This window comes from Larus michahellis, chromosome 3 (genome assembly GCF_964199755.1).
Source record: "Larus michahellis chromosome 3, bLarMic1.1, whole genome shotgun sequence".
Classification (NCBI taxonomy): domain Eukaryota; kingdom Metazoa; phylum Chordata; class Aves; order Charadriiformes; family Laridae; genus Larus; species Larus michahellis.
In genome coordinates this window covers 43,252,322-43,370,600 of record NC_133898.1, presented here as the reverse complement: position 1 = coordinate 43,370,600, position 118,279 = coordinate 43,252,322, and the positions used below count along the sequence as shown (strand labels likewise).

General features: G+C 43.6%; 2 protein-coding genes across 2 annotated transcripts; both read right to left on the bottom strand.

The window, feature by feature from the left end:
- Positions 1–16,469: 16,469 nt before the first annotated feature.
- Positions 16,470–46,608, bottom strand: LOC141740502 (protein ELYS-like). The gene is made up of 34 exons (XM_074579328.1): positions 46,488–46,608; positions 45,515–45,768; positions 43,637–43,817; positions 42,642–42,849; positions 41,809–41,925; positions 40,757–40,841; positions 38,980–39,127; positions 38,197–38,329; positions 37,928–38,109; positions 37,485–37,546; positions 36,523–36,651; positions 34,688–34,778; positions 34,510–34,599; positions 34,207–34,347; positions 33,338–33,442; positions 32,473–32,566; positions 31,460–31,583; positions 31,282–31,338; positions 30,146–30,292; positions 29,867–30,054; positions 29,553–29,697; positions 29,326–29,457; positions 27,972–28,119; positions 27,731–27,881; positions 27,242–27,322; positions 26,506–26,686; positions 26,061–26,258; positions 24,372–24,750; positions 23,547–23,649; positions 22,839–22,942; positions 21,450–21,634; positions 17,901–19,740; positions 16,933–17,128; positions 16,470–16,548 (listed from the first exon to the last, which is right to left on the bottom strand). The coding sequence occupies exons 1-34, from the start codon at positions 46,606–46,608 to the stop codon at positions 16,470–16,472; spliced, it is 6,579 nt and encodes a 2,192-aa protein (XP_074435429.1).
- A 15,478-nt stretch (positions 46,609–62,086) lies between these two features.
- On the bottom strand, positions 62,087–109,409 carry LOC141740746 (protein ELYS-like). The gene is made up of 36 exons (XM_074579939.1): positions 109,270–109,409; positions 103,303–103,429; positions 101,813–102,066; positions 96,846–97,026; positions 95,821–96,028; positions 94,672–94,788; positions 93,610–93,694; positions 90,685–90,835; positions 87,624–87,756; positions 87,353–87,534; positions 86,910–86,971; positions 86,017–86,145; positions 82,524–82,614; positions 82,348–82,437; positions 82,045–82,185; positions 81,175–81,279; positions 80,310–80,403; positions 79,297–79,420; positions 79,119–79,175; positions 77,983–78,129; positions 77,704–77,891; positions 77,390–77,534; positions 77,163–77,294; positions 75,817–75,964; positions 75,576–75,726; positions 74,930–75,037; positions 74,259–74,454; positions 72,779–72,976; positions 71,089–71,467; positions 70,280–70,382; positions 69,572–69,675; positions 68,179–68,363; positions 64,629–66,468; positions 63,723–63,856; positions 63,151–63,257; positions 62,087–62,560 (listed from the first exon to the last, which is right to left on the bottom strand). The coding sequence occupies exons 2-36, from the start codon at positions 103,421–103,423 to the stop codon at positions 62,368–62,370; spliced, it is 6,783 nt and encodes a 2,260-aa protein (XP_074436040.1). The 5' UTR covers positions 103,424–103,429; positions 109,270–109,409; the 3' UTR covers positions 62,087–62,367.
- Positions 109,410–118,279: the final 8,870 nt, after the last annotated feature.

The following is a 118,279-nucleotide window of genomic DNA, read 5'->3' as shown; positions in this document are numbered from 1 at the left end:
TTGATAAACGCTCAAGTTTCTGTCGGTGACCAGTATAGTAGCTCTCAATCAGAGGATAATTGTAGAAAGGTCTTGACAAACGCGTATCGTCATCTACAGGCAACAAAGCAGAAGCAAGTTAAAGCAGTCATATCACACTTGTAAACGAAAATTTTTGCCTAAAGAGACAGAAGATCGTACAAGCTAAGCATCAAGAAGCCTCCAACTCTGAAAGAAGCCAATCCTCTTTCTGCCTTTGCTAAAAGAGCTCTAAGAGACAAGACTCAATTCCTTCTTGCCCCAAGTGCCGTTTCAAGGTTACAGTTCACGCAGCATTCACAACATGTAGGGTAAGCTGAAGTTCACTATAAAAAAAACCACCCAGTTCTCAAAGGGAATGGTTTTAAAACCATTGTTTAAAACAATTGTTTGTGAGACAATTAAGGCTGACAATGGAATTTCTAATCCATCCAACTAAAGAAGGATTTCCAAGGTGTACTTTCTCCTCAAGCAACTGATAGAAAGTTCAAAACATGCAGGTAATGCTCTCACTGTAAAAACAAGCATTCCGGTACTTGTTGTTTAATAGTACTTTGTTTAAAATCTCAAGTAGTTCAAGCTGTGGACACAAGCAGCGCCTTGAAGTCAGGGGTCCATTGCTATTCCTAAAATCCACCCAGGAAAGAAACTGCCTGCCTCATTCTACGCCGTGTACTTGACAACCCAGCAAAATCTCAACTTCACCCACAGAACTTCAGCACACCCTGCCACTGAACCAGCACGACTTCTTCCTGACGAAACCGTTACAAAAACACGGCTAAGCACGCGTTCGTGGGAGTCACTCACTGGATGGTCGCCTTGTTGCAAACGTATGACAGGTCACGCTTACCTAAACCCTCTGGAAGGAGACCGGATCGACAGAACCAGATGACCACTCGTGCATACAAAGAAATGAGGCCGGTTACCGCTTGCTTATTTGTCACGTCTGCAAAACCTGAAAAAAGGCAGGAGATGATTAGCGTTATGCAATTCTGTTCATTTTCACAAAACTCCCTTCATCCTACTAAACCAAAAGTATAAAAATAGCACATTAGAAATCTTTGTCTTTGCGTTTTTCACGCTGTATCGCTTTTTTATTTGAAGAAAAACCGCACTATAACCACCAAAACAAAAAGCAACCCCTATAAAGAACCAGACTCACTAAAGGCTAAAATAAAAAAACAAAAAAAGCCCCAAAGCCTGAACTACTAAATGCACGCAGGAATAAGACATCTGTTTCTCACATAGCAGAGATTCTTCTGATAGCAAAGGGATATTCTTTTCTTTTCTCAATAGGCCAAGAACCATTTCTAAGAGAAAAAGCTGTAGAAACTCAAGTAACTTACTTTGCACGTTACTCGTTTACGCTTCCTTCGTATTGTTTAGCAATTTGCAACACGGTGTCTGCATGCAACTAGAACTTGCTAGCTAAGAACTCAAAGGAATAATTTTCAGCAATACCACATTCGGTTGCTGTAATTTCAGCCCAGTTGCCTACTAAGCTTCTCTCTGAATGTAGCCTCCCCCACCCCCTTGCATGAGCTCCACCATAAACTGTTGCCCTGAACTCGATGCGTGTTTTGTGGTGGTCCCAAGCGCTCAGCTTTAAGCCCCTTCTCCCAGCTAAATGTGACTGTCTTCCAATCCTCAAAAACAACAAAAGCCCATGTTGCCACAATTCCAAATCTTAATAAAACATACCAAAGATTTTGTAGCACTACTACAAACCTTTTTCAGTAAGCTCTTGTGCTTCTGTGAGAAAACAGTTTAAGACCGTGCTAAGGTTGCTCAAAAGCAACTGGCAGCGCTGGAGAGACCGTAATGTCTGGGGGTCAATGAAGTTGCAAGAGCCATCAAACAGCGGAACACCTTTTCAAGAATAAATATTAAATCGTTAGCCGACAGAGCAATTCCAGAGTTTCAAGGCGCACTTCAAGGACCGCGTGCAATATCCTATAGCGGCGTATTACTGAGGAAGCTCAATCAGAAAGAACGACTTTAGGTTTGCAGAATGACTACACTAGTACTCACAGATTTGGTCAAATTCTTCCTTTGTAGAGATCACTTGGTTCCATGTCCACTCAAGAACAAACCGTAAATTACCAGCAGAACTCAGCTGCTCTTTAAACAAAGAGAACAAAAAAGAAATGAATCAATAGGCTCCAACTCAAAGAGGTACCACGTAAAAAAACAACGTTCGAAGTATTACCTTCAGATATCCAATGTTTAATGCATCCAGTCAGAAGTCCCACAGAACCTGTCTGGACAGCAGCTGACAATACTGCTTCCAGCTGCTCCTCCTAAACGTAACAGACAAACTCAAATGAGAATCTTACCTACTTGCACCATGTGAACCATCAACAGTAAATGTTTCTTTCTAACTGCATACTCATTCAGACATCACAAAGTCAATCAGGACACAGGCCAGGAATGCCACGTCCTTTCTCTTAATTCCAGCCACAGGCTGGACTGCTCACTGCTCTGAGGAACACATTAACACACTTTTCCTCTGACATTTCAACTTACTGCAGCCTAATTCTAATCTTTCTTCGCATGCCTCTGCATTACAGTCTTCACGTACTGAGTTCCAACTTACTACGTCCAGAAACATCCTCTGCTAATACGCGTTACACATCTGTGCATATAAGTTTGCCATCAGGAACGCAGGAAGGGGACAGGACAAACACAACTGTGCAACGTTTGCATGGAAACAGTGAAGCTACGGCCAAGCAGCTTTCTAGACTATGAAGACATGAAGCAGTTCTGACACCCAAAACACTACGTTGGAATTTTGTAACGTGACAGAAAAGAAGCGAAACATTTACATCCTAATGGTTTAAATGTTAGGCTCTTCAAATACTGTATTATAGTGTAGTGGTAATCCTTACAAGGATAAATCACAGGTATGCACAGACGCGCGATATTAAGTAGTAGCTTATCTCAGCTGGTGTTCTCGTACTTCTCTCAGGTGAGAGGACCCTTCGTAAGTTTTTACTTTGGTTTTTGGGATGGGATTTGTTTGGTTGGTTGGGTTTTTTTAAACTCATTCAAAAGTATCTTTCCCCTCTAGGCAAAATCATGACATTCAAAGCGACTTCTACACATGTAGAACACACATGTGATATTGCCATCTTTTTCTGAAAACTGGTTTCAGACAAGGAAACACACCATTGGCCAGCTTGCCAAGAAATTTCTTTGAGCTACCACACTGTGCAGAAGCGTTCATGTCCTAACACACGTCCACAAATGTGGTGACGAATGCAGGAGACAGGAAGAGGAGGGCAGCGGGAAGGCTGCTCTCCCCTTCCTGCTGATTGCTCCAGGGAAAGGTTGGTGCATTGCAAATGGAAAACCTATGGCAGGGGGAGTGAAGTCACTGTGGTGGCATAAAGCACATAGAAGGTAGCGAGTGTCATGAGATAAAGGTGATTAAGGTGTTGCAGCTGCAAGAGGGCAGTCTCAGAGGAGCAAATTGGGCTACTGCAGCACAAGGCAGAGGCTACAGAGCTGAAGATCCGCCCGGAGAGGATGCAGAAAAGCCTACCGATGAAGGGAAAACGAGGGCAAGCCGTGAAGAAATTGCCAGGGAGAGCTGACAGCAGTAATCCTTTACCACAGCCCACTTCCTTGGAAGCAAATGATCACGTACAGTGCAGCAAGCCGACGTCTGCAAGAGCTCGCATCCCAGGGAGACGCCCCCATCGTCGGCTACTGCACTGAACCACTGCTTTGAGAAACTGACAGGGATGGGGGTTACTCTGGGGGACACATGCGTTATGTTGGGCATGACCAGCACTGACTGCACGCTTCCTTGTGCGCATCTGTGTGTGGCACCGAATTAAGAGAGGGGTCTCTAAAGACAGATCTCTTAGGGCTGTTCCCAGTCAAAGTCACTACTTTGGATCTAAGGATACGGTTACTTCTGCTAGCTCAGGTCAACACCTGTATTTCAAATTGGAGTATCGTGTCTTGTAGCCCCTCCAGCCCTGTCAGACCAGATGGATGTATTTCCCCCTTGATTCCCTCATAGGCACTCACCTGACTCAAACTGGATGGCTGGACATCAACTGGTCTTGGAGACAGCAAGCCAGCTACAAGACACCTATTGTAGCTATCCTGAATGGCTTCCCATATTGAAGGGCCAGATTTCTTCAAAAAATTCAAGGTCTGAAACATCAATCGAAAACCACAGATTAAGACAGCATTGTTATTCCGTCACTACGCTTCTGGATAACCTCTAAAAGGAAGAATCTAAATGTTCACTGACACCGTCAGACAGCCTGAACCACTAAGATGCTTTAGGTTAGCAATCTGCGTAATTAAGTCTTTTCTACCTTCTCTGTCTATACACAGGCCTTGCTCTTTCCCTCAACACTGACACAAAATACATTCTATATAAGCTCAGCTAACATGCAACTTCACGCTTTGGAAGATCCTTTCCATGCCTATTCGTATGGAAGCCGATTCATGTTGGAAACATTTAGTGAGCTGAAACTTCACTCAAAATTATCTGTCACAATCTGTGCCGTGGCTCAGAAGTTATAATTTGTCCGAGTTTGGGAGAAAACAAAATTTTCACTCCTCAAACAGTTATGTGGTTTTTCATTTTCTCCATTCCCTCCTTTTTCAAGAGAATCGGGGATCAAAACTCTAACTCAAGACTATGCAGGCAGTTCGACTGAGGGGCAATAAAGAAGTAACACCTTTCCCCGCCTTCTACAGTGGTTTTGTTCTTGCTCCTGGAGCAACGTTGCATTCCTTTCTAGACATTCAATCCCCGATCGTGCTTCAAGAGGAGACAACGGCAGTTGTACAGTCCCAAGAGGGGACCTAAAACATTACCATTTGCATACAACTGGCGACAGGATACAATTGCAACTATGCGTGTGGACGGGCAGGATGAGCATGAAACGGTCCCTAACACGGAAAGCAGTGCAACAGAAAACTTAGAAAAGCTACATCTCCTGCCACTCGCAATAAAGATACAGTAAAAGATCACCTCCTTCTGGAAGCCGGTGCAAGTCATGTGAACGACTCCGGAGGTCAGCAAGCACGTACCATCTGCAGAAACAGGGAACGTTTGACAACCTTCCGTACTCTCACAGTTATGGCATGACCAGTTTACAGTTTTTACACACCGCTATCTAGAAACATATAACTGAGTGCTTTGAGCTTCAGTTCACAGTCATTTCAGGCTATAACCAGCACCACTTCACCGGCTACATTACAAAAGCACCAAAACTCAGCCGGCTGTCAGATATGTTCCACAATAGTAAATACCTTGTCAGTACAACGTGATCAGAGTTGGGTTTGGGGGGGACTGGGTGTTTTTTTGGTTTGGTTTGGGTTTTGAATGACAAACAATGACTGAACAAGAGAACCAATGAATGGCATTTGACCTCATTTTAAGCTTATCACTCTCAAAAGCAGTGAAATACCTACCAAAGTTATAGTTGCCTGGATGAAAAAACCGCTCAGGTGGTGGATAAGAAGGAGGAACTCCCCGACTTAGACTCCGCTCATGGACCAGAATATCCAAAAGGAGCTTCGGAGAAGTCACGCTCACTACGGTATCCAGCGACCACAGTGCAAAATAGGGGCACTCATGAGGGAATTCTTCCGGCCTTAAAGAAAACAAGCGCGTAAGCTAAATGCCGACATTCAAATGAATTATTGGCAGGCATATGGAAAACTACTGAAGAAAAATCTACCTTAGTGAATCTGGCATTTGAGCAGAATACCAGCGATTAATGTCAAGTACACCCAGGTAAGTAGATGGTTTTCCCTGACCGTACGTATTCACTTGCCAACTGAAGACTGAGACACTGGTGTCAGGAGACGTGACTGTAAAAGACAAGACATTGTTTCTGACTTGTAGAAAATACGATGGATGCGATAGTTTTAAAACACCACTTTCTATTTTGGCTTCATTCTGTTCTGTCACTCGTGAAACACAACACTTCCTAAGAGTGATTACAGTAATTACGGAATAGCAAACATCTCTGTGATAGGTTTCAGTCACACTGCCCCTTTTTCTTGTCCCCTCGTCCAGATCACTGGTCAAGATACTAAAGAGAAGTGGCCCCAGTGCAGTGCCCTGGGGAACAGCACTTGTGACGGGCTACCATCTGGATGCAGATGCGGACATCGGTTTGAAGAAGGGAAAAAATTCTGGTAACATTCCTAAGCAATGGAGAGTTTGAACTTCTTGTTCAAAGATGGCAGCTGGAGGAGTAAAACGACTGACCATCATCATACAAACGGCCCCACCATACATCGCGATAGCATGTCAGCAAGCATAAAATAAAACCCACTTTTTCCCTTAAAGAAGTCCCACATACCTTAAGCATCCATTTTTTCTTCGTAAATAATCCCAACAGTCTAGTCTATGCAGATAGGCAAGACTTTCAGACTGTGGGGACAGAACAGCATTCGTTGCTTAGGTTCCAAAAGCACTTCTTTTAAAATCACCAAACACGGACATCAGAACAAACCTTCATTTACGCTATCCTCTCCGTCAACGTCGCTGCGGAATTTTTCGACGGTCTGGCAGCTGATTAATTTAGTACTCATCTGGCCTCTCAAGGGAAAGACTCCACCCGTGAGATCTAAACTGAACTTTTTGCCACGGTATTCCAAACCCTGGGGGAAAAAATCAGAGAAGAGAGCAAAGGTCATTCTAAGAGAAAAACATACATTATGGCTAAATATGAAAGACAGTCTAACAGAATAGGCTTATTATACTGTGTATTTCGCATGAGCCTATTTCTGATGGTAAATAGAAACTACGCCTGACATGCAAGAGAATGCAGTGTCAAATCGTAACGGGTAAGTTTGGCTGTAAAGGCTTTGCACTTTTTCAAAATTTAGAATTTCCCTAACATTATTCAGATCTGAACATGTTTTGCAGAATTCCTTGCGACATCCAAGAATGTTCTTTATAAAAATAAATATATCGCTACAAAGAGATATCTAAAATGATGCAACACACATGCATGCAAAGCTCTTTGCTCCATGTCTTGATTGCAGAACTGATGAAGTTAGAGAAGCCCCAGCATTCGAGCAGCTAAAGCTGTCAAGAGGTATTTTCTATGGGCACACCACCAGAGTGACCGTGCACCCCTCTCTAGTTACTGTGAGAACTTCATACTGATTAGCAATCTTCTTTCAAGCCACGTAAGCTATGACAGCTCCTCCTCTCATCTTGTCAGAGACTAACGGGTGAAATATCCCTCAGCTCCTTCACCAAGCACAGCCAACAGCAAAAGGGAAAACCAGAAAGGACACCGGGTGCACGTGGCCAAGGCTTTTAGCATCACGAATTACTACACAGTAAACAAACTAATTTTGAGATACACAGAAACCCCGGCACGATTGTGTTGAACCTCTGATAGCGCCATTTTTTAAGTAAGCATGAAGTGAAATACCGTCTTTCCAAATACAGCATTCATTCAAACTGTCTACCATACAACACATGAACGGGTGTACTGGGGACAAATAGCAGCTCTATAATTAAAAAAAAAAAAAAAAAAAGAGGGAAAAAGAAACCCAACCCACACAACCCATAAACTGATAACGCCACATTCTACCCAAGTTTCCTAAACTTGCAGAGCTCTGAAACGAACTGGCATGAAACCACACATTCCCGTATGATCTCATAGGATACATCTAATTCACCTAATCTGAGAAGAGGCGAGCTTTCTCTTAATGATTCCAGGAAGTGTTACAAATAAATATGAAGGTTGTCTAAAAAGAAAAATTAAATAATTAAAAAAAGTCTTTCATAACTAAAAAGAAAATGCTTCTGAAGCAAAGCAGTGCATTTTAAACTTTCCACACCGGGCAAAGTCATTCTAAGGAACTCCATTGTATGGGAGATGTTAAGTAATGACTCCATTGACTAGCAAAACACAAAAACAAGTTTTCAAACGAGATGCACTGGTCAAACTCTGATATCAAAGCAGAGAGTGTATACTCTGCCCATCCGCAAGCATTGTGCAGAACGAGGGTAAAGATGCGCTCTACGATCGTGATTTGATGCACCAGATTTAGCAACTGCTGCGACAGTACAAAAAAGGTCTTTGGAAGCATTACTTAAACATACCTTTCTGTTTAATTACTTAAGCAGACTTAAACCAGCCTTGAAGGCAATGGAGACGAGAGTTTGACACGCATATAGAAAAACACAGTACTACATGTTCCATAAGTCCTATTTGTGACTTTTACCATGACACACAGTCAAAGAGGCACTGCTTCATAGCCTCAAACCTAATTCCTGGAACAAAAAGCACTGCTGTATTGAAAAAGTCTTTTGAGCTCCTGTGAACTCTATCCAATGAACAAGGATCAACAGTAGATTCCTCCTTCTTTACTCAAACTTGGCCTAGCAAACGGGAGACACTTAAATTTTCTACCCCTGAAGATGGACAAGAAACTTGACTCAGACAGCCATGCAGGCAGACAGTCATGTAGTACTAACCAATCTGTGACTACAAGGAAGTGTTCTGAGACTAAAAGTATCCGCTGTGGAGCACAGGTCCCGCACATCAACAAAGATAAAGAGATAGCATCCAGCACGCGATGAATCACTGGAAGATCCTTCTACTTGGTCACCGTGATAGATAATGCATTTTAAAGAAACACCACCTTTTCCAAACACCTAACCTCTATCTATGCAAAAGCAACAGTGGCAAATGAGGAAGCACCTTTCCTACACATAAGCAAAACACTCAAAATCTGAATTAATCCAAAAAAATCAAAAGGCACAGTCCCTACAAAAACCAGAGTACCACGATACAAGAGTCACCCCTGTTTCGTTCCATAGCTATTGAGAATATGCAAGAGAAAGTACCAAATCAGGAGGAAAGACTTGCTCTGAACTAAGATTACTGTCCCCTCAAAAAGATTTTGGAAGACTTCCAGGCGTACAACTGAATGGAATTACACATCTAACAGATGCGCCTTGTCTCTGTTAGCTATCTGAGATACAAGGATACCTCACATCTGTATTTTAAACGCATCCTCCTTGGAGCCAGATCTAACATTTAGGTACACTCTTCTGACCAAATTACATATTTTCCTGGCTTTAAGAGTAGATTGAATAGGTCACCCAGCCAAAAAGAAGAACGAGTTATCTTTACAGCTACTAAGTGTCAGGATCAACACTGAAGAGACACTGTAGGTGCATTTCATGTGAGAAGTCCGGCTGACAAAGCTCTAAGGGAAACCAAGAACATAAAACTGAAGATCAGCAAAGACTAGAGTATGACTGTATTTTAAGAAAGGGAGAGAGACAGAAGCTTATTCAAGTCCGAAGCTTGGTTAAACCAAGCGATTCAAGGCCCAATCTTCTCTTCCTACATGCCATTCGTTTGGTATTTCAGAATAATTTTATTTGCAAAAGCCGCGTCCTCTTCAGGAATTTCATTTATACGGGCTCTTTGCAGATGAATCTAGCTGGAACACACGACACTGCAGTATAAAATGGTACGCCTTCTTTCCAAAAGGTATGGACAAAGGCCGTGCCCAAGAAGACTCAGCAAAACATTATTATTTTTTCAGCCAGCTCTGAAGTTTGATGGTAAATCTCACCCCTGTAACTCAACTGATACTCCCTTAGAGAAAATTACTATTGTCTGCTTTTCCCACGCATGCACCTCTTACCTCATACATGACTTGTCCTGAGGCCACGCGTTTTCTGTCACCAAACGCTAACTGCAGCAGGTGTAAACTCACCACATCACCTTCGCTGAAAAAGGGATAAATTATGAAATTTGGTTACAAAGCTGCTTTATAGTCCTCATTGTCGTGTTAGTAGACCTAGACGTTTTCTTAATAGCACGCTCCTGCTGAAAAGAACACCACCTCTTCCCAAAACATGATCATCGGCCACATTTAGCCACTGAAACATGAAGGAGGGCGTTTTGACACTAACAGCTTCAGGGGCAAAAGCCAACCGTACAATTGGAAAGCTGTAATATGTTGTATGGACTAAGAATTGTTGGAAATAGTTCTTCACAATGAAGAGTTCTCCATCAAAACTGCTTTGAAGTCAAGTTTTAAAAGACTGCCACTCTACCAACAGCTGAGCTGATGGAATCGCTTGCTGATGCAGAAAGAGAGATCTCTCTGCCCTTCCCTTACCACCAAAGTTCCCCTCCCCCTCTTGCACACTCTGCACCCTTCCAAGTCCGATTTGATTCAGCAGAACAGCAGGAACCCATTGGCTTTTCTGCTGAATCGTTTTCTGCCAGGGGAGCTGCACTGGCTCACCAAGGCTCCACAGACTGCTGACGCTGGCACAAGGCCATCGGCAATACTGTCACCGCCGCCTTTAGGGGCGGCAGGCTGTTCTGTGGGCACGTCTGGTGTTCTAGATCTGCAGCCTCAACTGCTCCTAGTGGTATTTTAATACCACGGTGTGACTATCAAACAAATGATGAAGCGGTCATCGAGGAACAAAAGCAAACCATTTGAGAATGCGAGCAGAAGAATATGGCCACTGTTGCTTTGCCTTCTGACAGAAGGCAGGAACTAGTAGGTCCCTCTTCACGTCTGGTAAATCCTGTAAAAATTGCATTCTAAGTTTAACACCTTCCGTACCGGAAAGAATCGCAGACACACAACAAATACACATGTTCAACTGTATGGGAACAAATATCCTTAAAAACAAAAAGAATTAATTCAGTGGCTGATAGTTAAAGTTTTTATTCACCTTTCCTGCGTAGACTGAACAGCCCACAAGTAGCAACAATTGCGAGGACCATTCTCCGGCTCTTGAAAAGTGACAGCATAGACAGGAATCCTCCCTCCTTCAAGCTGAGAGTGGTGCCTACAGGTTTAGGGGAAAAAAAAAGCAAAACGAAAAAGAAAACAAAAGGTGAGCCTAGTGGCCCAAACACAGGTAGTTTCTCGTTTCTTGGACTACGTCAAGCATTGTTCTTCCTGACTTCTGAACCGTATTTGTACCTCCACACTCTACTCTTGCCACCTAATTATTCCTCCACTGCCTATTTATGCATCCAACAGCTTCTGGGGAGTCAGTGCAGATCTGCTGAAGGGAATCCCGACCAGAAGTTAGCCAAATATTTCAGGTGAGATTGCTCTTTCGGCCAAAGCTGACATGCAGGAAAGAATACATTTTTCAGGCACAGGTCAGCTATTGAGTTTTCATGTCTCACTAGTTTCACCCTGGACACTTTAGAGAATATCGGCACCAAAATCACATCACTGACATACTTCAGCCTTTCAATGGATGCGCCAGTTGCAGTAACCGGTTCTGAAAACCCCAGGAAGCATGCTTCCCACAATTCCTCAATCCACAGGCACAATAAGGAAAACAATCCTAGTCCACTGGGGAGAAGGCGGACCACTTGATCCAGGTATGACTGAAAAGTTACGTCAGAAGAGGATTTCTGAACGTGCCAAGATTATACTCATACTCATTTCAGTCCCTGAAAAAGTTCTCTTTACATCCACATACTTCCTTAAGCAACAAATCGAGAGCCCCACACCTCCAGGCATGGCCAAGTGTAAAGGCCTACTTACTCTCTCTTCAACGTTTTCATATTCCAGAGCGACAGGTAGCCATCCGAGAAACCCACAACGAGCTGGTTGCTTCTGCTTATGTAGCACAGGGCTGATACTGCTGTTCCGGAAGCATTTTGTAGTTGAAAACAGAGACACCTCCCTTCGCTGGTCGCAGTTTCTCTTCTTTGTGCAACTTCAGCAGGATTTTTAGTGACAACTTCTAGGTCTACACACACAAAACCAAGCAATAAATGAATACGTTATGCCACTTAGGCTGCATTTTAGGCACTGACGTGACAACCCCTATCATCTAATGCTACCGTGCCAGGCAAAATAGCCATTTATGCAACACTTTTTTTTGCCATTTCCATTATGTATGTCTTCAAAGAACATAAGAACTCTCGGATCAGACAAGTATTCTCACTCACATTTGAAAGCTAGGTAAAAACGTAACCTTAATAACGTAACCAAATTCTTCCTGGACTCTGAAAAGCAGGAGTTTGGGCCTCGTGATGAAATTTGAAGTGGCACCTCGTGTTTGAAGTGGCACCAATTTCTGAAGCTGCTGTTGTAATGGTCAAAACGGTGTATGCAATCTGAGTACACCTATTCGAGATTTCATTCATCCAAATGCATGGGTGTTGGTAAGTGGGGTTTATTTTAAAAAACAAGCCCAAAATTTGCCCCAAGTCAATTAACACAAGCAGAAGAGCATTCCCGGGAAACAGGGCTCCTCCAACACAACTTCCTACCAGGCGGCCGCACCGGCTCACGTGGCAAAATTCCTACACCTCTCTGGCAAGAATCATAGTGGCACAGGGATCTTGGTGGGAGGGGGCATTTACAACACTGCAAGGAGCAGTCAGACACTCCCAGGTTTAATCAGGTCAGGACTATACGATGTCAAACTGCCACCTGTAACCAGTCGTCAGAAATGTCTGACACAAGGGTCTTCAAAGTGGGATGCATACTGTTTCGTTAGAAGACAGAAGTTTTCTTGCGTTTAAATTCATGTGGAAAAACTGCAGGCTCACCCAATGCTTCGATATCATTCTGAGTGCAGGAGCAATCATCCAAACAAAGGTCAACCAGAAGTAGATGGCCAGCATCTGTAGCCACTGCTGCCACCCCAAAGAGCCATCGCAGACTCTGATGGAGGTGCTGAGTGCTCACGCTGGGTCCTCCGTGATTCGCTATGGGTTCTATAGCGGTTACCTACAGGAAAACTACAAGTTACTATTTGAGCTCTTTGACAAGCTCAATGGAAAAAGTAAATACAGGAGCATCAAAGCATTGTTTGCAATTAGATCAAGAAAAGAGACAAAGACAAAAAAGCCCCGTACAAAAACCTGTTACTGCCTTCCATTTACTAGATTTCCTGCGGGTAAGTGACTTAACTTCAACTTAAATGGGGCATTCTATTAGTACAGCTTAGCAATTTCCATTTCCTACTTCGCAGTAATTAACTGGAGGAAAACACAGAAAATCAGTTATACGCAAGAAACTTTATCGTATTCAAGGGGCTTAAGACAGACAAACACAACTACATCGAGGTCTCCCACCGCTCACAGCCCACCAGCACCGCGATACAGTCTATGCCTTCTTTGACAAACGGGCGTTAGGATAAATCAGGGCTCGAGAGTCAGACGAGGCAGCGGCCAAGTTGCATGGGAGACACACCATTTCCATGGGAGTGAAACGTATTTAGAAAGCGTTGAAGGGAGAGACCAGCTTAGTAAAATTCACACTAGTCCGCATTTAGAAGAAAAGTAACAACCACATAAAGGAAAAGAAGCTTTAAATGCACACCAGCGCTTTCACGAATGTTGAGAAAAATGTTAAAAGCCAGCCTAAAGCAGCAGCTTCTCAGATAAAAAGGTGACTCCACCTAAAGGAGGAAGCGCACACTGCTCTTTCACGTGCCCAGCAGTCTGCACACAACTGTCTCACAAGGCGAAGACAGACCTTTCAGCACACGTTGCAGCACATCCCAGGACAACACTGACTGCTAGAGCAGAGACACGAGCACACAAAGACTCCTGCGCTAAAGCTGCACGTATTTCTCTCTCTCAGTGACCCCAATACGAATGCTTACTACTAGTCATCACACTGTAGCATTACAAACAAACAAAACTCCACCTGTATTCCAGCAAGTCAAACCAAAGCAGCTGATGGAAAGCTGGCTAAGAAGTTAGTTAGTTAGTTGTTGCAGATTCTAAGATGATAAAAAGGAATCTTGATCTTCTATTGACTTCCACCGATTCTTGTTTACATTAAGATAATGAGGCTAGGGGACACACATCATTTGAGTTTCTGGGTTACAGAAGACAGAAAACATCAGCAACATTACACCAGTGTGTCCCATCTACACAAACACACTAGTCAGAGAGCAGAGATTCAAGGACTGCAGGCTGAAAGGTGACCTCCCAACAATCTGTCAGATAACTCACTAGAGGCTCTTTTTTCCTCTCCTAAGTCAACAGAATCATAGAATCATCGAATGTGCTGGTTTGGAAGTGACCTTTAAAGGTCATCTAGTCGAAATCCCCTGCAGTAAGCAGGGACATCTTTAACTAGATCAGGTTGCTCAGAGCCTCATCAAGCCTGGCCTTGAATGTCTCCAGGGATGGGGCCTCCACCACCGCTCTGGGCAACCTGTTCCAGTGCCTCACCACCCTCATTGTACAGAACGTCGTCCTAATGTCTAATCTGAACCTACCCTGCTCTAGTTTAAAACCATTGCCCCTCGCCCTATCGCTGCATGCCCTTGCAAACAGCCCCGCCCCAGCTTTCTTGTAGGCCCCCTTCAGGTACTGGAAGGCCACTGTAAGGTCTCCCCGGAGCCTTCTCTTCTCCAGGCTGAACAAACCCAAAAGGAGGAAAAGCCACCTCTGGAAAGATGCGGTGTCTCAGCCAGAGGTCAGAGACGGAGCCCAGAATTGGGGCACAGACGACAGCTGGGCTCAAGGCTCTGCTGATCCTCTGGGGCTCTGCAAATGTGGCTGCGTGGGGGAACCTGCAGAGTGACAGCATGCCTCTGGTGTCACTCGTGAGCTTCAACTGCAACAAGCCAGAGAGGCGGCTTTCTGTGAGCTGCCCCAGTGCAAGATGGCAGGTGGTAAAGGCACGGCCCCGTCTCTGGCAGCCTGCGTAGCCAGCCGCGTTGCTGTCGTGCATGTGTGTGGTGCACCCTCAGCCTTGCTACTGGCCTGACCTGCAAACGGGAAAGCAGCAGCCGCATCCAAGGGTCTGGGACAGAGACACCCCCAGGTCTGGGGTGCACCAGGCCGGGCTCCTGCCGCCAGCAAGGACGAAGCCCCGGCTCAGCAGATTTGTAACAACCCTTCGCTACTTGGCAGACACCGGCATCAAGCTTTAAGCTTCGCAGTATTAAGTTCACCAACGCCAAAAAGAAACCTGTTCTGTACCAGGAAGACTACGGATAAGAAGTAAACGACTCGTGAGACAGTATGGATTGGTTTCTGCCTGTAGCTTGTTTTATCCCCCACCAGAAATCAACAACAAAGCTATTTACGAGTGGTTACATGGGAACTGATGAAATTGCAGCAAACAATTTTATTGAAATAACAAGCCTGAGAGTAGCGTTCCACGAGGGGAAGTTCTGATGGGGGATTAAACTGCTCGGTTATCCTCAGACATATTTGCACACTGGGCATATTCTTGCAATACGATCCATGGCTTTATCCAGTGCACTTCCAAAAGGAGAGACGAATTTTATTTCCACCGGTGGAGGTGACCAAGAGCCTCCTTTTCTTGTGGTCCTGAAAAGAAAGAGAAGTATCAAATTGATTTTTTGATTACCAACAGTATTCAGTAGAGGAAAACGTTTTGCAATGTTGGAATTACAAAATCGATGCCAAAGAATTATTTATGGGCTTCTTTGAAGATAGGGTCAAGGCAGAAAACATACAGAAACAAGCTTCCTTTTGCTTTCGTTCCTTACCAGACTGTCCCAAGCATTCTCACTCAGTATTCGCGTGAGCTTTTTGAGCGCCCCCACGCCCTGATTTTAAGAGGCAACTCTCCCCAGACGGTTTTCCAGAAGGAACCGGAAAACACGGCCAGAAACAAGACGTTCTCTTTACTCGTTGTCTCACCCACTCCTGCCTTCTATGGGGAACTAAAGACCGTAAGAGCGTGGTTTCGTAAGGTGGAATGACAGGAGAGCACGCCATCATTGCAAAGAGTAGCACCCACTTGGCCTTTCCTAGCCCCTCCCTCTTTTGGTTCCAATAGAAAACTGAATATAAAAATATAAAAATATTGCACAGCTTAAAATACAATTGTTTACATTCTGACTTCGATACAATGCAACTTAACTGTGAATGTAAGGAATTATCATTTTGTATTGTAAGCCCAATTATTTGTGCCAGAAGGTCAAAAATCATTTATAAAATTTAAACTAGTACATTTTACACGATTACTTGTTAAAGGAGTTCTAAGCAAACTTTAAAAAGCTTAAAAAGCTTTTGGCCTCACTTTCGAAGGCTTTAAACACTCTTGCAAACCAACATTAACATTTCTGACCTATAAAGGCCATTCAACCCTATGTTCCCTCAAAAAGCTATCAGACAGTAAGCATGTTGTGAAGTATACATTTTTATTTAACAATCCTAAAATAAGTTGTATTTACATATTATATAAATGTATGAAGTCTTACTATAAAATAGAAAACTGCATTGACGGAGGAAATAACACTCCTTATGGAGTTACTTATTGAAGACCGTTTGTTTATGAAATTTTACAATAATTTATATAAATTAGCTCTTCCAAATTAGATGATTTTTTTTTCTTTTTACTAATCCACACAGTTTTGATGACTTTACGAACAGTGGTGTGTGTACATTATAAACTTAAAACACTGTTACAGCATCTTCCGGCGCACAACTGGCTTTGGAAAATTAGACAGTCTTTTTTTGTTCTTTCGTAGAGTCTTCTCTGCCGTGTCTGCGGTTTCTTTCTGTTTGCTTTTTGTTCCATCTGCTGGAGTTCCAAAAGGAGAGACGAATTTTATTTCCACTGGTGGAGGTGACCAAGAGCCTTCTTTTCTCGTGATCCTAAAAAGAGAGAGAAGTATCAAATTGATTTTTTGATTACCAACAGTATTCAGTAGAGGAAAACGTTTTGTAATTTTGGAATTACAAAAATCGATGCCAAAGAATTGTTTATGGGCTTCTTTGAAGATAGGGTCAAGGCAGAAAACATACAGAAACAAGCTTCCTTTTGCTTTCGTTCCTTACCAGACTGTCCCAAGCATTCTCACTCAGTATTCGCGTGAGCTTTTCAAGCCCCCCTCCCTCCTCCCCCTGCCGGGATTTTAAGATGCAACTCTCCTCAAACACTTTTCCAGAAGGAACTAAAGACCGTAAGAGCACGGTTTCGTAAGTTGGAATGAGACGACAGGAGAGCACGCCATCATTGCAAAGAGTAGCATCCACTTGGCCTTTCCTATCATGGACATTTTTTCTCCTGGACCTCAAAAGAGGAGGCGAAAAGACAAATTGAGAAGACAGGTCCGGGTCCAAATCCTTAAGCTGCACAGAACGGTCTGCTTCTCCAGCTAAAACCACAATGCGCTGTTAGCATACACGGACACTAGACATAAAGGACAGTGACATTAAATTGCAGCTGATAATCAAAAGCACAATAGCCTTCTGAAATAAAAGGTCCAATCAGGTTCATAAACACTCAATGTGGAGGTATTTTTCCCCTAGTTACTGCCTCTTAGGATCCATTCTTTGGCAGTACATAGTGAAACAAAAATAATGCGGTGCAGTGATTTTACCTACACTTAGGTAATCAAAGATATTGCGCTCAAGAGGCATCAGCAATCCTTAAACATCTCAAAAGAGTTCTTCTTATCATGTACTCTAATACAAAGAGCCCAATGCGCAGTAACTTCACTACCAAAGTATATGTCCATGGAAAACAGTCACATCATTAAACAGCTGGATAGTTTGTTACAAGATGCAGCTCATTTTAAGTTAAAAACTGAACAGGATTTTGGAAGCATGTCCCCTTTGTTTCTCCAGTGTGGGGAAGAGATGTCAATCACATATTACCAGACACCCTCCAGTTTTTCAAACAGGTAGAAATTAAGCTCATGATAAAAATTCAGATTAAATTTCATATTACTCTACTCAGATCAGCCTCCTCCACCACTAGCCAGCCAGTCACGTAGAGTTCAGAAAACAGATGAATCATCTCCTCCCCAATTTTTTTTTGTATGGTTAGATTCTTTACAACGCTTAAAAGCCATCCTCACAGTCTGTTTTCTGTGGTTTACAAAACAGCAATATCCCCTATTTTGCGTATAAACATAATGCTCCTACCTTTACATTTCTTTGTCAGCTTTGTGAGAGGAGGGGAGAAAAGGAAGGACGCATTTTCCTCAACAGGCAGTTTCTGATGCACGGCAGTTTTGCGGGATCTGGTGCTCATAACGCGATCTGTTGAAGTTCTTGATGTTTCATCACGTCCTGATGGATTTAAGTCTTCAAGCAGCAAAGGACTGCCACCAGGTCCCTGGGGGAAGGCCCCCTCCCCTGTGCTCTCCTCCAATACTGCTCGTCTCTTTCTGCCCCGACGCCCTGTCCTTACTGCCGTCCTGGGTGGGGTTAATTCCTCCTTTGGCTGTGCAGCTGTTTGCTCATGAGTATCCGTTTTTTCTGGCTTAGCATGTGGAACTCTTCTGGTACTTCTCCTGGGAGTAGCAAGGATTTCCACCTTCCCGCCTGAATGTATGCCTTCCTGAGTAGAGAGAGATTGTGTCTCTGCCAAGAGATTTTGGGCCCCCTTCCTAGCACTTCTTCTAGGAGTCACCGGAAGTTTAAATTCTGTTTGAGGAAGTGACGATTTAGACAGATCAAGGTCAGAATTTTCTGAAACTTCTGATGAACTCATCTTTCTTCTTCTGCCTCTTTTAGTTGGCACAGGTAAAAGGACTTGGTCACTAGACTGCGCCTCTTGGTCCTTGACGATACTTTCAGTAAATTGTGAATTAATGCCCTTCAGTTTTCCTGCCCTTCTGCTGGGACTGACGGCTGGTTTTACCTTATGATCAGGGTCAACCTGGCCAGGTCCTTGATCTCCTGCTGAACTTTTTCCTCCTCTAGTCCTCTTGGAAGCAGCAGAAGCAGTAATGCTACCCTCAGAAAGAGACGTTTCCTCAATAGCCTCTTCCAAGACTTCAGACGTAGCTTCCTTTGCTCTCCTTAATCCTCTTCTTGGAGTAACGGCTATGGACTGCGTACTGACGGACAATGTTTGTCCATCAGAATGGCTGCTTTCTACTTTCTGTACGTTAGTCACTTTAGGCTTCCTACCTCTCCTAGGAGTAACAGGCATCACAGGTGTTTGCTCACCTTGAGCATTTTCTTCTGTTTGAAGACCAGAAGTCTCAGGGGCTTCTTTGGCTCGCCTGGTACTTCTCCGAGGAGACAGTCCAACCAGAAACGGTTTATCTGCCTTCAGAAGTTGCTGAGCACCTGCAGATGGAATACTTAAACTTCTACTCAGTTGTCCCCTTGTGCGTGTTCTAGGAGCGCTAACATACTCCACTTGATGGATGCTGGTTTCATCTTCCACTCCTTCTGGCACAGTTGTTAAAGGAGCTCTGGCCTTCTGGAATCTAGTTCCCTTTTTTCCTATGGTTTCATGAATAGATTGTTCTACAACTTCAGACGTGAATTCTTTACTTCTTGTGTCTTTGATTACATCCAGTAAGTTCTCAGCAATAGCCACCTTAATGGGTTCAGGCACATATGGAAGTGACTCTACAATATTTTGAGATTCCTGATCATTAGTTACAGTGGACACTGAGTTTGTAACATGTTCTTGGTTTTCAGTATTTCCTAAACTGTTCACAGGTTTCTCCTCTGTTGTTGCGCCAGCTGGCTTAGAAGCATCTCCTAGTGTAGGGTCTCCCATCTCCCCTTCACCACCTTCTTCTTCCAAGACTAAAGTAAAATTACTCTGAGATATAAAAAGCTCTCCATCTCCCACAGCTGCATCACATTCACCATCTTTATCGTCAGGCAAATCACATGCAAACTGCTGCTCTATAGGATCACAGGTGTATGGAAGATTGCCTGATGGATGTCGTTCACTATAGGGTGGTGTTTCCGGTGCCTCTTCAGAGATTTGTGCCTTAACCCCACTGTCTTCAATCACCTAAAGTTAAAAAAAATGCCTGTTAATGCAATAGTCATTACCAAAGAGACCGACTTCAAACTGACCCAGACGAAACTGAGGACAGTGAAATGCCGCTTTTCCTTTCGGATCACTGCTGGGTGTAAAGTCAGAAACATACAGTGTACTCCCTGCTACCGATGACAGCTTCTGCGTTTAAGGGACAGAGAAGAGAGTGTTCAGTGTACGCCATCGCATGCTCCATTTACCATCTAACAGGGTAAAAGGCAACAATGAGAGAAAAGCTGAAAGTTCCAATCGGCAACACTTTGTCAAACTGGCCAGCTCTCACATCCCACAGCTCAACCCTGCACTCTAAGGAGCCGCTTGGATTGCCTGAGACAACACAGCATATTCTAAATAGCTCCACCCCGTGTTTTTATGGTGAGAACAAAAGCAGTATCTGTTACGTATTTCCAGGGACTCAGATGGTCAAGATAATTTAATCCACGTGTAAAGATCTTTTCCCAGCCCTCTAAGTTGTAGAGCTAGCCAACACCGGCAGAAGGAAGAAGCCCCTCAACAGCAGTTTCCAGTCTCCATAGAACCTGCTCATTTTCTTGCCTCCTGCTTTGTCAAAAGTTGCTAAAGCATCATATTATAGCAACGCGCCATGCTTCAAAACTAAATCCAAGAAATACCAGTCTGCATAAACTTTCCTTTTATGCTTACAACTCTATGAACAAGCGGTAAGCAGTTTGCCCTAAGTTTCCCAAGTCTAGAACCATCTTCTCTACAGCGTTGTCCTAAATCCCAAAGCCCAGACGACCTACATCAGTGACTGCCTGTTTAACTTCCTCTGCAATCTGGGACACCGAAACGCATTTTCTCTTACTTAAGACCAATCTATTTGTGGTACCCCTACCTTTCAGTTTGTATTTCACTCCTAACTATTACTAATTCCTGTGACTACAATCCTACAGGAAATTGACAGTATGCTCTGCATGGTACGTGGATTCATTGTGGATGTCCCCTAAAGAACTCAGCAGCCCCAGCAGAAGAAAGAATAATGGGACAACTAGAGAATCACCAGTGCTGATTTTCACTCCACGTGAACAACCTTTAAAAAGTCCTCTTTTACAAAGTGGAGATGTTGCAAAAAAATGCTGTTGTACTTAAAAAAAAAAAAAAAAAAAAGAGCTTGAAGTACCTGGAGTAGCTGGAAATATCTTGACACTGAAATGAACTCACTGCTGGGATTTCTGTTTATGTTAATAAGGAAGAGAGAGGAAAGGATCCAAGCACCTAAATCATTCTGAAAATGAGTTTGGTTCCCGCATCATTTTGTCCTTTCGTAAACGGCCCCCAGCATCAACAAGCTGCACTCCCCAACTTTTTGTATCATCTTTAACAATTAAACTACTACTTTGTTAAGTCAAATAAGAAACGTTTACGTTCCAGGAAACCAAATGAATGCATGGTTATTTTAAAAAATAGTTTAGACATTTGTTTGTCCTTCTACAGCTCTCAAAGGCCCAAGTTTTGACAGGTTCTATTTGGTGCTACAGGAGCAGAAAATGCACAGCAGAAAAAGGGATCTGCCCTTATGGAATGAGGTTTTCACTTGTGTTGACCAGCTAAAGAAACACAGATGTTTTTGTGTGCCTTCTAATTGTCAGTAAGATGGGACTGTCCTCAACACTTGCAAAGCGTTTTCTATTTTGTAGAAAATGGGAAAAGAGTTTACTTACATTCGTTTCCTCAGTTTTAGGAAGATTGAGAGAAAGAGTTATTTCTTCCTGCAGAAAAGGAACATTTTCTTCAACTTCAGCTGCTTCCTGGTTCTGTTCTTCAGGTAAATCCACACACTTCCCCTCGAGGCGATTTTCTGAATGAGTACTGACCATGTCCTCACTGTCAAGGATACTTATCACAGCTGGAAGAGATTTTTATAATTTAAACTCAACTGCTGTATAAATGACACAGTTGTAAGCAACAAGAAGTAACAGACAGAGCAGGAGCCAACAATGGTAGTCTCCGTCCTGCCACCTATATTGGGCTTCCTCCAAAAACTAGAAGCCAGAACTATCTACCTGGTGAAGGAGGCAGCCCCACAATAAATTAAAAAAAAATACTAAAAAAAAAAAGGAAAAAGAAAAAAGAGGAAAAGGAAAATCAGCTGGCAATTCCATAGAGAAGAACAACAAGAGAGGAAAGGGGGGCTGGAAAGGCACACTCATAGCGAGCTCTTCTTCGCAGCCTGAACCCCGAGGATGCATCGTCTTTTAACGCAGGAACTCAAGCAGCAGATCCCTGTCCTGGTTTCAGCCAGACGGGCTTAATTTTCTTTCTAGTAGCTGCTGTCTTTTGGATTTGGTACGAGAGGAATGTTGAGGAATGTAGATAACACCGACTGTTTCAGTTGTTGCTAGCTAATGTTTATATTGGTCATGGACTTTTTCAGCTTCCCAGAGAAGCTGAGGGACCCTAGGCACCACCAGGGGGATATTCCATACCACAGGCGTCATGCTCAGTACATAAATGGGGGTTGGCTGGGGCGGAGGGGCGGGCAGGGATCCGCGATCACTGCTCAGGACTGGCTGGGTAACGGATCATCGGGTATTGTATCGTTTTATCTTGTATACCCTGTTACCATAATAATTATTATTACCACCATTATTATGACTTTCCTCTTCTGTTACTGTTCTATTAAACTGTCTTTTTCTCAACCCACGAGGGTTTTTTCTGTCCCCTCTTCTCCCTACCCTGCTAGGGGGAGTGAGCGAGCGGCCGCGTGGGCCTAGTTGCTGGCTGGGGTTAAACCACAACAATCCCATACCACACAAATTAGTAGTGGTGCACAACAGCCAAATAAATACTGATCTCTCCCTCTAATATTTTAAATTCTACCAGTTTTCTCAATATCTTTATCAAGAACTGGAACATTCGCTATGCGCCTTCTACAAGGACTTTGTTTGAGGAGGGTTTTTTCTCTACAGTTCAATGAAAGTTGGCAGTAACATGCTGGTACTACCTCAGTCTGAGACACCTCTAGTGGTATGGCCGACTACACATTTTACTTCAGGAGTCCAGCTACCTCAACTCACATAACAGCTCCAACGCACTGTACGTACACTCACCGTCTGTCTCCGGGGATGCAGAAAGCTGTGCATTTGGTGCAACTGCTATGGCTTTTTCTTCAGACGAAGAGGACATTTTGGACTCCTGGTAGTTTGTTTCACTTCTTGAACAGAAAAAGAGAAATGCCTCGTTAAGCTTCAAAACAAACCTTGCAGAACTTTACAAATGGCTAACATTCTCTCAAAAAGCAGCTGCAGCTTTTAAAGCATCTGGTGAGAAAAGGGCTTCCCTTTCCATAAACAAATAGATGCTAATTGAGCACGCAGAGAAAATAGAAATTAAGTGTATAAAATACTGCCAGAAAGTATTCAAACCCCCAAATAAACCCGCTTATGTTACAGGAACCTCAGGTGTAACTTTAAAAGCTACACAGTTTTCAGACAAAAGCAGGGCTTATGTATGTTCGCGGTATCTGCTTAATAACCCTCAAACTATAAAAAGGTTTACATAGCCTGTTGAATGAAGTCTTTATCACCACACTTTGGGCCCTGCAATGATTTGAGAAAAAAGGCTCAAATGGACAGCTAGTCAATTTGACTTATATCCATGCCAAATTACTTCTGTTTCGCAGACAGAAAGGAATAGAAGGGCCGTTACCTAGGAGAGCACAGGAAAGAACCCATTCCAGGTCAAAACCATAGATTTCCAACACAGCAAAGGCAGCAGCTACGTCTTGTGTGAACCCAAAGTCTGTTTTATAAACTTACCTTTCACATGCAGTCCCAAAAGTAGCAGCCTCAGCTGCTTGGAACGCCAATTTCACATCCGCAGAAAGCGCAAGACATTCAGCATTTGAATCTTCCACGCATCCTAAAAAAAAAAAAAAAAAAAAAAAAAAAAAAAAAAACACCAAAAAGTTGAGGAACTTCAATAGCAACAATCGCTCTCCAGGATCCTCCCGAATCCTCTCAGACTTCAGACGAATCGGGATGCGTACGGTGCACTGATCCTGGAGTACACACTCACTGCTACAAACTGTTTCGAGACCTCAGACCCAGAACTCTGACACCTGCATCCGTGCAGAGGTAATAAAACACAAAGGTATAATTGCGAACACACAAGAAGCTGGACTGGCTTCAATGAGTTGAATTCAGCTGAATCCCTAAAGACCAACTGAAATGGGCTTGGGAAAGGCTGCATAAGCTGTTGAGCCAGCAAAATGAGCAAGCATAGCTGTAAGGAGAAGCATGTACGCAAGCAGACTCACCTCCACAAGAAAACGACGTAACTGAGCACTAACGAGGTGGTTAAAAAAAAAAGAAGAAAACAAAATAAGTCTATCAAGTCAAAGCATGCAATACAGTAAACTTGCTGTAAAAAACCTGCAGCCTACAGAAATACCCCTAAAACATAATGGGAAGGAAGTGCCTGGGGGACTTGTGAGTGCTCATTGTTAACTGTCGCACCCATCAGTAATTTAACCTTTTAAAGACACTTGAAAAATCCAGAGACTTAGGTTATCATAGGATGAAACACTCCAGCTTCTTTTCTTAGTTCTGATGAATCTGGTTGTTCCATCTGGAAAGGTTTACCTTCAACCATTTCACTGCCTTCTTCCTTCTCGAATTCTTGAAAATGGGCGGTTTCTTCAGTGGAGGAATGAGCTGCTTTAGCAGCTATAAAGATGACGTCATCTTCCAAATCACCAGGTGATTTTGCATCATGATACTCCAAAGTCGTTTGGTCTGACCTGGCAGAGATGTTACTATTTTCTTTGCTGACATCCATTTTCTCCAAACCATCTCCAGGTATGCTTTCTGAAGACTCTTCCGTTTCAGCACGATCATCCTCGGGATTGCTCAGAGTCAACAGAGTTGGTTTAGCTCTACTTTCCGACCAAGCATCCTCCACCACTCCACGATGATGATGCTCAGACGAAGGTCCAGACAGCACTTTAGCATCTTCTGTCACCTTTTTTTTTTTTTCCAAAAAAATAAAATTGACAATCAGTAACACGCAAATGCTCTTTGTCAAAGCAAGAAATAAAAAAAAAGGAAAAACAAACTGATATACAGTATAAGGATTACAAGTGTCAGCTTAATCAAGGTGCTACAAAATTAATTCTTATTCTGGCACTACGTTAGCCTTTGAAGCCAGCTGTCACAATTAAGCATGCTTTTGACGCCTCATTGAGTTTCCACGACCTTGGGGGATTAGGATGGAGTGAGTCTTGAAAGAGATCGCTTATACTGTCATCTCAAGGCGGTTCATTGGGTTCACTGCTGTCTCTTCAAGAAGAGGAGGAGCTTTACATACCTAAAATCATAACTCAAGATTTCTCTTTCTTTACGTTTGCATTTTTCAACTTGGACGCACCACTCAAATATTCCACTCTTCACTATGCCCGGAGCATGGAACAAGGAAATTCATGTGCTCACGCTCCAGTATCAGTAAGAACTTTGTAGAGGAGAGGGAGCCTCTTGCTATAATTGAGTAGCTCTTTGTAACAGGCAATAAAAGGTATAATAAAAACTGACTGTGACAATTTGTTAGTACCTGTACGGAAAGCTCGTATGTGTAGACACTAGCACGTGCCCCTGTTCTGCCCCTGATTTTGGTACGTTACTTCGACAACTGCAGGACGAGCTGATTGAGGGAATCCAAGCGAGAGAACAGAAGGAGGAGGGGAAGGGGACAACTTTCAGGTGCACCAACTTCCTTTGACCACTATCCGAATGCTACCCCTGGTGCAAGGCAAGAAGCAAAACTGAGCACCTGAGGGCTGGAGAACAGACAGCGCTACAGCTCTCTTCATCCGGGGTCTGTTTTTAACGTCCCTTTAGTAAATCCAGCCTTGCGAAAAGAGAGACTAGAAGGTAATGTAGCTCATGACTACGCTGCTTTCAAAGGTGTTTAATTCACCAAGTTTAACAAACCCAAACACCTGGCTCAATCTATATTCCTTTCCTGCCTGCCATACCACCCCTTCATAAGGTTTAGCAGGAAGCTGAACTAGCAATCGGGAACACTCACAGCTCCTAACGACACTTGAGTAAAAACCACCAAGATCACTGGTATGTATTATGAAGGTGTTCCTGCAGGCAGGTGATGCTACAGAAGGTCTAACACAGCCGTTTAGGACCAAATTCAAGTCTGCCATTCTGATTTGCAATTCCAGTTCTCAATTTAAGGAGGCAGGCAAACTCTATAAAAATCCAAATCCAAACACAGTCTATAAAGACTTTAACTGGAAAAAGATCACTCACTGCAGCCCAACTTACCCCAACAGTCCACGCTGCATTCGAGTTCTCCTCCCTGAATGATATCCTAGGCTCCTTTGCTCGTAAAGGAGGAGTGACCGATCGTCCCGGAGACGCAGAGGGAGTAGCTAGGGGAGTGGTGCGAAGGCTGGATCTGAGAATAGACTGAGGAGTAAACCCAGGAACACCAGAAGCAGATGTGGCCAAAACTTTAGCTCTCTAGGAAAAGAAATAAAAGCACTTAATTTAAAACCCATTAAATGTTCAAAACAGAAGGCTTCCCTTGTCAAAAGTAAGAGTTTAAATTACAAACCGAGTTTGTACCAGCAGGGAGGATGTTTAGCCTCTGCACTGCTCTTTTTCCAGAGGTACGAAAACCTTAACGATAAAAAAGCTTTTTATGTCTACAAGCTTTTGGTTTGGTTGGTTGTCACTGGTGTGTTGCGTTGGTTTTTTTAATACAAACCTTAACCACAGGAGGAGTGGTAAGTAAATTCAGCTCTGAGCCTCCTGAAAAATTATTTTGTGAGATGGAACCATGCATATTTGATCTCGGTGGGCTGGATGGCATGAACGATGTGGAAGCTCTGCACGGTGACTGTGCTGCAGAACATGAAGGAACGGGATGGACCATCAAATCAGGCAACCTGTTAAGAGACACGATTTAAAAGAGGAAAACAGATAAATCAATGGGGACAAGATCATGCTGCGTTCGAGAAATCTGACATGACACAGCACAAAAACATTCAATCAACAAGAAATATGGGTAAGCCCTCAGCTGTTCAGGTGATGTATCAGGCCCAGGAAGAAGTTACAGGCATTTCCTTTTTGTAATTATTTCTCTACATTTCACACTTAATTTCCCAAATCACTGCCTCTGAGGCAAGAGTAATCCCATTTCAAGCTGCACGAGGCATGTAAGTCCCATGCCAGAAGAAAACGTATCTACATTTCTGTGCTGGGACCACTTCCAATTCTCCACTTAGTCGTGTCCCTAAGTTGGCCTTTTGGAAGCATTCATTCTGTGGATGTACTATAGCTGGAACGCTTCCATGAAGATTTCGTAACTGGCGTCCCAACAAATGCATCGCGCCACTCTGCACCAGGGAGAGGATGTGTTATGGCTGGTGGTCCTGTAGCTCGAGGTCTAGAATTAAAAGGAAAATGTAACTGACTGTCATTCCCCTGAAGTCCACACGTACCAGAACTCAAGTTCATTTGACCACGCCACTCGTAGGAAAGTCATCTGACAACTACGAGCCTCCTTCCTGCTCTTTATAACTCTGCCAAATTTTAAGCAAAAAGGGCAGAAACAAAGCAGACACTGGGCAGGAGGTGGTAAAACAGGACTATTTGATCCCACAATCAAGTCTATCAGTATCTGTACACCCATACCTTGATGGTAATCATGGTCTTAGTTTCAGCTACCTTAAAACCTGTAAACACACTTCCCGGAATGTAAACACATATGTATTTGCATAAATGAGATTACCATAGCAGAAAAACTGTCTCTCCACACAGTACTTCTCATGCATCGATTCGTAAATGTTATATATTGAACGTGCAAAAAAGCCAAAGAAAACTTTATTCAGGTGCACCTTCCCTCCAAACACTCACGTGGTGTAAAAGGATTTTTCTCTCTCTCTCCAAACAAGGAGATCAAGACTAAATTTTGTCAAAAGGCTGTTTACCTATCAACTTGTGAGAAACTGGTTTCCTGCTCATTTCCTTCCCAGACTTCTCCAGTTTTGCACAATACAGCACTGAGGAAATTTTCTCTAGTACACAAATGTCCTGCATTAGCTGGGTTTGTTACTGTGGATAATGGCGTTGGTCTTGAGACTGGAAAGCAAGAGGGGAAAAATATCAGCCTGCTGCCATCAAAGAGGTGGGTGGTTAGTTCTCCACCATATTTCCCCGCCTAAAAGTTACCTTCTCTTACGACCGACGCAGGCAAATGGTAAGGCTTGGCTCTCTCTCCAGCCAGCTTCCTTTGAATTCGTGGAAGGATCTTGCCATATTGGGGTAATGCAGAATTTCGGGCAACTGCCCTCTCTCTCAAGCGAGGATCATGATCATTCTGATGAAGGAAAAGCATAAAGCAAAACTTTAACTACTTACAAGAAGTTCCTTGCACAGACTCTGTGCTATTTCTAATTAGTGAGCAGATTTCCTCTACGGGTGTGGGAAAACACCTCCACTGCACAGAACAGCGGCAAGTTCTACCCATCCGCACACACCGATACTTTGACACACCACTGGTACTTTTAGCAAAGTGGAAGGAAGACTGGAACAGCAACAGAGCCTACAACTTGAAGTTAAAACAATGCTGGCACTCTGCAGAACCTTCTTCTGATAACACCTGTTATCACCTGCAATTTTCTGATATCACCTGCAATTTGCAAACGACTTACTACATAGCAGGCTTTCCCTTGTTCTTCCTGAAACGCCAGTGCCCTGAATATACGGGACAACTGGAAATTACCCTGGACAAAATGATGTGAAGATTAAAACAAGCAAGCAAAAGCGGCCTACGCACACCACCTGGCCGCATGACAGTTTTCAAATGCAGGACCTACGACTTCCAAAACCACCTTAGAAGTTTGAGTCACTGGAAAACTATGATTCCAGAAAACAGCAAACGCGTCACAAATCCAGAACACAAGTTCATGTAACACAAAATGTAATCTGGCTATTTTGAGAAATAGAGGTTAGACAAGAATTTTTGTCATAAAAGCCGTGAAATGAAAGTTGTGGAATTGGAGAGCACACTATAACTCGCACAAATTAAAAAAAACAAACAAAACCCACAGAAATTTAACCTGTGGATTGGCACCTAGCCTGCTCTCAGCTAGAAAAATACAGTTGCGTGCAAGACACAAGCGATGACATACAACCTACTCGTCATCCCACAGGAAGGAGTGACACAAACAACTTCCAGTAATCTAAGCCACGCATAACATACGTATCTCAATAACGGAATGGTAAGACTGGCTGATGGGAAAGATACATGTTTATTCCTCAGATGCAAACAAACTGTTCTCAGTGGGGTCAACAGTGGTGTGTAACATTTAATTTATAGCTTCATAGAGTAGCTTTGGAGTAGTGACGTATATTGGTCAACATTTAGCTTCAGCTGTAACCAAAGGTGTAGAAACTTGTTCCGAGTGTTTCAAAGACTGGTATGAAAAAAACAAAGCAGGATTTTTATTGAGTACTATCAAAACCAGTTAGTAACACCCAGCAGAAACTTGCACGCTTGACAGAACAGAACTTTCACGCTTACCATAAAATTTACGTTCATGGACTGATTCAGCTCTAGGGCTGCAATGTAGTTGGCACGCTGCAGATGGTAGACTAAAAGGAATTCTCGATCCTGAACACCAGCACTGGTCCTTAAAAACTTCTCCAAACACTCCTATGAGAAAAAAAAAATCATTCCAAAAATCTGTTATGGCTCTGCCTTTTCTCTTTTCAAAGAGACGATGAACATTTTTCCTTGCTCCCACTTACTTGTTCGGTGTCTGTGAAAGGCAGCTTCAGCAAGTCTTCCATCAGGCCCATCTCCCGGCACATTTCGTACATGTGTTTTAAGAGGTCTTCTAAGTTTGCCTGAGCGGCATGTTGGTGCAACAGACCCCAAGCCTCCACCATGCACCTGTAATTAATTTTTCAGACGTAAAGGGATGTTAATAGCATAACCAAAGAGATGCCCCAAGAGTCTTGTACTCAAAGTTTAAAGGAAACTTAGGGGATGATGATTTCTATTCTTTGTTCTCCATTTTCACAAGATTTGCGTGACAAAATGGTGGGGTATATTTCTTTACCTATTGGAGAGCAACACAGTGAGGAGAAGCTGCACTTCCCCGCTGCTTGACACTGATGGATTCATCATCTGGATATATCTGAGGGCTTGCCCATGCTCCCCTTGGCACATGAGGGATTGAATAATTCTCTTGTGTTGCCATGACGCGGTTTTGATTGTAGCGGGATGAAAGAGCAGGGCCAGTGAATTCTGTACAAGTTAGAGATCAGGTTTTAAAATCATTTTCTAGATTATAGCTTTGTACTGCAATGTATGTCTAACTCAACTCTACCATACTTACTTCGTAATCATCGTGATCTAGAAGCCAACAACCTTGAACAAGCTTAACAAGTCCCCAAGGCATGCCAAAGGCAGTTGCGAAGGAGTCGATTGAAGTTTCTGTCTCACTCGGAAAGGAACGCTTGATATCCAGCAGCAAGTAAATTGTCTGACATCGGGTATCTCATTAAGGCTAATCAGTTTGTAAGACCAAAACTTTATCACATTACCTTTAGAAAAACATAATGAAGTAAGAATAGAAAAGTGGTAGGAAGCAGAAAATACATTCAAAACATTGGAGCATCCAACGCTCAATTATTACAGCAAATAAATTCCACAGTTGGGTTTTTCCCTCATGTCCAGCGTCTATAAAACAGTGTAAATGGTGGCATCCTTACAGTGCAGCTCAGCTCCGAATGATTAAAACTGGATTTAAACCAGTATGCGGGTCACTCATTGGTAGCGTCATTTTCTCTTTCTGACGTCCGTTTTTAGGGACATCATCTAACAAGACAGCTCTGGGCTATAAGCGTTTCTAAGCCCCTTGCTCTCTAGGCTCCCCTCGCGGGTTAGGCAACAAACAGCAAAAGCAAGGCTGTGTATTTCAGCAGCTTAAACATTAAGTTTCTGCCCCATGACTTTTCTCTTCTCCCTGTTGCTTATTCCGTGTGCCTGCACTTTCAACGGAACCAAAGCTGTGAGCTGCCCTGGAAAACCCATGATTTCAGCAAAAAATCCGGTACTGGTAAACTACTCTTAGAAAGTCTTTTGCTCTGAAACAGAATATTTTACCACATCATTCTAGTAAGAAGCAATTTGCTACAGATAGGAGGGTTTTAAAAAATTTAGAACGGTGTTTAAATTTGGAGAAAAACTAAGGGCTTTTGTTTTTATCTCCAGCATTTCTTACTAAACCTGTTCTCTCCTACCAGAGAAGTCTTTTGCAACAAAACATTTAAGAAAAAATCATCAAAAATCCACAGTACAAAGAAATAAAACAGCGCTTCTGTCTACAACTTAAGGCTAAACTAAATGTTTTCACTTGCATCGTCTTTGAAGCATAAATGAAAAAATGTCATGAAACAGGTCGGCGACCAACACTGAAGAACATTTATGTGCATCCCCTGGAGGTGTAATAAAAATAACTAGAAAGGATACAATTGCGTGTTTGCAGTTTTCTTCAATGTTTTCTAGCAAATAGAGATCCAGCAGTGCCTGAAATGAAAAATTAACAGTTCTGAAAAAACACCTGTCTTCCCTAAATCATTGGCTTTTGGGTGGGGTTTGGCGGGGAGGGCGGCCGTTTGTTGTTGTTCTCAGTGAACAGGACACTCACATCCAAACTGGCAGGCGGGTATTTCCCAGTTCCTCCTGCATCTCTCCGCCACAGCTTCTCCACTTGGTCTCCTAACTGGGAAACCGTTCCATCAACCATCAAGCAGTCCGAGTCCCATTTTCCTCTGGAACAAAAGGTAGCAAGGATTTGGACAGAGTTAAACACTAATTCCAGCCTCCCAGTGTAACGGCTTTCCTCCAGTCTTCTGCTGACTGCAGCCCTGCCCTTTCATCTCCCGATGGCACAAAGCAGAAAAAGGACACTAGAGGCTCTGTGCTTCGAAGGAACACACGAGCCTGTATGTAAGTTACTTGAGAAGTAAGCCAAGGAAGATGAACTTTGAAGTCAATACCTCCTACCCTGCAGCTTCCACCTTAACTCACCTTGCAGCCTCTTGGTCACAGTGCCATCGCCGAAGCTTGGTCAGGTCTTTATTCAGTTTTCAGTACAATTTCCAAAGAAAAACCTATTATCGGCTAATCCAAGGCATGCTGCCTATGTGCTAGGCAGCTAGTCCAGGAAAGAGAGCTGACGTTCGCAAGTGACTTCTATCCGACAGCCAGGAGAGTGCGAGGCGTGCCAACTCCATGTAACTCCAACCATCTTACGAAATCACACCACGTACTTGTGAGAAGGGGACTTAGGCCAATACAGTTATGACCCTCTATTGGTCATGTGGTCATAATCGGTCATATGGTCATATGGAGGTGACTGATCCTGCCCTAATCACATGGCCTTTTTCAGTAGTCAGAAATTATACACATTAGCCAATGAATAAAGTAGACTCCCGAAAAATGATGATACCAACCAGTGGTACTAAGCAGCGGTAGATATCAACGTTTTAACACAGGAAAGTAACCTCTCTGTTCAACAGAACACATGTGTCACTGAAGTCAAGAGTATTGCTGGCAGCGGCATTACGCATAGCCCATGCAACTGTTGAGATAAAAGCCGTTCCCTTCCACTTCTGAATTTGCCGTGGAAGTGTTCTAGAGTCTTCCTCTAGCTCTTACCTTGATAAACGCTCAAGTTTCTGTCGGTGACCAGTATAGTAGCTCTCAATCAGAGGATAATTGTAGAAAGGTCTTGACAAACGCGTATCGTCATCTACAGGCAACAAAGTAGAAGCAAGTTAAATCAGTCATATCACACTTGTAAACGAAAATTTTTGCCTAAAGAGACAGAAGATCGTACAAGCTAAGCATCAAGAAGCCTCCAACTCTGAAAGAAGCCAATCCTCTTTCCGCCTTTGCTAAAAGAGCTCTAAGAGACAAGACTCAATTCCTTCTTGCCCCAAGTGCCGTTTCAAGGTTACAGTTCACGCAGCATTCACAACATGTAGGGTAAGCTGAAGTTCACTATAAAAAAACCCACCCAGTTCTCAAAGGGAATGGTTTTTAAACATGCCGCGTGAGCATCTGTGAGACAATTAAGGCTGACAATGGAATTTCTAATCCATCCAACTAAAGAAGGATTTCCAAGGTGTACTTTCTCCTCAAGCAACTGATAGAAAGTTCAAAACATGCAGGTAATGCTCTCATTCTAAAAACAAGCATTCCGGTACTTGTTGTTTAATAGTACTTTGTTTAAAATCTCAAGTAGTTCAAGCTGTGGACACAAGCAGCGCCTTGACGTCAGGGGTCCATTGCTATTCCTAAAATCCACCCAGGAAAGAAACTGCCTGCCTCATTCTACGCCGTGTACTTGACAACCCAGCAAAATCTCAACTTCACCCACAGAACTTCAGCACACCCTGCCACTGAACCAGCACGACTTCTTCCTGACGAAACCGTTACAAAAACACGGCTAAGCACGCGTTCGTGGGAGTCACTCACTGGATGGTCGCCTTGTTACAAACGTATGACAGGTCACGCTTACCTAAACCCTCTGGAAGGAGACCGGATCGACAGAACCAGATGACCACTCGTGCATACAAAGAAATGAGGCCGGTTACCGCTTGCTTATTTGTCAAGTCTGCAAAACCTGAAAAAAGGCAGGAGATGATTAGCGTTATGCAATTCTGTTCATTTTCACAAAACTCCCTTCATCCTACTAAACCGAAAGTATAAAAATAGCACATTAGAAATCTTTGTCTTTGCGTTTTTCACGCTGTATCGCTTTCTTATTTGAAGAAAAAAACCACTATCACCACCAAAAGAAAAAACAACCCCTATAAAGAACCAGACTCACTAAAGGCTAAAATAAAAAAAGAACAAAGCCTGAACTACTAAATGCACGCAGGAATAAGACATCTGTTTCTCACGTAGTGGAGATTCTTCTGATAGCAAAGGGATATTCTTTTCTTTTCTCAATAGGCCAAGAACCATTTCTAAGAGAAAAAGCTGTAGAAACTCAAGTAACTTACTTTGCATGTTACTCGTTTACGCTTCCTTCGTATTGTTTAGCAATTTGCAACACGGTGTCTGCATGCAACTAGAACTTGCTAGCTAAGAATTCAAAGGAATAATTTTCAGCAATACCACATTCGGTTGCTGTAATTTCAGCCCAGTTGCCTACAAAGCTTCTCTCTGAATGTAGCCTCCCCCACCCCCTTGCATGAGCTCCACCATAAACTGTTGCCCTGAACTCCATGCGTGTTTTGTGGTGGTCCCAAGCGCTCAGCTTTAAGCCCCTTCTCCCAGCTAAATGTGACTGTCTTCCAATCCTCAAAAACAACAAAAGCCCATGTTGCCACAATTCCAAATCTTAATAAAACATACCAAAGATTTTGTAGCACTACTACAAACCTTTTTCAGTAAGCTCTTGTGCTTCTGTGAGAAAACAGTTTAAGACCGTGCTAAGGTTGCTCAAAAGCAACTGGCAGCGCTGGAGAGACCGTAATGTCTGGGGGTCAATGAAGTTGCAAGAGCCATCAAACAGCGGAACACCTTTTCAAGAATAAATATTAAATCGTTAGCCGACAGAGCAATTCCAGAGTTTCAAGGCGCACTTCAAGGACCGCGTGCAATATCCTATAGCGGCGTATTACTGAGGAAGCTCAATCAGAAAGAACGACGTTAGGTTTGCAGAATGACTACACTAGTACTCACAGATTTGGTCAAATTCTTCCTTTGTGGAGATCACTTGGTTCCATGTCCACTCAAGAACAAACCGTAAATTACCAGCAGACCTTGGCTGCTCTTTAAACAAAGAGAACAAAAAAGAAATGAATCAACAGGCTCCAACTCAAAGAGGTACCACGTAAAAAAACAACGTTCGAAGTATTACCTTCAGATATCCAATGTTTAATGCATCCAGTCAGAAGTCCCACAGAACCTGTCTGGACAGCAGCTGACAATACTGCTTCCAGCTGCTCCTCCTAAACGTAACAGACAAACTCAAATGAGAATCTTACCTACTTGCACCATGTGAACCATCAACAGTAAATGTTTCTTTCTAACTGCATACTCATTCAGACATCACAAAGTCAATCAGGACACAGGCCAGGAATGCCACGTCCTTTCTCTTAATTCCAGCCACAGGCTGGACTGCTCACTGCTCTGAGGAACACATTAACACACTTTTCCTCTGACATTTCAACTTACTGCAGCCTAATTCTAATCTTTCTTCACATGCCTCTGCATTACAGTCTTCACGTACTGAGTTCCAACTTACTACGTCCAGAAACATCCTCTGCTAATACGCGTTACACATCTGTGCATATAAGTTTGCCATCAGGAACGCAGGAAGGGGACAGGACAAACACAACTGTGCAACGTTTGCATGGAAACAGTGAAGCTACGGCCAAGCAGCTTTCTAGACTATGAAGACATGAAGCAGTTCTAACACCCAAAACACTACGTTGGAATTTTGTAACGTGACAGAAAAGAAGCGAAACATTTACATCCTAATGGTTTAAATGTTAGGCTCTTCAAATACTGTATTATAGTGTAGTGGTAATCCTTACAAGGATAAATCACAGGTATGCACAGACGCGCGATATTAAGTAGTAGCTTATCTCAGCTGGTGTTCTCGTACTTCTCTCAGGTGAGAGGACCCTTCATAAGTTTTTACTTTGGTTTTTGGGATGGGATTTGTTTGGTTGGTTGGGTTTTTTTAAACACATTCAAAAGTATCTTTCCCCTCTAGGCAAAATCAAGACATTCAAAGCGACTTCTACACATGTAGAACACACATGTGATATTGCCATCTTTTTCTGAAAACTGGTTTCAGACAAGGAAACAGACCATTGGCCAGCTTGCCAAGAAATTTCTTTGAGCTACCACACTGTGCAGAAGCGTTCATGTCCTAACACACGTCCACAAATGTGGTGACGAATGCAGGAGACAGGAAGAGGAGGGCAGCGGGAAGGCTGCTCTCCCCTTCCTGCTGATTGCTCCAGGGAAAGGTTGGTGCATTGCAAATGGAAAACCTATGGCAGGGGGAGTGAAGTCACTGTGGTGGCATAAAGCACATAGAAGGTAGCGAGTGTCATGAGATAAAGGTGATTAAGGTGTTGCAGCTGCAAGAGGGCAGTCTCAGAGGAGCAAATTGGGCTACTGCAGCACAAGGCAGAGGCTACAGAGGTGAAGATCCGCCCGGAGAGGATGCAGAAAAGCCTACCGATGAAGGGAAAACGAGGGCAAGCCGTGAAGAAATTGCCAGGGAGAGCTGACAGCAGTAATCCTTTACCACAGCCCACTTCCTTGGAAGCAAATGATCATGTACCGTGACAGTGCAGCAAGCCGACGTCTGCAAGAGCTCGCATCCCAGTGAGACGCCCCCATCGTCGGCTACTGCACTGAACCACTGCTTTGAGAAACTGACAGGGATGGGGGTTACTCTGGGGGACACATGCGTTATGTTGGGCATGACCAGCACTGACTGCACGCTTCCTTGTGCGCATCTGTGTGTGGCACCGAATTAAGAGAGGGGTCTCTAAAGACAGATCTCTTAGGGCTGTTCCCAGTCAAAGTCACTACTTTGGATCTAAGGATACGGTTACTTCTGCTAGCTCAGGTCAACACCTGTATTTCAAATTGGAGTATCGTGTCTTGTAGCCCCTCCAGCCCTGTCAGACCAGATGGATGTACTTCCCCCTTGATTCCCTCACAGGCACTCACCTGACTCAAACTGGATGGCTGGACATCAACTGGTCTTGGAGACAGCAAGCCAGCTACAAGACACCTATTGTAGCTATCCTGAATGGCTTCCCATATTGAAGGGCCAGATTTCTTCAAAAAATTCAAGGTCTGAAACATCAATCGAAAACCACAGATTAAGACAGCATTGTTGTTCCGTCACTACGCTTCTGGATAACCTCTAAAAGGAAGAATCTAAATGTTCACTGACACCGTCAGACAGCCTGAACCACTAAGATGCTTTAGGTTAGCAATCTGCGTAATTAAGTCTTTTCTACCTTCTCTGTCTATACACAGGCCTTGCTCTTTCCCTCAACACTGACACAAAATACATTCTATATAAGCTCAGCTAACATGCAACTTCACGCTTTGGAAGATCCTTTCCATGCCTATTCGTATGGAAGCCGATTCATGTTGGAAACATTTAGTGAGCTGAAACTTCACTCAAAATTATCTGTCACAATCTGTGCCGTGGCTCAGAAGTTATAATTTGGCCGAGTTTGGGAGAAAACAAAATTTTCACTCCTCAAACAGTTATGTGGTTTTTCATTTTCTCCATTCCCTCCTTTTTCCAAGAGAATCAGGGATCGAAACGCTAACTCAAGACTATGCAGGCAGTTCGACTGAGGGGCAATAAAGAAGTAACACCTTTCCCCGCCTTCTACAGTGGTTTTGTTCTTGCTCCTGGAGCAACGTTGCATTCCTTTCTAGACATTCAATCCCCGATCGTGCTTCAAGAGGAGACAACGGCAGTTGTACAGTCCCAAGAGGGGACCTAAAACATTACCATTTGCATACAACTGGCGACAGGATACAATTGCAACTATGCGTGTGGACGGGCAGGATGAGCATGAAACGGTCCCTAACACGGAAAGCAGTGCAACAGAAAACTTAGAAAAGCTACATCTCCTGCCACTCGCAATAAAGATACAGTAAAAGATCACCTCCTTCTGGAAGCCGGTGCAAGTCATGTGAACGACTCCGGAGGTCAGCAAGCACGTACCATCTGCAGAAACAGGGAACGTTTGACAACCTTCCGTACTCTCACAGTTATGGCATGACCAGTTTACATTTTTTACACACCGGTATCTAGAAACATATAACTGAGTGCTTTGAGCTTCAGTTCACAGTCATTTCAGGCTATAACCAGCACCACTTCACCGGCTACATTACAAAAGCACCAAAACTCAGCCGGCTGTCAGATATGTTCCACAATAGTAAATACCTTGTCAGTACAACGCGATCAGAGTTGGGTTTGGGGGGGACTGGGTGTTTTTTTGGTTTGGTTTGGGTTTTGAATGACAAACAATGACTGAACAAGAGAACCAATGAATGGCATTTGACCTCATTTTAAGCTTATCACTCTCAAAAGCAGTGAAATACCTACCAAAGTTATAGGTGCTTGGATTAAAAAACCGCTCAGGTGGTGGATAAGAAGGAGGAACTCCCCGACTTAGACTCCGCTCATGGACCAGAATATCCAAAAGGAGCTTCGGAGAAGTCACGCTCACTACGGTATCCAGCGACCACAGTGCAAAATAGGGGCACTCATGAGGGAATTCTTCCGGCCTTAAAGAAAACAAGCGCGTAAGCTAAATGCCGACATTCAAATGAATTATTGTCAGGCATATGGAAAACTACTGAAGAAAAATCTACCTTAGTGAATCTGGCATTTGAGCAGAATACCAGCGATTAATGTCAAATACACCCAGGTAAGTAGATGGTTTTCCCTGACCGTACGTATTCACTTGCCAACTGAAGACTGAGACACTGGTGTCAGGAGACGTGACTGTAAAAGACAAGACATTGTTTCTGACTTGTAGAAAATACGATAGATCCGATAGTTTTAAAACACCACTTTCTATTTTGGCTTCATTCTGTTCTGTCACTCGTGAAACACAACACTTCCTAAGAGTGATTACAGTAATTACGGAATAGCAAACATCTCTGTGATAGGTTTCAGTCACACTGCCCCTTTTTCTTGTCCCCTCGTCCAGATCACTGGTCAAGATACTAAAGAGAAGTGGCCCCAGTGCAGTGCCCTTGGGAACAGCACTTGTGACGGGCTACCATCTGGATGCAGATGCGGACATCGGTTTGAAGAAGGGAAAAAATTCTGGTAACATTGCTAAGCAATGGAGAGTTTGAACTTCTTGTTCAAAGATGGCAGCTGGAGGAGTAAAACGACTGACCATCATCATACAAACGGCCCCACCATACATCGCGATAGCATGTCAGCAAACATAAAATAAAACCCACTTTTTCCCTTAAAGAAGTCCCACATAACTTAAGCATCCATTTTTTCTTCGTAAATAATCCCAACAGTCTAGTCTATGCAGATAGGCAAGACTTTCAGACTGTGGGGACAGAACAGCATTCGTTGCTTAGGTTCCAAAAGCACTTCTTTTAAAATCACCAAACACAGACATCAGAACAAACCTTCATTTACGCTATCCTCTCCGTCAACGTCGCTGCGGAATTTTTCGACAGTCTGGCAGCTGATTAATTTAGTACTCGTCTGGCCTCTCAAGGGAAAGACTCCACCCGTGAGATCTAAACTGAACTTTTCGCCACAGTATTCCAAACCCTGGGGGAAAAATCAGAGAAGAGAGCAAAGGTCATTCTAAGATAAAAACATACATTATGGCTAAATATGAAAGACAGTCTAACAGAATAGGCTTATTATACTGTGTATTTTGCATGAGCCTATTTCTGATGGTAAATAGAAACTACGCCTGACATGCAAGAGAATGCAGTGTCAAATCGTAACGGGTAAGTTTGGCTGTAAAGGCTTTGCAGATCTAAACATGCTTTGCAGAATTCCTTGCAACATCAAGGTTTCTTTAAAAAACCTAAATATATCTCTACAAAGGGATATCTGAAATAGTGCAACACACATGCATGCAAAGCTCTTGGCTCTGCATCTTGACTACAGAACTCATGATGTTAGAGAAGTCCCAGCAAAAGAGCAGTAAGCCTTAACTGAAATACCGGCAAGGTAATACTGAAGAGTAAGCAAAGCCCTTCTAAAACTAAAACACCCAATCCGCGTGCGCTGCTCCTCTAGAGCAACGTATGTTTCTGTCATAAAAACCCTGCACATCAACAAAGATAAAGAGATAGCATCCAGCACGCGATGAATCACTGGAAGATCCTTCTACTTGGTCACCGTGATAGATAATGCATTTTAAAGAAATTTTTTCCAAACACCTAACCTCTATCTATGCAAAAGCAACAGTGGCAAATGAGGAAGCACCTTTCCTACACATAAGCGAAACACTCAAAAATCTAAATTAATCCAAAAAAAATCAAAAGGCACAGTCCCTACAAAAACCAGAGTACCACGATACAAGAGTCACCCCTGTTTCGTTCCATAGCTATTGAGAATATGCAAGAGAAAGTACCAAATCAGGAGGAAAGACTTGCTCTGAACTAAGATTACTGTCCCCTCAAAAAGATTTTGGAAGACTTCCAGGCGTACAACTGAATGGAATTGCACATCTAACAGATGCGCCTTGTCTCTGTTAGCTATCTGAGATACAAGGATACCTCATGTCTGTATTTTAAACGCATCCTCCTTGGAGCCAGATCTAACATTTAGGTACACTCTTCTGACCAAATTACATATTTTCCTGGCTTTAAGAGTAGATTGAATAGGTCACCCAGCCAAAAAGAAGAACGAGTTATCTTTACAGCTACTAAGTGTCAGGATCAACACTGAAGAGACACTGTAGGTACATTTCATGTGAAAAGTCCGGCTGACAAAGCGCTAAGAGAAACCAAGAATATAAAACCGAAGATCAGCAAAGACTAGAGTATGACTGTATTTTAAGAAAGGGAGAGAGACAGAAGCTTATTCAAGTCCGAAGCTTGGTTAAACCAAGCGATTCAAGGCCCAATCTTCTCTTCCTACATGCCATTCATTTGGTATTTCAGAATAATTTTATTTGCAAAAGCCGCTTCCTCTTCAGGAATTTCATTTATACGGGCTCTTTGCAGATGAATCTAGCTGGAACACACGACACTGCAGTATAAAATGGTACGCCTTCTTTCCAAAAGGTATGGACAAAGGCCGTGCCCAAGAAGACTCAGCAAAACATTATTATTTTTTCAGCCAGCTCTGAAGTTTGATGGTAAATCTCACCCCTGTAACTCAACTGATACTCCCTTAGAGAAAATTACTATTGTCTGCTTTTCCCACGCATGCACCTCTTACCTCATACATGACTTGTCCTGAGGCCACGCGTTTTCTGTCACCAAACGCTAACTGCAGCAGGTGTAAACTCACCACATCACCTTCGCTGAAAAAGGGATAAATTATGAAATTTGGTTACAAAGCTGCTTTATAGTCCTCATTGTCGTGTTAGTAGACCTAGACGTTTTCTTAATAGCATGCTCCTGCTGAAAAGAACACCACCTCTTCCCAAAACATGATCACCGGCCACATTTAGCCACTGAAACATGAAGGAGGGCGTTTTGACACTAACAGCTTCAGGGGCAAAAGCCAACCGTACAATTGGAAAGCTGTAATATGTTGTATGGACTAAGAATTGTTGGAAATAGTTCTTCACAATGAAGAGTTCTCCATCAAAACTGCTTTGAAGTCAAGTTTTAAAAGACTGCCACTCTACCAACAGCTGAGCTGATGGAATCGCTTGCTGATGCAGAAAGAGAGATCTCTCTGCCCTTCCCTTACCACCAAAGTTCCCCTCCCCCTCTTGCACACTCTGCACCCTTCCAAGTCCGATTTGATTCAGCAGAACAGCGGGAACCCATTGGCTTTTCTGCTGAATCGTTTTCTGCCCGGGGAGCAGCACTGGCTCACCAAGGCTCCACAGACTGCTGACGCTGGCACAAGGCCATCGGCAATACTGTCACCGCCGCCTTTAGGGGCGGCAGGCTGTTGCGTGGGCACGTCTGGTGTTCTAGATCTGCAGCCTCAACTGCTCCTAGTGGTATTTTAATACCACGGTGTGACTATCAAACAAATGATGAAGCGGTCATCGAGGAACAAAAGCAAACCATTTGAGAATGCGAGCAGAAGAATATGGCCACTGTTGCTTTGCCTTCTGACAGAAGGCAGGAACTAGTAGGTCCCTCTTCACGTCTGGTAAATCCTGTAAAAATTGCATTCTAAGTTTAACACCCTCCGTACCGGAAAGAATCGCAGACACACAACAAATACACATGTTCAACTGTATGGGAACAAATATCCTTAAAAAAAAAAAAGAATTAATTCAGTGGCTGATAGTTAAAGTTTTTATTCACCTTTCCTGCGTAGACTGAACAGCCCACAAGTAGCAACAATTGCGAGGATCATTCTCAGGCTCTTGAAAAGTGACAGCATAGACAGGAATCCTCCCTCCTTCAAGCTGAGAGTGGTGCCTACAGGTTTAGGGGAAAAAAAAAGCAAAACGAAAAAGAAAACAAAAGGTGAGCCTAGTGGCCCAAACACAGGTAGTTTCTCGTTTCTTGGACTACGTCAAGCATTGTTCTTCCTGACTTCTGAACCTTACTTGTACCTCCACACTCTACTCTTGCCACCTAATTATTCCTCCACTGTCTATTTATGCATCCAACAGCTTCTGGGGAGTCAGTGCAGATCTGCTGAAGTGAATCCCAACCAGAAGTTAGCCAAATATTTCAGGTGAGATTGCTCCTTCGGCCAAAGCTGACATGCAGGAAAGAATACATTTTTCAGGCACAGGTCAGCTATTGAGTTTTCATGTCTCACTAGTTTCACCCTGGACACTTTAGAGAATATCGGCACCAAAATCACATCACTGACATACTTCAGCCTTTCAATGGATGCGCCAGTTGCAGTAACCGGTTCTGAAAACCCCAGGAAGCATGCTTTCCACAATTCCTCAATCCACAGGCACAATAAGGAAAACAATCCTAGTCCACTGGGGAGAAGGCGGACCACTTGATCCAGGTATGACTGAAAAGTTACGTCAGAAGAGGATTTCTGAACGTGCCAAGATTATACTCATACTCATTTCAGTCCCTGAAAAAGTTCTCTTTACATCCACATACTTCCTTAAGCAACAAATCGAGAGCCCCGCACCTCCAGGCATGGCCAAGTGTAAAGGCCTACTTACTCTCTCTTCAAAGTTTTCATATTCCAGAGCGACAGGTAGCCATCCGAGAAACCCACAACGAGCTGGTTGCTTCTGCTTATGTAGCACAGGGCTGATACTGCTGTTCCGGAAGCATTTTGTAGTTGAAAACAGAGATGTCTCCCTTCGCTGGTCACAGTTTCTCTTCTTTGTGCAACTTCAGCAGGAATTCTAGTGACAACTTCTAGGTCTACACACACAAAACCAAGCAATAAATGAATACGTTATGCCATTTAGGCTGCATTTTAGGCACTGACGTGACAACCCCTATCATCTAATGCTACCGTGCCAGGCAAAATAGCCATTTATGCAACACTTTTTTTTGCCATTTCCATTATGTATGTCTTCAAAGAACATAAGAACTCTCGGATCAGACAAGTATTCTCACTCCCGTTTGAAAGCTAGGTAAAAACGTAACCTTCATAGACAAATTCTTCCTGGACTCTGAAAAGCAGGAGTTTGGGCCTCGTGATGAAACTGTTTGAAGTGGCACCAATTTCTGAAGCTGCTGTTGTAATAGCCTAAACGGTGTATGCAAGCTGAGTACACCTATTCGAGATTTCATTCATCCAAATGCATGGGTGTTGGTAAGTGGGGTTTATTTTAAAAAACAAGCCCAAAATTTGCCCCAAGTCAATTAACACAAGCAGAAGAGCATTCCCGGGAAACAGGGCTCCTCCAACACAACTTCCTACCAGGCGGCCGCACCGGCTCACGTGGCAAAATTCCTACACCTCTCTGGCAAGAATCATAGTGGCACAGGGATCTTGGTGGGAGGGGGCATTTACAACACTGCGAGGAGCAGTCAGACGCTCCCAGGTTTAATCAGGTCAGGACTATACGATGTCAAACTGCCACCTGTAACCAGTCGTCAGAAATGTCTGACACAAGGGTCTTCAAAGTGGGATGCATACTGTTTCGTTAGAAGACAGAAGTTTTCTTGCGTTTAAATTCATGTGGAAAAACTGCAGGCTTACCCAATGCTTCGATATCATTCTGAGTGCAGGAGCAATCATCCAAACTAAGGTCAACCAGAAGTAGATGGCCAGCATCTGTAGCCACTGCTGCCACCCCAAAGAGCCATCGCAGACTCTGATGGAGGTGCTGAGTGCTCACGCTGGGTCCTCCGTGATTCGCTATGGGTTCTATAGCGGTTACCTACAGGAAAACTACAAGTTACTATTTGAGCTCTTTGACAAGCTCAATAGAAAAAGTAAATACAGGAGCATCAAAGCATTGTTTGCAATTAGATCAAGAAAAGAGACAAAGACAAAAAAGCCCCGTACAAAAACCTGTTACTGCCTTCCATTTACTAGATTTCCTGCGGGTAAGTGACTTAACTTCAACTTAAATGGGGCATTCTATTAGTACAGCTTAGCAATTTCCATTTCCTACTTCGCAGTAATTAACTGGAGGAAAACACAGAAAATCAGTTATACGCAAGAAACTTTATCGTATTCAAGGGGCTTAAGACAGACAAACACAACTACATCGAGGTCTCCCACCGCTCACAGCCCACCAGCACCGCGATACAGTCTATGCCTTCTTTGACAAACGGGCGTTAGGATAAATCAGGGCTCGAGAGTCAGACGAGGCAGCGGCCAAGTTGCATGGGAGACACACCATTTCCATGGGAGTGAAACGTATTTAGAAAGCGTTGAAGGGAGAGACCAGCTTAGTAAAATTCACACTAGTCCGCATTTAGAAGAAAAGTAACAACCACATAAAGGAAAAGAAGCTTTAAATGCACACCAGCGCTTTCACGAATGTTGAGAAAAATGTTAAAAGCCAGCCTAAAGCAGCAGCTTCTCAGATAAAAAGGTGACTCCACCTAAAGGAGGAAGCGCACACTGCCCTTTCACGTGCCCAGCAGTCTGCACGCAACTGTCTCACAAGGCGAAGACAGACGTTTCAGCACACGTTGCAGCACATCCCAGGACAACACTGACTGCTAGAGCAGAGACACGAGCACACAAAGACTCCTGCGCTAAAGCTGCACGTATTTCTCTCTCTCAGTGACCCCAATACGAATGCTTACTACTAGTCATCACACTGTAGCATTACAAACAAACAAAACTCCACCTGTATTCTAGCAAGTCAAACCAAAGCACCTGATGGGAAGCTGGCTAAGAAGTTAGTTAGTTAGTTGTTGCAGATTCTAAGATGATAAAAAGGAATCTTGATCTTCTATTGACTTCCACCGATTCTTGTTTACATTGAGATAATGAGGCTAGGGGACACACATCATTTGAGTTTCTGGGTTACAGAAGACAGAAAACATCAGCAACATTACACCAGTGTGTCCCATCTACACAAACACACTAGTCAGAGAGCAGAGATTCAAGGACTGCAGGCTGAAAGGTGACCTCCCAACAATCTGTCAGATAACTCACTAGAGGCTCTTTTTTCCTCTCCTAAGTCAACAGAAAAATGTGTTCTCCTCAGCCTGCTTGCTAGGCTGAGATTCAAGGCAATGTGTCGAAGTCATTTACAGCACAACTATGGAATTCTGAGCCATTTTAAAGACGGTATTTCTGATGGAAATCAAGCAATTAGGGCCAAAAAAAGGTGCTTTTCAAGGCCTTTTTGTGGAAGGAGAGAATCAGGTAACTCTGTGCTCTACAATAAAACCAGAAAACTTGTTTTACTCTCAGCAAACTCCAACAATAATGGCACATTAAGCCCAAGATTTTACAGCAACGCCGTCTTGACTGGATACTCTCAAGTGACAGGATGTTAACGCACGATAGAAAAAATACCTCCTACAAAGAGACGCTCCAGAGCTTGTCCTAAAACAGGCCTACGCAGCACCTAACAACATCAAAGCTTCGTTTCTCCAATTAAAAAGTACCTACCCTCCCGGGAAGAACAACTGCTTTAACCACTCTTGAGAGTCCAAGGTCGTACAGACAGAGAACACTTCCCTCTGCGTCTTCCAACCCAACCAGCAGTCCAGTTCTCTTCTCCCAGGAAAACTCCTTCACCACACGAACAGTGGGAGGCTGTTCATTGACTCCACTGAAACGGTACGCAGAGAGCCGCTCTCCTGTCACACAGTTCACCACCTCAAGGTGAGGACCACGTGCCAACCACGCCAGGCCGTTTCTCCCTGTGAGAGAAAAGAAAGAGGACTGAAGCAAATGTCCAACGGAAGACTGAAAACAGCTGAAAAAAAATCACAGTGCCTGCCCCTTTCCTTCAATAAACGTACCTAGCAGAGGAAGACCGACCTACCTCATTCTAGTCAATGATTCAAAATCACCCGTTGAAATCCCCAAGCAATCCCTCCTAAAATTAACCACCTTGTTATTTTGCATTTGTACTTGTCATTCCCGCACCGAAGAATCTGGGTTGTTTGGGATAAAGATGACAAGGTCCTGATCGACAGCCTTTATACCATATTCGCCTTGGTTTTGCTAGAAATGATCTAAACGCATATGGGAATACAAGTCTTAGAGCGTAGAGGAAGAATCGAAGGCATTTTGTTTCACTGAACTACTGCCAGCCCAAAGGAAGTATGAGCTCAATCCCTGCATTTACACTCAGGTAGATAGATTCTACCTGGTCTTAACAGAAGCCTAGACCTCCAGATAGGCACCCAGCTCTACTGTCACATCACCTGGAAAGTCCACTTCAAAGTTTAACTATACTCACGTTTTAATATTAGCATTTGTCATCGCTGAAGCACCCTTTTTGTTCTCTCTCTCTAAACAGGATGCCTCTTAACAGCACCAACCTGACACAGCTGATACGATGACCTGAGGCTTCAGGTAGCCTCCAGGCAAGAACAGCTTTATACCGAGACCAAATTTAAAGGAAAATGCTCACCTCCAGAAAACCTCCTGCACAGCACCGAGCCGAGGGTTCCCTCATCTTCCCCAAGTGCCTGAAGAGTCACCTCTGGAAACTGCAGCAGGCTGCTCGTTACCTCAGCTGTTAGGTCTTGCATTCTTCGCTGTAAATACAGGAAAAAATTGCACAACTAGACTCACGTCAGCCAGAACTATTCTTGAGAGTGACAGAAGTTTCATCAGTATGCAGTGAAAAATCCCCTAGACATCACCTCTAGCTCTTTTCCTTGCAAATAATGGCACTCAGGAGACTTTTTGCTCTCCCAGCAGAGCAAAAGGAGAATCCTTTGCTTTTCTGATGCCTGTGAGATCACCAACAAAAAGTGACCCAGACGTATCAACAGAGAAATAACAGGAAAAAGCCCAATACACTGAGTTCAAGTCTACTCACACAGGTTAGGAAGATGGGAGCTGAGAAAAATCAGATTTTAAAAAGCTTCTCAGTAACAGGTACAACTTTCCATTTGTCCTTTCCCTTGATTTCGTACTTTACCCTTTGTTACTTATTGTCAGTTGTCTTCTAGCAGCCAAAATTACCATTGGTCTTCACCTTAGGTACTTATGACTTCCAAACTATTTCCAAAGAAAGGAGCGTACCACGAGTCACAGGCTGAGGATAGATTTTTGCATTAAAAAGCTCCAAGAAGAATAAACATGGAGAAATTACATGTTCAAGCAGAATCACATTCAGCCAAGTCAGGGTTCAGGGACGTCAGTTTTGACTGACGGTAGTACCTGAAAATCCGTTTCAAGGGCCAACAATGCAATGGGCTTACTGACGAAAAAGCTAAAAATATGGCCAGCCGCAGCTGAAGAGATGGTTTCACAAAACATGCTGACTTCCCTGCCACCAAAAGAGAGGACTTGCCGCCGCCTCCCATCTCTCCATCTGCTCCTTTGTTCTACTACCGTACTCCTGTGGCTCACCTCGCACTGCCTTAACAGTGCCTTAGAGCACTTTAGGAGCCAAGTTCACTCCCTGAGCAGGCAGGAAACTCACCCAGAAAAGCAGGTGGTGTTCCACCAGCTTCGAGAGCTCAACTGCCTTGCAGAGACAACCAGCAAGCATAAGAGGTGGCACAAGGAAGGAGGCAGGACCACGCATCGGGAAGAAGGAGAGGGAATTTGTCCATCTCCTTTTTGTGGCAGTCAGCCCGGGCTGCTAGCTCATACCCGGGTGAAACGGCACACTCAGTTTGCAGGGAGGGCTAAAAACCCCTTCACTTTTAGAAAGGACACCACCCAGGACACAGTCAGGCATCTTTTAAGGCAACTTTTAACTCCCTCTTGCACGGAGAGACTCCCTAGCTCTCTGGGAAAGGCTGCAGCTGACAGGCGTCGTTCTTTCACTCCGCCAGAGGTGGAAGCTAAAGTGATTTCAGGGAAGGGTTATAAAAGGGTTTATAAAAGTTATACCAATTTTTGAATTGTTGTTAATGACTGGTTCCATGACATTTTCCCCAGAGAAACAGGAAGCAACTCACAAGCACTGGAGGAGCAGCAGATGGAAAAGTCACTTTCTGCACTCTCGTAGTCGTCAGGTTCAGTGAATTTGCACTTTGCCGGATTTTACTCCTGCAGAAAGAGGATTCAGCGAGTGAGTGAGCAGGTGATTTAGGGAGTACCACCGGGTCAGGTCTTTCCCGCTTAGGCAGAAAGCCTCCCCGCTCCCGGCGGTTTAGGCAAAAACCCTACATTTCATCCAAGCCCTAAGCTGTAGTCTAAAAAGCCACCAGCGTGACAGAGACGGTCTGTACCAGAATCCTACAATCGGCCTTATTTCACTCAAGTGCAGCCTACAGATTGTCTTGCCGAGTTTGTGCAGATGCTCCACAAGCACAAAGCTACAGCAGAAGGTGAGACGAGGAAAGAATTTCAGCTCTCTACCCCAACAGCCCCCAACAGCGAAGACCCTGTGTCTGATGCAGACCACAGATGTGACATCCCTCTCCATGAAAAAACAAACAAAACCAACACAGATCAGAACTTGACGCTGGAGCCACTTTACCCAGCTACCTCCTGCGGTTATTCCCTAACACGACTATACTTCCGTTCAAGAGTTGCAGTCCCCGTCTACCGTGGCGAAGCTCGCAGCAGTTCCCAAAGGCACTTCTGACCTTACGCTCTTTTTTACCTTGCTCGGTGCACCTGGACAGACAGACGTAGGCGCTGAGTGTCTCAGGACAGAACATACACGCAGCCTTCCCAGCACAGGGAGACAGTGGTGAGCAAGGCACTCCCAGCACACCACACCGCTCGCCTCTCCCAGCACGAATTCCAGAATCCCAGCACGAATTCCAGAATCCCAGCATCACAATGAAGAGAAAGGCCTTCCAGAATCACTGGAGGTCCTCTGGTCCAGCCCCCCTGCTCAGGCAGGGTCACCTACAGCAGGCTGCCCAGGACCGTGTCCAGGCGGCTTTTGCGTATCTCATTCTGAAACATACTTTGACAAAGAGCAACCTGACAAGCCCAACTGCAAATGCATTTGCAACACGTGCAACAGGCCCGGCTTGTTGGTGACTCTCTCCTGCCAATTTAAGGCTTCTCTCCACCACACAAGTCAAGCAATACCACACCAGCAAAGCCTTGTCACCATTAGTTCTCCAAAACTGTATCCGACAGCTTCCTAGGTAGAAGGCACAAAATTAACAGAAGCCTGATTACGTTCTATTCTATGCACATTGCAAATTTCCCACCTCCTTCATTTGGCAGTTTCCCATGTTGAAACAAAGAAATGGTCTGCAAGGAGCAACTGGGAGGGGGGCAGCGTATGGCCTTTCAGTGAAGCTGTGCCTTGAATGATTTATTAAGTCACCAGCAGACCCCTTCCTTCCCAGAGCAGCCTGTCGTGCACTCCTTGGCTCCTACACACCACAGCATCCTCCTGAAATGCTTCTGTCTGGCTAAGTACATTGTGTTAACATTGGTTGCTTCCAGAAGCATGCCCAAAAATTAAAAGCAGTATTAATTCAGAAAAAAAAAAAAGAACAAAGAGCACATCTCCCCACGTTGTGGGATGTTTATCTTGTGACTGGTTTTAAAGTGAAAATCGTTGGTTCTCCCTGTCAAGGACTCTGCAATGACACAAGTCTGAGCTGCTTTGACACGACTCGGTGCTTTCAGCAGCATCTTTTATTTCAGTAATCATTTTTATAACTACAAAATGAAAACAAGACAGTCAGGAAAACCCTCAGGGCCTTGGTTAAGGGGCCAGGAGCACAAGTTGTGTTCTCCTCTACCCCTCCAGCTGCAGGGTATAATGGGGGCAGAAATAGGAAGACCCTCTGAGTATGGCATCTCCAGGAGGACTTCGGGTATTTTGGTCATGGTTTGGTTTACATGACACCAGGCCAGCAGGCAACACACAGGGTACAGCGGTCTCAAAGGGGCAAAAAGACTTTTGCACAGGAGTTGGCAGGGCTCATTGAAAGAGCTTTGAGCTACATTTGAAGGGGGAAAGGGACAAAACCAGGCTCACCAGAGACAAGCCTGGGGGCGGCACATCAATATTTGTGGGACAGCATGCTAGTGAGGTGCTTTGGTCTGCCATCGCAGGGGAGGAAGGGGATGGAGTGCCATGCGGTAGCAAAGACACAAGGGATATTGATGGGTTAGAAATCATGGAAGCACCTGGGAATGGTCAGGTAGAAGCTGGGGTTTTCCCACCCCCCCCAAAAGGTGGTGGGATCAGTAGCACAACTGAAGTGCTTCTACACCAACGCATGCAGCATGGGCAACAAACAGGAGGAGCTGGCAGCCATTGTGCAGCAGGAAAACTCTGACATAGCGGCCACCACAGCAACACGGTGGGATGATACGCACGACTGGAGTGCTCCATCGGATGGCTATAAACTCTTCAGAAGGGATAAGCCAGGAAGGAGAGGCAGTGGGGCGTCCCTGTGTGTTAGGGAATGTTTGGACTGTCATGAGCTTAATGATGATGATGACAGGGTTGAATGTATACGAGTAAGAATCAGGGGGAAGTTGAACAAGGCAGATATCAAGGTGGGACTCTGTTACAGACCACCCAACCAGGATGAAGAGGTGGACAAAATATTCCATAAGCAGCTGGGGGAAGTCTCACAATCACTACCAGTTGTTCTCACGGGGGACTCAACTTACCAGATGTCTGCTGGAAATATCTTCGTCAACAACCTGGACGAGGGGATCGAGTGCACCCTCAGTAAGTTTCCAGATGACACCAAGCTGGGTGCGAGTGTTGATCTGCTTGAGGGTAGGAAGGCTCTACAGAGGGCACCTGGACAGGCTGGATCGACGGGCCAAAGCCAATGGTATGAGGTTCAACAAGGCTGAGTGCCAGGTCCTGCACTTGGGTCACAACCACCCCATGCAGCGCTACAGGCTTGGGGAAGGGTGGCTGCAAAGTTGCCTGGTGGAAAACGACCTGGCGGTATTGGTAGACAGCCAGCTGAATAAGAGCCAGCAGCATGCCCAGGTGGCCAAGAGCATCCTGGCTTGTATCAGAACTAGTGTGGCCAGCAGGACTAGGGACATGATCGTCCCCCTGCATTCGGCACTCGTGAGGCCACACCTGGAGACCAAGTCTCATGAGGAGCGGCTGAGGGAACTGGGGTTGTTTAGCCTGGAGAAGAGGAGGCTGAGGGGAGCCCTTCTTGCTCTCTATAGCTACCTGAATGGAGGTTGGAGCGAGGTGGGGGTCGGTCTCTTCTCCTAAGTAACAAGTGACAGGACAAGAGGAAAGGGCCTCAAGTTGCACCAGGGGAGGTTTAGATTGGATATTGGGAAGAATTTCTTCACCCAAAGGGTTATCAAGCATTGGAACCGACTGCACAAGGAAGTGGTGGAATCGCCATCCCTGGAGGTCTTTAAAAGGCGGGTAGATGTCATGCTGACAAACCTGGTTTAGTGGTAACTTGGCAGTGCTAGGTTATCGGTTGGACTTGATGATCTTAAAAGTATCCTCTATCTATCGCTCTGCGCTCCCGAGCCCAGCCAGTCTGGACAACACTTTGGTGTTTTCAGCCTTCAGTTCCCTCAGCAGCTCCTCACCAGGACTTGCCTTTATCACGGCTTTGGTCCTGATCATTTTTGTCCTTTTAAATATGAAAATATATAAAAGACAAAAAAGCACCTGTTACCCAGACAATCCCAGCAAACAAGATTTCCTGTCAAACATGATTTTTTTTTCTTCCTTCTTCTTTTCTTCTTTTCCCTGTTCAGAAATATCTCAGGTAGCTCTAGAACTTGACAGGTGAAAGAGTCTCGCGGCCACTTCGCTCCTCGGGTGGAAGTATCTGCTGCCCTCTCTTGTACCGCTACCAGCAATCACAGCCTGGTTTGGTTTGGACCCTGCCAGCCCAGGAAAATCCTTCTCTTCTCCAGCTAAGCCTAACATGCAGCAACGTAGCCATAGCTGCTGTGCCTCTCATATGTGGGGCAACGTGGGATGGGAAACTTCAAAACCAGACCTCATCCACTCTAACTGCGGGTACGCCAGGTAGGCAGGCAAATGCCCTGCAGAGACAACGCCAGCTGCCCCTGCACGGAGCTGGCTCAGGCATGGGGAGCTGCTTGGTCTGCATTCATCAGCACATGAAAGCAATTCAGCTCTTTGCAGGACTGAACTGGTGCGGGAAACGTTAAATCTTCTGCTCCTGATATCTCCTCGTAGCCAGGCAGCTGCAGCCACGCGGTCACTGAGCCATGAACCGCGTTGGGACAGCAGACATCTAAGTGCCTGAGCTCTTTTCAGGGGAGCTGGAATAAGAAGGAATAATTAGTGCTGGAGTCCCAGCGAAAGCCTGTCTGGAAGGACTGCAAAGAGGGCCGTTTTCAGTTCTGAGCCCCAGAAAGGCCAGGAGGAGAGAGGGAACCTCCTCTTGCAGAAGGAGACGAGGGACTGGGGAAGTGGCCGGGAAGCAAACTGCTCCTGGGCAGGAAGGAATAGCTCTGTGTGGCACTGTCGCTGGGATCCGGCATCGGGAAGCAGAGACAACCAACGCCTGGCAGCAGGGGTCATCTGTACGCTCCACGTTTCAACTCTGTGCTGCATTGCCGGGAGACAAAGGGAAGGAAAGAAGCTGAATTAAGTCACGCACACGAGAGAGACCCAGAATTCTCAGGAAAAAGAGCTACCTCCGTCACATAACTTAGCTGTCAAAATATACGCCGTGCGTTAATAAGAATACAGAATAAGCTCTTAATATGCTGCCCTCCCTTATTGGCACATTCACCCTTTCCTTCCTCCTCAGCTGTCAGTCACTTTGAGCTGGTATCTCTTCTCATTTTGCCCAGCACCTGACCGCAATTGGCACCAAGACCAGAGCGGGAAAAACTATGAAAGTGTACCTTTCAGCGTATCGTCAGGTTGACAGAGTTCCTTCGTAACAGAGGTCTGCTGGAGTCTCGGCTGCAGTCTGTGAGCGTATCAAACGTATTACCTGCCATTGGATTTTGAAGGAGGTTTTTAAAATTAGTTTTAAACCCTACCAAAAATGAGATAGGGATTAACATGGAAAAGATGACCATAAAGTCCTTAAACACAAAAGAAGAATCCTAGTGTCTTAGCAATCTGGCTATAAACTAACTCTTTTTAGCAGGTTAGCAATTTAGGAGAAAGAGAGACAGACAGATGAGAAGACAGAGGTGGTTTTTGTCAAAGTGAATACCGAAGGTGCTCAAATCCTGGTAACTCTGCCTTACGCTAGCGCCAACGTAAAAAGAACCCTCAAAACCACGTCGATGGTATTGGTACAAGTAACAGTTGAAGAATCTGTCCTTAAATTTGTTCAAAACAGTAAGAAAGTTAGCATTTGAAGAAACTCAGGTAAGCTGTTTGAAGACTGTCAGCATTTACAGTCAACATTTTCGCATGTGCACGTTTTCTATTTGTATTCTTCCATCTTTCATTTGATAGTACTTGCTTTAAGAAAAAATACCTCTTCAAAGGTGCCGGAGTATACAGTTAATTCACCCGAGACAAAGAGGACCCTGTCGGGGTTTCATCTTATTTAGGAATGCAACATCTGGTGCACAGGACCAACAGTAATCTCAGAATTCAGGAAATACAAATAGCTGTTTCATAATACTGCTTTGTTTTATGTAAAGAACATGGCGTTTATATAAAACAGGTGCTTCTGAGTTTTATAGTTGCATTTATCTCTATCTAGGTAAATTTTTCCAAATATGCAGCAAACTCTTTAAAAGAAACGGGGTTTGAATCTCTAACGTAGAAAGAGAGAGAGAGATTTTGTGTCAACCACATTTCTGGTCTGAAAACAGAAATGGTCTCCATTTTAGTAACGTATTTAGTAGCGTCGAGAATCTTTTGAGCAGCGGAAGGGTCCTCACCTCTGTGTTGCATAGAAAGCAACCTTAACTTTTAAACTACGCCCGCTTGCACCAACGTTAGAGCCATGCAATTCCATTTCAGCAGGGAAAGTGGGTTATAAATGCAAGAATCAATTTACCATGATGGTCCTGCTGTTTCTCCCCAGAGCAGACTGCAGGAGGTTCCTCAGGATCAAGCCCCTTTCTTTGCTGTAGCAACCTCAGCCAGAGCACTAAGGGAAAAGAAAGTGAAAATATGGGAACAGTATAAGCATAAATTTCAAAAGCAAATTTAAAGGGGGGAGGTTGAACTGGATTGTGATGACCATTTGAGACCAACTGCTTGTGGCATTCATGGTAGCTGTAGCTGTTGTTCTCATCTTATTCCCTTGTTCCATTAACCTCTTGGTCTGTGCGTAATTACCACAAAGCATCGGCTTCAAACTGTCCACATAAAAACCCCACTGCTGCCCTTCTCTAACCTTGAGCCCACCAGGCTTCCTGGTTTTAGATAGTAAGTCTGTTACCTAGGGAAAGAGACTTATAGCCAAAATTCGTTACTAAAATAACAACAAAAAAAATGTTGTTACAGTTAGTAAGGATAGAACATAAATTAAGATTGACTTCAATTGAGAACGGGGTGCTTATTTGGTCTTTACCACGTTTAGAAACTCATTCCCAGCAAGTTCCACTTTCCAGGTAAATTTAATCTACATTGAAAGCTCACATCTTAATAAAGGTTTCATTAAGGGCAAGTCGTGCCTGACAAACGTGGTGGCCTTCTATGACGGTGCTACAGCATTGGTGGATAAGGGAAGAGCAACTGACATCATCTACCTGGACTTATGCACAAAGCACCTGACACTGTCCTGCATGACATCCTTGTCTCTAAAGTAGAGGGACATGGATTTGACAGATGGACTGCAACTCTTTGAGTGGTCAACAGATCAATGTCCAAGTGGTGGGCAGCGTCGAGTGGAGTTCCTCAGGGGTAGGTACTGGGACCAGTGCTGTTTAACATCTTTGTCAGAAACACGGACAGTGGGATTGAGTGCAGCCTCAGCAACTTTGCTGTTGACAGGCACAAATACAGGCTGGGAGGAGAATGGCTTGAGAACAGCCCTGAGGAGAAGGACTTGCGGGTGTTGGTGAACGAGAAGCTCAACATGAGCCGACAATGTGCACTCACAGCCCAGAAAGCCAACCACATCTTGGGCTGCATCAAAAGAAGCATGGCCAGCAAGTCAAGGGAGGTGACTCTGCCAACCCTCCTGTCGTCGGCAGGGACACCTCCCACTAGACCAGGCTACTCAAAGCCTCATCCAGCCTGGCCTTGAACACTTCCAGGGATGGGGCATCCACAACCTCTCTGGGCAACCTGTTCCAGTGCCTCACCACCCTCACAGCAAAGAATTTCTTCCTAATATCCAACCTAAATCTCCACTCTTTCAGTTTGAAACTGTTACCCCTCGTCATATCGCTACACTCCCTGATAGAGAGTCCCTCCCCACCTTTCCTGTGAGCCCCCTTCAGGTACTGGAAGGCTCCTATAAGGTCTCCCCGGACCCTTCTCTTCTCCAGGCTGAACCCCAACTCTCTCAGCCTGTCTTCACAGGAGAGGTGCTCCAGCCCTCAGACCATCTTCATGGCCCTCCAGTGGACCCGTTCCAACAGATCCATGTCCTTCTTGTGCTGACGACTCCAGAGCTGGACGCAGTACTCCAGGTGGGGTCTCACCAGAGCGGAGTAGAGGGGCAGAATCACCTCCCTCGACCTGCTGGCCATGCTTCTTTTGATGCAGCCCAGGATGCGGTTGGCTTTCTGGGCTGCAAGTATGCATTGTCAGTTCACGTTGAGCTTCTCATCCACCAACACCCCCAAGTCCTTCTCCTCAGGGCTGCTCTCAAGCCACTCTCCACCAGCCTGTATTTGTGCCTGGGATTGCCATGACCCAGGTGCAGGACCTGGCACTTGGCCTGGCTGAATTCCATGAGGTTTGCACGGGCCCACCTCTCAAGCCTGTCCAGGTCCCTCTGGATGGCATCCCTTCCCTTCAGCGTGTTCAGTGCTCCACACAGCATGATGTCAACAGCAAAGTTGCTGAGGCTGCACTCAATCCCACTGTCCATGTCAGTGACAAAGATGTTAAACAGCACTGGTCCCCGTACTGACCCCTGAGGAACACCACTCGACACTGGTTTCCACATGGACATTGAGCCACTGACCGCAACCATTTGAGTGCGGCCCCCTTTTTTCTTCAAAAAGGAGGAAAGCACAGAAAGGAGAAAGAAGAAAAGCACCACAAGGAATGAAAGAGCTTGGCCAGGGGTATGGCAGAGCAGCCGGGTGGCTCAAGCAGCAAAACGATGCTCTTAGGTCCAGGCAGCACCCACACACTTCAGCCAACATGCCCAGAAGGGTCACGTTAAGAGAGCATAAAGGATGATTGTCAAATTACAACGAGCAAAAAAGAAATCAATGTACACAGAAAACTAAGATTTGTTAATACGGAAGCAAAGCGACCTCATTACCTGGTCATTATAGATTTCCAGCACGTTGAAAGTGTTCTGTAAAGACAAGAAGTAATTAGAAGGTAAAACATATTTGGAAAAAAGCCACAAACTTAATGGAGTTTCATCCCAGATTACACAGATCAAAACTTCCCTTGATCCCAAACCCTTACATAAGCTTAATTCTTGCAGTTATTTATCAGATCCTTACTGTTTCATCACAATGCTGTTTCTTCTCCAGCATTTCCTCCTCACCTACCCTCATGTGCATAATCCTCATTGCTTTCCAGGTAGATGCCATCATATGTCTCAATGAGTCATTTTACTTAAGTTTTAAGTTATTAAGCATCTAAAGAGCATTGTAGAAAATTCAAGAAGTGTGAATTTTTAATTAATTTTTGATAGCTGGGTAGCGTGGTTCAACCAGCATTTATTTTTTTTCTCTATCCAAGACCTCTATAAAATAGGCATAACTCTGCTTCAAATAGGGTTGGTTTTTTTATTTACACATTGATACGGCAACCAAGATGGGAAGGAAGGAGTTTTCACTGTTGTGTTTATCACAAGGGCACACAGTGGATGACGATGTCAAAGGGACACAGAAACATGCTCACAAATGGCATCCTTGCATCATTTCTGCTGGTACAGAGCTGGGGAGGCTAGTTAGGGAAAACAAAGCGCTCTTTCTTAGGGGAAGTAACACAGGAGTAAATTGCAAGCAGCCTTCAGTGACCAGGGTGGTACTTCTGTAGGCAGAAGGCACTACTGCGCTAAAGCAAAGCTTCCTGCTTACAGATGTGCTAGAATCCACTGGACTGCAAGCACAGAAGGATACTGATGGAGTGGGAGCATCCATCAGCTACAGAAGCTGTACTGCAAGGCTAAAAACATTGCTCCTGCCATATAGGAGAGGTACGGCACTATAAAGCTTCTGTACACTATAAAGAAGAAAGCATTAGTTTTCTCTACTGAGGTGCTGGAAAGACTTTCTCATGAATACCCTGTGCAAGAGCGAAGCTAGGGAACATAACAGACAATAAGGAGCAGCTCACTTTATGGTACATAAAGGAAGATCAGTGTTTGCAACAGCTCTTAAGAAAAGGTTTACTAAAAATGAACATTTTTGGTTCTCATGTTAGGGATCAACTAGTTACACCTGTGGCAAATTATCATTGTAGGACTTATCTGCAAATCTAGTTGTACTACATCAATTTTGTTTTCAACATTATTTTATAGGATCCACTACGGCTTGTAGTGCTAAGTTGCTCCATATACTCACAGTTTCTCTTTTTTGCTGATTCACTGAGACTTTGAAAGCACAACCTGGAACGATCTTGGCAATAAATGACACTTTGTGCTAATCTCACCTGGTAACGCTTGTTCTTTTCCAGATTCTGGGTGGCTTTGAAGAGCTCTTCACACACAAGGGGCACCAGGCACCTGTTTGCACCCTATCTGATCATCAACTAGCTCTTCCCTGAGCCAGTCTGACCATACGTTAGCAGAGTAGCATTATAGCCTTGACAGGTGTTCTCCAGAATCCTTGACCAAGATGATGAAAGACCACTCTAAACAAAGGATCAAGTGCATCCTCTTCATAGATGAGCCAGCAAACGCATACACAAACGCTGCTGTCTGGTAGGAGCGCCCCCACTAAATTAGAAATTAACATTTGCAAACACACTTGAAAGTAATACTGAGTTTCACAATGATGGAAATGTAGACAAAATCTAGATAGTGCTTCAAACCAGTAAACGGATAAATGCCAGTCATTTGCATTACTCTTATATTAATGTTAATAAGAGGAGATAAATGAACCGACCAGTCTACAACTGTGTATTAGGTAAAACTGCTTTTAGTTGGTTCTTTGAATAAAATCTTAGCTGGCCTGTGTAACTGTTGGATCCTGCTGAAGCCACTACAAGACCAATAAAGGTTTTCCTGTGCCATATATGCTTGTGCTGCTGGGAGCTGATAAAAAAATCACGCACTAACTTCCCGCATCCTTCTCTCTCTATTAAAATTACAAGTCACTCGATAATAATTCATGTTTTAGTCTGGATTTAAATCAAGATCAACAGCAATGCACACCACACCAATGACTGCCGTGGGATAAGCCTGCTCTTGAACCACAGCCAAGGAGCAAGTGACCTAAACAAACAGACACATCGGTAACCGTAACTTGCATTTTTCCCTCTACCTCACATATTGGTCATCCACACAGCACAGTGCTTTGGAAAATGCATTTTATTTTAGGAACAGCTTTAATTCAAAAGGAGCCACAGTACATTTATCTCCAAGCATATCAGAGAGACTCATTACCTTGACTACTTTGGTGAAAAAAGCATTCCTGGAATGGAAACCTGCAAATTTTGCACAGAAGACAAAAGTACAAACAAAATAAGAAACAAATGCTATCTTATTACTTGAAATTCTATTACTTCATAGTATTTTCAGGGTGGCCTAGACTAACAGGTTACAAGCACTGCCTAACAACTCACGAGAAGCTACCAACTGGCCTCTGCCTGTAGCTTCTTTTTTCCCCACCAGGAATCAACAGCTAAGCTATTTATGACTAGTTACATGGGAACTGATGACATTGCAGCAAATAAGTTTATTGCGCTGACAACCCTGAGAATAGTCTTCCATGAGAGGAAGTTCTGATTAAACCACTTGGTTATCTGTGGCCTTATTTGCACACTGGGCATGTACAAATATTAAGGCAAATAAACTAAGTCCACGTGAATCAGTCAATGCTTTAAGCACTAAACAGCTATCAAAAGTAAAATGGATTTGCTCTAATTCTCCTTCATGTTATAACCTGGAATTAATACTTTCATCAGCCTTGGCTTATAAACATTTGAAGGAAAAAAAAGTCTTATGAGTGTTTGTGTTAAATCTCTGAAGTAACTCACGAACCATTTCTACTGAAACATCTATTTTCTTGACAAATTCCCTTCTAACAACAGCCCTTAATCTGATTAAAAGTCATTCTCCCTTCACTAATAACTTCGCAAATGTGTTTCCTGGAAATAAAATGTGTCATTACACCTACTTTTGTTCTTTCTGAAAGGTGAGAGTCTACTCCAAGGTAGTTAACCTTCCAGTGGCATTTCTCTGGGGTTACGGCCCCAAAGATACAGATGCACAATTTAGCTTCAGCTTTTAGCCGTCTGACATTAGATCAAAGCAGATGCACGACAACACTCTTGAGAAAGTCTAGTTTTTCTTCAGGGCGAGAAAAACACACACCCCTCGAGCAATTCAATTTCCTATAGCAAACCTTCAGAATTGTCGTGTTTAGTGATGAACTGTACCAAGTAGCTCCCGGGAAATTCTCATCTTGCTCACAAGAGAACTGCTGCTCTGTGCCCCTAGAGCTTTCTGCACGCATCCACCACAGCGGCGCGTCATCCCTCTTTCCTGCTCTTCTCTGGCACCACGAACATTAACATCCTCTCAAATACATGTGCAAGCACCTGCAAGTCTCTATTAAAGACTCCTAGCCTGCTCAGCCACTCATGTCCAAGCCATTTTAATCTTTTAAAAGGCAAGTCTCCTTCCCAATTCAACCTCACTGTTAAGCAGCACCGCCCATGCGCTGGATCCCTCTCACCCTTGTTGAGGTGATCTTTCCCCCTCTACCCTTCACATACTTGTAGCGAGCCTACACAAGAAAAACCCAAAGGAAAATCTATTTTCTCCACTTCATTATAAACTCCTTGAGTTGCCGTCTTAATGCTGTTAGCTAGCTTCTTTTCCTTCTCTCAGGCTCTACCAAAAAAATCCCCAGTGCCTGCGTTTGCTTCGATTTCCTTCTACGTTCTTCAACTTTCTGAAATCCCATTTCCTTGTTATACGTTATGCTTACACTCCTGTTCTTCTTAAACTGCTCCCTGGGGAAACTGGTCAGCACACAAGAACTGTCCAGTGATCTAGGTAACTGGAAAAAAAAAAAGGGGGGGAGGAAAACATTTTAACATGTAATTGGAATAAAACTCCATTAAGGTAAAAAAATTACTAGACTATTACAAACCTTTAGGAAGTTATTAAATCACAGGCCAATTTTCTTATTATTACTCCTGCTTTCTTTTTTCCTCCAAAGCATTGCCAAATGAAGAAAAATCAGCTGAGCTGGTTATAAAATTAAGAGGTTAAAAATGACTACAAATTAATAAGACTAGCTAATACGTTTTCATTTGATTCCATTAATTTTCAGACCAAAAAATATACTCTAGTATAAATGACAGAAACATGTTCAAATCCTATTAAGTGATCTTCATTAGCATTTCATCAGTCAATTCTAGTTGATCAGGAATCAGAGCATTTTATAAATACTCTTGTGCCCTACACAAAACATACATTCAGATTTGACATCAATTTTCTTTTCCGGGTTTGAAAGTCTGACCTTTTACCTCATTTTCTGAGCTATTCACTGCATTTCTCTACTATGTGAATTTAAAAAAATATTGCTAGAACTTCCCCCACCTTTCCTCTTTGACTATATTTATATTGTAGTTCAAGTACAAAATACTCCGAGTAAACAATTACTAACCTGACTAAAAGGTCTCACTCAAACTGCCACTTTCACACTGTCAACATTTGTCATTCTTTTCTCAAGCTTTCATTCAGTCATGAATACTCCCAAAGAGAAAAATATCCAAGCGCATGCAGCTCCTTCTCTAGAATGACCTGTTCTGAGACAGAAAAGCCATGGCCCTAGAAGAAGCTTCTTTTACAAGCTTAGTCTGTTATTAATACATTCATCCATTATGTGTAAGGTATTAGTTAACCAATAAATTATTTCTTGGAGTAAATGTAGTAGTTTTTACTCATTGAAGAGTTTAATGTCAGGTTCCACCATTCCGTAGGCTTCAAAGTTGCATCCATGTATAAATTGACATACATAAAAATAATCCATTGTGTAAAAGACTGCACATCAAAATAGTACTTCCGTGTCTGTTTTTAAAAGAGTATTTTTTTTGAATTTGCTTTTACAAATTGAAGCCTTACAGGGACATTTACCTCATAACCCACAATTATTAACGAAAAATTATTCAAAAATACGGTTTGTAATGAAGATTTCTATACATTTTTGTACCTTTTTCAGACTACTACGTTAGCTTTACCATCAGGTTTTCAGTGCTGTGATATGCAGGCTTCAAATATTGCAAGCTATGTTTACAGACAATAATTATTTCAAATATAGTAGCATTCTTACTAACCTTATGAAAATAATTTTGGCTCAAATTTCAAACTATGTGGGTAATATCCCTTTAAATTTGATATGCTACTGTAAGCATCACACTCTCTATACAGCTAATTTTTTACTGACAACAAATTGTAAACAATGGGGAAACATCTGAGGTGTGATACAGTTTTATGAGCTAAAGAGCAGCTTTCCCAAAGTTTAAGACAAATACAAAAAAATATTGCACAGCTTAAAATACAATTGTTTACATTCTGACTTCGATACAATGCAACTTAACTGTGAATGTAAGGAATTATCATTTTGTATTGTAAGCCCAATTATTTGTGCCAGAAGGTCAAAAATCATTTATAAAATTTAAACTAGTACATTTTACACGATTACTTGTTAAAGGAGTTCTAAGCAAACTTTAAAAAGCTTAAAAAGCTTTTGGCCTCACTTTCGAAGGCTTTAAACACTCTTGCAAACCAACATTAACATTTCTGACCTATAAAGGCCATTCAACCCTATGTTCCCTCAAAAAGCTATCAGACAGTAAGCATGTTGTGAAGTATACATTTTTATTTAACAATCCTAAAATAAGTTGTATTTACATATTATATAAATGTATGAAGTCTTACTATAAAATAGAAAACTGCATTGACGGAGGAAATAACACTCCATATGGAGTTACTTATTGAAGACCGTTTGTTTATGAAATTTTACAATAATTTATATAAATTAGCTCTTCCAAATTAGATGATTTTTTTTTCTTTTTACTAATCCACACAGTTTTGATGACTTTACGAACAGTGGTGTGTGTACATTATAAACTTAAAAAACTGTTACAGCATCTTCCGGCGCACAACTGGCTTTGGAAAATTAGACAGTCTTTTTTTGTTCTTTCGTAGAGTCTTCTCTGCCGTGTCTGCGGTTTCTTTCTGTTTGCTTTTTGTTCCATCTGCTGGAGTTCCAAAAGGAGAGACGAATTTTATTTCCACTGGTGGAGGTGACCAAGAGCCTTCTTTTCTCGTGATCCTAAAAAGAAAGAGAAGTATCAAATTGATTTTTTGATTACCAACAGTATTCAGTAGAGGAAAACGTTTTGTAATTTTGGAATTACAAAAATCGATGCCAAAGAATTGTTTATGGGCTTCTTTGAAGATAGGGTCAAGGCAGAAAACATACAGAAACAAGCTTCCTTTTGCTTTCGTTCCTTACCAGACTGTCCCAAGCATTCTCACTCAGTATTCGCGTGAGCTTTTAAAGCCCCTCTCCCTCCTCCCCCTGCTGGGATTTTAAGAGGCAACTCTCCTCAAACACTTTTCCAGAAGGAACTAAAGACCGTAAGAGCGTGGTTTCGTAAGGTGGAATGACAGGAGAGCACGCCATCATTGCAAAGAGTAGCATCCACTTGGCCTTTCCTAGCCCCTCCCTCTTCTGGTTCCAATAGAAAACTGAACCGTGAAGTGGGGAAAACGGTGCCCAGGAGACCAGCAAGCTGGACAGGCTCGCAAAGTCAGAGCAGAACTGTACCGCCAAGTGAGGAAGAGCAAGTGAGGTGGCCAAACGCTGAATCGCTACCAAAATAAAGGAATGCAAGTAAGCGTTCAAAAAGCTTTTCATACTTGCTTGCTTTCTTCATTTTTGATTTTGCAGTTCTACCTCTCTTCAATTTTTGCTTTCCCACAGACTCTGTAGATTTGGCATCCTCCTCCTCCTTAGTCAGAAGCGGCTATGATAAGGCAACAAAAACATTACTTATTCACAAGTTCTTACACTTCTACAGAACACAGATGAATGTTTCTTTCATGAACAAGCCATGACAAAGGTACTGCCAAAAGCATTACAGTTTCCCTCCACAAAAACAAACCTTCCATCTCAAACTCTCATACCAACCTAAAAGCTGAAATTCAGAAATCAACAGATAACACACCCAGTACGTTTAAGGAAAGCCACTGTGCCTTTTCTTAAAAGCAAAGCAATGCTTACTAATTCTTGACTTAGGTAGATTCAAAATTGATTTTTATCACTAGTTTTCATGAAGGAAAAAAAATAATAAGTTGTTCCCCTGATTAATTTCAAGTTCTCTCTTTTCAGATATACGTTCACAGAAAAAGGCAAGCCGTTGCAAAGTATGATTCGAAAAAGCATGACGGAACAAAAATTAAGAATGGGAGACAACTACAGTTTTACTTACCGGTTCTTTCCCAATTCGGGAAACGCTAGATACATTTTTTCTCCTGGACCTCAAAAGAGGAGGCGAAAAGACAAATTGAGAAGACAGGTCCGGGTCCAAATCCTTAAGCTGCACAGAACGGTCTGCTTCTCCAGCTAAAACCACAATGCGCTGTTAGCATACACGGACACTAGACATAAAGGACAGTGACATTAAATTGCAGCTGATAATCAAAAGCACAATAGCCTTCTGAAATAAAAGGTCCAATCAGGTTCATAAACACTCAATGTGGAGGTATTTTTCCCCTAGTTACTGCCTCTTAGGATCCATTCTTTGGCAGTACATAGTGAAACAAAAATAATGCGGTGCAGTGATTTTACCTACACTTAGGTAATCAAAGATATTGCGCTCAAGAGGCATCAGCAATCCTTAAACATCTCAAAAGAGTTCTTCTTATCATGTACTCTAATACAAAGAGCCCAATGCGCAGTAACTTCACTACCAAAGTATATGTCCATGGAAAACAGTCACATCATTAAACAGCTGGATAGTTTGTTACAAGATGCAGCTCATTTTAAGTTAAAAACTGAACAGGATTTTGGAAGCATGTCCCCTTTGTTTCTCCAGTGTGGGGAAGAGATGTCAATCACATATTACCAGACACCCTCCAGTTTTTCAAACAGGTAGAAATTAAGCTCATGATAAAAATTCAGATTAAATTTCATATTACTCTACTCAGATCAGCCCCCTCCACCACTAGCCAGCCAGTCACGTAGAGTTCAGAAAACAGATGAATCATCTCCTCCCCAATTTTTTTTTGTATGGTTAGATTCTTTACAACGCTTAAAAGCCATCCTCACAGTCTGTTTTCTGTGGTTTACAAAACAGCAATATCCCCTATTTTGCGTATAAACATAATGCTCCTACCTTTACATTTCTTTGTCAGCTTTGTGAGAGGAGGGGAGAAAAGGAAGGACGCATTTTCCTCAACAGGCAGTTTCTGATGCACGGCAGTTTTGCGGGATCTGGTGCTCATAACGCGATCTGTTGAAATTCTTGATGTTTCATCACGTCCTGATGGATTTAAGTCTTCAAGCAGCAAAGGACTGCCACCAGGTCCCTGGGGGAAGGCCCCCTCCCCTGTGCTCTCCTCCAATACTGCTCGTCTCTTTCTGCCCCGACGCCCTGTCCTTACTGCCGTCCTGGGTGGGGTTAATTCCTCCTTTGGCTGTGCAGCTGTTTGCTCATGAGTATCCGTTTTTTCTGGCTTAGCATGTGGAACTCTTCTGGTACTTCTCCTGGGAGTAGCAAGGATTTCCACCTTCCCGCCTGAATGTATGCCTTCCTGAGTAGAGAGAGATTGTGTCTCTGCCAAGAGATTTTGGGCCCCCTTCCTAGCACTTCTTCTAGGAGTCACCGGAAGTTTAAATTCTGTTTGAGGAAGTGACGATTTAGACAGATCAAGGTCAGAATTTTCTGAAACTTCTGATGAACTCATCTTTCTTCTTCTGCCTCTTTTAGTTGGCACAGGTAAAAGGACTTGGTCACTAGACTGCGCCTCTTGGTCCTTGACGATACTTTCAGTAAATTGTGAATTAATGCCCTTCAGTTTTCCTGCCCTTCTGCTGGGACTGACGGCTGGTTTTACCTTATGATCAGGGTCAACCTGGCCAGGTCCTTGATCTCCTGCTGAACTTTTTCCTCCTCTAGTCCTCTTGGAAGCAGCAGAAGCAGTAATGCTACCCTCAGAAAGAGACGTTTCCTCAATAGCCTCTTCCAAGACTTCAGACGTAGCTTCCTTTGCTCTCCTTAATCCTCTTCTTGGAGTAACGGCTATGGACTGCGTACTGACGGACAATGTTTGTCCGTCAGAATGGCTGCTTTCTACTTTCTGTACGTTAGTCACTTTAGGCTTCCTACCTCTCCTAGGAGTAACAGGCATCACAGGTGTTTGCTCACCTTGAGCATTTTCTTCTGTTTGAAGACCAGAAGTCTCAGGGGCTTCTTTGGCTCGCCTGGTACTTCTCCGAGGAGACAGTCCAACCAGAAACGGTTTATCTGCCTTCAGAAGTTGCTGAGCACCTGCAGATGGAATACTTAAACTTCTACTCAGTTGTCCCCTTGTGCGTGTTCTAGGAGCGCTAACATACTCCACTTGATGGATGCTGGTTTCATCTTCCACTCCTTCTGGCACAGTTGTTAAAGGAGCTCTGGCCTTCTGGAATCTAGTTCCCTTTTTTCCTATGGTTTCATGAATAGATTGTTCTACAACTTCAGACGTGAATTCTTTACTTCTTGTGTCTTTGATTACATCCAGTAAGTTCTCAGCAATAGCCACCTTAATGGGTTCAGGCACATATGGAAGTGACTCTACAATATTTTGAGATTCCTGATCATTAGTTACAGTGGACACTGAGTTTGTAACATGTTCTTGGTTTTCAGTATTTCCTAAACTGTTCACAGGTTTCTCCTCTGTTGTTGCGCCAGCCGGCTTAGAAGCATCTCCTAGTGTAGGGTCTCCCATCTCCCCTTCACCACCTTCTTCTTCCAAGACTAAAGTAAAATTACTCTGAGATATAAAAAGCTCTCCATCTCCCTCAGCTGCATCACATTCACCATCTTTATCGTCAGGCAAATCACATGCAAACTGCTGCTCTATAGGATCACAGGTGTATGGAAGATTGCCTGATGGATGTCGTTCACTATAGGGTGGTGTTTCCGGTGCCTCTTCAGAGATTTGTGCCTTAACCCCACTGTCTTCAATCACCTAAAGTTAAAAAAAATGCCTGTTAATGCAATAGTCATTACCAAAGAGACCGACTTCAAACTGACCCAGACGAAACTGAGGACAGTGAAATGCCGCTTTTCCTTTCGGATCACTGCTGGGTGTAAAGTCAGAAACATACAGTGTACTCCCTGCTACCGATGACAGCTTCTGCGTTTAAGGGACAGAGAAGAGAGTGTTCAGTGTACGCCATCGCGTGCTCCATTTACCATCTAACAGGGTAAAAGGCAACGATGAGAGAAAAGCTGAAAGTTCCAGTCGGCAACACTTTGTCAAACTGGCCAGCCCTCACATCCGACAGCTCAACCCTGCACTCTAAGGAGCCGCTTGGATTGCCTGAGACAACACAGCATATTCTAAATAGCTCCACCTCGTGTTTTTATGGTGCGAACAAAGGCAGTATCTGTTACGTATTTCCAGGGACTCAGATGGTCAAGATAATTTAATCCACGTGTAAAGATCTTTTCCCAGCCCTCTAAGTTGTAGAGCTAGCCAACACCGGCAGAAGGAAGAAGCCCCTCAACAGCAGTTTCCAGTCTCCATAGAACCTGCTCATTTTCTTGCCTCCTGCTTTGTCAAAAGTTGCTAAAGCATCATATTATAGCAACGCGCCATGCTTCAAAACTAAATCCAAGAAATACCAGTCTGCATAAACTTTCCTTTTATGCTTACAACTCTATGAACAAGCGGTAAGCAGTTTGCCCTAAGTTTCCCAAGTCTAGAACCATCTTCTCTACAGCGTTGTCCTAAATCCCAAAGCCCAGACGAGCTACATCAGTGACTGCCTGTTTAACTTCCTCTGCAATCTGGGACACCGAAACGCATTTTCTCTTACTTAAGACCAATCTATTTGTGGTACCCCTACCTTTCAGTTTGTATTTCACTCCTAACTATTACTAATTCCTGTGACTACAATCCTACAGGAAATTGACAGTATGCTCTACATGGTACGTGGATTCATTGTGGATGTCCCCTAAAGAACTCAGCAGCCCCAGCAGAAGAAAGAATAATGGGACAACTAGAGAATCACCAGTGCTGATTTTCACTCCACGTGAACAACCTTTAAAAAGTCCTCTTTTACAAAGTGGAGATGTTGCAAAAAAATGCTGTTGTACTTAAAAAAAAAAAAAAAAAAAAAGAGCTTGAAGTACCTGGAGTAGCTGGAAATATCTTGACACTGAAATGAACTCACTGCTGGGATTTCTGTTTATGTTAATAAGGAAGAGAGAGGAAAGGATCCAAGCACCTAAATCATTCTGAAAATGAGTTTGGTTCCCGCATCATTTTGTCCTTTCGTAAACGGCCCCCAGCATCAACAAGCTGCACTCCCCAACTTTTTGTATCATCTTTAACAATTAAACTACTACTTTGTTAAGTCAAATAAGAAACGTTTACGTTCCAGGAAACCAAATGAATGCATGGTTATTTTAAAAAATAGTTTAGACATTTGTTTGTCCTTCTACAGCTCTCAAAGGCCCAAGTTTTGACAGGTTCTATTTGGTGCTACAGGAGCAGAAAATGCACAGCAGAAAAAGGGATCTGCCCTTATGGAATGAGGTTTTCACTTGTGTTGACCAGCTAAAGAAACACAGATGTTTTTGTGTGCCTTCTAATTGTCAGTAAGATGGGACTGTCCTCAACACTTGCAAAGCGTTTTCTATTTTGTAGAAAATGGGAAAAGAGTTTACTTACATTCGTTTCCTCAGTTTTAGGAAGATTGAGAGAAAGAGTTATTTCTTCCTGCAGAAAAGGAACATTTTCTTCAACTTCAGCTGCTTCCTGGTTCTGTTCTTCAGGTAAATCCACACACTTCCCCTCGAGGCGATTTTCTGAATGAGTACTGACCATGTCCTCACTGTCAAGGATACTTATCACAGCTGGAAGAGATTTTTATAATTTAAACTCAACTGCTGTATAAATGACACGGTTGTAAGCAACAAGAAGTAACAGACAGAGCAGGAGCCAACAATGGTAGTCTCCGTCCTGCCACCTATATTGGGCTTCCTCCAAAAACTAGAAGCCAGAACTATCTACCTGGTGAAGGAGGCAGCCCCACAATAAATTAAAAAAAAAATACTAAAAAAAAGAGGAAAAAGAAAAAAGAGGAAAAGGAAAATCAGCTGGCAATTCCATAGAGAAGAACAACAAGAGTAAAGGGGGGCTGGAAAGGCACACTCATAGCGAGCTCTTCTTCACAGCCTGAACCCCGAGGATGCATCGTCTTTTAATGCAGGAACTCAAGCAGCAGATCCCTGTCCTGGTTTCAGCCAGACGGGCTTAATTTTCTTTCTAGTAGCTGCTGTCTAGTAGCTGCTGATTTGGTACGAGAGGAATGTTGAGGAATGTAGATAACACCGACTGTTTCAGTTGTTGCTAGCTAATGTTTATATTGGTCATGGACTTTTTCAGCTTCCCAGAGAAGCTGAGGGACCCTAGGCACCACCAGGGGGATATTCCATACCACAGGCGTCATGCTCAGTACATAAATGGGGGTTGGCTGGGGCGGAGGGGCGGGCAGGGATCCGCGATCACTGCTCAGGACAGGCTGGGTAACGGATCATCGGGTATTGTATCGTTTTATCTTGTATACCCTGTTACCATAATAATTATTATTACCACCATTATTATGACTTTCCTCTTCTGTTACTGTTCTATTAAACTGTCTTTTTCTCAACCCACGAGGGTTTTTTCTGTCCCCTCTTCTCCCTACCCTGCTAGGGGGAGTGAGCGAGCGGCCGCGTGGGCCTAGTTGCTGGCTGGGGTTAAACCACAACAATCCCATACCACACAAATTAGTAGTGGTGCACAACAGCCAAATAAATACTGATCTCTCCCTCTAATATTTTAAATTCTACCAGTTTTCTCAATATCTTTATCAAGAACTGGAACATTCGCTATGCGCCTTCTACAAGGACTTTGTTTGAGGAGGGTTTTTTCTCTACAGTTCAATGAAAGTTGGCAGTAACATGCTGGTACTACCTCAGTCTGAGACACCTCTAGTGGTATGGCCGACTACACATTTTACTTCAGGAGTCCAGCTACCTCAACTCACATAACAGCTCCAACGCACTGTACGTACACTCACCGTCTGTCTCCGGGGATGCAGAAAGCTGTGCATTTGGTGCAACTGCTATGGCTTTTTCTTCGGACGAAGAGGACATTTTGGACTCCTGGTAGTTTGTTTCACTTCTTGAACAGAAAAAGAGAAATGCCTCGTTAAGCTTCAAAACAAACCTTGCAGAACTTTACAAATGGCTAACATTCTCTCAAAAAGCAGCTGCAGCTTTTAAAGCATCTGGTGAGAAAAGGGCTTCCCTTTCCATAAACAAATAGATGCTAATTGAGCACGCAGAGAAAATAGAAATTAAGTGTATAAAATACTGCCAGAAAGTATTCAAACCCCCAAATAAACCCGCTTATGTTACAGGAACCTCAGGTGTAACTTTAAAAGCTACACAGTTTTCAGACAAAAGCAGGGCTTATGTATGTTCGCGGTATCTGCTTAATAACCCTCAAACTATAAAAAGGTTTACATAGCCTGTTGAATGAAGTCTTTATCACCACACTTTGGGCCCTGCAATGATTTGAGAAAAAAGGCTCAAATGGACAGCTAGTCAATTTGACTTATATCCATGCCAAATTACTTCTGTTTCGCAGACAGAAAGGAATAGAAGGGCCGTTACCTAGGAGAGCACAGGAAAGAACCCATTCCAGGTCAAAACCATAGATTTCCAACACAGCAAAGGCAGCAGCTACGTCTTGTGTGAACCCAAAGTCTGTTTTATAAACTTACCTTTCACATGCAGTCCCAAAAGTAGCAGCCTCAGCTGCTTGGAACACCAATTTCACATCCGCAGAAAGCGCAAGACATTCAGCATTTGAATCTTCCGCGCATCCTAAAAAAAAAAAAAAAAAACCACCAAAAAGTTGAGGAACTTCAATAGCAACAATCGCTCTCCAGGATCCTCCCGAATCCTCTCAGACTTCAGACGAATCGGGATGCGTACGGTGCACTGATCCTGGAGTACACACTCACTGCTACAAACTGTTTCGAGACCTCAGACCCAGAACTCTGACACCTGCATCCGTGCAGAGGTAATAAAACACAAAGGTATAATTGCGAACACACAAGAAGCTGGACTGGCTTCAATGAGTTGAATTCAGCTGAATCCCTAAAGACCAACTGAAATGGGCTTGGGAAAGGCTGCATAAGCTGTTGAGCCAGCAAAATGAGCAAGCATAGCTGTAAGGAGAAGCATGTACGCAAGCAGACTCACTTCCACAAGAAAACGACGTAACTGAGCACTAACGAGGTGGTTAAAAAAAAAAGAAGAAAACAAAATAAGTCTATCAAGTCAAAGCATGCAATACAGTAAACTTGCTGTAAAAAACCTGCAGCCTACAGAAATACCCCTAAAACATAATGGGAAGGAAGTGCCTGGGGGACTTGTGAGTGCTCATTGTTAACTGTCGCACCCATCAGTAATTTAACCTTTTAAAGACACTTGAAAAATCCAGAGACTTAGGTTATCATAGGATGAAACACTCCAGCTTCTTTTCTTAGTTCTGATGAATCTGGTTGTTCCATCTGGAAAGGTTTACCTTCAACCATTTCACTGCCTTCTTCCTTCTCGAATTCTTGAAAATGGGCGGTTTCTTCAGTGGAGGAATGAGCTGCTTTAGCAGCTATAAAGATGACGTCATCTTCCAAATCACCAGGTGATTTTGCATCATGATACTCCAAAGTCGTTTGGTCTGACCTGGCAGAGATGTTACTATTTTCTTTGCTGACATCCATTTTCTCCAAACCATCTCCAGGTATGCTTTCTGAAGACTCTTCCGTTTCAGCACGATCATCCTCGGGATTGCTCAGAGTCAACAGAGTTGGTTTAGCTCTACTTTCCGACCAAGCATCCTCCACCACTCCACGATGATGATGCTCAGACGAAGGTCCAGACAGCACTTTAGCATCTTCTGTCACCTTTTTTTTTTTTTCCAAAAAAATAAAATTGACAATCAGTAACACGCAAATGCTCTTTGTCAAAGCAAGAAATAAAAAAAAAAGGAAAAACAAACTGATATACAGTATAAGGATTACAAGTGTCAGCTTAATCAAGGTGCTACAAAATTAATTCTTATTCTGGCACTACGTTAGCCTTTGAAGCCAGCTGTCACAATTAAGCATGCTTTTGACGCCTCATTGAGTTTCCACGACCTTGGGGGATTAGGATGGAGTGAGTCTTGAAAGAGATCGCTTATACTGTCATCTCAAGGCGGTTCATTGGGTTCACTGCTGTCTCTTCAAGAAGAGGAGGAGCTTTACATACCTAAAATCATAACTCAAGATTTCTCTTTCTTTACGTTTGCATTTTTCAACTTGGACGCACCACTCAAATATTCCACTCTTCACTATGCCCGGAGCATGGAACAAGGAAATTCATGTGCTCACGCTCCAGTATCAGTAAGAACTTTGTAGAGGAGAGGGAGCCTCTTGCTATAATTGAGTAGCTCTTTGTAACAGGCAATAAAAGGTATAATAAAAACTGACTGTGACAATTTGTTAGTACCTGTACGGAAAGCTCGTATGTGTAGACACTAGCACGTGCCCCTGTTCTGCCCCTGATTTTGGTACGTTACTTCGACAACTGCAGGACGAGCTGATTGAGGGAATCCAAGCGAGAGAACAAAAGGAGGAGGGGAAGGGGACAACTTTCAGGTGCACCAACTTCCTTTGACCACTATCCGAATGCTACCCCTGGTGCAAGGCAAGAAGCAAAACTGAGCACCTGAGGGCTGGAGAACAGACAGCGCTACAGCTCTCTTCATCCGGGGTCTGTTTTTAACGTCCCTTTAGTAAATCCAGCCTTGCGAAAAGAGAGACTAGAAGGTAATGTAGCTCATGACTACGCTGCTTTCAAAGGTGTTTAATTCACCAAGTTTAACAAACCCAAACACCTGGCTCAATCTATATTCCTTTCCTGCCTGCCATACCACCCCTTCATAAGGTTTAGCAGGAAGCTGAACTAGCAATCGGGAACACTCACAGCTCCTAACGACACTTGAGTAAAAACCACCAAGATCACTGGTATGTATTATGAAGGTGTTCCTGCAGGCAGGTGATGCTACAGAAGGTCTAACACAGCCGTTTAGGACCAAATTCAAGTCTGCCATTCTGATTTGCAATTCCAGTTCTCAATTTAAGGAGGCAGGCAAACTCTATAAAAATCCAAATCCAAACACAGTCTATAAAGACTTTAACTGGAAAAAGATCACTCACTGCAGCCCAACTTACCCCAACAGTCCACGCTGCATTCGAGTTCTCCTCCCTGAATGATATCCTAGGCTCCTTTGCTCGTAAAGGAGGAGTGACCGATCGTCCCGGAGACGCAGAGGGAGTAGCTAGGGGAGTGGTGCGAAGGCTGGATCTGAGAATAGACTGAGGAGTAAACCCAGGAAAACCAGAAGCAGATGTGGCCAAAACTTTAGCTCTCTAGGAAAAGAAATAAAAGCACTTAATTTAAAACCCATTAATGTTCAAAACAGGCGGCTTCCCTTGTCAGAAGTATGAGTTTAAATTACAAACTAAGGTTGCGCCAGCAGAGAGGACCATGTTTTGCCTCTGCACTGCTCTTTTTCCAAAAGGTACAAAAAATCTTAAAACATAACAAGCATTTTTTTATTGGGTTTTTTTTTGCTTTTTTTTAATGCCAACATAAAACATTATTTTTCAATTTAATTTCCTGAAGAAACAAGGATATGGCATTTTGTTGTTTGCAATGTTATCTCCCATTCCAGTACTTTCAGCAATTTCTACACTGCTCTTCTAAAAGGCATAAAATTTCAAATGTTACACCAGATACAGTGACTGAAAACTCTGCCACGTGAAGCAGCAATCAGCAAAGCCATAGTGATAGCTTATCTTTTCACTAATTAACCAATCCCCATACTAGACTAAATTAAGTGGCACTGCTGTAAAAGCACCTCCACATCTTCACCTAGAGGCGTTCATTCAGCTCTTCTTACCTCAACCCGAAAAAGAGTTTACAGTATTGAAAGGGTTTAAAAGGAGAATAATGAAACTAGCTTAATGATATGGACAACATGTAATAAGAAAAAAAAGGTTGTAACTCAAGAGATCAAAACTATTTTGTTCAGGTAGGCAATGGCAAAAAGATCAACAGCAAGAAGATAGGTCAAGTGTTATTTCCTTGCATGATTAAGAGTTTGATGGCAGCAAGTGGAAATACAATTTAACACAATACCTAAAATTACTGTAAAAAGCCATCACTGAATTTGACAGAGTGATATCACTTAACTGACATCATTTAGTTATCACTCACTTAAGTGGATTAATAAAATGAAGCATATACATCATTGTTTGTAGGGATGCCAGTCAAACTACACAGAGCTACCGAGCACTTCAATAATGAGATGGTTGAGCTGAAAGTTGCATCTTTAAGTTTCTCAGCACACTGAAAAGTCCAACATTAACTTACCTTGTTCATGCAACATAAACAAATGTATTCAAAAATGCTATGGGACAACCTACATGCTGCAATTAAATTAGAATGACACTTTCCCTCTTGAAGACTGGTCCCAATGACCTGCTTCCATAAGGACTATATATACAATAACAACATGCATATTGAAACTATTCCACAATTTGAATGCCACAGTGTTTGTGTTAAATGCTTTGGAGGTTTCACTTTAAACCAAGTTTACAGGCTTTTGGTTTATTTGGTTGTTACTGGCTGTTTTCTTAAAGTACAAACCTTAACCACAACAGGAGTCTCGAGTAAATTCAGCTCTGATGCTCCTAAAAAATTCTTTTGTGAGACAGAACCATGCATATCTGATCTCAATGGGCTGGATGCCATGAATGAAGTGGAAGTTCTGCATGGTGAATGCCAGCTACCACCCTGTGCTGGAGAACATGAAGGAACTGGACGAACCACCAAATCCAGCAATCTGTTAAGACAGACAATTTAAAAAAGGAAAATATATAAATAAATGGGGGAAAAAAAAAAATCATGCTGCATTCAAGAAATCTGGCATGACACATAACAAAAACATTCAATCAACAAGAAATAACAGGTGAGCTTCACTGTTCGGGTGATTTTCTTTTTTTTAATTATTTCTCTACATTTCATAATTAATTTACCAAATCATTGCCTCTGAGGCAAGAGTAATCCCATTTCAAGTTGCACAAGGCACATAAGTCTCATATCAGAAGAAAAAACATCTACATTTCTATGCTGCGACCACTTCAAATTCTCCACTTAGTCGTGTCCCTAAGCTGACTTTCTCTTTAACACTTACTCAAAATTGAATACAAAACAGAACACTTTGAAAACACAGAAAGTCTAAACACACACAGACATCCATATATAATCTGTGAGAAGCAACACCTTTTGGAAACATTAATTCTGTGGCTGTACTGTACCTGGAACGCTTCCATGAAGATTTCGTAACTGGCGTCCCAACAAATGCATCGCGCAACTCTGCACCAGGGAGAGGATGTGTTATGGCTGGTGGTCCTGTAGCTCGAGGTCTAGAATTAAAAGGAAAATGTAACTGACTGTCATTCCCCTGAAGTCCACACGTACCAGAACTCAAGTTCATTTGACCACGCCACTCATAGGAAAGTCATCTGACAACTACGAGCCTCCTTCCTGCTCTTTATAACTCTGCCAAATTTTAAGCAAAAAGGGCAGAAACAAAGCAGACACTGGGCAGGAGGTGGTAAAACAGGACTATTTGATCCCACAATCAAGTCTATCAGTATCTGTACACCCATACCTTGATGGTAATCATAGTCTTAGTTTCAGCTACCTTAAAACCTGTAAACACACTTCCCGGAATGTAAACACATATGTATTTCCATAAATGAGATTACCATAGCAGAGAAGCTCTCTATCCAAACAGTACTTATGAAGTATTGATTCTTAAATGTAATACGTTGAATGTGCAAAAAAGCCAGATTTATTCAGGTGCACCTTCCCTCCAAACACTCACGTGGTGTAAAAGGATTTTTCTCTCTCTCTCCAAACGAGGAGATCAAGACTAAACTTTGTCAAAAGGCTGTTTACCTATCAACTTGTGAGAAACTGGTTTCCTGCACATTTCCTTCCCAGACTTCTCCAATTTTAGACAATACAGTACTGATGAAAGTTGCTCTCGTATGCACATTCCCTGCATTAACTTGTTTTGTTACTGTGGATAATGGCGTTGGTCTTGAGACTGGAAAGCAAGAGGGGAAAAATATCAGCCTGCTGCCATCAAAGAGGTGGGTGGTTAGTTCTCCACCATATTTCCCCCCCTAAAAGTTACCTTCTCTTAAGACCGACGCAGGCAAATGGTAAGGCTTGGCTCTCTCTATGGCCAGCTTCCTTTGAACTCGTGGAAGGATCTTGCCATACTGCTCTAATATAGAATTTCTGGACACTGCTCTCTCTCTCAAGCGAGGATCACGATCGTTCTGATGAAGGAAAAGAATAAAGGAAAATATTAACTAATTACAAGTAGTTCATTGCACAGACCTCTCCGTGCTATTTCGCATTAGTGAGCAGATTTCCTCTACGGGTGTGGGAAAACACCTCCACTGCACAGAACAGCGGCAAGTTCTACCCATCCGCACACACCGATTTCACCTGGTACTTTTAGCAAAGTGGAAGGAAGACTGCAATAGCAACAGAGCCTACAACTTGAAGTTAAAACAATGCTGGCACTCTGCAGAACCTTCTTCTGATACACCTGTTACCACCTGCAATTTTCTGATATCACCTGCAATTTGCAAACGACTTACTACATAGCAGGCTTTCCCTTGTTCTTCCTGAAACGCCACTGCCCTGAATATACGGGACAACTGGAAATTACCCTGGACAACATGATGCGAAGATTAAAACAAGCAAGAAAAAGCGGCCTACGCACACCACCTGGCCGCATGACAGTTTTCAAATGCAGGACCTACGACTTCCAAAACCACCTTAGAAGTTTGAGTCACTGGAAAACTATGATTCCAGAAAACAGCAAACGCGTCACAAATCCAGAACACAAGTTCATGTAACACAAAATGTAATCTGGCTATTTTGAGAAATAGAGGTTAGACAAGAATTTTTGTCATAAAAGCCGTGAAATGAAAGTTGTGGAATTGGAGAGCACACTATAACTCGCAGAAATTAAAAAAACAAAGAAAACCCACAGAAATTTAACCTGTGGACTGGCATCTAGCCTGCTCTCAGCTAGAAAAATACAGTTGCGTGCAAGACACAAGCGATGACATACAACCTACTCGTCATCCCACAGGAAGGAGTGACACCAACAACTTCCAGTAATCTAAGCCACGCATAACATACGTATCTCAATAACGGAATGGTACGATTGGCTGATGGGAAAGATACATGTTTATTCCTCAGATGCAAACAAACTGTTCTCAGTGGGGTCAACAGTGGTGTGTAACATTTAATTTATAGCTTCATAGAGTAGCTTTGGAGTAGTGACGTATATTGGTCAACATTTAGCTTCAGCTGTAACCAAAGGTGTAGAAACTTGTTCCGAGTGTTTCAAAGACTGGTATGAAAGAAACAAAGCAGGATTTTTATTGAGTACTATCAAAACCAGTTAGTAACACCCAGCAGAAACTTGCACGCTTGACAGAACAGAACTTTCACGCTTACCATAAGATTGACGTTCATGGACTGATTCAGCTCTAGTGCTGCAATGTAGTTGGCACGCTGCAGATGGTGGACTAAAAGGAATTCTTGATTCTGAACACCAGCACTGGTCCTTAAAAACTTCTCCAAACACTCCTATGAGAAAAAAAAAATCGTTCCAAAAATCTGTTATGGCTCTGCCTTTCCTCTTTTCAAAGAGACGATGAACATTTTTCCTTGCTCCCACTTACTTGTTCGGTGTCTGTGAAAGGCAGCTTCAGCAAGTCTTCCATCAGGCCCATCTCCCGGCACGTTTCGTACATGTGTTTTAAGAGGTCTTCTAAGTTTACCTGAGTGGCATGTTGGTGCAACAGACCCCAAGCCTCCACCATGCACCTGTAATTAATTTTTCAGACGTAAAGGGATGTTAATAGCATAACCAAAGAGATGCCCCAAGAGTCTTGTACTCAAAGTTTAAAGGAAACTTAGGGGATGATGATTTCTATTCTTTGTTCTCCATTTTCACAAGATTTGCGTGACAAAATGGTGGGGTATATTTCTTTACCTATTGGAGAGCAACACAGTGAGGAGAAGCTGCACTTCCCCGCTGCTTGACACTGATGGATTCATCATCTGGATATATCTGAGGGCTTGCCCATGCTCCCCTTGGCACATGAGGGATTGAATAATTCTCTTGTGTTGCCATGATGCGGTTTTGATTGTAGCGGGATGAAAGAGCAGGGCCAGTGAATTCTGTACAAGTTAGAGATCGGGTTTTAAAATCATTTTCTAGATTATAGCTTTGTACTGCAATGTATGTCTAACTCAACTCTACCATACTTACTTCGTAATCATTGTGATCTAGAAGCCAACAACCTTGAACAAGCTTAACAAGACCCCAAGGGATGCCAAAGGCAGTTGGGAAGGAGTCGATTGAAGTTTCTGTCTTATTCGGAAAGGAATGCATGATATCCAGCAGCAAGTAAATTGTCTGACATCAGGTATCTCATTAAGGCTAATCAGTTTGTAAGACCAAAACTTTATCACATTACCTTTAGAAAAACATAATGAAGTAAGAATATAAAAGTGGTAGGAAGCAGAAAATACATTCAAAACATTGGAGCATCCAACGCTCAATTATTACAGCAAATAAATTCCACAGTTGGGTTTTTCCCTCATGTCCAGCATATATAAAACAGTGTAAATTGTGGCATCCTTACAGTACAGCTCAGCTCCGAATGATTAAAACTGGATTTAAACCAGTATGCGGGTCACTCATTGGTAGCGTCATTTTCTCTTTCTGACGTCCGGTTTTAGGGACATCATCTAACAAGACAGCTCTGGGCTATAAGCGTTTCTAAGCCCCTTGCTCTCTAGGCTCCCCTCGCGGGTTAGGCAACAAACAGCAAAAGCAAGGCTGTGTATTTCAGCAGCTTAAAAATTAAGTTTCTGCCCCATGACTTTTCTCTTCTCCCTGTTGCTTATTCCGTGTGCCTGCACTTTCAATGGAACCAAAGCTGTGAGCTGCCCTGGAAAACCCATGATTTCAGCAAAAAATCCGGTACTGGTAAACCACTCTTAGAAATCCTTTTGCTCTGAAACAGAATATTTTACCACATCATTCTAGTAAGAAGCCATTTGCTACAGATAGGAGGGTTTTAAAAAATTTAGAACGGTGTTTAAATTTGGAGAAAAACTAAGGGCTTTTGTTTTTATCTCCAGCATTTCTTACTAAACCTGTTCTCTCCTACCAGAGAAGTCTTTTGCAACAAAACATTTAAGAAAAAATCATCAAAAATCCACAGTACAAAGAAATAAAACAGCGCTTCTGTCTACAACTTAACGCTAAACTAAATGTTTTCACTTGCATCGTCTTTGAAGCATAAATGAAAAAATGTCATGAAACAGGTCGGCGACCAACACTGAAGAACATTTATGTGCATCCCCTGGAGGTGTAATAAAAATAACTAGAAAGGATACAATTGCGTGTTTGCAGTTTTCTTCAACGTTTTCTAGCAAATAGAGATCCAGCAGTGCCTGAAATGAAAAATTAACAGTTCTGAAAAAACGCCTGTCTTCCCTAAATCATTGGCTTTTGGGTGGGGTTTGGCGGGGAGGGCGGCCGTTTGTTGTTGTTCTCAGTGAACAGGACACTCACATGCAAACTGGCAGGCGGGTATTTCCCAGTTCCTCCTGCATCTCTCCGCCACAGCTTCTCCACTTGGTCTCCTAACTGGGAAACCATTCCATCAACCATCAAGCAGTCCGAGTCCCATTTTCCTCTGGAACAAAAGGTAGCAAGGATTTGGACAGAGTTAAACACTAATTCCAGCCTCCCGGTGTAACGGCTTTCCTCCAGTCTTCTGCTGACTGCAGCCCTGCCCTTTAATCTCCCGATGGCACAAAGCAGAAAAAGGACACTAGAGGCTCTGTGCTTCGAAGGAACACACGAGCCTGTATGTAAGTTACTTGAGAAGTAAGCCAAGGAAGATGAACTTTGAAGTCAATACCTCCTACCCTGCAGCTTCCACCTTAACTCACCTTGCAGCCTCTTGGTCACAGTGCCATCGCCGAAGCTTGGTCAGGTCTTTATTCAGTTTTCAGTACAATTTCCAAAGAAAAACCTATTATCGGCTAATCCAAGGCATGCCGCCTATGTGCTAGGCAGCTAGTCCAGGAAAGAGAGCTGACGTTCGCAAGTGACTTCTATCCGACAGCCAGGAGAGTGCGAGGCGTGCCAACTCCATGTAACTCCAACCATCTTACGAAATCACACCATGTACTTGTGAGAAGGGGACTTAGGCCAATACAGTTATGACCCTCTATTGGTCATGTGCTCATAATCGGTCATATGGTCATATGGAGGTGACTGATCCTGCCCTAATCACGTGGCCTTTTTCAGTAGTCAGAAATTATACACATTAGCCAATGAATAAAGTAGACTCCCGAAAAATGATGATACCAACCAGTGGTACTAAGCAGCGGTAGATATCAACGTTTTAACACAGGAAAGTAACCTCTCTGTTCAACAGAACACATGTGTCACTGAAGTCAAGAGTATTGCTGGCAGCGGCATTACGCATAGCCCATGCAACTGTTGAGATAAAAGCCGTTCCCTTCCACTTCTGAATTTGCCGTGGAAGTGTTCTAGAGTCTTCCTCTAGCTCTTACCTTGATAAACGCTCAAGTTTCTGTCGGTGACCAGTATAGTAGCTCTCAATCAGAGGATAATTGTAGAAAGGTCTCGACAAATGCATGGCATCATCTACAGGCAACAAAGCAGAAGCAAGTTAAATCAGTCATATCACACTTGTAAACGAAAATTTTTGCCTAAAGAGACAGAAGATCGTACAAGCTAAGCATCAAGAAGCCTCCAACTCTGAAAGAAGCCAATCCTCTTTCTGCCTTTGCTAAAAGAGCTCTAAGAGACAAGACTCAATTCCTTCTTGCCCCAAGTGCCGTTTCAAGGTTACAGTTCACGCAGCATTCACAACATGTAGGGTAAGATGAAGTTCACTATAAAAAAACCCACCCAGTTCTCAAAGGGAATGGTTTTTAAACATGCCGCGTGAGCATCTGTGAGACAATTAAGGCTGACAATGGAATTTCTAATCCATCCAACTAAAGAAGGATTTCCAAGGTGTACTTTCTCCTCAAGCAACTGATAGAAAGTTCAAAACATGCAGGTAATGCTCTCACTGTAAAAACAAGCATTCCGGTACTTGTTGTTTAATAGTACTTTGTTTAAAATCTCAAGTAGTTCAAGCTGTGGACACAAGCAGCGCCTTGAAGTCAGGGGTCCATTGCTATTCCTAAAATCCACCCAGGAAAGAAACTGCCTGCCTCATTCTACGCTGTGTACTTGACAACCCAGCAAAATCTCAACTTCACCCACAGAACTTCAGCACACCCTGCCACTGAACCAGCACGACTTCTTCCTGACGAAACCGTTACAAAAACACGGCTAAGCACGCGTTCGTGGGAGTCACTCACTGGATGGTCGCCTTGTTACAAACGTATGACAGGTCACGCTTACCTAAACCCTCTGGAAGGAGACCGGATCGACAGAACCAGATGACCACTTGTGCATACAAAGAAATGAGGCTAGTAACCACTTCCTTATTTGTCAAGTCTGCAAAACCTGAAAAAAGGCAGGAGATGATTAGCGTTATGCAATTCCGTTCATTTTCACAAAACACCCTTCATCCTACTAAACCAAAAGTATAAAAATAACACATTAGAAATCTTTGTCTTTGCGTTTTTCATGCTGTATCGCTTTCTTATTTGAAGAAAAACCCCACTATCACCACCAAAACAAAAAGCAACCCCTATAAAGAACTAAACTCACTAAAGGTTAAAATAAAAAAAACCCCAAAGCCTGAACTACTAAATGCACGCAGGAATAAGACATCTGTTTCTCACGTAGCAGAGATTCTTCTGATGGCAAAGGGATATTCTTTTCTTTTCTCAATAGGCCAAGAACCATTTCTAAGAGAAAAAGCTGTAGAAACTCAAGTAACTTACTTTGCATGTTACTCGTTTACGCTTCCTTCGTATTGTTTAGCAATTTGCAACACGGTGTCTGCATACAACTAGAACTTGCTAGCTAAGAATTCAAAGGAATAATTTTCAGCAATACCACATTCGGTTGCTGTAATTTCAGCCCAGTTGCCTACAAAGCTTCTCTCTGAATGTAGCCTCCCCCACCCCCTTGCATGAGCTCCACCATAAACTGTTGCCCTGAACTCCATGCGTGTTTTGTGGTGGTCCCAAGCGCTCAGCTTTAAGCCCCTTCTCCCAGCTAAATGTGACTGTCTTCCAATCCTCAAAAACAACAAAAGCCCATGTTGCCACAATTCCAAATCTTAATAAAACATACCAAAGATTTTGTAGCACTACTACAAACCTTTTTCAGTAAGCTCTTGTGCTTCTGTGAGAAAACAGTTTAAGACCGTGCTAAGGTTGCTCAAAAGCAACTGGCAGCGCTGGAGAGACCGTAATGTCTGGGGGTCAATGAAGTTGCAAGAGCCATCAAACAGCGGAACACCTTTTCAAGAATAAATATTAAATCGTTAGCCGACAGAGCAATTCCAGAGTTTCAAGGCGCACTTCAAGGACCACGTGCAATATCCTATAGCGGCGTATTACTGAGGAAGCTCAATCAGAAAGAACGACTTTAGGTTTGCAGAATGACTACACTAGTACTCACAGATTTGGTCAAATTCTTCCTTTGTAGAGATCACTTGGTTCCATGTCCACTCAAGAACAAACCGTAAATTACCAGCAGAACTCGGCTGCTCTTTAAACAAAGAGAACAAAAAAGAAATGAATCAACAGGCTCCAACTCAAAGAGGTACCACGTAAAAACAACGTTCGAAGTATTACCTTCAGATATCCAATGTTTAATGCATCCAGTCAGAAGTTCTACAGAACCTGTCTGGACAGCAGCTGACAATACTGCTTCCAGCTGCTCCTCCTAAACGTAACAGACAAACTCAAATGAGAATCTTACCTACTTGCACCATGTGAACCATCAACAGTAAATGTTTCTTTCTAACTGTATACTCATTCAGACATCACAAAGTCAATCAGGACGCAGGCCAGGAATGCCACGTCCTTTCTCTTAATTCCAGCCACAGGCTGGACTGCTCACTGCTCTGAGGAACACATTAACACACTTTTCCTCTGACATTTCAACTTACTGCAGCCTAATTCTAATCTTTCTTCGCATGCCTCTGCATTACAGTCTTCACGTACTGAGTTCCAACTATTTTCAGAAACATCCTCTGCTATCACCTGTTACGCATTCTGTGCATGTGGGTTTGCCATTGGAGTGCACGAAGGGGGCAGAACAAATACACTGTTTGCTTGGAAACACTTGAAGCTACAGCCAAGCAGTTTTCTAGACTGTGAAGACATGAAGCAGGTCTCATACCCAAAAACATTGTTAGAATTTTCAGCCAGCCAGCAAATTAAGTTATAAGTCAGCCAGAAAAGGAAGGTCAAAAAAAGCGTACCCCCTCCACGAGCAGCGCTGGCAAATTGGTAACAATGCCCAGTGACTGGAAAAAGGGAAACACTGCACCAAATTTTTAAAAATGGTAGAAAGGAGGACCCTGGGAACAACCGACCTGTCAGCCTCACTTCTGTGCCTTGGAAGATCGTGGAACAGATCTTCCTAGAAGCTATGCCAAGGCACACGGAGGACAGGGATGTGATTTGAGACAGCCAGCATGGCTTCACCAGGGGCAAGTCCTGCCTGACCAACCTACTGGCCTTCTATGATGGAGTGACTACACCAGTGGACAAGGGAAGAGCTACGGGTTTGTTTACCTGGACTTCTGTAAGGCCTTTGACATGGTCCCCCACAACATCCTTCCCTCTAAATTGGAGAGACAGGGATCTAATGGGTGGACTGTTTGGTGGCTGAGGAATTGGTTGGATGGTGGCATCCAGAGGGTAGTGGTCAATGGCTGCATGTCCAGATGGAGATCAGTAACAAGTGGTGTCCCTCAAGCATCCATATTGGAACCAGTACTGTTTAGGATCTCCATCGGTGACATGGACAGTGGGATCAAGTGCACCCTCAACAAGTTTGCAGATGACAGCAAGCTCAGCGGTGCGGCTGACATGCCTGGAGGATGGGATGCCATCCAGAGGGACCTGGACAAGCTCGAGAAGTGGGCCTGTGTGAAGCTCATGAGGTTCAACAACGCCAAGTGCACCTTGGGCAACCCCCAGTATCAATACAGGCTGGGGGATGAAGGGATTGAGAGCAGCCTCGAGGAGAAGGACTTGGGGGTACTGGTGGATGAAAAGCTGGACGTGAGTCAACTGTGCACGTGCAGCACAGAAGGCCCACCATATCCTGGGCTGCATCCAAAGAAGTGCAGCCAGCAGGTCGAGGCAGGTGACTGTGCCCCTATATTTCGCTCTCCTGAGACCCCACCTGGCGTACTGAGTGCAGCTCTGGAGCCCCTAACATCAGAAGGACATGGACCTGTTGGAGCGGGTCCAGAGGAGGGCCACAAAGATGATCAGAGGGCTGGAGCACCTCTCCCGTGAGGACAGGCTGAGAGAATTGGGGTTGTTCAACCTGGAGAAGAAAAAGCTCCGAGAAGACTTTATTAGGGGTTTCAGTAGTTAGAAGGCGGTTACGAGAAAGATGGGGACAAACTTTTTTGCAGGGCCTGTTGCGATAGGACACAGGGGTAACGGCTTTAAACTAAAAGAGGATAGATTCAGTCTAGATATACAGAAGACATTTTTTACAATGAGGGTGGTGAAACACTGGAAGAGGTTGCCCGGAGAGGTGGTAGATGTGCCATCCCTGGAAACATTCAAGGTCAGGCTGGATGGGGCACTGAGCAACCTGATCTAGGTGAAGACGTCCCTGCTCACCGCAGGAGAGGTTGACTACATCATCTTTTAAGGTCCCTTCCAACCCAAACGATTCTATGAATTTTCTGAAATAACAGAAAAGAAGTGAAACATTTACATTCTAATAGGTTTAAATTTTAGGCTCTTCAAATACTGGATTATAATGTAGTGCTAATCCTTTAGAAGAATAATTCACAGGTATGCACAGACGCGCAATATTAAGTAGTAGCTTGTCTCAGCTGGAGTTCTCATACTTCTTTCAGATGAAAGGATCCCTCAGAAAACTTTATTTTGTTGCGGGGGGTGATGAGGGGAGGGGAGATTTGTTTGTTTGTTTATTTTAAAACAGACTGAAAAGTATCCTTCCCTTCCAGGCAAAACCATGACATTCAAAGCGATTTCTACACATTAGAAGACACATGAGATGTTTCCACCTTTTCTGAATACTGGTTTCAGGCAAGGAAACACACCAAATACTGCTCACAGTGGCAAACAAAACTACAAAGCAAGCTTCTTGACCCTACTTCTGAAATTTGTCTTCCTAACACTCACAGGAAATCCCTGCTCAAATGCATAACAAGCCTGATGTAGAATCCAGGAGGCAGGAAGATGAGGGCAGCGGGAAGGCTACTCTCCCCTTCCTGCTGATGGCTCCACTGCATGATGACCAGCTGGCTGATCCTTTCGCTTAGACCCTGCCGGGGGGAAGAAGATGGGCTGCTCATCACAAAGGCTCCATCTCTCACGGAACTCTTCAAATGACAGAGAAAGGTTGATGCAAATGGAAAACCTATGGCAGGGGGAGTGAAGTCACTGTGGTGGCATAAAGCACATAGAAGGTAGCGAGTGTCATGAGATAAAGGTGATTAAGGTGTTGCAGCTGCAAGAGGGCAGTCTCAGGGGAGTAAATTGGGCTACTGCAGCACAAGGCAGAGGCTACAGAGGTGAAGATCCGCCCGGAGAGGATGCAGAAAAGCCTACCGATGAAGGGAAAACGAGGGTAAGCCGTGAAGAAATTGCCAGGGAGAGCTGACAGCAGTAATCCTTTACCACAGCCCACTTCCTTGGAAGCAAATGACCACGTACAGTGCAGCAAGCTGACATCTGCAAGAGCTCGCATCCCAGGGAGACGCCCCCATCGTCGGCTACTGCACTGAACCACTGCTTTGAGAAACTGACAGGGATGGGGGTTACTCTGGGGGACACATGCGTTATGTTGGGCATGACCAGCACTGACTGCACGCTTCCTTGTGCGCATCTGTGTGTGGCACCGAATTAAGAGAGGGGTCTCTAAAGACAGATCTCTTAGGGCTGTTCCCAGTCAAAGTCACTACTTTGGATCTAAGGATACGATTACTTCTGCTAGCTCAGGTCACGCCTGTATTTCAACGAAACTTTGCAAAGAATCCAAAAATTGGATTATCGTGTCTTGTAGCCCCTCCAGCCCTGTCAGACCAGATGGATGTATTTCCCCCTTGATTCCCTCATAGGCACTCACCTGACTCAAACTGGATGGCTGGACATCAACTAGTCTTGGAGACAACAAGCCAGCTACAAGACACCTATTATAGCTATCCTGAATGGCTTCACATATTGAAGGACCAGATTTCTTCAAAAAATTCAAGGTCTGAAACATCAATCGAAAACCACAGATTAAGACAGCATTGTTATTCCGTCACTACGCTTCTGGATAACCTCTAAAAGGAAGAATCTAAATGTTCACTGACACCGTCAGACAGCCTGAACCACTAAGATGCTTTAGGTTAGCAATCTGCGTAATTAAGTCTTTTCTACCTTCTCTGTCTATACACAGGCCTTGCTCTTTCCCTCAACACTGACACAAAATACATTCTATATAAGCTCAGCTAACATGCAGCTTCACACTTTGGAAGATCCTTTCTATGTCTGTTCGTATGGAAGCCGATTCATGTTGGAAACATTTAGTGAGCTGAAACTTCACTCAAAATTATCTGTCACAATCTGTGCCGCGGCTCAGAAGTTATAATTTGGCCGAGTTTGGGAGAAAACAAAATTTTCACTCCTCAAACAGTTATGTGATTTTTCATCTTCTCCATTCCCTCCTTTTTCCAAGAGAATTGGGGATCGAAACTCTAACTCAAGACTATGCAGGCAGTTCGACTGAGGGGCAATAAAGAAGTAACACCTTTCCCCGCCTTCTACAGTGGTTTTGTTCTTGCTCCTGGAGCAACGTTGCATTCCTTTCTAGACATTACCATTTGCATACAACTGGCGACAGGACACAATTGCAACTATGCGTGTGGATGGGCAGGATGAGCATGAAACGGTCCCTAACACGGAAAGCAGTGCAACAGAAAACTTAGAAAAGCTACATCTCCTGCCACTCGCAATAAAGATACAGTAAAAGATCACCTCCTTCTGGAAGCCGGTGCAAGTCATGTGAACGACTCCGGAGGGCAGCAAGCACGTACCATCTGCAGAAACAGGGAACGTTTGACAACCTTCCGTACTCTCACAGTTATGGCATGACCAGTTTACATTTTTTACACACCGCTATCTAGAAACATATAACTGAGTGCTTTGAGCTTCAGTTCACAGTCATTTCAGGCTATAACCAGCACCACTTCACCGGCTACATTACAAAAGCACCAAAACTCAGCCGGCTGTCAGATATGTTCCACAATAGTAAATACCTTGTCAGTACAACGTGATCAGAGTTGGATGTGTGGGGGACTGGGTGTTTTTTTGGTTTGGTTTGGGTTTTGAATGACAAACAATGACTGAACAAGAGAACCAATGAATGGCATTTGACCTCATTTTAAGCTTATCACTCTCAAAAGCAGTGAAATACCTACCAAAATTATAGGTGCTTGGATTAAAAAACTGCTCAGGTGGTGGATAAGAAGGAGGAACTCCCCGACTTAGACTCCGCTCATGGACCAGAATATCCAAAAGGAGCTTCGGAGAAGTCACGCTCACTACGGTATCCAGCGACCACAGTGCAAAATAGGGGCACTCATGAAGCAGTTCTTCCGGCCTTAAAGAAAAGAAACGCATAACCTAAATGCCGACATTCAAATGAATTATTGGCAGGGATATGGAAAACTACTGAAGAAAAAAATCTACCTTAGTGAATCTGGCATTTGAGCGTGATACCAGCGATTAATGTCAAATACACCCAGGTAAGTAGATGGTTTTCCCTGACCATATGTATTCACTTGCCAACTGAAGATCGAGACACTGGTGTCAGGAGATATGACTGTAAAAGACAAGACATTGTTTCTTACTTGTAAAAATACAATAGATTCAGTATTTTTAAAACACCACTTTCTATTTTGGCTTCATTCTGTTCTGTCACTCGTGAAACACAACACTTCCTAAGAGTAATTTAAAAAAAATTACGGAATAGCAAAACGTCAGTGTGATAAATTTCAGTCACGCTGTGCCTTTTTCTTGTCCAAATTGTATTAGTTCTAAGACAAATCAAATACAAAATTACCAGCTAATTAATTAAATTTTCCATACATGTAGAGCTGGTCAAGATGTTTAGCCAGATGAATACTTTAGCAAAAAAAATATGCTAGAATCACATACATTGCTACTTTTAGAAAGCATACAAATAATTGTCGCATACACTTGTATTCACACAGCTGGCATTATTAATTTCCAGCTCCAACTCAGTTACAAGTTTGAAGAATAGCTCCTTTCCAGCATAGAATAGAATGAATCATAGAATGTGTTGGGTTGGAAGGGACCTTTAAAGGTCTTCTAGTCCAACCCCCCTGCAGTAAGCAGGGACATCTTTAACTGGATCAGATTGCTCAGAGCCTCATCAAGCCTGGCCTTGAATGAAATACTCAGCTTACTCAGAATGGAAGAACACGATTATCACACAAAATAAATTTAAAAAGAAAAAACAAACCAGAAAGTGGAATAAGGATTTTAACATAAACATTCACGGTGTTATACTCCAGTTCTCCCAATAACTGGAATGGTCTGTCTTCTTTAGGGAGAATGCATTCTCTAGATGTAAGCAAAGTATGTGATACACCATTTACCTAACAGAGTAAAGAAAAAGATGATAGCTTGTTTGGCAAATGTTTCTCTGTTGAATTCATCATTACCATTCAGGGATCCTCATATACTTTGCTATGTTTCATTGTGAGCTCCTGTGCCATTTCAGTTGTGTTAGCTGCTGAAACTGCTTTGAAGATAACAATTATTTTGATAATGTAGAAGACAGCTTCATTGCTAGACTCAAACCGCATCCAATGGAAGCTCATGTTTGCCTAGAACTTAACTTGAACAGATTCTGAATAAAAGCTAATAAAAAAAAATTACATATTTATCCATGCTTCATACTTCATAAGAAGACGACAGAAAGGGGTCTGGTTTGGTTTTTTTGGGGAAGCACGGGGGATGGTGGCGTTTTTTTGGTTTTAACAAGTTTTTAGCATGCACTCTCCTAGGAAACATAAGTGGCAAAAATCCAAAGGTGTTTTCATTAGATTTTGACACACTGTTGATAGAGGATAGCATCACAAAAGAGAAGGAAGCTGCCACTTCAGGACTAAATCAAAGATAATTAACAGAAATAGCCTAGAAAGATCACGCGAGTGTCTTCTTTGTAACATCGGACATAAGTCAAGGCCAGTAAGAAGAGGAAGAAGGTGAATAATGCACTCAGAACAAAAGGCTATAAAAGTTATCTCTGCAGCTGGCTCAAAGATATGGTCAAAGCATAACTGAATTTCTAAACCCAGAGATGTATATTCAATTATTGCAAGATAATGAAAGACACCATAAGAGTTTTAACTGTGTCTATGGACAAGGAAAGCTATTGCTTTAAGAACTTGTAGGGGTAGGAACCTATTAGACTTAGAGAGGAAAAAATGGACAGGCAGATCATAAAATCGTTTAGGTTAGAAAAGACTCTTAAGATCACCAAGTCCAACCATCAACCTAACACTGACAAGTCCACCACTAAACTATGTCCCGAATCACCACATCTACACATCTTTTAAATACCTCCAGGGACGCCCACTTCCCTGGGCAGACTGTTCCAAAGCTTGATAACCGTTTTTGTCAAGAAATTTTTCCCAATATCCAATCTAAAACTCCCCTGCCACAACTTGAGGCCGTTTCCTCTCATCCTATCACTTTTCACTCGGGAGAAGAGACCAACACCCACCTCACTACAACCTCTATTCAGGTTCTATACAGCAATAAGGTTTCCTCTCAGCGTCCTTTTCTCCAGACTGAACAACCCCAGTTCCCTCAGCCGCTCCTCGTAAGACTTGTGCTCTAGACCCCTCACCAGCTTTGTTGCTGTCTGGACATGCTCCAGCACCTCAAAGTCTTTCTGCCAGGGCGGGGCCCAAAACTGGACACAGTACTCAAGGTGGGGCCTCATGAGTGCTGAGTGCAGGGGGACCATTACTTCCCTAGTCCTACTGGCCACACTATTTCTGATACAAGCCAGGATGCTGGTCGCCACCTTGGCCACCTGGGCACACTGCTGGCTCATACTCAGGTAGCTCTTGACCAACATCCCCAGGTCCTTTTCCACCAGGCAGCTTTTTGCAGCCACTCCTGCCCAAGCCTGTAGTGTTGCATGGGGCGGTTGTAACCCAAGAGCAAGACCTGGCACTTCGTCTTCTTGAATCTCATATAATTGGCCTTAGCACATCGACCCAGCCTATCCAGATCCCTCTGTAGAGCCTTCCTACCCTAAACCAGATCAACGCTCCCGCCTGACTTGGTGTCACCTGCAAACTTACTGAGGGTGCCCTCCATCGCCTCATCCACATCACTGATAAAGATATTAAAGAGAAAAGGTCCCAATACAGAGCCCTGGGAAACCCAACTTGTGACCTGCCACCATCTGGATGCAGAATGATTTTATTCAAAGATGACAGCTGGAGGAATAAAATGACTGACAAGCATTATATAGATGACCCCACCATACATTGCGATACCATGTCAGCAAGCATAAAATAAAACATATATTTTCCCTTAAAGAAGTCCCACATAACTTAAGCATCCATTTTTTCTTCGTAAATAATCCCAACAATCTAGTCTATGCAGATAGGGAAGACTTTCAGACTGTGGGGACCGAACAGCATTCGTTGCTTAGGTTCCAAAAGCACTTCTTTTAAAATCACCAAACACGGACATCAGAACAAACCTTCATTTACGCTATCCTCTCTGTCAACGTGGTTGCGAAATTTTTCGACAGTCTGGCAGCTGATTAATTTAGTACTGCTGGTCTGGCCTCTCAAGGGAAAGATTCCACCCGTGAGATCTAAACTGTACCTTTCATCACAGTATTCCAAACCCTGGGTAAAAAAAAAAAAAAAAACAGAGAAGAGAGCAAAGGTCATTCTAAGATAAAAACATACATTATGGCTAAATATGAAAGACAGTCTAACAGAATAGGCTTATTATACTGTGTATTTCGCATGAGCCTATTTCTGACGGTAAATAGAAACTACGCCTGACATGCAAGAGAATGCAGTGTCAAATCGTAACGGGTAAGTTTGGCTGTAAAGGCTTTGCACTTTTTCAAAATTTAGAATTTCCCTAACATTATTCAGATCTAAACATGTTTTGCAGAATTCCTTACGACATCCAAGAATGTTCTTTATAAAAATAAATATATCGCTACAAAGAGATATCTAAAATGATGCAACACACATGCATGCAAAGCTCTTTGCTCCATGTCTTGATTGCAGAACTGATGAAGTTAGAGAAGCCCCAGCATTAGAGCAGCTAAAGCTGTCAAGAGGTATTTTCTATGGGCACACCACCAGAGTGACCGTGCACCCCTCTCTAGTTACTGTGAGAACTTCATACTGATTAGCAATCTTCTTTCAAGCCACGTAAGCTATGACAGCTCCTCCTCTCATCTTGTCAGAGACTAACGGGTGAAATATCCCTCAGCTCCTTCACCAAGCACAGCCAACAGCAAAAGGGAAAACCAGAAAGGACACGGGGTGCACGTGGCCAAGGCTTTTAGCATCACGAATTACTACACAGTAAACAAACTAATTTTGAGATACACAGAAACCCCGGCACGATTGTGTTGAACCTCTGATAGTGCCATTTTTTAAGTAAGCATGAAGTGAAATACCGTCTTTCCAAATACAGCATTCATTCAAACTGTCTACCATACAACACATGAATGGGTGTACTGGGGACAAATAGCAGCTCTATTTAGTTCTCTCCTCAACTGCCTTGTAAGATTGGTTTGTGTTTCAATCTTCCACGACACTCATCACGGGCATGCAGAAACAGCAGGGGAGGACAATATCTCAGAGCCAGAGACTGGTGCCCGACACTTCTTACAAGCCTGTGAATGTGTTACTGGCTGCATAGTCGATAGAGGGTTAAAAGTCTTACATTTGACCTCACCACAGCTTTCTCGAGTCACAAACACAACAACGTTATTTAATTATTCTGTGTGCTTTTTCTTTACAAGAGTGTCAGCTGGCATTTCTAGTAGACCCATTGTTAAAGGCTCCTGAAACATTTCAGCCCTCTGAGGTAAAACCCGACACTCATCACATCTGGTTCAGTAAAATAGATGAGCAAGACAAAAAATTGCAACGACCGTTTTAACATTAAAGTGTTGAGACAGAACAAAGTAGCCACCAGAGAAATGGACAAAGACAACTGGGCGTTTTTTTCCCAAAGAAGTACACAGTACGAGGTATTGCCTTTGCCACTACTAAGACTGTCGCTAAAAATAAAAGAGGATAAACAAAGCAGAAGTGAAAAAGTGAAGCTGGAGATAGATTAAAGAAACTTTCTCCTATCAACCTGACAAAGTGCTTAGAGCATTACAAGAGATGCATCAGTGAATGGCAAGGAAAAATTCCTTCTAAAACTAAAACACCCAATCCGGGTGCGCTGCTCCTCTAGAGCAACGTATGTTTCTGTCATAAAAACCCTGCACATCAACAAAGATAAAGAGATAGCATCCAGCACGCGATGAATCACTGGAAGATCCTTCTACTTGGTCACCGTGATAGATAATGCATTTTAAAGAAACACCACCTTTTCCAAACACCTAACCTCTATCTATGCAAAAGCAACAGTGACAAATGAGGAAGCACCTTTCCTATACATAAGGAAAACACTCAAAAATCTAAATTAATCCAAAAAAATCACAAGGCACAGTCCCTACAAAAACCAGAGTACCACGATACAAGAGTCACCCCTGTTTCGTTCCATAGCTATTGAGAATATGCAAGAGAAAGTACCAAATCAGGAGGAAAGACTTGCTCTGAACTAAGATTACTGTCCCCTCAAAAAGATTTTGGAAGACTTCCAAGCGTACAACTGAATGGAATTACACATCTAACAGATGCGCCTTGTCTCTGTTAGCTATCTGAGATACAATGATACCTCACATCTGTATTTTAAACGCATCCTCCTTGGAGCCAGATCTAACATTTAGGTACACTCTTCTGACCAAATCATACCACTATTTACTCTATTTACGTATCTTGCTGGCTTTGAGAGCAGATTTAATAGATAGCAGATTTTAACAGCTCACCCAGCCAAAAAGGAGTTATCTTTACAGCTACTAAGTGTCATTAAGGGATCAACACCTAAGAGACTCTGTAGGCACATCTCATTTGAAGTCCAGCTGACGGAGCTCAAAAGAAAACCGAGAATATCAAACCAAAGATCGTCAACAGAGAGACACAGGACTGAATTTTAAGAAAGGGAGAGAGACAGAAGCTTATTCAAGTCCGAAGCTTGGTTAAACCAAGCGATTCAAGGCCCAGTCTTCTCTTCCTACATGCCATTCGTTTGGTATTTCAGAATAATTTTATTTGCAAAAGCCGCGTCCTCTTGAGGAATTTCATTTATACGGGCTCTTTGCAGATGAATCTAGCTGGAACACACGACACTGCAGTATAAAATGGTACGCCTTCTTTCCAAAAGGTATGGACAAAGGCCGTGCCCAAGAAGACTCAGCAAAACATTATTATTTTTTCAGCCAGCTCTGAAGTTTGATGGTAAATCTCACCCCTGTAACTCAACTGATACTCCCTTAGAGAAAATTACTATTGTCTGCTTTTCCCACGCATGCACCTCTTACCTCATACATGACTTGTCCTGAGGCCACGCGTTTTCTGTCACCAAACGCTAACTGCAGCAGGTGTAAACTCACCACATCGCCTTCACTGAAAAAGGGATAAATTATGAAATTTGGTTACAAAGCTGCTTTATAGTCCTCATTGTCATGTTAGTAGACCTGGACGTTTTCTTAATAGCATGCTCCTGCTGAAAAGAACACCACCTCTTCCCAAAACATGATCATCGGCCACATTTAGCCACTGAAACATGAAGGAGGGTGTTTTGACACTAACAGCTTCAGGGGCAAAAGCCAACCGTACAATTGGAAAGCTGTAATATGTTGTATGGACTAAGAATTGTTGGAAATAGTTCTTCACAATGAAGAGTTCTCCATCGAAACTGCTTTAAAGTCAAATTTTAAAAGACTGCCACTCTACCAACAGCTGAGCTGATGGAATCGCTTGCTGATGCAGAAAGAGAGATCTCTCTGCCCTTCCCTTACCACCAAAGTTCCCCTCCCCCTCTTGCACACTCTGCACCCTTCCAAGTCCGATTTGATTCAGCAGAACAGCGGGAACCCATTGGCTTTTCTGCTGAATCGTTTTCTGCCAGGGGAGCTGCACTGGCTCACCAAGGCTCCACAGACTGCTGACGCTGGCACAAGGCCATCGGCAATACTGTCACCGCCGCCTTTAAGGGTGGCAGGCTGTTGTGTGGGCACGTCTGGTGTTCTAGATCTGCAGCCTCAACTGCTCCTAGTGGTATTTTAATACCACGGTGTGACTATCAAACAAATGATGAAGCGGTCATCGAGGAACAAAAGCAAACCATTTGAGAATGCGAGCAGAAGAATATGGCCACTGTTGCTTTGCCTTCTGACAGAAGGCAGGAACTAGTAGGTCCCTCTTCACGTCTGGTAAATCCTGTAAAAATTGCATTCTAAGTTTAACACCTTCTGTACTGGAAAGAATCTCCTGCACAGCTGAAGAAACACAACAAATACACATGTTCAACTGTATGGGAACAAATATCTTTAAAAAAAAATAAATCAATTCATTGGCTGATAGTTGAAGTTTTTATTCACCTTTCCTGCGTAGACTGAACAGCCCACAAGTAGCAACAATTGCGAGGATCATTCTCAGGCTCTTGAAAAGTGACAGCATAGACAGGAATCCTCCCTCCTTCAAGCTGAGAGTGGTGCCTAGAGGTTTAGGGAAAAAAAAGCAAAACAAAAAAGAAAAAAAAATGTGAGCCTAGTGGCCCTAATTGTTTGTAGAAGTATAGAAGCATCTTCTGAGAAAAGAGCACCTAGCATACTTATCCTCAAAGTACAGAATGTCATCCTTCCATCTCAGACACGTGAGCCAAGGAAGAGACTACGTTTTATGCCAGAGTCAAGAGCCAAAGAAATTACTGTCCAGCAAATGCAATAACCTGCGTTTATGTCATCCTCTGCCTCCAGAGGAGGAATATAACGGATTCCTTCAGCTGCCAAGCAAAAGATTGTTCCTACTGTTGGAGCCTATTTCAATATCAAACTTAAAATGCAGCGCATCTTCTGAACAAATGTAAAACAGGGACAAACACAGGTAGTTTCTCGTTTCTTGGACTACGTCAAGCATTGTTCTTCCTGACTTCTGAACCTTATTTGTACCTCCACACTCTACTCTTGCCACCTAATTATTCCTCCACTGTCTATTTATGCATCCAACAGCTTCTGGGGAGTCAGTGCAGATCTGCTGAAGGGAATCCCAACCAGAAGTTAGCCAAATATTTCAGGTGAGATTGCTCTTTCGGCCAAAGCTGACATGCAGGAAAGAATACATTTTTCAGGCACAGGTCAGCTATTGAGTTTTCATGTCTCACTAGTTTCACCCTGGACACTTTAGAGAATATCGGCACCAAAATCACATCACTGACATACTTCAGCCTTTCAATGGATGCCCCAGTTGCAGTAACCGGTTCTGAAAACCCCAGGAAGCATGCTTCCCACAATTCCTCAATCCACAGGCACAAGAAGGAAAACAATCCTAGTCCACTGGGGAGAAGGCGGACCACTTCACCCAGGTATGACTGAAAAGTTATGTCAGAAGAGGATTTCTGAACGTGCCAAGATTATACTCATACTCACTTCAGTCCCTGAAAAAGTTCTCTTTACATCCACATACTTCCTTAAGCAACAAATCGAGAGCCCCGCACCTCCAGGCATGGCCAAGTGTAAAGGCCTACTTACTCTCTCTTCAACGTTTTCATATTCCAGAGCGACAGGTAGCCATCCGAGAAACCCACAACGAGCTGGTTGCTTCTGCTTATGTAGCACAGGGCTGATACTGCTGTTCCGGAAGCATTTTGTAATTGAAAACAGAGATGTCTCCCTTCGCTGGTCACAGTTTCTCTTCTTTGTGCAACTTCAGCAGGAATTCTAGTGACAACTTCTAGATCTACACACACAAAACCAAGCAATAAATAAATACATTATGCCATTTAGGCTGCATTTTAGGCACTGATGTGACAACCCCTATCATCTAATGCTACCGTGCCAGGCAAAATAGCCATTTATGCAACACTTTTTTTGCCATTTCCATTATGTATGTCTTCAAAGAACATAAGAACTCTCGGATCAGACAAGTATTCTCACTCACGTTTGAAAGCTAGGTAAAAGCGTAACCTTCATAGACAAATTCTTCCTGGACTCTGAAAAGCAGGAGTTTGGGCCTCGTGATGAAATTTGAAGTGGCACCTCGTGTTTGAAGTGGCACCAATTGCTGAAGCTGCTGTTGTAATAGCCAAAACGGTGTATGCAAGCTGAGTACACCTATTCGAGATTTCATTCATCCAAATGCATGGGTGTTGGTAAGTGGGGTTTATTTTAAAAAACAAGCCCAAAATTTGCCCCAAGTCAATTAACACAAGCAGAAGAGCATTCCCGGGAAACAGGGCTCCTCCAACACAACTTCCTACCAGGCGGCCGCACCGGCTCACGTGGCAAAATTCCTACACCTCTCTGGCAAGAATCATAGTGGCACAGGGATCTTGGTGGGAGGGGGCATTTACAGCACTGCGAGGAGCAGTCAGACACTCCCAGGTTTAATCAGGTCAGGACTATACGATGTCAAACTGCCACCTGTAACCAGTCGTCAGAAATGTCTGACACAAGGGTCTTCAAAGTGGGATGCATACTGTTTATTTAAAAGACACAATGTTTAAACGTTAATGTTTTCTTATATTTAAATTCATGTTGAAAAACTGCAAGCTTACCTGATGCTTCAATTTCATTCTGACTGCAAGATAAATCATCCAAACAAAGGTCAACCAGAAGTAGATGGCCAACATCTGTAGCCACTGCTGCCACCCCAAAGAGCCATCGCAGACTCTGATGGAGGTGCTGAGTGCTCACGCTCGCTCCACCATGATTCGCTATGGGTTCTATAGCGGTTACCTACAGGAAAACTACAAGTTACTATTTGAGCTCTTTGATAAGCTCAATAGAACTCATTCAAAAGTGAAGGCTGAATTAGCACATCAGAAACAAGAAAGTAAATACAGGAGCATAAGACTTAAAACCAAAGCATTTTGTATTGTCTCCTATTAGATCAAGAAAAAAGAAAAATAAATAAAGCCCTGTACAAAAATCTGTTACTGCCTTCTGTTTACTAGATTTCCTACGGTTGACTGAATTCTACTTAAATGGTGCATTCTATTATTACCGCTTAGCAATTTCCATTTTCTACTTAGGAATAATAAAGAAAACATGGGAAATCAGTTACATGCAAGAAACTTTATCATATTCAAGGGGTGTAAGACTGACAAGCAAAGCTAAATCTAGGTCTCCCACCGCTCACAGCCCACCGGCACTGCGATACTGTCACAGAATCACACAGAATGGTAGGGGTTGGAAGGGATCTCTGGAGATCACCTAGTTCAACCCCCCTGCCAGAGCAGGGTCACCTAGAGCGGGCTGCCCCGGAATGTGTCCAGGCGGGTTTTGAATGTCTCCAGAGATGGAGACTCCACCACCTCCCTGGGCAGCCTGTTCCAGTGCTCTGCCACCCTCAAAGGAAAGAAGTTCCTCCTCATGTTTAGCAGCTTCCTATGTTCAAGTTAGGTGGAACTTGCTATGTTCAAGTCTGTGCCCGTAACCTCTCGTCCTGTTGCCAGGGACCACTGAAGAGAGCCTGGCCCCATCCTCCTGACACCCACCCTTTAAGTATTTATAAGCATTGATAAGATCCCCCCTCAGTTGTTTTTTTTCCAGACTGAAGAGACTCAAATCCCTCACAGCCTTTCTTCATAAGAGAGGTGTTCTAATCCCCTAATCATCTTCGTAGCCCTTTGCTGTACCCTCTCCAGCAGTCGCCTGTCCTCCTTGAACCAGGGAGCCCAGAACTGGACACAGTACTCCAGATGCGGCCTCACCACAGCAGAGTAAAGGGGGAGGATGACCTCCCTCAACCTGCTTGCCACATTCTTCTTCATGCACCCCAGGATGCCACTGGTCTTCTTGGCCACAAGGGCACATTGCTGGCTCATGGTCTTCCTGCTGTCTATGCCTTCCTTGAAAAACGGGCGTTAGGATAAATCACAGCTCGAGAGTCAGACGAGGCAGCGGCCAAGTTGCATGGGAGACACACCATTTCCATGGGAGTGAAACGTATTTAGAAAGCGTTGAAGGGAGAGACCAGCTTAGTAAAATTCACACTAGTCCGCATTTAGAAGAAAAGTAACAACCACATAAAGGAAAAGAAGCTTTAAATGCACACCAGCGCTTTCACGAATGTTGAGAAAAATGTTAAAAGCCAGCCTAAAGCAGCAGCTTCTCAGATAAAAAGGTGACTCCACCTAAAGGAGGAAGCGCACACTGCTCTTTCACGTGCCCAGCAGTCTGCACACAACTGTCTCACAAGGCGAAGACAGACCTTTCAAGCACACGTTGCAGCACATCCCAGGACAACACTGACTGCTAGAACAGAGATACAAGCACATGAAGACTCCTGCACTAAAGCTGTACAACAAAAGGACATAGGCTATTGTTTAGCCCTCTCACAAAACACAAGGCAAACAGGAGGCTTTACAGCAACAACAAAGCTTTATATGAAAATAAAGCAAAGAAGTGAGCATCACAAGCTACTCCATTTTTTAATATATTATTTTTTTACCCCCAGAGGTGGGGAAAAATAACCAAATCCCTGAGCCCCAAAGGTTTCTCTTCTCCCATATCAAGCACTTGCTATCATTACACTGCCAGGCAGTCTACCCCAGAATTTACCTTTCATCTTGCTCACAAGAATGCTAATCTTAGAAGTACCTAGAGCACTTTAGACAACTCAAATTTCCTCTTCCAGATCTCCTGTAAATCAAATTAAATTTCCAATCTTCTCTGCTACTCGAAGGACTGTCAAAAGCCTTTTGATTATTCCAACTCTTGCTGCTCCAAGTCTTGATGATCATTACAAGGCAAGCAGAAATACTGTACAGAATTTGGCTACAGAATTAGCCAAAGTTCAAGTGCCGATTCCAACTTCTTTCTGTTTTAAGATTTTTTTCGCTGTACAACTGGCTCCAAATGAGTCTTTTCCATTTTTGCATACAGTCTTCCAAAAACGTTTCCCAATTTTAACACTTCAGTTTTCCATGCAGAAGCTCCTGAAACTGCCTATTTTTCCACTGCACTGTGCAGTGCCTTTTCATATTCTCTTAGACTAATGACAACTCATTCTGGGAATAAACAAAGAAAACTTTTCTCAGCTCACTGAATCTGAATGCTACCCTTCTGCCTCATACAAACCAGGAAAGGTTGTGAAAATACCCTTCAATAGTTCTGAAGCCTTATAAACCCATTTAACAGAACTGATGTTTTTAATTCAGATTTGCTTTTACTAGAATCCAATTCAAATAATACTGCATTAACATTTTCAGTTTTCTGCTACATTTCACAATTTCACATGTATATCATCCAGAGGGCAACAAGAGATGCTCACACACAAAAAAAAAATTATGTCAAATGTCTTTCTAAGCTTGTGAGTTTTGTTTTTTAAACTCATGCCTTTTCTCTCTGAATGACTACACACCTCTCTTCCACTAAAAGGCAGTCATATTGTCACTAGAAATAACCTGTATTAATACTCTAATGGCTTGACACCTTGGACCAGAGCTATTCTCAGTTCACAGAATGGTTTGGGTTGGAAGGGACCTTAAAGACCACCTAGTTCCAACCCCCCTGCCCTGGGCAGGGACACCTCTCGCTAGACCAGGCTGCTCAAGGCCCCATCCAGCCTGGCCTTGAACACTCCCAGGGAAGGGGCATCCACAACTTCCCTGGGCAACCTGTTCCAGTGCCTCACCACCCTCACAGTAAAGAATTTCTTCCTGATATCCAAATCTACCCTCTTTCAGTTTGATGCCATTACCCCATGCCCTATCATTACACCCCCTCATAAAGAGTCCTTCCCCATCCTTCCTGTAGGCCCCCCCCTTTAGGTACTGGAAGGCTGCTATAAGGTCTCCTCGGAGCCTTCTCTTCTCCAGGCTGAACAACCCCAACTCTCTCAGCCTGTCTTCATAGGAGAGGTGCTCCAGCCCTCTGATCATCTTTGTGGCCCTCCACTGGACCTGTTCCAACAGGTCCATGTCCTTCTTGTGCTGAGGACTCCAGAGCTGGATGCAGTACTCCAGGCGGGGTCTCACCAGAACAGAGTAGAGGGGTAGTTGGTGTTAACCTGTACAACTTAGCTGTCCACAGAAGTTTTATCTACACAGTTTTGCTTACCCTTACTCCCACTGACAACCTGGAAGTTAACAGTCCAACTACCAATACCTGTGTCCTGTCTATACTCATCTAACTAACATAATAGCAAAAAAACAGGAAGCGAAATGAAAGCAACAGACCAGACATGCTTGTAATCAAGAGAGTTCATGGCATAAGAGGACAAATTCAGATAAGCTTTGGCTACATTCCAGAATTCCTAACTTTTATCTCACAACCACCAACCTTTCCCGCAAAGGCTTCATCATATTTTCTCCTGAACCACTTCTTTGTGATATAGAAAAACTCCCTAATATAACTGAGAGTTATAACTACATTCAGTTTCAAATCACTTCTGTAGACACAGATTCGATATGTGTCATGAACCTTCCTACCCTTTCCTTTTCCTGTTCCCAGCTTCCTTAGATTCACGAAGGAAAACTAAGCTATGTCCTTTTTCTCAAACACAATTTACTTACTGATTATATGCTTATGTCAGTACACAGCTTGTCTTTCCAGCTACAACTCTTAAGATTTATCAATCTTAGATGGGTAAATTACCACAGTGGAGCACCAACCCAACTCCTATCTCTATAAGTGACCCCAATACGAATGCTTACTACTAGTCATCACACTGTAGCATTACAAACAAACAAAACTCCACCTGTATTCTAGCAAGTCAAACCAAAGCACCTGATGGAAAGCTGGCTAAGAAGTTAGTTAGTTAGTTGTTGCAGATTCTAAGATGATAAAAATATAGTGAATCTTGATGTTCTATTGACTTCCACCGATTCTTGTTTACATTAAGATAATGAGGCTAGGGGACACACATCATTTGAGTTTCTGGGTTACAGAAGACAGAAAACATCAGCAACATTACACCAGTGTGTCCCATCTACACAAACACACTAGTCAGAGAGCAGAGATTCAAGGACTGCAGGCTGAAAGGTGACCTCCCAACAATCTGTCAGATAACTCACTAGAGGCTCTTTTTTCCTCTCCTAAGTCAATAGAACAACGTGTTCTCCTCTCAAGTCACCTGCTTGCTAGGCTGAGAAGTCATTTACAGCACAACTATGGAATTTTGAGGTATTTTAAAGACAGTATTTCTGACAGAAATCAAGCATTTTGGAAACGTATGCTAAAGACAAGTTAAAGAGTGTGGGTTTTTTTCCTTTTTCACTCAGGACAAAAAAAGGTATTTTTCAACGCCTTTTTGTGGAAGTGGACTATCAGGTAACTATGTGCTCTACAATAAAACCAGAAAACTTGTTCTACTATCAGTAAACTCAAAAGATAATGGTACCATTAAGCCCAAGATTTTACAGCAACATCATCTTGACTGGATACTCTCAAGTGACAGGATGTTAACGCACAACAGAAAAAATACCTCCTACAAAGAGACGCTCCAAAGCTTGTCCTAAAACAGGCCTACGCAGCACCTATCATAAAAGCTTCGTTTCTCCAATTAAAAAGTACCTACCCTCCCGGGAAGAACAACTGCTTTAACCACTCTTGATATTCCAAGGTCGTACAGACAGAGAACACTTCCCTCTGCTTCTTCCAACCCAACCAGCAGTCCAGTTCTCTTCTGCCAGGAAAACTCCTTCACCACACGAACAATGGGAGGCTGTTCATTGACTCCACTGAAACGGTACGCAGAGAGACGCTCTCCTGTCACAGAGTTCACCACCTCAAGTTGAGGACCACGTGTCAACCACGCCAGGCCGTTTCTCCCTGTGAGAGAAAAGAAAGAGGACTGAAGCAAATGTCCAACGGAAGACTGAAAACAGCTGAAAAAAAAAAATCACAGTGCCTGCCGCTTTCCTTCAATAAACGTACCTAGCAGAGGAAGACCGACCTACCTCATTCTAGTCAATGATTCAAAATCACCCGTTGAAATCCCCAAGCAATCCCTCCTAAAATTAACCACCTTGTTATTTTGCATTTGTACTTGTCATTCCTGCACTGAAGAATCTGGGTTGTTTGGGATAAAGATTACAAGGTCCTGATTGACAGCCTTTATACCACATTCGCCTTGGTTTTGCTAGAAATCATCTAAATACATACGGGAATACCAAGTCTTAGAGCGTACTCCACACAAAGCAAATCTAAGCCTATTCATTTCCGGTTTATTCATTTTACTTGACACATGCCTCCTTTGGGCAAGGATTTGGACTGCAACAAGAAATTATCCTAACAAGGGCACTGTGTGAGTAAATTTCAACTTTCACACGTGCTGATCACAGGAAGAATTGAAGGCATTTTGTTTCACTGAACTACTGCCAGCCCAAAGGAAGTATGAGCTCAATTCCTGCATTTACACTCAGGTAGATAGATTCTACCTGGTCTTAACAGAAGCCTAGACCTCCAGATAGGCACCCAGCTCTACTGTCACATCACCTGGAAAGTCAACTACCTGATCTGCTTAGCCACTGTCAGCAGCTCTCCCTGGGTACTCAGCTGCATCCTATTAGATACTTTGGAAATATAGCTGCAGCACTTAACAGTCTTATCCTCTTCCTTCTGGTTTTAGTCAGACTGGAAAAGAAAAAGCATGGGGGGCTGCCCCTGTAACACTGTAGGAGAACTATTTCTGCATCTGATGTTACAATGGTCACAGAGCTCAAGCTGGTGCAAATAAATACCACCCAAAACAACACTATCACATTTTTGAAAACTGCCTTTTATTTCATTAAAAATTGAGGAGGGCTCACTGACTCCACATGTTTAAGAGAATTATTTTAATAGCATGAGACTGGTGCAGGTTTTTTAACTTCAAAGTTTAACTATACTCACGTTTTAATATTAGCATTTGTCATCGCTGAAGCACCCTTTTTGTTCTCTCTCTCTAAACAGGATGCCTCTTAACAGCACCAACCTGACACAGCTGATACGATGACCTGAGGCTTCAGGTAGCCTCCAGGCAAGAACAACTTTATACCGAGACCAAATTTAAAGGAAAATGCTCACCTCCAGAAAACCTCCCGCACAGCACAGAGCCGAGGGTTCCCTCATCTTCCCCAAGTGCCTGAAGAGTCACCTCTGGAAACTGCAGCAGACTGCTCGTTACCTCAGCTGTTAGGTCTCGCATTCTTCACTGTAAATACAGGAAAAAATTGCACAACTAGACTCACGTCAGCCAGAACTATTCTTGAGAGTGACAGAAGTTTCATCAGTATGCAGTGAAAAATCCCCTAGACATCACCTCTAGCTCTTTTCCTTGCAAATAATGGCACTCGGGAGACTTTTTGCTCTCCCAGCAGAGCAAAAGGAGAATCCTTTGCTTTTCTGATGCCTGTGAGATCACCAACAAAAAGTGACCCAGACGTATCAACAGAGAAATAACAGGAAAAAGCCCAATACACTGAGTTCAAGTCTACTCACACAGGTTAGGAAGATGGGAGCTGAGAAAAATCAGATTTTAAAAGGTTTCTCAGCAACAGGTACAACTTTCCATTTGTCCTTTCCCTTGATTTTATACTTTTTACTTATTGTCAAATGTCTTCTAGCAGATTACATGCATCACTTACGTCTTGTTCACTTTCTGCGTGTTTATTTTGAACACTAAGGAATACAAAGTTCTTAACTACCTCCACTCTCAAATTATTCCAGAAAACATGCTTTTGATATTTTCTACATTACAAGCAATAAAGACTTTTATAGCTCATCAATTAGAAAGTAGTTTTCCATACACTTATGATGTAAACATAACACAGCACTTTAAAACACCAATTTTATTCTGTACTTAAATCCTTGTATTCCTTATTCCAGTCCCTTCCTTCCTATTGCCTGTCTCTATAACATCTCTGCAGTATTTTACAAAAAACTGTAGGCCACTCAGAGTGTTTCCACACTTCTGTAGGTGCTCCACAAAGTGTTCACATTTCTGCATGTCAAGATCAACGTTTTGTGGAAAAACTCAAAAGCTGAAGGGATTTACGAGATTAAATAGGTGGCTAAATAAGAGATATTCTATACACATGGAAATACAAACTACTTTAAGGAACTACATTTTTCAAGTTCACTGGGTTATTCAAAATGCCCCCAGAAAACAAGACAGCTTTAATTATCTTGTTCAAATAGCACTGCTTTCTTCATGAGGTCTCAAAAGGAAGATATTATACATGGTTCACTATTCCTGGGTGTTACACAAGCTGACCAACTCGGGCATCAAGCAGAACCCTTACCCTATGCTACAAACCAGTACAGCCAGCCACTTAAATGTGCACACAAAGCCTATTGGATTAACTGGACCATACATGTTCTCCTGCAAATTAAGTTTTATGATTGTTTCTTCCAGCATGCTCCAGTAACCTATTTTCCTTAGAGCACAGGAGGTTATAGCTAGGTTTGAAGACAAGACTCTGGAAGCAAGACCAAGTTATCAAACAGAAATGTTTATAAATAGTTACAATTTATATTAATTGTACTTTTCTGAAGAAAGATTACGCTTTAAAGCCCGGGCATTGGAATCTACTATATTTCAAGCCAGAAGCACTCTATTTGACATTACATTCCTGTATCTTCTGCCAGCATGAACACAATGAGCACGTGAAACACAGGAGGTGCACATCAGGGTCCCACACTAAACACAAGTCAACATTTGGAAAAAAATGTTGCCGATGGCAAAGGCAGTATCGCAGGACGCTGCTGTAGCCTGACCGCTCTGCCAGCATTCACAACCAGCCCAGATCAAGTTCCAAGTGGGACAACTTATTTGCAGTACTTTTGTTGGGTTTGCTTTTTGGTACCTGTCATTGTTTCAAACTGACAGCAGGATGAATTTTCGCGCTGCATCCAGGGGCTCCAGAGAGTAAAAGGGCCCACAGTTTCACCAGCATTCTGGCTTAGTTTATCGTAATGACTTAATGAATATATTTTATGAGTAACCTGTAATACCAAATACTAATACAGATATATTGGGTTGGTGAATAGCATCTTTTAAATGCTTCAGTCTGTGCCCACTGCCTCTGGTCCTGTCACTGAGCACTGCTGGAAAGTACTTGGTTCCGTCTTCTTTATCCCCTCCCTTCGGGTATTTATATGCACTGGGGACATCCCCCCTGAGCCTTCTCCAGGCTAAACAGTCCCAGCTCTCTCAACCTTTCATCACAGGAGAGACATTCCAGTTCCCTCTAACCATCTTTGTGGCCCTTCGCTACACTCTCTCCAGCACTTCCATACGTCTCTTATGAAGCTGAGGAGCCCAGACCTGGACACAGCACTTCAGGTGTGGCCTCACCACCGCTGATGAGAGGAAGGATCACCTCCCCTGACCTGCTGGGAATGCTCCTCCTCATGCAGCCCAGGCTATCATCAGCCACCTTTACTGCCAGGCCACATTGCTGGCTCATGGTCAACTTGGTGTCCACCAGGACACCTAGGGTCTTTTCTGTAAAGGGCTACCCAGCTGGGCAGGCCCAGGCATATACTGGTGTGTGGGTTTGTTCCTCCCCGGGTGCAGGATTTTGCACTTCCCCTTGTTGAACTGTATGATGTTCTTGTCAGCCCATTTCTCCAGCCTGTCAGTCCCTCTGGATGGCAGCGCGAGCCACTGGTGTGTCAGCCACTCCTCACAGTTTTGTATCATCCGTCAGCTTGCTGAGGGGACACTCTGCCCCGTCATCCAGATCATTAATGAAAATGTTGAACATTCAACCCCACCCCACCAAAGCAGCCTATTTTAAAATATTCAGTTGGCCAAACCTCCTTCAAGGGAGAACACTGACTATGACAACATCTATTAAGGAATTTTATAAAACAGCACAAAATTCCAAAAACAGCATATATGATTGTAGTGAATAAAAAAAGACATAAGTAAGCATGGAGATGTCTGAAAAATAAGTCTGTGTGCTAAGTACTTCATGATTACTAACACATTATACTAGTAGCAAGATAGTTTTAAGAAAGAGAGTCAACAAGTATCTCCCAGTAGGGCAGGTAACAGCATTCAAGAAAACTTCTCAACCGCACACTCTCTGAGTAACCCTGCCTTTGCAACTGCTTACCTGGACAGGCGAAGAGCACACCTGGACCATTCATGTAACTTTAAATTTAATCATGCCGCAATTATTAACTGCATATGAAAACATGTGAAAATGCTAGAGCATCAGGCACGTCCACATTTCCTCCAGTAAGCCAATGGGCATTTTAAACATTTTTATTCCCCAGATATCTGCACTGGCAATGAGGAAGATAAAATCCATAATAAGTTATGAACAATATATATAGTGATCTGGTTATTAGGATGTTTTACTTGCATCATTCTGCTAAGTTAAACCAAGGATTACTGGGAAATCAAAACAACAGGAAAACACTTAGACAGAGCCAAGTTAAAGGCATGAAGCCTCTTCCTTAAGAGATATATCCAACACTAACTGCATTTCTGCTCTCTTTGAAGACAAGAACTACAATCATATCCCTATTTCTGTCTGTTAGAAATGAGATTAGTGTAAAACACCACAGGCTTACTTCATGTTCAGGAATAAACCAGAATCCAACCTCTGAGCTGTATGCTGTACCAAAGCGGTCTGTGTACAAGTTGACAAAATTAACCACTGCTCTTCACCCTAGGTACTTTATGACTTCCAAACTTCACAAACTATTTCCAAAGAAAGGAGCGTACCACGAGTCACAGGCTGAGGATAGATTTTTGCATTAAAAAGCTCCAGAAAAAAATAAACATGGAGAAATTACATGTTCAAGCAGAATCACATTCAGCCAAGTCAGGGTTCAGGGACGTCAGTTTTGACTGACGGTAGTACCTGAAAATCCGTTTCAAGGGCCAACAATGCTTGCTGAAGAACAAGCTAAAAATATGGCCAGCCGCAGCCGAAGAGATGATTTCACAAAACATGCTGACTTCCCTGCCACCAAAAGAGAGGACTTGCCGCCGCCTCCCATCTCTCCATCTGCTCCTTTGTTCTACTACCGTACTCCTGTGGCTCACCTCGCACTGCCTTAACAGTGCCTTAGAGCACTTTAGGAGCCAAGTTCACTCCCTGAGCAGGCAGGAAACTCACCCAGAAAAGCAGGTGGTGTTCCACCAGCTTCGAGAGCTCAACTGCCTTGCAGAGACAACCAGCAAGCATAAGAGGTGGCACAAGGAAGGAGGCAGGACCATGCATCAGGAAGAAGGAGAGGGAATTTGTCCATCTCCTTTTTGTGGCAGTCAGCCAGGCTGCTAGCTCATACCCGGGTGAAATGACACACTCAGTTTGCAAGGAGGGCTAAAAACCCCTTTACTTTTAGAAAGGACACCACCCAGGACACAGTCAGGCATCTTTTAACTCCCTCTTGCACGGAGAGACTCCCTAGCTCGCTGGGAAAGGCTGCAGCTGACAGGCGTCGTTCTTTCATTCCGCCAGAGGTGGAAGCTAAAGTGATTTCAGGGAAGGGTTACATGGCGATCAGAGAACAGACAGCATTGTGTGACGCTGTTCAGATGACATTTTCTAATGAAATGGGACAAAGAGTGGGAAGAAGAAGCCAAAGAAGAAGAAGAAATGGAAGAAAAATTAAGCACGAATTCCAGAATCCCAGCATCACAATGAAGAGAAAGGCCTTCCAGAATCACTGGAGGTCCTCTGGTCCAGCCCCCCTGCTCAGGCAGGGTCACCTACAGCAGGCTGCCCACGACCGTGTCCAGGCGGCTTTTGCGTATCTCATTCTGAAACATACTTTGACAAAGAGCAACCTGACAAGCCCAACTGCAAATGCATTTGCAACACGTGCAACAGGCCCGGCTTGTTGGTGACTCTCTCCTGCCAATTTAAGGCTTCTCTCCACCACACAAGTCAAGCAATACCACACCAGCAAAGCCTTGTCACCATTAGTTCTCTAAAACTGTATCCGACAGCTTCCTAGGTAGAAGGCACAAAATTAACAGAAGCCTGATTATGTTCGTTTCACTGTCTTAACAAAGCAAACCCCAGGCAGATCAATGCAGGAAAACCAGTTGATGCAGCAGGTGAACAAGAAGCTGTCCTCAGCAGAACAGGGTACGGTACTGTGTGCCCAAACGCCTGTGCCAGCTGCCAGCCAAGACCGATACAACCATCCAGAGGGAGCACCTGAACGACCCCGGTTAGCCATACACCCCACACAGGGCTCAGCATTCCCGACAGAATTAGGTCCCTAAATTTACCATCACTTTATCAAACATGATCAGGAAGCAATTATTAGACCTGAAAGACTGACACCACACTTCCTTTCTATTGGCAGAAGCTCCAGACCTAGACACATGGTTTATTAAAGAAAAAAATCAAGGACTTTTGTTTGAGTCAGCACCTCTGCTGCGTGATGCATGCTTCATGCAGAAAATCAAGAGACACCCCCACCCCCGAAACGCGCTGGGTTCCTATAAAGCTGTGCTTTCCCCATTAACCCAGCCCTCTTCCCGCGATCGCCGCTCTACGCAGATCGCGAATTTCCCGCCTCCTCCTGGAAAACCACACCGAAAAGGGGGAGGGGAGAGAAAAAAGGAAAAAGAAAATAGTAGAAAAGGCAAACTCTTCAAAAAAGTGACCGATACGCGGGGGCCGGCGGCGGGTGGCCGGACAGGAGGGGAACCTCCTGGCGGCAGCCGCCACATCTCCCACGCCCCCCAGCCTCTGACGGCCGCCTCCCGGCTGCCGAGCGTCGCACGCCACCGCCTCCCATGTGCGCTGCACAGGCCGCCCCGCCAGCCGCCCCGGCCTCCCCCCGCCGCGGCCGGGCCACATGTGGCGGGGCACGGCGCCACAGCCCGGGGGTCACTTACATAAGGGGCCGGGCCCGCCGAGGGCCCCCGCTGCGCCAGCGCCGGCGGCCTACCCCGCCTCAGGAGCACCCGGTACCTGCTGCTACGGGCGAAGGAAGGTCCCCTCCGCTGCCTTTCCCCTAACCGCCCGCCCTCACCGCCCACTCCCGCCCGCTGGGTGTTGTTTTTTTTTTTACCCCGGTACGTGCCGATCAGGGCGGCGGCATCTCCCGCAGCGGTTAACGGCGGCCTCTGCCAGTCACGGGCCCGCCCGCCCGGCCGAGCCGCCCCTCACGCTCCTGCGCAACTCAGTGCGCCCCGCGCCGCGCTCGCCCTCCTGCGCCGCCGCGCGCGCCCCGCGCTGTTCGTTCCGTTCCGCACCGCTCTCCCTCCCCCCGGCGCGCGGCACCCACCTCGCTCGCTCACCCGCCTCGCGGGGGGCGGGGCGGGGGGAGGGGGAGGGGCGCGCGGGGAGGGTGGCGAAGTTCTCGCGAGAACGGTCGCAGCTACCGCGGGAGTTTTCAAATCGGCGGGACGCGGCCCCGGGCGCTGGTCACCGCCGAACTACGTGTCCCGGCGTGCCGCGCCCCCGGCCCCTTCCGCTAACAGGCTTCCTTCCGCTGCGGGCCGCCTTGGCGCGGGGCACGCCGGGAACTGTAGTTCCTGGCCTACGACAGCGCCCGGCGCTTTGGCTGGGTGTAGGGGGGGTACCGTTTTGCTTCGGGGCCCTAGCGGCCACCCCATCCACCGGGAGACGCTGAAGGGGGGCGGTCCCAGAGCACACAGGGAGCACGCCCAGCACCTAGCAGTGTGGGGCCGTGTCTGCCCCCTTGTCCCTCCAAGGGGGAACCCACCATAGAATAGTAGAATTGTCCAAGTTGGAAGGGACCTTTAAGATCATCGAATCCAACCATTAACCTAACACTGACAAAAAACACCACAAAATGATGTCTCTCAGCACCTCATCTACACATCTTTTAAATACCTTCAGGGATGGTGACTCAACCACTTCCCGGGGCCGCCAGTTCCAATGCCTGATAACCCTTTCAGTGAAAAAATTTTTCCCAATATCCAATCTAAACCTCCCCTCGTGCGACTTGAGGCCGTTCCCTCTTGTCCTGTCACCTGTTACTTGTGAGAAGAGACTGACCCCCACCTCGCTCCGGCCTCCATTCAGGTAGTTGTAGAGAGCAAGAACGTCTCCCCTCAGCCTCCTCCAGGCTAAACGACCCCAGCTCCCTCAGCCGCTCCTCATAAGACTTGTGCTCCAGACCCCTCACCAGCTTCATTGCCCTTCTCTGGACCCACTCCAGCACCTCAATGTCTGTTTTGTAGTGAGGGGCCCAAAACTGGACACAGTACTGAAGGTGGGGCCTCACCAGTGCCGAGTACAGGGGGACGACCACGACCAAGTCCCTAGTCCTGTGGGGAGATGGCCTGCTGGGGCCAGCCCTGCCCACGCCTGTCCCTCTGATCGCAGGGGCCGCCTGTCCCCCTCGAGGCACTTGGTTGCTGCTGAAAATGGGTTTCAGAGGAGTTTGTCCCTCCCCAGGCACAAGGTCCCGCTGTCAGGGGCAGCATCCCTTGCCACCGGGCTCCCTCGAAGCAAGCTTACCCTGCAAATCAAGTTCCTCACTAGCAGTTTGCAGGCTTGGCTCTTGTCTTTTTTACACCTCCTTACAGACTCTTGCCAGCACAGCTGTTTCAGAGACAGCTACAGTCTTGGCAGTGTTAGTGAAAACTCAGGAGAAGATGCAACCTTATTTCAGTGAAGCTTAAAGCCTGGTACCAGTGTGTGCAGTGTCTGTAAAAGCAGTGGTTCTGTATTAGCATCCTTCAGCAGTCTGAGGGGGGTTTACGCTAGGAGTATTTGCTCCTAAAATATGCCAAGTACCAATGAGAGGAGGGCTTCGTACATTTTGTAAATAAACAGGTTTCCAGGTGTGCTTGATTCGTGGTCTCAAGTTTATTGCAGTTGTTCCTACTTGACTGCAAAGGTCTAAACTGCAAAGAAGCAGAAACACAGCTAGACTTTAATGAAATAATACCAGCAATTAACAATACTAAAAATAGTTTAGGTCTAGACATTAGATAAAATTTTAGCTTTTAAAAAATACCCCTATGGCAGCATAAATTAGCATTTCTTTACAAGTAGAAACTATGATTATTGCATGCATTCACCACTGAAGAGAGGGCAGCTGGACATACTTACCTGTACAAAACTATTCTTTACAACCATCATGCTGATTGTTCTTTGTCAACTCACAAGCTGAGTTGTGACCTTCTTTCCATTTACTTTACAACACAAGGTACGTGTCACCATCACCTGGGCAAGATACTTGCCCTTTGGGGTTTTGCCTCTTGAAGGTAAAACATCAGCAATGTCAGGAGAGAGAAGTATCACTGTATTTGTGAATTATTATTCATTGAATCCTAGTTCATGACTGTTGATGTTCTGGATGTTGTTTTAGTTGGGATGAGACTGTGGTAACAGACTGATCCCTTGTGCAACACTGTTTATAACATACAGAGAATGAGCAAAGTCCCATTATCTTATGCCGAGCAAGAATTAGACTGCAGAAGATACTGCCAAGAACTAGGAATTTTTTTCTTTTTTACCATGTGTATTCAAATATCCATGAACATGCAGAAGACAGTTTTTAATCAATCTGCACATGCCTATTCAGAATATGGTTAGCCATCCCAGCTTCAACACAGCGTAATGCAGTCACTAACACACTTAAGTGGCAGCCACCCAATTTCTTTTATGTGAATATTTCGCTGTTGTCACAAGTTAAGTAAAGCTCACTGAACTTACAGTACAGCCTGCAGCCTAATTTATCTTCATCCCTCAGTTTAAACTAAGGAACTAAGTCTTCTGTTTTTAGCTTTAAAAACAACAGGAGAGAATTTTGGACTTTGGCATTTTAACAGAATTTTTTCTTTCATGCTATTTTTTCTCCAGCCCACATAGTATCCTTCACAAAGAGATTCATTGCACATCGCATTCAAGATAATTTTCATTACAATTTAGAAATTGTCCAGAAAATACCAGAGCTATTAAGTGTCGCTCCAGCAGTTTAATACCTACCTTTTCTCTCACACTCCCACATATATGTCCTAAAATACCCTAAAAATGGTAAAAGTGAAAATCAGAATACGAGGCAGTTCTTGCATTCCAGACCTCTTCACCACATCCATAATGAGTTTAATTGATTTTAGAGCAAAGCAGCTAAACTTTGAGATAAATGTTTAAACCCACAACACAGTAATACCTGCTCAGAGAGGTTTACTGAAAAAAAAAACAAACCAGGTAATAACACTAAATGATCCTACTTGAGATTCCCCTATACTCTTTCAGAACAATAGCTTCTTGTAAGTGAGGACTAATCTGTATCCCATCGCAGCAAGGGGTCCCTGTTAGACTCAGAGTTTCTTTAAGGACAAAAATTTATCCAACACAAAAATCAGAAGAAAAAACCCTCAATATAAAACATTTCCACTGAGCACTCTAGAATATTGTCTATGCAGACCATCTAAGCCACATGATTCAAAGATGACTAGCAGACACCCACCTCTTTCTTCACCTCCTGTTTCCCAGGAGAGGAAGCCCCTGCCAATATCCTAAAATTATCTGATAACTACCTGCGCCCCTTCCCAGTCCCTCTGGATTTTAAGAGACTAGGCTATTTATCTGTAGTCTTCCTCTTATTTTCCGTAAGAAAGCATATGTAAAAAGCCAACCCAGTAAACATAAAACTAAGGTTACACCGTTAGTCATTGAAAGGAGAGAAAGTACATATGAAGCAAAAAGTGCAAGTCTAATGCTACCCCTTTTGAGTGTATGTATGGTAACATGGTTAAAACACTCTTTGACTTTAAAACAGATGTTTTCAGACATTAGTAAACAAATATACAATACTTCCAAGAAGTGGCAGGATCATCAAAGGAGTGACAAGTATGTTCCATTTCTCCCAGCACTATTAGCAGCATACATTATGTCTAAATTACAGCTGTGCCTCTTAAGGTTAAGTCTACCATTCTTCATGTTATTATGCAAATTATGATCATGACTAGGTGGCTGCTGTTGCCATTTTAGATCAATTAATTTGTAGCATGTAAGAGCGCCAGTCATGGACAAGGAGCCCACCATGCCAGGTGATGAAGTCGCATGGGACAACCCAGCTCCTGACCTAACGGGGGAGGTTGTGCACACTGTCACGAGGTGTCGGTGAGACAGCATTTGCCTGGACAAAAGGAAGGCTGACTCTTGTCAAGCATTTCGTGTGAGGAGAAGGGGAACTTTGAAGGTGCGTGTGGAGGCAGCTCCTCCCAGACATGCTGGGCAGCGTGATGCCTGTGGGGCTGCGCACGAGAACGTGGCAAGCGGGATGATACCACCGGCTGATGGGTGATGGCAGGGCCGACTCTCTCTTAGGCATGAGAGGCTGTGCGTGAGACAGGCAGAGCTGGGGTGGACCACGAAAGGTCTCATCTGATGCGACAGAGAATGAGGGAGCTAGGGGAGAAATGCAAAGACAGGCATGGCAGCGCGGAGGACCAGCTAGAGCCATATCCTTTGCCGAGGCATTTAGAGTGATGACGTGCAGGACGGGGCTGCCTTTATTAAGGGCAAGTGCTTCAGCAGTAAGCACAATTCAAAGTGGTAACAGCTTGGATGAGAGCCTCAGCTGAATGGATGGAAACAGAAAGGCTCCATGTCAGGAATTTTTGTAGAGACCAAACCTTGCAAGGCTCAGACATGGCCTGAATAAGGCCCCAGGGAGAGGTCTGGACCAAAGACACACCACGCCCCCAGTTAGAGGCGTGCCTGAACACTGGCCTAAACAGTGGCTGAGGAGCACCATGATGAAGCGGCCTGTTTTAGCTGAGCCTGAGCCTGAGCTGGCAGTGAGGCTTACCGGGGCAGGCATCAGAGAGGCGGGCAAGGCTGTGTTTGAAAAGAAGGTCTGGCATTCATCTTTCTTACCCAGTTTTAAGTATTCACAGTGCAGTCATCAGCATCAGAGCTACTCAGCTAAGCTCCCTTTTTTTTGGTAGGTGAGCGGAACAGGTTTTTCACGGATGCCATTCATTTTCCCTGCGTTAGATACCTCCTATAGGATTAGCTGTAAAGGGAGTCCAGATGACCATTGCAGGCGGAGATGCCTGCAGTGTACCCTTTTATTTTTGGTCAGGTTAATCTCACCTTGAGAGACTGATCTGAATAGAGCCCTGGATCTTTAAGTTGCTCGGCAGCTGAATTTATGTTTGTGGTTGGGATTACCCAGAGATAAGGCATAGAAGAGAAAGGGGACAAGGACAGAGCTTTGTAGCACCTGTGCTGGGGTCTGGAGAGTGAGATAAAGAGGAAAAGCCATGCTGGTTGAGTGAGGGAAAAGGGAGAGCAGGGCTACGAAAGATGGAAGGAATAACCTCTCCGGGAGGGAAGCTCCATTGACTTGTGGAAAGTGCCTGACGGACAAACAGAGATGTAGGGGAGAGCTGTGGCTGCCTAAGAGGAGGTCATTCAAGGCTCCCACAAAAGTAATGCTGACTGAGTGCGGGGGCAGAGGCTTGGTGAGGGAGAAGGAGCCACAGGAGGAAGACTCCAGGCTTTCACTGAGCTTACAAAGCGAAGAGAACTGAGGTGCATGTTGTTTAAAGGAAAGATAAATGTATAAAGAGTAGTAACCAGGGGCAGGGGAAGGAGGCTGGTTGTTTGTAACCAGTAAGAGGTTTAACAGATGCATTTATTGAGATGATGATGAAGAGCCAGAGAAGGGTGAGCTATTAAAGAGATAAAATGAGAGTGAGGCTATTAAGGAAATGAGAGAAGGTGGAACCAGGAGCAATCAGAGGAGCTAGAGGAGAAAAACAAGGGAGAGAGCTCTTGCATCTGTGGCACTAGCAAAGAATTGGAGAGGGATAAGTGGAAGTGGATGTGAGAGAGTCGGGGGGGTGGGGTGGTGTCCAAAGTCAAGGAAGGAAGGAAGGAAGGAAGGAAGGAAGGAAGGAAGGAGGGGGAAGAGAGGAGATGCAGTGAAGAGCGGCTCTGGCACCGCTGCTCTCCCCACCGAGGCAGACCCTCTCCTTCTGAATTACAGGGAGCCGGAGGTGGGGCTCCGGCTCTTCAGTGGTGTCCTGGGCAGCACAGCCTTCCTTCCAAGTCAATAAGTCAATATCTAATGACGTGTGAGACTCACTACACGGTTTGCTGCTTTGTGCTGCCCTGGCACTGCCATGCGACTGTCACTCTGGAGTAACCAGTCGGCATCTACTTTTGCTTTTGTGTTGCTGTACCAAAATAAAGCAAATCCTCAGATGAGGAAAACCCTGCGTTAAAATGAAGTTCAGACTGTAAGTATATATCGGGTATGTAAAGGTGAAACAAGAAAGAAAATTCTGCAGTGGTGTGATAATGATTTTCAAGCACAGGATTGTTTATAAACACAGGATGCTGAGCGATGTGGTTATACTTACCCAAATATGTAATTACAAGGATACAAGTTTAAAAACAAGAATTAAATACTGCCTTTCAGTAATTACATAGGAGGAATTTATTTGGAAAACATGTCCGGTGTCCTTGAAGCCCAATATTAAAAAGCCTCAAACACAACAGAAAGACGTTTGGGCTGTTTGAGAGGTTTCATTGTGAATTATTTCAACTGAGAATTTTATTTAGTCTGTTTCATGGTTTTTAAAAGACTAATCTTAATTTAATTTTCTAGATTCAGAATGCTTGGTTATGAGATAATAGCAATTACTTCTATTCATCTTTTACTCTTAAGTAATTTATAAATATTCTCAGCCTTTAATTCTACTATATATTTCATTGGGAATAAATATTTTCTATTTTTCATTTAAAATGGCATTAATTCTATTGTAGGGCATTACTAATATTACACATTAAAAGCATTAATTAGTGCTTTTCAATATCAAACCCAAAGTAATTAGAAACTTAATGAACCAAAAATAGTATAACAGGATCTCTTCTATTCTCCACTAGAGCGTCAATAATTTAATATAAAGAGAGGCTCTCCAGAATTTCCCAGAGAAACAGAAAATTAAATGGTGGTTGGAACAGCAGTTGGTCATGCAGCCATAAGAAAAAAGAGAGAGAAAAAGAGGGAGAGAAGCGTCCACATTTCAGTTAAAGCAGAAAAGGGGACCTTAGGAGACCTTGAAAACTTTTTTCTTGAGCATTATACTGTGTATTGGTCGCATCTTGGTTTCATCTGTAAAAAATGTTACAGCCTGATTGTCAGAGCTACTCCCAGCTGCATTTTATGCATTAAAAATTATATATTACAAAGTTTTGATTTTATTCTTTTTTCCATTGGGGGTAATTGTTTGAAGCCTAGACCTCTTCCTCTTTCTGTCCTTAAACCAAGTTGGGACAGGAGGGTGCATGGCAATTGGGGAAGTACTGTAGTTAGCAGGTTCGGTGTGAGCTGTGGCGCTGAAAAGACCTGTCTTTGCTCGTAACACTTAGTTCGCATACATGCGTTCCTAACTGAGCAGCAGAGAGAAGACAAACGCTGTAATGTCTGGCTTCAGGGAGGTGGGAGCCTCTGAGTAATATTAGTTGCTTGACTAATGCCATTCAGGCTTTTCATTTCATAATGTAGGGACACCATGTCATCTACTTAAAATCTACAAAAAGCAGTCACTTAGAAGTGAGGAAATTAGGAATTTCAAATATTTTACATTGCCCACATAGGCAGGTACTTTCTCCTCAAGTACAAGCATTTCTTCACAGTGCAATAACCTTCATGTTAACTCCAAATTAATATCATTCTGTCAGTAGCAAGGCTGAGAAGGAATGCAGACGTACCTTCAAGGGAGATGATTGCTTCTAGAAACAAACTGCTTATTACGACAGGATTTATCTCACCTAACTTTAGCCATATGAAAGATGAGTATCTAGTTTAAGTGTGCCCAAAATACTGTTTTTCTTCAGCTATGCTGACTGATCCATAAGTCAGATTTTCCTCACTTACAACCCTGCAGTGCCCAGGAGCTTACACTCTCCCGCCTACAGGACCGCTGCCAATAAATTGCAGAAGTCATCTGGGCTCCCTCTGTAGCTGGAGGAAAGAGTATGCACTTCAGGAGACCTTGTTTGTCCCATTGCAGGAGAGGCTCCTGGGAGGGTCAGCACAAACATCCCTCTGGGATGTCCGCGTTTCCCTCTAACATTCGAGGGAACCCAGACAAATTGCAGGGAAGAGTGCTTAGCTTTTAGATAGCTACCAATGGCTGGCAGGAATCGCTCTGTTCATCACAAGTTGGGAAGCTGCTGCTGCTACACCTTGTTTAGCGCGTAGCGAATTAAATCTCCTTAAAGCGAGCTTCTCCCATATGTTGCACCTGTTAGACTGCTCTTGGACCTTCCAATTATCCACGCTGATCATGAAATGAAAGGCAAAAAAACCTCCCCAGACGCAGGAGTCTCTAATTATATATCACAGTTCTTTATAGGGAAGTTCATGACCTGACCAACATTTGTTTACCCTTCCTTTTATGTTTCTTTTTACGTCCTCGCAGGTAAAGGTAGGTGGTTGCTTCAGTGTGTTTAAAATGACCAACGTATCAAAACACACTAAGGCTAAGTTGTGCTAACATGGATATACCTCACACCAGTTAATTCACAGCAGGCAGTTTCTTTCTTTTCAGTTTTTTGTTAGCTGACCACACAAGAAATTCCCAAGTTCTCCGGCAGCGTTTCACTGCCCAGCCTTTTTGATAACTGATGTCCCTCATTGTGCAACATGAAGGTCACACAACAAAAGTACCCACCAGCCAACAAAGTGGGATGTTCACATTCCAGTAGGTTGGTCTGCATTGCACATTTTGAGAAAATTGGGGTTTATACTTGGTAGTGTAAACAACAGATACTCCTTCACATAGGAAAGGAATAGAAGTTCCTGCATAGCATGTGTGCAATGTAGCTGAATTAATCGTACTGTTGAAGCGCGACGGGTTTTACGCCTATGGTTTTGCTGATAAATCCCAATGGTCATTTGTCCAAAATCAAGCTTTTCCCACAAAATAAAAAAGAGATTTTTTTCAGATCTGAGGTTGCATTTCTGGTCTCTCTTATGGCCCTGACAAACCCCCATCACCTTTCACGTTGAAACAAAGGAATAATGAGTTTGCACATTTGGAAGAAAAGAAATTAATCCTAAAGAGTAAAGTCTTAAA

Excerpts from the sequence above, each read along its gene's own strand:
- LOC141740502 (XM_074579328.1), bottom strand. The coding sequence starts at position 46,608 with ATGCAAGACCTAACAGCTGAGGTAACGAGCAGCCTGCTGCAGTTTCCA. Across the intron at positions 41,926-42,641 it reads ATGAAAACTTTGAAGAGAGA|GCACCACTCTCAGCTTGAAG; the intron begins GTAAGTAGGCCT and ends CTAAACCTGTAG. Across the intron at positions 33,443-34,206 it reads ACAAGAGCTTACTGAAAAAG|GTTTTGCAGACTTGACAAAT; the intron begins GTTTGTAGTAGT and ends GCCTTTTTTCAG.
- LOC141740746 (XM_074579939.1), bottom strand. The coding sequence starts at position 103,423 with ATGCGAGACCTAACAGCTGAGGTAACGAGCAGTCTGCTGCAGTTTCCA. Across the intron at positions 102,067-103,302 it reads GTGCGGGAGGTTTTCTGGAG|GGAGAAACGGCCTGGCGTGG; the intron begins GTGAGCATTTTC and ends TTTCTCTCACAG. Across the intron at positions 86,972-87,352 it reads TCCAAGCACCTATAATTTTG|ATGGTACGTGCTTGCTGCCC; the intron begins GTAGGTATTTCA and ends CTGTTTCTGCAG.